The following is a 144,179-nucleotide window of genomic DNA, read 5'->3' as shown; positions in this document are numbered from 1 at the left end:
CACATTTCACTCTGGGGATTCCATTCTGTGAACAGTATACGTGCATCTAATGTTTAAAAGTGAAGATTTATAATAATAAATGGTTATGTTTTTGTTCTTTGCTCAGAAAAATAAATAGGAATACTTTTATAGTCCAAAAAAATTAGACCACAGTTCCAGTCATAAATGTATGGTGAACTGAGCAGTCTTTAAAAGGCAGCTGTATTGTTTATACATGGGACTTGGATGATAGCAGTACAATTATTTATTAATTTGTGATTTTCTTTTTCTTTTGTTTTTTTCTATGCTAGTGAGTGGATCTGTTTTTCTTGGCCAGGCAATTAACACAAAATATAACCACAATATTAATACAAATATTATTCACTAGGTCATTTAAAAAATCACGAGTAAGAGTACAATAGAACTTCACAGCTACAGTTCAAGCAAGTGAAGCTGTGGGTGTAGGCTTTATTATTTTTTTCTCATAGATTCTGAATGCGTACAAGATATTTTGGTGCTATTGAATATTCATTAATGCTGAATATTCTTGCCTAATTAAGGAATAATTGAGTTCCTATATTTATGCATCAGGAGTACACTACTTTTGTAATGATTCCATGAGAGAATTAAAGCCTTAGAGGAATGCTATGATTTAAACTACAAATTGATTCATTTGCAATCTTTTAAGGTTATTTATTGATTTATTGATTTATTGCTTTGATTTTTATCCCACCTTTATTGTTTTTATAAATAACAAGGAGGTGAAAATACATAAGATATGCTGTGGAATTGCTCCCAAGGTTGTATTTCAGATTTGACTGATGCATGAGCCTTTTCTTTTCCAAGTTTTTAAACATGCCTGAAGCATGTATCATATCAGCTAGTTTCACTGTATCATTCACTTCAGTTGCAGACTATGGCTTCCTCAGAGCCTCATAAGCTTTTTTCATGTCCAAGTTGTTTAAAAAAATTGTCTACTTTAATGAATAATAATGAATAATAAGAGAACTATTATTGAATTAATAGAGAGTTGGTACATTACCCCAGGGTTGCACTGGCCTGATAAAATATAACATGGTGTTTGAATAATGAGCATGTCTACTTTTTAAAATGGCATTCCTCTAGCATATTTATTATGTGATTAACTTTTCCTCCATCAAACTTTTAAATATATCTCAATTTCTTTTGTACTGTCCTGGACTCAGATCTCTTTATGTTAATGATGATCTACAGTATTCATATATAAGATTATGGTTACTGTTATCTATCTTGATTTTCTCTATGAATAATATTTAAATCCTGCATGCTTTCAGTGAATATTATTATGTATTCAGTAAATGTATGCATGTAAAAAGTTTGTAAGAGTTGAGAATGTTTTAAAAAGGGAGAAACAATCTATTTGCAAGCCCAAGCAGTTCTGAGAGAGGAAAATACATAACAGCAGATGCAAATTCTTGGTGTAAAAATAAATATTTTTAGAACCCCTCAATGAAAACAATTGCAAAAAATAATTTCCCCCCCATTAAATGATACTAATTTAACCAGTCCCATTCTTTAAGCCAGCTCTTCTGCTGCATTTGAAGTTCCCTGATATTCAACAGATGGGGTGCAAAGGAGTGTTACAGGTTGATGGGGAAAGGCATCATATGTGTTCATATGGATGGCAAAGCATGGTTGTATTTCTATGGGCACGAGTCAATGTATGCAGCAGGTTCATTTTTCTTAGAAACAGAAGCATGAATAACATGCTTATATAATAACATAGCAGGATAAATAACAAAGCCTTTGGATAAAATTTTCAGTTTTATTCTTAATGTGTCCATTGAAAATGATTGTAGGTTATATGGCTGTTGAATTTTTATTGGGATATTGGAATGTAGGAGGAGTGATGCGGTGGCTTAGAGGTGGCGCTCTCGCCTCACAATCAGGAGGCTGTGAGTTCGATCCTAGGTAGAGGCAGATATTTCTCTCTCTGGGCACAATGAAAATATGTCTGCTGAACAAAACTTCACATTGGACAGGAAGGACATTCAGCCAGTAAACATTCAATTCCATTCAGTTGCCCTAACTCGACCCTGATGCAAAAGATTCCGGGGTCATTAAAAGACAAAAAATAAGTATTGTAATGTAGGAAAGGTACTTGAAAGTTATCAAACCGATTAATAGATAACAGATAATCAGAGTTGGAAGGGACCTTGTAGGTCATCTAGTCCAACCCCTACCCAAGCAGGAGACCCTACACCATTTCTGTCAAATGGCAGTCCAATATCTTCTTGAAAGTCTCAAATGATGGCGCTCCCATAATTTCCAAGGGAAAGCTGTTCCATTGGTTGATTGTTCTCACTGTCAGAAAATTTCTCCTTATTTCCAGGTTAAATCTCTCCTTGTTCAGTTTCCATCCATTATTCCTTGTCTGGCTTATAGGTGCTTTAGAAAATAGCTTGACCCCTTCCTCCCTGTGGCAGCCCCTCAAATATTGGAAGACCTCTATCATGTCTCCCCTGGTCCTTCTCTTTACTAGACTAGCCAAGCCCAATTCCTGTAACTGTTCTTCATACGCCCTAATCATCCTGGTTGCTTTTCTCTGTATTTTTTCTAGAGTCTCAACATCTTTTTTATAATGTGGTGAACAAAATTGGATGCAGTACTCCAGGTGTGGTCTTACTAAGGCTTTATAGAGTGGTATTAGAGGCATGACTCATTGGAAAACAGCCTCATGACTTGGATTCAGAGATAAGTACAGGAGATTTGTATGATAGAAATTAATTTGAGAGTGGTACACATCACTACAAGTTGTCCTTGACTTACAACCACAGTTGGAATTGGAACTTCCATGGCTAAGCAATGCAATCATTAACTGAATCATGCCCCAATTTCACCTTTCGTACTGTGGTAGTTAAGCAAATGATGGCTGTTGAGAGAATAATGTGATCCTTAAGCAAATCTGGTTTCCCTCATTAACGTTGATTGTTGGAAGACTCCTGGAAAAGTCGAAGTTAATGATCATGTGATGCTGGGATGCTCCGATCAGCATAAATACCTACTAGCTGCCCAGTGCCCCAACTGCAGGGACCCTGTGTGAATTTGTAAGTGCGAGGACAGTCACTTTTGTCAGTGCTATTTTAATTTCACGTTGGTCATTAAATAAACAGTCGTAAGTTAAGGACTACCTGTGGAAGATAGTTATAGTGGCTAAATATCTTTAATCCATCATATCTGTGGTTTCTGTTATCAATGGCTTCTGGCACCAATGTCTAAGTTCTACTAGACTTCACATGTTCTAAAACAGTTATGGCTAACCTTTTGTCATCGTGTGTCAAAAGTGCATGCATGTGTCCAAGCACATGTGTGCCTGTACCCATAATGCAATATACACATGCCCCCTGCCCCCCTGCGCATACGTGCATGATCCCCTGCATACACTTCATGCCTCTGCACATGCACGTGACCCCTGCACTGCATGCTTCTGTGCATGCATGTGTGACCCCCCCTGTGCGCCCCACCTCTGCGCATGTGTGCACTTCTCCCGCACATGCTCCCTGCATGCCCCACTCCCTGCGTATGCACATGTGTCTCCCCCTGCGAATGTGCAGCAGATACCTGACAATCAGCTGGCTGGCAGGGGGCGCGCGCACATGCACAGTAGATCAGTTCCATGTGACGGCTCGAGTGCCGTGTCACTTCCGGTACGCATGCCATAGGTTTGCCATCACAGTTCTAAAGCCTCCACCAGTGTGGTCACTGGGGAAGCATGCCTGAAGATGTAATTAATCAATGGAGAGAGCCACATTTTTGTTATTTCTGATGTTGTACTTATTTATATTTTGTAGGTTGTTTTCCACATGTTAGGTTTCTCTTTGAAATCTACTTGGGGCAGAACCTATAGTTTGACACACCATAAAACTCCATGCACATTGCTATAGATCTACAAATATAAATACAAATTACCATTAACTATTATTATTACTGCTTTATCCAAGCAGTCAATGTCCCACATCGTGTGACTTTCCATATCCGGTTGAATGACAATCAAACCTGAAGAATATGACTGTAGATTCACACTAAGATACTGTAAGTATTTTTGTGGACATTTCCTATTTATGTTTCCAGGGTTATCTGTAATTAGAAGTGATAATGATTTCCTCTACACTGTGCATTTTACAAATAGAGAAAATCTTGTTATTGCCATCCTGTACAATTTAAATGGAATTTACTTCTTAATCGGACACATAGAGGCTTGCCAGGCCAGGTTTCAATTCTGTCAACAAAAATCCATCCATTTCTTTTATATCTTAAATATATCTGCTCTGTGAGAAAGGTGAAAATCTAAATTGAGTTACAGTTTGCATAAACTATAAATGTTATGTGCCTTTTACACACACTAACACACATAGATTCATATTTAACATTGTTGATCCTGACTGCATAGTATTGAAGACTTTAGATTTATCTCTGCTGTCAGCTTAATTTCATGGCATCCTGAATGAATTGTTTGAGAAACTGTTTTCCTACAACAAAACAAAACAACAACAAAGCCTCCCAAATCTAAGGTTCTCTTTATTTGTTTGTTTATACATCTTTATGTATAAAAATTGGAACAGGATTCTTTTAGCTAATTCAATGTAGGATAGTGCCATCTGGTGGTCCGTCTTTAAAATAGAAATAGAAACCACCAACCTACCCAAACTCAAAATGCAACAGTGCATAATTTTGTAAAGGTAGGTCTACATTCTTCATTTATCATAGCTAACCGGGCAAATGTTTTTGATAATCACTGCAATTGAAAAAATTGCAACCTCATCTAGAAATGATACCTTGCTTAGGCATGTGATATTAATTTGGGATGATAATCTTGCCCTTCCACAAAATATTCCTCTCATTAATACAGGCAGTCCTCAACATTGGTAATCAGAATTTCTGTTGCTAAGTAAGGTGGTTGTTAAGTGAGGTACACCCAATTTTATGCCCCATTTTTTGCCATGATTGTTGAACAAATCACTGCAGTTAAGTGAATTATGAAGTCATTAAGTGAATCCAGCTTCCCTTATTGACTTGCTTGTTAGATGAGGTCAAGGTTTCAAATGGTGATCACATGATTAGAGAGATCCAGGTGTATTCTGGCTTTTTAAATATGTTATAAATGAGATCCTTGGACAAATGTTAGGCTTTCCTATTTTCTGCTAACATAAAAATGATTAATTACCTCATTAGAATTTTACTTAATTTAACCCATGGGAAGCAGCTGATATAATCATAGTTATAATATTTGACTGCACTTTGCCAACAGGTAGTCCTTGACTTAAAAACAGCTCATTTAGTGACTGTTTGAAGTGACAATGGCACTGAAATAGTGACTTATGACCAGGGTGGCCTTCAAAAATTTTAGCAACTGGTTCTCTGCCAGGTTGCTGGGTGGGCGTGGCCTAGTCAGCTTCCTGCACCACGGCCGGGAGGGGGGCGTTTTTGCCTTCCCCAGACTCGAGAGGCTTTTCTTGAGCCTCCAGGAGGGCAAAAATGGCCACCCACAGCTCCGGAGCCTCTCTGAAAGCTGGAAATGGGCCTGTTTCTGGCCTTCCCGAACTTCCGGGAGGCCCATTTTTCATTCTTCCCGAGCTTCTACATGCGCCCTGCATTTACCTGCATCCAAAATGGGCTGCCTGGGGACTCCAGGGAGGGAAGGAGAGGGGTGTGTAGGGCCAGCCAGGAGTGGGATTTGGGGGTTCTCTGAACTGTGTAGAATCTTAGCTAGAGACTTTCCCGAACCCCTGCGAACCCCCAACAGACCACTCCTACTTATGACTGTTTTCACACTTATGACCGCCGCAGTATCCCCATGGTCACATGATCAAGATTCAGATGGTTAGCAACCGATTCATATTTATGATGGTTGCAGTGTTTTGGGGTCATGTGATCAGCTTTTGCAACTTTCTGACAAGCTAAGTCAATGAGGAATCCAGATTCACTTAACAACTATACTACTCATTTAACAAATGCAATGATTCACTTAACAACCGTGCCAAGAAAAGACATAAAATGGGACAATCTCATTTAACAAATGTTTCAGTTAGCTCAATTGTACAATACCGTTAAACCTTTATTCAGATGTAGTACTAATTTAGTTACTGCCGTTCCACTTTTTGATATAAACTTGTGTTAGTTCCCACCAATGACAGGTGGATTGCCTCAGACCTTCCTTCTAAATGGACAACATACTCAAAGGAAAAGAAAAAAAAATAAGATCAGTTCGCCAACATCAGAACAAAATGTTTAGTTGTGTACTAACATTCATATATATTTGCTGTGAGGCTTTCCTTATTTGGCTAAGTTGTCTGCTTGGATAAATATGGTGCAAGTGACTCAAGCCGATATAAGAAATGCAACCTAAGGGTGATTGGTAATTCAAGACATGTGTGTGTACACCTAAACCACAGCCAGGATCAGTTTTCTGTCAAATTATTTTTCTTGGCAACAATATTTATTTAGAGAATGTACCTATTTATACAAGACTGCCCATCTTACATACAGAACCACAGTACAGTGTCTGAGGCACCATAAGAGAGTCACAAGACACTTACACCTCCATTATAGTGGGCTCAATTACTGCCAGGGTTCAGCATCTAGGGCAATGATGGCTAACCTTTTTGTCGTCACATGCTGAATGTGTGCGCCATAATACAATGCACATGATACCCCATACTCCCCCACCCCCCTGCACATACACATGGGACTCCTCTGCCCCCTGCGCATGCACGTCTCCCACATGTACCCCGCCCTGCTCCTTACGCATGCACAGCAGATACCCGAAAATCAGCTGGCTGGCGGGAGGTGCATGCGCATGAGCAGTAGAACTGAGCTGGGGTGACGGCCCATGTGCCTGCAGAGATGGCTCTGCGTGCCACTTCCGGAAAACATTACGGATCTAGGGAAGAACCAGAAGTTTTCATAGCCTTCCAGGAGTCCAGGTTTGAGACTCTCCAGAGTTTGAAGAGACTGTTCCATAAGGCAAATGCCATAACAGAGAAGGCATGTTGCAGACACCCAGATTTCCATTGTCTTCTGCAATGTGTGTGCAAGCCAGTTAAATTTAGAAAGTCTTTCCAAAAGTGATTAACTAGCCACACTCATGCCTGTAAAACAGATACTGCAATATTAATACAATAAGTATTTCTAGGATGGTAGAGGTAGTCCTTGACTTACAATAGGGGTAGTCAACCTTTTTATACTTACCGCCCATTTTTGTATCTCTGTTAGTAGTAAAATTTTATCTAACTGCCCACCAGCTCCACAGTAAGGGTGATTTATAAAGTAGGGGATAAAACCCCTACCGCCCACCATGAAAGCTGGAACACCCACTAGTGGGCCGTAGGGACCAGGTTGACGACCACTGACTTAGAAGGTTCATTTAGTGACCATTTGAAGCTATAATGGCATGGAAAAGTAACTTATGACCTTTTTTCACACTTGCAACTGTTGTGCTATTCCCATTGGCAACTGACTTGTATTTATGACGGTTGCAGTGTCCCAGGGTTATGTAATGACCATTTGTGACCTTCGGACCAGCAAAGTTAATGGGGAAGCCAGATTCTCTTAACAACTCTGTTACTTGTGATTCACTTAGCAGCTGCAGCAAGTAAGGTTGTAAAATGGGGCAAAATTGTCTTGCTTAGCAACAAAATTTTTTCCTCAATTGTGGTCGTAAATTGAGGACTACCTGTAATTGAATAGAATTCATAAACAGCACCAGAAATATATGTTGTTAAGAAATACGTGTGCATATTATTCAAAATAATTAGGAGTTATGTAATAGCTGTATAGGGACTTGAAATTTTGCATATACATACTATGCAATTAAATTTAAATCCAACTGGGCAATGAACTAACCCTTTTCCAAAGATCGTTTTGCCAAACCAAGATTACAATATACACATTTTAATGTTTTGAATTCCTCTGAACAATGTGAAGGTCCTGTACAGAAGAATTTCCAGGAGTTTCATTGCCCATGATCTTCTAGAATCTAGAAATGTAGCCGACCACGTAAGTTCATCAGCTAGCAAGTTTTTCACAAGCCAAATTTAGTTTCAGTTTCTAAACTTCTGAAAAATACAAATGCCTAATTTTTAAAATCTTTTTTTAAGTGTAGGAGGGCACTGTCATATTTAGCAGGAATTTATTTTTTGTCTGGGATGTATTGAGCATTAATAGTAATAAACTATCTACTTTAGAGGTTTGCAGACATTGGCAGCATTTGGCTTCCAGTAGTTTACAATAGACAAAATGGTTCATACTGAGCCTATTATAGATATGGAAATCAGGCATTTGATTCAAAAATCAATTTGCAACACGTTATGTGTCCCATTTATAAATAATTAGATGGTGAGTTGAAAACCCTGGGAGGCTACAGCAATGTTTTAATCTGAAAGTTCTGGAGGACACTAGATTAGGGAAGACTGAAATAAAGCATAAAAATAAGAACTGAACCCTTTTGAATGCGCTTTAATAAAACACTTTAAAAGTTCCAAGTTAGTTTTTGAACTGAATAGAATGAATGCACCAATAAGATGATCAGCACTTTTAATCAGCTATTCAAATTAGTAGTTGAGTTATATTAAAATATGCCTTTTTATTGGTGAATACCACCTCCATTAACTTACATGTATTCTTCATGCTGTACAGTACATCAGCCTGGAAAAATGCAGAATTGTCTGAAACAGGATTTTCTCTGGGATGTAGTAGGGCGAATGCCTGTTAGTTACTAAGGGTGGGCAAGTGCAAATAAAATGTACAGGGTTGGAAATAACCTATTACTACTCTGATCTAGTATGATCTTTATCTATCTATCTAGTATAGATCTCTATCTAGTAAAATTACCTGTAATTTTGGTGAAATACACCCACATCTAAACAGAGTAACTTAAGAATGATATAGTTAAGGAGCTATACATACAAGAATAAGGTTCTGTTCTGTTCGTGCACAGATTAAAAGCAATGCATCATCTCAAAAGAAAGGCAAAGGTTAATACTTCCTATAATTATTTATTTCGGTAGCTTAATCAAGGATATATTTGCTTCCTGTCCCGCCCCCTAAACACTGAAGAGCTTTTGCTCCCAGATGTGGCCTTATGGTCTCAATTATCCATACTAAATGAAATGGGAAGAGGAAAGTAATCCTAATAGCAGAAGTTTCTTGGAAGAGCAGCTAACCCTTTAAAGAATATTTTCAAATAAGAAAAACATACGCAGAGCAAAACAGTATTTATTGTAGACATATCTTAGGTATAAGTTTGTGATATTGCACATTTTTAACGTGTAAAAAAATAAAAATCACTTTCTCCTAAAGGTATCTACACATTTCACACGCTACAAGGCAGGCACACTCCAGGTCCAAAAACTGTCCATAAAAATGTTGAAGTTCTCTTATATTACATGGCAGTTAAAACTTTACTAATAACTTAGGCAAACCGTATAAACAACCTGTTATTTTCTAGAGCAGACTTACGCAATTATGGCTCCTTTCTGACCTGTGGACTTCAACTCCCAGAATGCCTGAGCCAGCGATACTGACTCAGGAATTCTGGGAGTTGAAGTTCACAAGTTGTAAAGGCCCATAAATGCCCACCCGTTCTAGAGCACAATAATCTACTAAGCTCTTATAAAGAGCAAAGGAAACAAACTACATTATACAAACATAATGGGTATATAGGACTACTTCACACAATTCTATACCACAACTTAAGTGAAAAATATTAGCATTGCTTTGACTATCATCTTGGCTCTATTTTTTTATTTCAGTCTGAAGAAGGGCTTCCGCCATCCTTTTTGGTTGCTTTAGATTGTTTTCTTCCACAGGAATCCATGCCATTTCCTTTTTCTTTCTCCTCTGAGGGAGAACTCCTGGAGTGATACCTGTTTTCTAGTGCAAACTTCAAAGAGCTGTAAAATCTAGAGAGAGACATTGATTTAAATGTTTCAGGTTGGCAGTTCCATTAATTGGCTCACATAAAGCAGAGCCTGCAGCTCAGGAATACTAATAACCAAATAAATTAATGCAATGACACAGGAGCATCACACAGTTTTCTCAACTGATTTGTGAGAGACTAAAATAGGATGGCATTGATATACTGTATTTATTAAATTTCTACTCTACTGCAATCATAAGACTCTAGGCATGGCACAAAATCAACTGTAAAACACCTACAGTATAATAAATAAAGCCTCTAGAATACAGGTGACTAATGATCAAAAGCAACCAATATATGACTTTAAAATGGAGCGGTGTGCAGGAAGAAAATTCACAGGATAACATCATCTTAATTAAATCTATGCAAGAAGGTATAAATTAATATGGTGGTTATATGATGAATGCAAAGTAGAATTGTTTAATGGGATTGTTTGTCCTGTGCTGTTGTCTTAAACATTGGAGTCCAACAAAGATGAAACCTTTCTAAAGAGATTGTTACAATGGTTACTCATTAAACATATCCATCCTAACTCAGGAGAAAACAACTGAATGAAAAACTGCTGGTGACCTTCTACCGCTACACCATAGAGAGCATTTTAACTTACTGCACCTCTGTATGGTTTGCCAATTGCACAGTGGCAGATAGGAAAGCACTCCAGAAGGTTAACGTCATTGCCCAGAAGATCATTGGTTGCCCTCTCCCCTCTTTGGAAGAGCTTTATAGCTCCCGCTGCCTTAAGAAAGTTCAAAACATTCTCAAAGATCCATCTCATCCTGGAAACCCCTTTTTTGAACTATTACCATCTGGCAGATGGTACAAAATAATAAAAACAAGGCCCAATAGGCTGAAAAACAGCTTCTATCCGAGGGCAGTAGCTCTGTTGAATTCTACTGTATGCAGTGTTGGTTCAATGTCGGGGTTTTTCAGTTCAATGTGTGGAGAGTGAAGGATGTGTGTTTGTGTTTATTTCATGGTCATGATCATGATGTGCACTGAAGGTGGTGTTTGATTTCGTTGTACGAGGTGCAATGACAATAAACTAAACTGAAAAGAAAAAAACCACCCCACTGAATTCCTTCCAAATCACTACACATGGATCAGTATGCTTATATGTACACACATATTTTGTATTGAATATGTGTGCATATTCACATATTTTATATTGAATATGTGTTATGTATTGAATACTACCTTTATTATTTTATATAAATAACACAAGGTGGCAAAATAGTTGATACTCCTTCCTCCTCCTATTTTCCCTATAATAACCTTGTGAGGTGGGTTGTGCTGAGAAAGTGATTGGTCCAAGATCAGCCATTTGGCTTCATGCCTAAGGCAAGACTACAACTCACAATCTCCTGGTTTGTAGGCCAACATCGTGACCACTGCATTGCTAACAAACCTGTTAATTCTCTTCCAATTTTCTTCCATCTTCTGATTAGCAACTTGAATCACAAAGTCAACGTATTCTTCACTGACCATTAGTCTTCCTTTCTGAGTTAGTGGAACTTCTAAGCAGTGAGTACTTCGGACAGCCTGTAATGATGTAAAAGGAGAAATTTACGGTACACGTCTTAACCAGCTTTTATTAATAAATCTTACAAAAGTTGTGTACGTTCTTGAATTCTGTTATCAAAAACCTGCAACTTATTGCTAAATGAAGGATTGTGATCAACTGAGGATGGGACAGACAGAAATATTATTTTTGTGTTACGAATTCTGTACACATTTATAGCCTTGGTTCGTTGATATAGATTTGTTTTGTTTACGGCCTGACTCTCTAGAGGTATAATGGAAAGATAGGTAAATGGAGTCAAGGCTTCATGGTGTTTAAAAATAAGACTGAATGGTTTCTTATATGTGACACAATCTGATTTTGTTGTTTAATGATTCCCCTTTTTGCCTGTCTTTCTTTCTTTCTTTCTTTCTTTCTTTCTTTCTTTCTTTCTTTCTTTCTTTCTTTCTTTCTTTCTTTCTTTCTTTCTTTCTTTCTTCCTTCCTTCCTTCCTTCCTTCCTTCCTTCCTTCCTTCCTTCCTTCCTTCCTTCCTTCCTTCTCCTTTTACTTTTTAAAGGTTTTTCCTTCTGTTTTTCCCCTTGTATATTAAAGCAACAAATGTATTTTCAAGAAGTCTGAAACAATTCTCAGTATAGGTAAGTTTGTTAAAGAAAACCAAATCTTGTATGGCCTTTAATAGAAGAGATACTTGATACTTGTGACAAAGGAAGGTGTCTACATTTCTTTTGTAATGTACAACTCAATTTTTAGTAATTACTGTTGATCCCTCTGGGAGGAGGTATTTGTAGCAGGGCTACCTGATTTTGAAATACATTTGTTCCCTATGCCATCTGTCTGGTAAACTCGCAAGATTCTTTTTTCTTGCCGATACATCCAGATTAGATTAGGTTGTTTCTCCGTGTCATACAATATATATGGTTATATGTATAATTTTGTGTTTGTTTATTTTGTCATGTTTATGTAGTGTATACTTGACGTAGGGATTCTTTGAGAGCTGTATGCAATGAAATTTCATTTTAATGCATGCTGATTAATATACATTCAAAGTGACAATACTTATTCTAAGTCTTATCAAATATTTCACACTGCTTCCATCAACCCAGCTGAAATTGTCTATTTTGGTGATTAATATATGACTGCCTTTGAAAGTGGTTGAGACTCTGGTTTGTACTCAAGATCTGACTTAAAGCTTTTAAGGAGATCTCAACACGGCTAAGATGTGATTCAACCTGCTGGATTCAATATGTAAGTGTCATCTTATACTGGGGTAAGAGTGAGTTAAGCGAACAGTCCCTGCCATTCAGGAACCAGTGGTGACCATGCATTTACTTTCCATGTAAAGATGCTGGTTCACCTTGATACAGGCTTTATGTAGTTACACCCTATCAATTTTCTCATGAGGAACTGCAAATATCCCTTTAGTCAAGGTAGAAAAAAACAACATACCATCATAATTTTCCCTTTCCGGCTAACAGTTATGCCAGAGTTTCTGAATCCAGCTTCTACAGACACGGTGTGCTGTAAAAATAAAAGCAAACAATTGGCATAAACAAAGCGCTAAACATATACAAAAGTAAACAAGGTGTATTTTCAAATACTGGTTTTTCTCCTAAATATTTATAGGAATAGAGGTTATTTGTTACGTCTGAATCCAAACAGTAGATTTTGTTTTGCCAGAGTGTTACAGATAGTCCTCATTTAGCAATCACAATTATGACTGGTAACTTGGCTGTTAAGTGAAGCAGCCACTAACTGTGCTTATGATCTTACTTCAGTTTTCCTTTGCTTTGTAGACCTGCAAAAGTCATAAATGAAAGGATTGATCCTGAAATTATTACTGCTGTGATGAGCTGTGTGCGGTAACAAGGCAGTTACCTAAGTGAGGACACCTGTATAGTAGAAGGAAGTATTTCAAAAAGTACATAATTGTAAAATGTTTATAATAATAGACCTGTAGCAATGTGAACCCATGTTATGAAGCAGAAAAATAGAAGCAATCATTAGGGCACAATTACAGCCAAATGTGAAAAATCCTGGGGTCTTAAAAGTAGTTTATATCTTAGAAGGGACAACACTGCCAGTCAGAGACAAAATGTTTCTTCTTTAAAGAGCTGTGCTTGAGAATAGTACCTTACTGGAAGTATTTTCACCTCACAATTGGCCATTCTGATTTCTATTTTCCAATCAGAGCAATCACGTTTAAAGATTGGAATACTGTCAGTCAGACTGGAATGGCTTTAATTGCTTTTGGTGAGGTTGGCATGAAATGTTTTGGGATTCAAACATTTTATTTCTAAAAATGTTCATACATCTAATCTCTCCCTTTCTCTGAATTGTTTTTATATTATCTACTCTACAGCATAGTAAAAGAAGTGAGAGGACCTAAATTTGCAGATGTGAATCGAAATAATTAAAAGGAGCTTACAATAGTTCCTTACTGATACAAGCTCATAGGTAAAATCTAGGATTCATTACATAATTTGATGATAGCCATCGCCAGCCATATAAAACTGTACTTCTGAAATTTTCATTCTACCTCATAATCCCCAAAAAACAAGTTTTCGCTTATGAGTGTGATATCTATAGAAACAACAGAAATGCTATTTCCTCTGCCAGCATTTTCACAGCCCGTTATTTAATACACAATGCTTCAGACATTGGAAATCTTGAACTTATAACAATTTGTTTAATAAGCAAAGTTACAAAGGCACTGAAACTTACGATTGGTCCTCATACAAGATTTGGTCATGTGATCAAAATTCAGGTGCTTAACAACTGTATTAAGATAGTTGCCTCATCCTGAGGTCATGTGATCACCACTTGTGACCTTTCCAGCTGGCTTCTTACGAGTGAAGTCAATGGGGAAACCAGATTTGCTTAATGATCATGTGATTCACTTAATAACTGCAGTGATTTAGTTACAAACCATGGCAAAAAGTTTGTAAAATTGGGTGTGGCTCACTTAACAAGAACATCGTTTAATTCTGGCCCCACTTGTGATTGCAAGTAGAGGATTACTTCATGTATGAAAACTGGGAATCAGACATTACTTATGTAACAATAACAGTGTTTTAAGCACAATGCTTTACCAGAAGTTGTGCGTCTTCTAGGTCTTGACATTGCACATGGAGAACAAATGGTTCAAATTTGAAGATGGCATCAGCTGCAGCTTTCTGCAAGGCGGTAAGCTAAGAAAGAGCAAAAGGTTAATATCAACGCTACATCTGTTAGCAATGAAATATAAGTAGCTTATTTAGCATCTAAAAACATGGCATGACAGAAACTGATTTGACGTGCTAATTAAAGTACATTTCGACATGTAATATTCAAATGCTCGATGTATGCTCTGCTTGTTTTTATTCACTTCGGTACAACATTTCGCTGGGATTTAGCTTCCCAAAATATTGTGTGCTGATGATAAAGAGTTTTAGAAATCTTGACGCTGTATGATATAGTCACAGTTCTAAGGTCTCTAACACCAGTTTTCAGAAAAGCTTCTGATTAAATCTGGCCTATCAGTTTCCATATGTCAATCAAATAATACTTTGAAAAAATAATAAACTCCATCTATCTACAAGATCTGCAATAGAGGAAAAAACAGTGCACATTTACAGTGATAATGCACATGTTTAGAGAATACTTCAAAAACATTGCTGACCCCCAAAATTGTATTACTTGCTATGCTGATCTTATCCACATGTTGGCCTTTTAAACTTTTTAAAACTGGTATTTGAAAGAAAATGAATACTACAAAGCATTGTTTCCTTATGAAAACTTTCATTCAATAAAATTTTATCTTCTTTTTATATCACAATATCCTAAAATGTTGGATGGAGGGCAGTTTGGAGATCCTCTAGTCCAGCGGTTGCCAACCAGTGGGCCGGGGACTACTGGTGGTCCATGAGAAAATTTTGGTGGTCTGCAGAGAAAATAATCCCCAAAGCAATTAATCCAGGCTGTGTGGGAACACAAGGCTGCGCCACCCACATGGCCTGCGGGAACACAAGGCTTGCATTGCTTGCATTACAAACAACACGGGGTAGTTAGCGGAGGGGGGAAAGGGCAGAGGGTGGGGAACTTGCCCCCCTCAGCCCATGCGCCTCGCCGGGCCACTGGGCTGCTTCTTTCAGCTTCTTTCTTCTTCTGCATGCAAGGAAAATAGCAAAAGTCTTTCTTTCTCTCCCCCCCAACTCTGCCAGAAATGAGTCTTTGGGATTCTACAAGGCATCCTACTCCAAGAGGCTGTGCCCACGTGACAAGTCTCACAAAGACTCATTTCTGGTGGAGTTTGGGGAGAGAAAGAAAGACTTCTGCTGCTTTCCTTGCAGGAAGCCAAAAGTCTCTCTCTCTCTCTCTCCCCCTGAGAACGGAGCTGGAGATGGTATCCTGTGATCCCAAATAAAGAATAATCGATTGGTAGGAAAACAGGGTGAGGAATTTTTCTGCAGACTTTTTGGGGGATTTTCCCAGGGTTTCTGGTCTGCAGGATTTAAAATTATGAGTTTGGTGGTCCCCGAAGTCCAAAGGTTGGTGACCCCGATCTAGTCCAACTCCCTAATAAGAACTGGAACCCACTTCTATGGCATCCTTGATAAAGAGCTCTCCTACTTCTGTTTAAATACCTCCAGTGAAGAGAGATCACCACCTCTAGAGGTAGGCATTTTCTAGGTCTTGTAATGAAGACATTTTTCCCCTTAGCATTTTACCAGATTCTATTTCGCTGTAGTATAAACAATGTTTTGGAGCAATTTTGAAGAATTCTGTCTCATCTTTTGTATTTCAGCCCTTCAGATTTTGAAGAAAACGATTTATTACATTGCCCCTCTATCTTGTCTTCTTCAAGGTAAACAACCTAACACCTTCTCCATTCCTTGTACGTTTTCCCTCCGGGTCCCTGATCTTCTTTGTTATTTTTCTCTGGATGTAGTCCAGTTCATCAATCTTTAAAAAAAATGTTTTTATTAAATACATTAAATACACATACATAACAAGTAGTACATAAATATATATATATAGTGAATGTGAAAGGAAAAAGAATAGAGGAAAGGAAAACACAAAAAGGATTGATGAACTGGACTATTTCTTTTAACCCTGATATTATACTTTGTTGGTGAAGTGTAAGACTACATTTGAATTTTCTGCAGCTGTTAACTTATATTCAACTTGTAATCCACCAAGACATCTAATTCCTTTTCACATGTACTTCTGCCCTCACAGGTACTTCTTGCCCTTTCTTTCAGAAGAGTGCAATTTTCTATTCCCCACCCCCTCAAAAAAAAAACAAAAAACCTTATTAGGGCTTTAAAACAAGTCTGTCCATATCTCTTGAAATCATCACCAAAATGTTTAAATTTTGAAATAAATAAGGTGATTTGATCATCTGTTATAGTCAGCATCTTGGATACCCTCAGACTTAAGATAACAGTAGCCATTACATGTGAGTTAGAAACCTATGATGGAAAAAGCATCAGAAAGCCAGTCATGTCTATCATCTATTGAATGACTTCTATCACTCTATAAAAAAATACAATAATTCCATTTACTACGATCAATAAAGACCAGCATCAGCCACAAACATAAGACAACGATATGGAAGAGCACACTCTCTTCCTTACATATTTTGTTATAAAAAATTAATTATAGAAGCTTGGCAATTCTTGCAATATTGTTAGTATGCAGAACTACTAATTAGAAACCTGTGTAATAAACAATGCATTGACCCTTACCACATCTTTTGTACTACATAATTGATGGGTCACCATAAGCCAAGTACAGCTTTGCTTCTGTATTTCAAAGCCAGCAGTCCCCTAGTTAAGAAAAAAAAATCATAGAGTACAAATCTTTTAGGCAGAGAAACATACTCAGAACCAATTGCTGTATTCCCAGCTTTTCAACATTGAAACACTAGAATTTCCCAGCACGTTAAAGAGAAGAAAAAAAACCTAAGGAAGACAAGGAAGAATAAAATGTAGCCAATGAATCAGTTTCAAGCCACATATCTGACTATTAGATGAAAAAGAGTAAGACGACGTATTTCTGGGGATCATATCATGTTTATCTCTGACAGAACAAGTCTTGAAGGGATTGAAGCAGTGGCAATTCAAACTCTGAATAAGGAATACAGGTAGTCCTCAATCTACAGCCATAATTGAGCCAGAAATTTCTGCTCTTAAGTGAAACATTTTAAGTGAATTTTGCCCCATTTTACAACCATGTTGTCCCAGTTGTTAAGTGAATCACTACAGTTAGTGGTACAGTTCTTAAGTGAATCTGGCTTCCCTATTGACTTTCTTTGCCAGAAGGTTGCAAAAGGGAAATCATTTGACCCCAGGACACTGCAACCATCATAAATTTGAACCAGTTGCCAAGTGTCTGAATTTTGCTCACAGGACCTTTAGGGACACTACAACGATCTTAAAAAAACGGTCATAAACCATTTTTTCAATGCCATTGTAACGTTGAATGGTCACTAAATGAACTGTTGTAAGTTGAGGAGTACCCGTATCTTGCCTTTATATTTTCAAAAGGAGGAAAGATTGGGATATACATACTTCAATACGTAGAGAGGTGCAACCTGAAGCACCCCCTAGTTAGTAAATAAATGTTAAATAAATGCCCATTTCTTTTTAAGAGGGATTCTGAAGTGTAAACTCAGACTTCCATCCTTCTGAGGTGAAATGAGGACCCAGATTGTTGGGGTCAACATGCTGACTCTGCACTATGCTTAAAAAGGTCTGTAAAGTACTGTGAAGCAGTATATAAGTCTAATTGGTATTGGTATTATCCAAACCTTCCCACTTAAACCTGGAAATAAGGAGAAACTTTCTGACAGTGAGAACAATGAGCCAATGGAACAGCTTGCCCTCAGAAATGATGGGAGCGCCATCACTTGAGACATTCAAGAAAAGATTGGACTCCCATTTATCAGAAATGATGTAGGGTCTCCTGCTTGGGCAGGGGGTTGGACTAGATGACCTACAAGGTCCCTTCCAATTCTGATTATCTGTTATACTTAAGCTGGAGAAGAATTCTGGACAACTGGCCAATTTGGTTAAGGCACCAGGCTAGAAACAGATTACACAGTAGATGAATTCTAGTCCTGCCTTAGACAAAAAGCCAGCTTTTGAGGGGAGGATCTTGGGGCCAGTCCCTCTGTCAGCCCTAGAAAGGAGACAATGGCAAACAATTTCTGAAAATCTTGCCAAGAAAATTCAGGAAACCAGACCAGGCAATCCAAGTGTCAATGCTAACATAGACATGCACAAAAAGGGAATTTTCCACCTCTGGGAATATTTCAGGGGGAACCTGTCCAAAGGTGGCTTTTTAAGTGTCAATTCACCGAGCTGCTTCTTCCATTCCAACAATCTTGAGAGGAATGGAGGTCTCATAGCAGAGCAGGAATGGCAAAAATGCCTTCTTCGATGGACACATTCAGCATCCAATTTATTGCAGGTCAGGACTGCCAGACTTTGAGGGGCAGAATTCAGGGCAGCAACAACTTTGTAGGCATCGCTGTATGGGTCGCGCGGAGGTTTGCAAACCCAGATGGGGTAGCGAAGGGAGGGCTGCCCCTAAAGCAGCGCCTCCACTCCCAAAGAAATCGATTTCGTCAAGGTTACAACCCCCATGGGGAGATCCGGAGCAGCAGGAGGAAGCGATTCCACCCAAATATCTCAGCTCGGCTTCAGATCTGCGCGGCGCAGCCGAGGCCGAAAGTGGCCTTACCGCAGCCGGAGGGGCGGCCGGGGGTTGCTCCAGCACCACCACGCGCCCCGAGCACGAGCTGGTGGTGCAGAACGTCTCGCGGCTATTCAGGAGCCGGACGATCTCCTCGATAGGCTCGTCCACGCTGCCCTTCCGGCTCGCGTCTGCGCGCGACAGCCGCTGCTCTTTCCAGCGTTTGAAATCGGCCATCAGCAATAAGCAAGTAGCGGCGGCGGCGGCAGCGTCGCCGGCTGTGTTTTCGTCCCCGCCCCCAGCCGGCAACAATGGCGGCCTTCAGGGGACCCATCTTTGGGAGGCGCCATCTTAGCCGTTACGGCGTCTCGGTTGGGGCAAATTTATTTCCCCAGGCCCCGAGCCCTCGGAAGTAAACGCCCAATGACCCTTTCTGAGCAGATAGAGAGTTTCGGGCTTTACCCTCCCTCTGTATTTTCTTAGAAGCGGAGACCCCGCGGAGTCTTCTCGGCTTGCTTAAGGAGGACACAAGGCGACGGTAAGTCGAGAGGTACAAAATTATAGCCTCGGTTTTGCGGCATGGTTCGACTGTGATTGCAAGCCTGATGTTCCCTAGATTTGTATCCCCCCACTTGTCTGACTGAGCACCTACTGCTTCCTCTTCCTGTTTCTCCCCAGGCCAATCTTTGAAATGGGTCGGACTGAGAGATGTCTCTATGGCTGAGGGTGAAATAGAATCCGGGTGTTCTTGATGCCATTTTAACGCCCTTAAATCTAGTGTTTTTCATCCTTGCAGCTTTAAGATGCTTGGACGTCAACTCCCAGAATTCTACAGCCAGCGTTGGCTGTAGAATTCTGGGAGTTGAAGTCCAAGCATTTTAAAAGTTGCTAAGGGTGGGAAAACACTAGTTTTAACCAATACATCAATCACTTCGACTTCTTCACCAGGCTTCCCTGGGTTGGAGGGAGAAGTCAGCAAAACATTGGAAAAAAGGCAACATCAACCTTTTTTTTTTTTTTTACTGTACCCCAGAAAAGTATCTGGAAATATCCATGAAGTCACCAGAAGCTGAAATCAAGAGTGGCCTCACTCTTCTCATCCCCCATCGTGAGGATCTATAATAGGATTCTGTTAGACAAGAGAAGGCTGGACTAGTGTAGCTGGGAAACCAGGTTTGTTTTTTGGGTTGTTTAAATTGTATCAGTTGAGCTGACTGGAGTTGCAGTCCTGCAAAAACATCAGGAGACCGCCTGTCCTTGGCCAAAGGGCAGTCATTTATATTGAGTAATAGCAATGAGTCTGAGAGGTTTTGTGGCAGACATTCCAGAGCAATAAACTGCAGGGAGAAATGTTCACATCAGAGCAAAGTTATTTTGTTCTTGGATTATAACAGGATTGAAAATATAATATTCCCTTTTTTAAAATTGGATTTTTAGACCACCCAATTCCAGAAACACTATAGGCAGCTCAGTCTTTTAACAAAAAGCACCCTAATTTAAAAGAGGTATGACTGCCTGAATAAAACTCCATAAATTGCAGTTTTTAGTAAGAAGAAATCTTCAATGAGCGATACCATAGCCAAAAAAAAAGGACTGTAGAAAAGCAGGTGCCCATCAAATGGCAGCAGAGAGATGTTAAAACTTAAATCTTTGCTGCCATCATGTGGGCATCCAGATTTCTAGTAAGTATGGATTTGGTAGCCCTAGAAGAGAGAATAGGGATACAATTCCTGAAATCTTATTTTGGAATAGGTCTCATTACAACAATTTTTGGACAAATGCTCATGCAGTACAATAGACAAATAATTTAGAAACAGTTTATTAGCATTGAAAGCTTGCACTAACCAATTCTGGTGTGACCTCTTCCAAAACAGAAGGGATCATGTTTGCACATTCCTGTACAATCTTTAAAGGCATTTTATTTTTTGCTGATTTGACCCAAGTCTGTAGTCCTGCTAACTTCATGGCAGTTCATATAGTTCAGAGATAAAAAGAAGGACAACACAGAAATTCAGAGATTGATGACCAATATGTTACATGCTTAGGGTTTTGAGTAATTGGTTTTTGCAAATCATTTTCCATCTGTTTCCTTTTCATGCCAGAAGCACGAAGATTCTATGAATTATCAACAGTATTGTATTATTTATGTTATTCATAAAACTTTATTTTGAAATAAACATTTTTATTCTTGTGCATTTATTTTACAAAGAAATTAGTATCTATTAAAATTTGTTGATTGTGTCAGGAATGACAAAAAGTAATTTGCTTTGATTAAATGTATTGAATAATGGACAAGATTCTTTTTTTTTTCTAAGAGTGTAATAAGCAACTCCTATTGATCATTCTTGTTTTATTAACTAATGATGCTAGGAATGGTTAGTGGAAAAAGAAGAAGGGCAAGCAAAGAACACACTGGCTTGATAACATCAAAACTGATACAAAGATGAACATCCAACAACTGAAAGAAGCTGTGCTTGAAGGGTGGCATGGAGAGCACTGGCTATCAAGTTGGCAAGAGTTGGATACGACTAAATGGTTAAAACAACAATTGATCATGGGAAGAGAAATTTCAAATTACAAGAAATTACAAATACTGCTGATCTACTGGCTCTGCCCACTGATAATTGGATTCAGCTACTCTCAGAAATATGTAAAGATATGATTAGCGGCAATGTATTATTGGTCTGTCTATAACTTGTCATATAGTTTGGTTTTACAAGCAAAAGGATAGGTTTTGTTACTGCAAAAGGATGAGTTTTTGCAGTATGCTTTTTAAATCACACAACTCTTTTCCCTTGGAATATAAAACAAAACAAACTAAAATGGCATAAGAAATGACACCATGTAGACTTAGCCAGGAAACCTTGAGATTTTTCATTTGTATAGAATGAAATGATGCAACAAAATGTGAGCAAGTGAATTCAATTTGCAACATTCAGTTTGTGCAAACCAGAATTTGCTACACTTGCTACTCTGTGGCAGCGGTTGCCAACCGGTGGGCCATGAGAAAATTTTGGTGGGCCGCAGAGAAATCTCACCCCAGAGCACGCCCCCCCCCCAAGCAATTAATCCAGGCTGTGCAGAAACACAAGGCTGCTCAGCCCACATGGCCCGTGGGAACCCTCCCCACCCACTCCTTCCCAGGCAAACTTGTCTGCTAAGTTGCTATTTTTCCTTTTTCCGACCATCATCTGTTCTGCTCTGCCGGGAGATTTAGATTAGCTAGGAAGCAGGAAATGGTTGGACTTTTTTTGGTTGGAGTTTGCTTTCTAGCTAAGCACAGCCGAACCTCCCTTAGGACTGAAGGTTTGCATGCAAGCAAATTCAATGCAGGCTCACGGCAAGCAAATCTGAGAGACTGAGCTAGCCGATGGCAGATAGATAGATCACTGAATGATTCTGTGAGCAACTCAATTTGTCTGCTTTGCCTGATTTTGGATAAAAGTTGCTCTTTTTTTAAAATAAAAAAAAAATCAATATTTACATGCATGGTGTGTTGTGAGTTAATTTTGTGAGTTTGCTTGCAAGCAAATTTTATGTGACAGACTGAGCTAGCCAATGGCAGATAGATTTCTGAATGAATCTGTGATTCTGTGAGCAACTCAATCTGTCTGCCTGCTTTGCCTCATTTTGGGTAAAAGTTGCTCCTTTTTTTAAAATAAAAATTCAATATTTATATAAATACTTATAATATATACATACAATCCATGCCCAGCCAGTCACATGACCACCAAGCCACACCCACAAATTAGGCCATTCCCACAGAATCAGTTGGTCCCTAGGATCTAAAATTATGAGTTTGGTGGTCCCTGAGGTCCAAAAGGTTGGTGACCCCTGCTCTACGGAATAAATATCAATCTGCAGCCATACAATGTCAAGAAAAGGTAAGGCTGCTTTAACGTATTTTATACATGTACTACGTTCATAGGGGCGTGATTCAACCAGTATAACAGCCGGTTTTACGCATGCTCCACATTTACCTTCAACTGCAGTTGAAGAAAACAGCTGAGGCACGGCAAACTACTCTGCCTCTGCTGTGCTCTAACAAAAAGACATAAAGCACAGGGGCAGGTGGGCAGGCCCACATGCTCATCGGAGTGAACCAGTTCAGAGCCAGAGGACATCGGAACAAGGGGTTCACCCAGACAGGTCCGAACCAGCAGAATCCCACACCTGTTCATACTCTCATGTATCTCAAATCAATTTTTAAAGATTGAATCTAAACCACTGAAAGACCCTATGTTAATATTTATGTGTTCATTTATCAAGCACTGTTTGCCTAAAGAAGAAGAAAGATTTCTCCTCGTAAAAGAACATTTGGATAAAATTTGAGCAGAACTCAACACACTGTGTAGTGATCATGCTTTGTTATGACAAGTATTATTAGACTGCAGGTATGCCTTTGTTTTCTTTTGGACCCCAAAGGGAAAAAAAGGTGCCAATTATTTGCATATCAGATCAAAGACACTGATGTCCTGATTTGAATGTTTGTTGATTTTGCCTTCCCTGAGATTTTATTGGCACCAGAATCTTTGAATCTGTGTTGCATTTTGATTCTACCCTTCCAGGAGGTCAGGAGCTCAAGGTAACACATGTTGTATTCCCCTTCTGGTTATTTTCACAATCCTGTAAGGCGGGGTCAGACTGTGTAGTAATCTCCTTGGGAGTTTCATGGTTCTGTAGAGACTCACCAGTCGTAATCTAGGACTCTGTTCCTTTACAAAATCTCGTTAACTTTGCAATGCAGTAAATCATTCAGAAAATGTGATGAATGATGCCAGTTCAAAGGAATATATTTGTTTATACATATTTTGCTATGTTTGATTCAAGATTTCCTCACACTATTGTTGGAATTTTATCCTTTTAGGGATAAAAATCAGATGCGGGATATAAAATAGAACAGGAAGAAATATATAGGGTACCACTGGTTTAAATTTCAGGTGAAGAGCAAATGATTTGATTCTCTTTGAAGTGAAGAAGGTAGCAGATATTCAGTTACTGTAGTTTCTATATCTGCATTTTCAGGTTGGCATGACAACAGGAAGAAATATGATGAAAGCCATAAAAGTGTTTGAGTTTGGTGGGCCTGAAGTGCTCAAACTGCAGCTAGATACGTTAGTGCCAGTTCCAAAAGAGAACCAGGTAAAATAAAGAATATGCAACCTTGGCTGCTTCTGCTACTGCTGCTACTACTAATGCTATTCTTTAAACATGAGGTCCTGCTCACATAATGCAAAATGAGCTTGAATAAAACTCGATGCATATAATTACATTTCGGAAAATAAAATGGTGAAAACAATTGCAGTTGCACCTTAATTGGAACCCAGGATTTGTATTTGGATAATTGAAATTGACATCAACAATCTGGAACATATTTCTGCACTATTCCATCAACAGTTGTGGATATGTATGTGGATTCACAATTAGTAAGAAGGCAGCAAGGAAATAGGCTGATTAATGATTCTGGGGTGCGGGGTGGATTGTAGGAGAGAGGATATTTCTCCAAGTCATCTTGTTCATGACTGACACATCCACGTGGATGCTGAAGGTTATGATTTAATGTTTCTGGAGGAGGCCAAATCAAGGATGACTGCAAACTTATCTCTGATCTGAGAAACCTGAGATTGTGAGGTGGCACGCTTAAAAAAGTATCCCCCTTCCTTTTGAACTAGGTTGTGAGACAGATTTTTTTTCTCGTTCAGGTTCTCATCAAAGTTCATGCATGTGGGATTAACCCAGTAGACACTTATATTCGTTCTGGAACCTATAAAAAGAAACCATCTTTACCATATATACCAGGTACAGATGTAGCTGGAGTGATAGAAGAAGTTGGAGAACATGTGACTGCTTTCAAGGTACAGGGTTGCTAGTTGCTCCCTTCCTTTCTCTTTGTAGGCCTGGCAAATAAATTCTTATCTGGGCTTTCTGGCTTTGATACAGCTCCCATCCCTCATTGGATCCTACTTTTGTCATTTTGCTGATATGTTTATAGTAATTTAAACATTATAACAAAAAATTAATACAAATTTTAAAAATACAATAACAAAAAGAAAATAGGAAGTGCGGAAAAGTAAAATAGAAAGAAAAGTAAAACAGAAAGACAAATATATGGAAAGGAAAAGAAATATATAAAAGAAATGAATTCCCCTTTCATCACAACAATTTTATTAACTTATCACCTTCGTTTAAAATACAACAAATCTCTTCTTCCCATAGCTCATCTCTTATCTGTAAACAAATCCTTAAAGCCTTGTTGTTCAGGTTTGGTCAGCAAAAGTTCATTAAGAGTTATCAGAGATAACAACATGTCTGTTTTAACCTGGATTAGAATTATAAATCTTTATTGGCCAAGTATGATTGGACACACAAGGAATTTGTCTTGGTGCAAATGCTCTCAGTGTACAAAAGAAAATGATTCTCATCAAGAATCATAAGTTACAACACTTAATGATAGTCATAGGGTACAGTAAGCAATCAAATCATACTAGGAAACAGTCAATATAAATCATAAGGATACAAGCGACAAAGTTACAGTCATACAGTCACAAGTGGGAGGGGATGGGTGATACGAAATAATGAGAAGATTAACAGTAATAGTAGTGCAGACTTTGTAATAGTTGAACAGTGTTGAAGGAATTATTTGTTTAGCAGAGTGATGGCGTTCGGGAAAAAACTGTCCTTGTGTCTAGTTGTTCTTGTGTGCAGTGGTCTATAGCATCATTTTGAGGGAAGGAGTTGAAACAGTTTATGTCCGGGATGTGAGGGGTCTGTAAATATTTGCTCAGCCCACTTTTTGACTTGTGCAGTATACACGAGTATATGGATCAAATAAACCAACTTTTTATTTCTTCCCTTTAACAATTTTGATCTCTAAATCTGGGTGGCAGGAAAGTCTCCAAATAGTGTCCTAGAACTTGACCTCCCCCCACCCCTCTTTCCTTTCCTTTGCCCTTTCCTACAAAATTCTTCAAAACTTTAACAAGTGTCTAAATCCAATATAAGAAAGTTATCCAGGTCATTCTTTTGATTTGTTTTAAAATCCCTTTTAATTTGTCCAGAAAGGAATTATGTACAGCCGGCTCTTCACTCCACTGAGTCATCAGCTCTGGTTTTAGAAGAGTTCTGGTTTCAGTTCATCATTTCTTTTCCAGTATTTTATGCATTTTTGTTCACCTCGTGCTTGTTTTCTAACTGTATTTTGTTCAGATTTCATTTTTTTTGTACAGACTTTGCAGAAAAAAGCAGAGACAATCCCACAGAACTTTGGATTAATCTATCTGCATTTTGTTTGCTCCTGTTAGAAAGGTGATCGAGTTTTTACCCTGGGTACTATTTCTGGAGGTTATGCTGAATACACGGTTGCATCCATTAACACCGTTTTCCCTTTGTCTGATAAACTGGACTTCAAGCAAGGCGCTGCCATTGGAATCCCATATTTTACTGCGTTCCGAGCCCTCTTTCAAAAGTAAGGTGCCACTTCCTACAACTCTTTTTAAACTCTTAAAGTCATACTGCCCTCTCCCCTTTTCTGACTTTCCAAATGTACTCTTGTTAAGTCTTACCAAATTCAGATTGTAAGTACTTAATGACTTCTTATGCTTTTTCCTCTATCAGCCATCAAAAAAAAAATCTTCATAGGGATTGCTGGAAACATTCTTTCAATATCATTTTGTCAGTAGTGCTACAAGCAAGCATATCACCAGTTGTTAGTTCATTGTATGACAAGAGTCTACACTGGCATTATGCAAGCGATCGGATAAATAGATATACAGAAACAGATGGGGGCACGCAATTTTGTAAATCTACACAATTTATAATAGACTTCAGCATTTTCTACATGAGCACCCTTCAAAGGGGATGGACTATATCAGTGGTGGCTAACCTTTTTGGGCTGCTGTGCCAAAAATTGTGTGTGCGCTGGTGTGTGCACAGTCACATGCCACCACCCAGAAGGCAGTCAGCAACCCCTTCCCCCTGTGCATGTGTGAGCAATCCCCTTTGCTCAGGGGTGGGATTCTACCAGTTCACACCTATTCGCTAGAACTGGTTGTTAACATTCTAAGCAGTTCGGAGAACCAGTTGTCAGAAGAAATTACTGGCCTAATCCCGTAAGGAAGGCAGGAAGGAAACATTCTAGTGTTGCTTACAGAAACTGCCTCTCCGTTAACCCTTATTACATTCTTGGCAAGACTAGACTTCCTGTCTCAGGAACTTCTCTGGAGTTTTTTTCCCCTCCTATGCTGGTACTTTGCTTGTGTGGAGTAACCATTCAAAGTTATAATGGCACTGAAAAAAGTGACTTATGACCATTTTTCACACTTAGGACAGTTGCAGCATCCTCACAGTCATGAGAGGCCAGGCAAGGAGATGCGTGCCTCAATATGAGTCATATTGAGTTGGCCACGCCCAGCCAATAACATGACCACCAAGCCACATCCACCCAGTCACATGACCACCAAACCATGCCCACCAATTAAGCCACACCCACAGAACCGGTTGTTAAAAAATTTGAATCCCACTCCTGCCCCCACTGCCCCCTTACTTGCACTGTGTCTCACAGCTGATTTCTGCAGGCTTGAAGCTTTTTTCGGCCTCCCAGAGGTTTGAAAAAAGCTTCTGCAGGCTGAATAAGCCTGTTTTGTCACTTCCTGCAGTGCCATAGGTTCACTATATCATCTTCCATTTACAATTATGTTAGTGATAAAAAAGTTAACTTTGGGACCAGTATGTGCATTTATGACTTTGCAGGTCTATAAAGTGAAGGAAAAGTGAAGTAAGATCATAAGCACATGCACAGTTTTACTTAGTGATTGCTTTGCTTAATAACCAGTCCCACTCGCTTAATTGCCAGTCCCACTCGCTGTTGTTAAATGAGGCATATCTGTACTTATCGCCACAAAGGATTTTTTAAGGGAATTAAAAATGTCTGGAACTGATCCCAATTTAATTATCAAGAGTCCACTAAACATAATTTTCAGTGGATAATATTTTTCGCCCTGGCTATGTAAACACTAGATTTGTAGGCTGCATAATGTGAAACTGTCACATTGTTATGTTCAAAATATTTATTATGTTTTTTTCCCCTAGAGGTTCTGCCAAAGCAGGAGAAACTGTGCTAGTCCATGGAGCAAGTGGAGGAGTAAGTGATTCTTTTTTTATTGCTGTATGCCATCCAGAATTGCACTTTTGTGAACTGGTGGCTGTTTAAAGAAAAGAAGAAAATGTAGGTACATACAGTATGTATAGGGGAAAATTATTTTGTTCTTCAGGAGGTTGATAGTCCCTTTTCCAGGTAAGCAACACTACATAAAACCATAAGAAATATTAAATGAAGGCTCAATGGTTAAAAACTCCAAATGTCAGCTCATAAAACATTTCTATGCATGTTTTAGTAGTTGCCATTAAAAAAAAAGGTGGGGGGGAGGAAGGAAATCTGGAAGAGTAGTGCAGCAGTTTGAAAGTGAAAGTACATTCCAACTCTTATCTTTAAAAGATTGTAGCTAAAATATCAGAGTTTTTGGCCACAAATATATTTAATTGGAGAACGTGAATGATGACATCCAGCCTGTGAACGTGCTCAAATGGAGAATCTGGTTTTTGAGGCACCCAGGGTGGAGAGGGGAAACAGGGTCACAGGTGATTGAAAATTACATATGCCAGAGTTGGCTTCATAAAGGGCAGTGCCAGTATGTCGCCTCTAATAGATCCTTTGAAGTTTTTTGAAGTTTGGCTTGAGAATCATGATTTAATTACAGGATTGCTGGAATCCTGACACCAAGCTTGTCATCTAGAGAGCTGATAGCCCAGGTGCAAGTCCTGAGCGCTGTGCAATGTGTGAGCTCCAGTTCTTGGCCCAGCTCCTGCTCACCTGGCAGTTTGAAAGCAAGCCAATTGCGAGTAGATACAGGCTGTCCTCGACTTACAACAGTCTGCTTAGTGACACTCAAAAGTTACAAAGGCACTGAAAACGACGTACGACCATTTTTTACACTTGGACCATTGCATGGTCTTGTGACCTACATTCAGATACTTGACAACTGACTTATATTTATGACAGTTGTGGGGACCTGGGGTCATGAGATCCCCTTTTGCAATCTTGTGACAAGCAAAGTCAATGAGGAAACTAGATTCACTTAACAAACGTGATATTAATTTAACAACTGCAGTGATTCCCTTAACAAATATGGCAAGAAAAGTCACGCAGTGAGGCAAAACCCATTTAACAAATTTCTTACTTAGCAACATACATGTCATGCCCTTGTTGGAATCTGACTCTGAGGGGGAGATTGAGGAGCTGACAGGGAGTGGGAGTGTGGCTCTGGTGGCTATGGAAGAAACGGGGGAAGAGCACAGTCCGGCTGGGCATTCAGAGGAAGACCCAGGGCCATCGCCTCTTCATCCTAGGGCATGCAGGGAGGAACAGAGAAGGGAGCAATGTGTCTTACGGGAGAGGAAAAGGCCCTGATCCCTTTCATTAGTTGTAGCTGGGAGAACAGGATACAAGTGGGGCATGTCAAATAGCTCTTTGCTTTATCTTGGTCGAGGTTTATCTGGGTTTTGGCATCTTCCCAACTGTGGTTGCTACGTTATCTTGTGGAAATCTGCAATTTATCATCCTGGCCTACCAGTGTGGTTTGTGTTGGGTTTTTAAAATTTCTAATTATTTTTACTTTTGGTTTGGACTGCATTTACTCTCTTTGTAGACTGTTTTTTGGAAGAGTTTGATATCAAATCAAGGATAATTGGACATTACGGCCCAAGTTGGAGGCATTAAAGGGAATTTATTCTACTTTTGTGACTGTGTTATTTTTGTGTCATGCCCGGGTCATCACAATGCATTTTGGTCTCAATTGTCATAAGTTAAGGACTACCTGTATATAGGTATACAGGGGGGAAGGTAACAGTGTTACCTTCCCCCCGTATACCTGTGCACCTCAGGGTATAGCCATGCTGGCCACATGACGATGGAAGTATCTACCTGTGTTTCCCTGAAAATAAGACAGGGAATTATTTTCTTTTGGACCCCAAAATAAGCACTCGGGCTTATTTTCAGGGATGTCTTATTTTTTCCATGCATGGGAAGCCCACTTCTTCTGCTTGCTTGCATTGGGGCAGGAGGCTGTGCAGCATGCCAGTGCCACCGCTGCGAGGCAGAGGGTGGATGACCTGGCTGCAGAGGCCCTGAGGTAAGCTGGTGTAGCAACTCCACCACCTCCAACTCACCTCATGGCCACAGCACCACGAGCAACCAGATGGAATGGGCAGGCGGGTAGCTGCACAGGCTCTTAAGTAGGGCTTATTTGGGGGGTAGAGCTTATATTAGACATGTGTAAAACATGCTAGGGCTTATTTACAGGGTGGGTCTTAGTTTTGGGGGAAACGGGGTTTGGGCAACACTGGCTCCTGAGGCTAAGAAACTGAGATGAGCACTGCCCTCTAGAGTCGGACACAAATGGACAGAGGAAACCTTTACTTTTACTCTTGGTGCATTTCACATACAGTACACACAATGTTTATTCTGTAGTACCCCCACAATGGTTGTAACAAAGAGGTGTTCTGGTAGCAACTTTCTAAGCATTAAAAAAGGACCATGACACTTGGAAATGTGTTGTTTGAAAATGCGTCTCCCTTAATTGAAAAGTTATGGGGTTTCTGCATTGCTTAGAGCAAACAGTTCCCAACCTGTTCTCTGCCCCACACTCCTAGAAAATATTTGATTAATGTTAGCACTCCCTACCAAAGTATTTGTGATTTGTGATTTGTCACTAAAAACACAAAGCACTCTTTGTCACAACTCTTGAAATTCCATCTTAAACCTGTGGGTCTATAGGTACCCTAAATTGGGAACCCTTGGCTCTGAATAATACTATAAGGGGTAGCTAAGTTGATACCTTGGAAATTTGAAGAGGGAATAGTTGCACTATAGTGGTAATTGAGCGGATAGATTTTACACGCTACCTGAAAAAGTATAATTGTATACCCTGGTGGTTGAGTTAATTATTCATTTGCGCGCTTTTGTTTCAGGGGTGATGTTTGAACTATTGTTAAGAGAAAGGGTAGATTGTCTCATGCTGATGGTATCAAATGAGGGCGAGCTATGAACACAGTGAACACTATAACAGCTGTAGTAACAGTTAAGGGGCTAAAGCTGGCTTGTTGAAAGTCTCTTCATTCAGTATTGTCATGATAAGATTATGCTGGAAACTTTACTACTTCTTACTATCTTTGCTGTTTTTCCTCTCTTGTTTCTCAGGTTGGAATAGCAGCATGCCAATTAGCAAGAGCTTATGGTTTGAAGGTTTGGGGCACAGCTGGGACAGAGAAAGGAATCGACCTAGTTTTGAAAAACGGTGCTTGCAGAGTATTTAATCACAGGAAGAGTGATTATTTGGCTGAGATTAAGGTGATTTGAGCGTGCTCTTTGGTACCCTACCTGTAACCTTTCAAAGTAAGTTCCATTTTAGTTTTAGAGGAGTCAACTTCTTGGTAAGCCAGTTTAGATTGCAGTCCTACTCTTGCTTTCCTTGTGTTGTTGAATTATATGGGGCTTATTTTTTAATGTATTTATTTGTTTTTATTTTACATTCCACCTTTATTATTTATGTAAATAACTCAAGGTGGCGAACATGCCCAATCTGCCTTCCTTCTCCTGCTTTCCCCACAACAACCCTGTGAGGTAGGTTGGGCTGAGAGCCAGAGTGATTGGCCCCAAGTTATCCAGTTCAATTACAATTACATTGAATTAAGATTTACAGTCACAATTGTAAACTTAAAGGTATGCAATTTCATTTCTCCTTTTTTGAATAAATATATAATGTTTGCTTTGAATTGTTGGTGGTAACATCTTTAGATACTAACTTTCTCTCCTTTTTGATACCTGTTCATTCATTTTTAGTTTAGACCATTCCCTACTTTTAGTAGCCAAGGGTGGAACAGTTTTTTGGATTCTTTTTCGGCAAAAGTTAACACAGGCATAAAAATAAAGATTTGGGAGGTGAGAAACCATCATCCTCTCAGCCTTATTGTTGAGTGATAAAAGGAATGAACCAAAGAGGGCAACCACCTGAGCAATGCAAGGCGGAAGGAGTGAATTATAATGGCCATTTGTGTCTGTTTGAAAGTGGAGCTTAACATCCCCACCTGGTAATTTTCTCTAGTTCCTAAACCACATATCTCCTGCTTCAAATAAAATGTGTTTAACCCTCCTTTAACATAGGGATAACTGCAATAATACTGTATGTATTTTGATTGTTAAAAGTAAGTTATAGGAAATAACAATTCAAAGAGATGGACACTATTGAATCAAGGACTCCACAAAAGGACAGTAACAATTCAGGAGTGAACTAAATCTGCCAAACTTTTATGGTTTTACTGTGCAGCTGATTTATTTGTTTTGTAGAAAATTGCTGGTGCCCAAGGCATAGATGTGATTATAGAGATGCTAGCTAATGTCAACCTTGCAAATGACTTGCAATTGCTGTCAAGAGAAGGAAGAGTGATGGTGAGCAAGTGGTTCCACTTTTTAATTAGTGGCTTTACCATAAAGCATTCTATTTTATAATTTTCATCTCTCTCTCTCTCTCTCCCTCCCTCCCTCCCTCCCTCTCTTTCTGGTAGATCGTTGGAAGTCGTGGCCCAATTGAGATAAACCCCAGGGATTTAATGGGGAATGAATCAAGCATCATTGGAATTTCTTTATTTTCTGCCTCTAAGGTAAAAGCTAAAATGATGTGACATAATAGTTGCTCACTTCCTTTTGAGCTGTTTATCTTTTTGGTTATACAATTTATTTTATTTATTTATTTTTGTCAATTGTTTATAAGATAATAGATATAAGTAAAAACATAGTTATGAATACATGAAATGGATACATATAACAAAAAAAAAATAAAAGAAACGATAGGACAGGGACGGTAGGCATGTTGGTGCGCTTATGCACGCCCCCTACAGTCCTCTTAGGAAGCGGGTGAGGTCAATAGTAGAGAGTCTAAGGTTAAAGTTTTTGGGGTTTGGGGAAGAAACCACAGAGTCAGGTAGAGTATGTCAGATGATTGCTTCCATATGGAAAATTCCAGAAGCTTCTTTAACCTCCAAGTTCTGTTCTGTTCTGCCATTCATTTTGCCTAATGTTTCCCAACCTTGGTCACTTGAGGATATGTGGACCTCAACTCCCAGAATTCCCCAGACAGGCTAACTGAGGAATTCTGGGAGCTGAAGTGCACATATCTTCAAATGGGCAAGGAAAGGGAACACTGATTTAACCACATAGTGTGAACATTTCCATTTGGAGGAAATTTTACATTTACTTCCTGTCTAGGAGCCTTGGACTGGTTAATGGCTAGATCTTGGTTTCTATAAGGCTTCATTGGGACAAAATAGGTCAATACTGACATTTCCAGCAGTGTCAAATCATAAAGGTCAGGATATCTGAAATGTCCTTTTTAAATGCTTGATTTTAAATGTTCTCTGTTTAGGAAGAGATGCACATATGTGCAATGGCAATTCTCGCAGGGATTGAAGCTGGATGGCTGAAACCAGCAGTGGGCCCTGAATACCCACTGGAGAAAGCGGCAGAAGCTCATAAAGACATAATCCACAGCCAAGGGGCTTTGGGGAAGATGGTGCTTCTTACACGTTAATTCATGTTGTTAAGTTCTTCTGCAGTAATCCCATAAATGCGAATTGCAGTCTTTATGCAAAGCATTTGAAATATACAAAATGAGATGCAGAAGTAAAATATAACACAAACAACTGGTATGAATTTGCACAACAAATTTAAATGTTTGTATCAAATTTCACATGATTAAATGATTTATCTTTGCCTTTCTGAAAGTCTTTATAGATCCTTGTAATTAGGGGCATACTTCTGAATCATGCTTTGCTAGTCTATATTCATGAAATTTCTAAAAACATAAATAAATATTTGGGCCGATCTCAGTATGCATATCTTCTGAGATTTACAGATCACAGAACCCTGTTCATTCAGGAACAAACAATCAACAAAGGTAGAGCTAATAAATTATTTGTTTTATTATGTTACAGAATGGCATTCATTAGTTGTATCCTCTGTTAGGGTACCGTATGTCTAGCAGTAATGACAACAAAATTCCAGATCGTCCAATTTCTGATTTTTAATGCAAGCTGGAGAGGTGTGGATTGTATACTGCCCTATAGTGCTTTACAGCCCTCTTTGAGTGGTTTACAGAGTTAGCATATTGCCCCCAATAATCTGGGTCCTCATTTTATTGACTTTGGAAGGATGGAAAGCTGAGTCAACCTTAAACTTGTCAGGACTGAATTCCTGGCAGTGGGGCAGAGTTCGCTTGCAATACTGCATTGTAACCATTGTGCCACCACAGATATAGTGCAAAAGTAGTAGTTTGACACTAGGAGCCAAAGTTAGTCTTAGGCTTGTGTATTATATGTGTTTCTGTACAACTGTAAAGAGCTCAGAATTATATACTTAGTATATCATAGTTATATAGCTCAAGTAAGTCAACTTTCCAGACATAATTTATTGAATGCCATTCCAGTATACTGAAAATTATTAAATAATGTATAGTGCCAAGTAATGCTTTGTGTAATTCATACTTTCTTAAATTTGGCTTAGAAATACATTTTAACTCTTATGATCATTGATCTGATTCCCACCAAATGCTGTATCTGACATGTATCTCTGGATTGCTTGCTTTGCCTGAATGCATTATAGATATGGAATCGTGTTAGTGCTGAAGGGTAATCTTTCTTGGACTGGTGAAAACTTACAGATATATAACTTGCAGGTTATTTTATATGATCAATGATGTTTTCAGTTCAAAGCATAACTGAAGGCGAGCAGTTAGGTGTGAAGGCCAGGTAGTAACGATTTGACACTATGATGGAAGCTGCTAGTTCTGGCTGAATAGAACCTACATTCTGTAAATATTGGGTTTGTGAACCCAATGATTCCTGGGAAATTCCATCTTTGACTCTGAATGGGATGTAGGGTCACAATTTGGGGGTTATAAAGTCACACTGCTGCTTGATGACAGAGTGACAGCTATAGCTAGGAGGCCTTTGCACAGCTACATCTTGTGTGTCAGTTGTGACTATCTTGGACTGGGAGGCCCTGCACTCATCACTCATGCTATAACCACCTTCTGTTTGAATAACTGCAACATTCTTCATATAGCTACCCTTGAAGTGCATTCAGAAGCTACAGCAGTTACACAATGTAGTAACTTGAGCAGAAAAGGTACCTCCCTATCTACTTGGGTGACCCTATTGCATTGGGAACTACATTGATCTCCAATTAACTTCTGAGTATGTTTCAAGGAACTGGCTGTTCCTTTAAAACCCGAAGTAGCTCTGGACCTAGTAATCTGAGGACCTTTCTTCTATATTGGATCTGTTTGTGTAACAAGATCAGGTAAGGTCAATTTTCTCCAAATTCCACCCCTGATGGAGTCTCAAATCCATGCGTTTTGACTGACTGATCTCATTCTTTGGAAGTCCCACGTGATAGGTAGCCAGTTTTGTTCCTCTTGGACTGCAAAGGTTGTGGAAGACCTACCTGGTCCATTTTTGCACAGGAGGAAGAGGAGGGTATGGTATAACTGAAGGTAGAGTTTGCAGGTGTGTGGGATTTCTATGTTTCTGAGCTTTTTTTTAATTATTACATGTACTTGGGCTATTTTATTTTATCCTGTTGTTATTAGCCACCCAGAGGCTCCAGGAATGAGCAATCTACAAGTAAGTAATAAGTAAGTAAATAATTGTAAATGATAAAGATAAGAAAATTGATGTCCAGTTTCTCAGTAGATGGATAGTAGAAATTAAAACCAGGGAAACGTTGTGATTGACTTGGGAGGTGAGTAGAAGCATGGGGGAATGAAATTCCTGTTCCCATTTTTTTTCTTTTGTAAAGAGCCTGTGGGTCTCTATAGTAAATACTGGCATTCCAAGTGAAATTGACTACATTCTAACAGAAAAAAGCCACATAGATTTGCTGATCATTTACATACAAAAAATATCCCAATATTAAAAAGCCCAGGAAAAACCTTCACAAGTGCTGGGGTAGAGTATTTTGATGATGATCTAAAGCTGTCTTTCTTTTTTATTAAAAGAATTTTAATAAAATTTTATAAGAATTTTGAAAACAAAAAACTGACAAGACTAGTCTTTAGAGTGAAAAAAAGAAAGAAGAAAAGAGCAAAGGAAACAATGCAGAAGAAATCAAAGAAAAGGAGACGAAAAGGTTCAAAAAGTGACCTGATTTTTTTTACAGTAGTTAGAAGTATAAATCAACCTCTTACTTTATGGTTACAGCATTGTTTATGTTTTTCCTATAATCTATTATTTTTATTCTAATCATCAAAACTATTAACTTCATTTTGTTTCAGTTCCCTGAACACATTAATATGGAATTTCCAACTGTTGTTAAACATAGACAATATCTTTACTCTGATTAAATCAGTCAAGCTGGCCATCTCAGCAAGTTCCATTATCTTCACCTTCCATTCTTCCATTGGGGGTGAAGATCCAAAATTCTCCAAGGTCTGGGGGTCCTATATGCTAAATCTTGAGGAAGATTTGTTGTTCAGTCACTAATTGATGTCCATTTCTTTGTGACCCCATGGCCCACAACATGTCAGGCCTCCCAGTCCTTACTGTCTTCCAGAGTTTGCCCAAAGTCATGTTGATACTATCTAGCCATTTTATCCTCTGCCATACTCTTGGTTTTTTTGCCTTAAATCTTTTCCAACATCAGGGTCTTGTCCTCTCATTAGATGGCTGAAGTTTTAGATTTAGGCTAGGAAAGGGGTCTTCAAACTTGACAGCTTTAAGACTTAAGAATTCCTCCTTCAGTCATGATAGCTCAGGAATTCTGGGAGCCGAAGTCCACAAGTCTTAAACTTGACAAGTTTAAAGAGCGTTGGGCTAGAATAATAAGAATTACAAGAGTTTCCAACAATCAAGGGTCAAGATTGGCCCTTTATTATAATTTGGATGTAAATATGCATATTATGTGTTTTTAAGGGACTTCAACTTAAAAGCAAGCATGATATAAAGCGGGGATAGGAAATCTTCAGTATTTTGGACTACAGTTTTCATAAATTTCACTCATTGGATTGCTGGAATTCTAATCCAAAGCATCTGGAGAGACAATTTTAAATGTGTATAATTTTTCAAACCACTATTGGAGATATTCTGCCTATTTTCCGTTGGTGAGGCCTCCCACTGGTGTTGAAGTAATTATGACAGTTTATTGACTTCCCACCAGGTGTCATGCGAGTATTATTTTAAACACATTTCTTTTCTATCACTTTTGACTCTGAAGGAGGAAAATAATTGTAACATCATTTGCCAGAATATAATTTTACACCCTTTACTTGAGATGCATGTGGGATTCTCACAGAAGATGGTAATTATTGGAGACCTTCCTTTTTTAATAGGTTATGTTTTGTTTGCAAGATCTATGACAAACTTCCTTCACAAAGAATGAACAAACCAGTCTGAAATTCAGTGAGCTGATACGAACTTTATGAAGGCAATAAACTGAAGCCAATGCTATAAATGGATTTGGAGGACATACAAGCTATTGGATTAATATAGTATAGTAAAAGTGTCATGGTCTGAAGGACCAATTTATGCTGGCATAAAAAAAAGCCAGCTTCATACTTTTCCATAAAGATAAATATCATGTTTTGTTTAACAATCTGTTTTCTACAACTAATTCTTTTCTTCATCACATAAGCAAAATTTATAGAACTTCAAAAAAAGACTTTAAAAAAATATAAAAAAATAAAAAATATTTTGTATTTTATAAAAAATATTTTGCTTTGATCAGATATTTGGGAATGTTATTCTTAGGGATGCCATTTCTTTGTTTTTAAACATATTGCCAAGTACACAAGATACAACTCCTATCTGTATTCTTGGTCCTCCAATATTCTTCCTTTGGCATTCAGTGATTGCTAAACTAACCTTCATAAGAGTCCAACCAGCAAAAACGTGTTGAGAAATAACATGCTTGTAACAATGGCTGCTAGACCAGTTTCCCATTCCTGCTCTATAGACACGCTGATCTTATAAATACATGTGATTTTTGCTGCCGTTTCTAGAACTGGTAAGATCCAGCTATATTACAGATAGCTGTTGTGCTATTGGACAGTGGGGAAGAACATGGGCAAGTCCGGGAGTCTGGAGAGGACTTGCAGTTGGGTCCTGCGTCCGATACAGAGATGGGGCCAGGGCCATCTGGGAGTTATGTGCTGACTCTGGAGTCTCCAGAATCTGACAGCAGCAAGGCAAAGACATGGGTGGAGCTTGTTCCCAGTTTGCGTGTGTGCAGAGCTGCCAGAAGGCAAGAGCAGTTAAGACAAAAGGGGTGACTCAGGAATAAGGCTTGGAGGTGATTGTCTGTCCCATAAGATATAAAGGAAGTGCAAAGGGATAGGAACCTTTGCAGGAAGTAACGTTCGCTCTGGTTGGTTTGGAACCTGAAAGCTCCGTGGTGAATTTGTGCTCCATTTGGTTTTGAAAGACTAATTGGTACTTTAGTCATTGGCAGCACTTCAAGAAAGATAAAGATGCAATAGTCCCATGGTCAGACTTCCATGGGACTATTTATAACTGGTTGAGACTCATGGGCTGTGAATGACAATAATTCACAGCCATTGAACTAAAAGAGTTTTGGATTTAACCTGTGTTGGTGTCTCAGGAATCCTTGGTCAGAATAGTAGCCCTTGAATTATAACCGGTCACTTAGCAACCATTCAAAGCGATGACTGACCTGAAAAGGGAGACTTATGATCTGGATAGGAAGTTCTGATGGTTGGGCTCCCTCTGTAGTTATGAAACTGAATTTTGTGCTCTTCACAACATGGTTGCCCTTACAGCTGTTTGCAGCATCCTGTCGTCATGCAACTGCATTTTACATGGCTTTGCCGAAAACCAGCACTTTTCAGACAGTGAACCACAACCATCACAAAGAAGGATGTAAAATTGGGTGGGCTGTGTGACTGGCTTGTACTACAACTGTCATGTCATCCAATGGTATTGGGCAAACTGTTTATGATTGTATGTAAAGGACTACCTGTACTCTAGCCTCGCTTATTCTTGTTCCTTATGATGTGGCATTTGAGACATTCATATTCTACTTTTTCCTACCATTTGGGACAGCATCCCCGGGCTCTTACAATATGTTTTTAAATTATGTTAATCTCATTAAGGATGTCTCAACATGGAAAGGGGAAATGGGACTATTGTGTGAATTCCATCTTTAAGGCTGTACAAGGAGTCCTTGGCTTATGACCATAATTGAGCTCAAAATTTCTGTTGCGAAGTGTGTTGTGCCCCATTTTACGACCTTTCTTGCCAGAGTCGTTAAGTGAACCCCTGCAGTTGTTCAATCAGTAAGATGGTTGTTAAATGAATGTGGCTTCCCCATTGCCTTTGCTTGTTTGAATGTCACAAAAGGTGATCACATGAGCCTGGGAAACTGCAACCGCCATAAGTACATGCCAGTTGCTAATTATCCGGCTTTTGATCATGTGATCATGGGAAGGATGCAGTGATCCTAAGTGTAAAAAAAGTGTCACTTTTTTTTCAGTGCTATTGTAACTTTGAATGGTCCCTAATGACTTTTTGTAAATTGGGGACTATCTGTACACCTCCCCATTCCAATTGTATAATTGTAGGTTAGAGAAGCTTTCAAATATAGACTTTTAGTGTTTAATAGGCAATTGAAACCAAGTCTTTATGGAAGCGGTTGTCAATAAGATCTTAACAAGCAGGCAATCCGGTATTTGTGGATCAGACTGGAAATGTAACTTGCTTAGTTCCATAATTGGCCTGCATATGATGAACTAGGAGCAGAGGTGAACTTTTGCTCCATTTCAGGTATATCAAATACTTTTGGGGTCTGTTTGTTTATCAAATTTATATAGCCACACATCTCACCAACATGACAAATTGCAGTGTGTCCATTTTATGAACTATATTCTTAACTACATGCTCCTTTGACCTGGGTCTCCAAGTAGGCATGTATTATGCCTTATCCAGTTCATCACTGTCAAGATTTTACAACAGACATGACAGTAAATGTCCACTCTACGCCCCATGTAAGGTAACAGCTAGAATTGTCAGACTTAATCTTGCCAGAGGTTTTTTAAAATTGCAGTTAAGGAAGAAACTATAGAGAAGATCTACTTTTTGCTAAACAGAGGAATCATAGCTTATATAAAGCAGTCCTTTCTTGGTGACCACAATTGTGACCAGCAACTCAACTGCTAAGCATTGCAGTTGCTAAAGGGGAAAACTGCATGACTGTGCTAGGTTGATGACCTTACTTCCCCCTACAGTTGTTAATTGGAGGGGCACGGTCACTGGGTAGCGATTGTGATTGTGAGTTACAATTTTACTTCCATCTTCTCCATTAACTCTGCTGACACAAGCTGGTTGAAAATCACAGTCATGACCATGGGATGGTGCAGTGGCCATAAATGTGAAGACTGATTGCAAAGTAAAATTAAATAAAGTACAGGTAGTCCTCAACTTACAACAGCTCATTTGGTGACCGATGTTATAACGGCACTGGAAAAAGGTGACTTATGACCATTTTTCACACTTACAACCATTGCAGCATTCTTTTGGTTACCTGATCGAAATTCGGATCCTTGGTAACTTGCAGGTATTTATGATGATTGCGGTGCCCCAGGGTCATGTGGTCATTTTTTTCTGAACTACTGAAAAGCAAAGTCAATGGGGAAGCCAGATTCACTTTAACAACTACGTTATGAACAATTGCAACTGTGTTATTCACTTAACAATTGTGGCAAGAAAGGTCACAACATGGGGGAATTTGGGCTGCTCAATTGTGGTCGTATGTCTAGAACTAATTGTGGTTTTTTTCACCACTGTAAGTTTGACCAATCACTTCATGAGGCAGTCGATAAAGGACTGTATATGTGTGTCTGCTCAGCTTAACATGTCAAGAGGTGGCCAGTACAAAATCACTCAATGAATTCAGTTGGATTTGAAGCCGAATCCCCCTAGTCCAACAACTAATTACTACATCATACTAGTGCTAATTAGGCACCTTCAAAAAGCCTATTAAAAAGTTGATGTCACTGTTCAGTCCCTGGCATTCATAGTACACGGTCTATGTGCTGTACATTTTGTTTAATTATCGGGAGTAACAATAGGTAGAGGTCTCATTGTGAATATGTTTCATTGTTTTGAAAGCCATCAAAGTATGTAAACATTGCTATATGTGAATTAAACAGTAGCCCCTTTTAAGTAGCCTCCAGATGGAACTTCCAAATGGAAATCCCAATTGTTTTCTTGAGAAATACTATAGAAAAGTTTTTCTCCTACTTACGGAGGGTTTTTTTTCTGCTTTGTCTGGCCTATAGCTCTAAAGTTTCCTAGTGGTCTCCCATCCCACTATGAATAGAACCCAACTCTGTTTAATTTTTCAAGACCAGCCAGTGTATTCCATGACAAGAAACAATTCCTTTTTTCTCTCACCTGCCACTTCTTCAGAAAGGAAAATTTCTAACCTGTGTGTGGTCCTATCCGTCACAACCATGCTCGTTTCTACCCTGTTTCTCCCAACAATATGGCCTCCCCCCAATAGGAAGTCCCAGCATGTTTTATAGGCATGAAATGAAATTAAGCCCTTCCCCCCAAATTAAGGCCTATATTAAAACATGCAAAATGGAGGGGAATGGTGGGGGGGATTGCACACCCGGATATGGTGCTGCCTGCATTGACCCCGATACGAAGTGCCCCACCAACGCCGAGGTCAACATCCAAGCCGTTGCCACCCGCCCACCCAAAGATGCAAGGGGGGAAAAATTAAATCACCCCCGAAAAGCCAGCCTAGCCATTTTTTCAGGGCTCAAAAAAAAAAAATAAGACCCGGCCTTATATGAGAAACACGATACATATTCCTCTCTCTCTCTCTCTCTCTTTTTTTACTAAACTAAACTGTTTCAGCACTGAAATTTTACCTTGAAGGAGAAGATACTCAAGTTGGCCCCAAGGTGTATTTTAAAAGCAGGGCAGGTGAAAGAATTGCCTTTGGAACTGCAGTCAGAATATTAAAGGTGTGTGTGCTTGGGATCTTCTCTGGTCTGTTTACTCGCAATTGTAACCAAGTTTTAAGTGCGGGCAGTGTTTTTCCTTTCTATCCTTTCTTTCCAGCCTCTTTACTGCACTCTAGCTTTTTTTCTAAATGCAAATACCTTAGAGGCAGGCACCTACCTCTGCGACTGTGGAAGCCGCACCCTGCGGGTGGCTTTTTCTCCAGTAACTTTTTCTTTTTTTCTTTTTGCGTAGCTTTTTCTCCAGTAATATCACACAACTAACTAGAGCATGCAAAACATTTGCTAGACCAATACTTGAATACAGCTCATCAGTCTGGAACCCGCATTACATATCTGATATTAATACAGTTGAGAAAGTCCAGAAATATTTCACAAGAAAAGTTCTCCACTCCTCTACATGTTGCAGAATACCTTATGCCACCAGCAGGGGTGGGATACAACAGGGTTAACTACTGGTTCGGGATTTACGAGCTTCCCTGCACGTTGCCAGCCGTGCGCCTGTAAATTGTCATCAGCTGCTGCCTGCAGAGAAGCAGCCTTTGAAACAACCCTCTTTTCCTGCTTTTCTAACTGCAGCTGTGCCTTGTTCGGCAGCTGAAGTTGAAAAATCAGGAAATAAAGATCAGGTAAGAGCCCAGGTGGGTGGGTGGGCAAAAATATCAGTAGACATAGAACCGGTTCAGAGCTACCAGTTCTACAGAGGTGGACAGAACCGGTAGAAACCCACCCCTGGCCACCAGACTTGAAATTCTAGACCTAGACAACCTAGAACTAAGCCACCTTCAGTCCGATATAAGTATAGTACATAAAATTATACATTGCAATGTCCTACCTGTCAATGAATACTTCAGCTTCAACCATAACAATACAAGAGCACACAATAGATACAAACTCAAGGTAAACAGCACCAAACTTGATTGCAGGAAATATGACTTCAGCAACAGAGTGGTCAATGTCTGGAATACTCTACCTGACTGTGGTTTCTTTCCCAAACCCCCAAAAACTTTAACCTTAGACTGTCTACTATTGACCTCACTCCTTTCCTAAGAGGCCTATAGGGGGCGTGCATAAGCGCACCAACGTGCCTACCGTCCCTGTCCTATTGTTTCTTTTATATTTTTCTTATATGTATCCATTTCATGTATTCATAACTATGTTTATACTTATACCTGTTATCTTATAATCGCTTGACAAAATAAAATAAATAGAATAAATAAACTTCCTCGCACATTTCAGGGACCTGAGTTTAGAAGAGTCAAGCTCTGGATGACACGTCGGGCTTGCTCCTTCCGTGGGGACCCCAATTTCCATCTTCAGGGAACGGCCGGCCCAGTCAGCCTTTGTCTTAACCCCGTCAGGGAGAATCCTAACACCATCAACCTTCACGTTTGATTCACAGAACACCTCTTCCACAGAACAGCTCTAAGCCAAGCTGGAGCATTGCGCAAGGCGAGTATAAGCAGCTCGCTTCTGCTTCTCCCTCTCTGCCTCTCTCTCTCTCTCCATCTACTTGTCAGCGTCGGGTTACAGGAGCCCGGGGAGAACTGGCTCTCCTCCGATCAGGAACGGGCAGCTCGGCTTCCCCTATCAGCGCGGAGAGCCCGCGCAGCCTCCCAATTCATTGGGTCAAGGGAGACCTTTGCGCCCACCTCTTTCAAAGCATCACCACGTGGTCCTCCCTTAGCAACACGAAGACCTGCGTTGATGCAGGAGACTGGAGGGGGTGGGGGGTGGGTGGGGGCGAGGTGAGATGCGGGTTCCCCCACCCCCACTCCAGGGCATCAGTTGGGTGCGGGCTCTGTCTGGCGCGAGGCAAGGCGAGGAGAAGCGAGCCAGCGCAGCCTCCAGGCGCTGAGAATGAAGGTTCTCATTTAAAAAGCATCCAGCCTGTTAGCGCCCCAAAGCTGCCCTTTGGGTTTCCAGTGCATTCTCCCCACACCAAAAAGAGCTATTCTGTAAGCATGAATCATCCCCATTCTGGGTAAGTGAGAAGCTTCCAAATACTTGGGTGAGGGTGGATGGGATGAGATCAAAAACCATCTCTTTGAATTGCTGTCAGTCTATCTTATCTCCTGAGCTGCTGGGTTGTGAATTCATTTTTCTGAAGAAAAAAAAAAACACATTTTTTTTCCTTTCCTGTCTGTGCCTCAGAGATCAGAACCCTTTTCTCCCCGGTTCCTGAAATGCCATTTCTTTGGCTGTTGGACGGCACAGGTCACTTCAGCAGCTTGAGTTGTAGGCAGCCCGCTCCCCTCATCCCCAAGTTAAGGAAATGCTGTTTAGCACATTTGGGACAGCATAGGGTTTTGACTAGGCTGAAGCTCATCCATCTTCTTCAGGCATGATGGAGTGGCAGGGAGCATGGAGAAATAATTTTAATTTGCAAAAAAATTGCATCTCAGAATGAAATGGTTACATTCTTTATTTTGGACAACCTGTTGGAATATAGATTTGGCAGCTCCTGCTAGTTCGTCAATGGAGTCTTTCAAGCAAGGAGGGGGAAAAAAATCTAATCTAAATTCCCTTGCTCTGATGAAGTTTTCGTTTGTTTAATGAACCATAGTAAACATTTTTTTAAGAAAGTAGGTGAACAAACCTAAAGGCAGCCAACTTAAATCATTGTAAGATTTATGCATTAGAAAGTTAATAACCTTGATGTTGAATGTTCAGAGTAACACTGAAAGTTTTCTAATTAATTCTTGAGAGATTGCAAAATCAAATTTTAAGGAAATATGAAGCAACTTTAATACATTCACAACTGGCCAAGTGATAATGGCTAGAAAGTCTGAATTTTATCATGAAAAAAAAAATGTGTGTGTGTATGTGTAACTACCTCTGTGTCGTAGCCATTAAATAAAATATTCCACTGAAAAATAATAGCAAGATCCACATATTACACTAAATCTAAATTACATTTATTTAACCAATCCCTAGTTTTCAAACCATTTATATTGTAACACTAGATATGGATCAGTCATAAACTGTCATTCTCATGCAATGCATCAGTGCATGTATACGCAAATACACAGAGGGAGAGTAAAACATTTGTGTTTTCATGAATTGAAAAAAAATTAGCATAGGATCTGTCATTTTTCTGTACAAGTCTTATCTCTTTCAGACTGCAGTAGAGGACTGATTTTTTTTAAAAAAATCCTCATATAAAAAGTCCTTCCATGCAGAAAAATAGTGAATCACAGAAGCTGTTGTCAGTACCGATGCAGTAAGAAGCAATAATCATAACAGGACAAAACCATCCTTCTTCATAATTATTATTAAATAATCCTTATGTTGCATATATCAGTCTTGCTTAATACGATGGATATCCCCATGAATCTGGATTACAGTTCTCAGTCTGTATGGCCGTCAACCACAGTGACTGGGAATGATAGAAATTGTAGTCCCAATATACTAGGTTGGGGAAGGAGAAGTGTAGTCCTGCTGTGGCTTTCATGCCCATCTGGAAGGCCTTTCTTTGCTACTGACTTGGTTGGGGATTGCTTATTATGACCTTATAGGAGAGTTTCTGTAGGCTACCTTGGTTTTTCCTCTCATTATCATGATCACCTCCAGCCATTGTTTTCTCCGTCTGCTGGCTCTTTCCCCTTCTTAGATCATCCTTCTAGCATTTCAATTTCCTTCTCACTGCAAGATCTCCTGACTGTAACCACAGTAATATTTATTCAGTACCTTCTCATTAATTTCTCTATGCCTCTTTTTCCTTGTTCCTTCTTCCTTCACACCTGTCTTCCAACCACGCTTCTCCCAGGTCTTATCATTCTATTTATAATTGCCAACTTTCTTTAATCACCAAATGTCTATGTTCTTGCCCTTTTAACTTCTCCATCTTCCAGGATCTTTTCCAGCCTACCTTGAAAGTTAGTTCAGATTAACTAATTAGCACCTCCGTCACAGTGACTTTTTATTTTAGGCAGAGTAATAGCTTCACAGAGGTTGCATTGCAAATACCCTGTCAGTTTTGTCTCTGAAATATAATATATTCATCAACATCCTGGTGCCCTTTCTCTATGTTAGAAATCAAAAAACCCATTTGCAAATGGAACATGAACCCTTCAAAAGCATTTTTTTAAAAATAGGACACAAACGAAGACTTCACGCCCAGTTGTTGAGGGAAGGTTTTTTTGATGTTTTTACAAACAGAGACTGCAAACCAAACTGAGCCTAAACTCGTCGACATGCCTTATGAATGCAAGTAGCCCTTGACTTATGTTTAATAACTGGTCAAAGGTAGAACAGACCCCTGAAAGCTGCTTATGACCCAATTCTGAAGTTATAACATCCAGGCCTCCCCTGCAGTTACATGATTGCATTTTGGGTGCTCTGACCTGGTGCTCATTTACGACTGTTTCCAGTACTCCATGATCATGGGACTGATGTTTTATGATGTTTCTCCCCCCAGAAACTGGCATTTATTTTGAGTTTTTTTTCTTCCTACATGAAATATTTTATTGATTGGTCTACATGCCATTTCAATTGTCAGCGATTAAGAGTAAAAATCGTACTATTGTATCTTACTCATAATATTGCCATATGATTTACTAATGCATATTTTCCTTCTATTTCATCCATTATATCCAATTGATTCCTCTGCCTTCTTATTCTGATAAATCATGGAAACTGACCATATTTAGAAAACCCAAATAGAAAATTAAAAAAAAAAAACAATTCAAATTAAGGATAACCTTCATTCTAAAAATCTTTAATAATTAAAATCCTGGCTAAAAAGATGTGGTTTTTTTTCTAATCACCTCATGGGAGCTAAACACCATGACTGGTTTCACTGAACTAAGCAGAACTGAATGTGAGCCAGATCACAAGAATTCCCAAAGCTTATGATAAGAGGAAGTTAGAAAACATAACAACAACAACTACAAAAGGCAGGAGTTGCTGTCATTCAAAAACCAGTCTATAGAAATCAAATCCTTTTGCATTTTATTTTTCTTTATACCCCATGGCAGATACCACCTTGCCCTCTGATTTTGCATATGTTGACCTGTTTCCACCTGTTTTGCAGTGGTCATATTTGTTTTTCACTAACTATGCAATAACTAACACACCCAACTCTGAGTGCATTCCATTACCCAGAAACAACGCAAGGGAGGACTTTTTAATTCATATCGCAAAGACCAGCCTTTTGCTAACAGAGGCATCTCCAAAGAGACCTGTCCTGTAGATCTTAAGAAGGTTGTAGTGCCCTTAAACCTTTTAAAATGAATGCAATAGCAAGACTTTAAATTGTGTCTTGTAAGCAATTGACACCATGTAATTTTTGTGGCTTGCACCTGATTCCCTCATTTTTGACCCATTGCTATTTCTGGACAGGATTTTTTTTTTCTACGTGAAATAGTTTATTTACTGATCTTACATGGCTTTCAATTGTCAGCGATTCTGAGCAATTTCCTTGGCCTATGTCATAAAATAAGATTAAAAATTGTATTCTTGCATTTTACTCATAATTTTACGTCAGGAACTATAGATACAGTTTAAAAAACTTAACAGTAGGAAAAAATGATTTCCTTCTGTGTTTTTCAAGAATGGATGGAAAATTATTATTCGTGTTTTAATGCTAAGTGGTTTTTTTTTGGGGGAAAGCTATTCCAAAGACTCCAAAGAAGAAGGATAGTGGCTGAAAAGGGAGGTTTTAATGAAGCTTTTTGACAATATCCTAATGTAATAGCATAGTTTTGCAAGCTGTTGATTTCTTCTTTTTTATAACAATCAGCTGCTGGTGAAAAGATTTGTTAATATAAAAGAAAAATCAATAGATAAAAGTGTATTATCACCCAAGATCAGCCATTTGCTAGCTGATAGGGTTTTTTTCAAACTGCCTCTTTCAATAGTGACCTTTGATTTTGATTTTTCTCTTTTAGTCCTAATATATGTAAGCATATTTGGTTTTTATTAAAATTAGAAAGAGTCAGGGTCAGAGGTATCCCTGGTAAATGCCCTTGAAAGATTTGTTTAGGTGTTTAATTTTGTAAGTGAAAAGATTAGTAGAAAAGAGCCACTTGTAATTAATAGAGGTTCCTTCATAATTGACTATGGGATTCAGTGGGGAGGTTCTGTGGGTGTGGCTTGGTGGGTGTGGCTTGGTGGGCATGGCAGGAGAAAGGTACTGTAAAATCTCCATTCCCACTCCACTCTGGGGGAAAGATACTGCAAAATCCCATTCCCTTCCCATCCCACTAACCTGCTTTCCAGCTCCGTTCTCCTGTGCAGGGCAACAAAAGAAGACCCAGCCGATCAGCTGGGACTTGGGAAGCAGAGAATAGATGCAGGTGGGGCCAGTCAGAGGTGGTATTTGTCGGTTCTCTGAACTACTCAAAATTTCCGCTACCAGAACTGGTCAGAACCTGCTGAATACCACCTCTGCTATGGTTACAATAAATATGGGAGTGTTGGAGCTTGGAAGCCATACAGCAGAAGACAAGTCAATACAGATACCATACCTGAGAGGACTGTAGTTGAATCAGCACACTGCACAAGTACATGGGTAGACTGATGGACACTAAGCAATTTTAGAGACCTATATACATCCACCTTGGTATCATCTACTTCGGATGTTTATTTTTGTCAAGTGAACGCTATCATGAGTGGAGTTCTGGGACCCTTTTTCAAACACTGATTGTAACACTTCATCTAAACTTTTAGAATTGAAGACTGCATAAGTTAATTAGTCTCAGTCCCCACCCTTTTCCAAAGAAAGGAAAAAGTATCCTAGAGATGACTAATTAATATTTCTCTTGCCTCCCCTGAGTCATGTTGTCCATGCAATCACTTGGTTCATATCCTAGAGAAGAGAGCGTCTTTTATCTACACCAAGTCAATGTTGAGTAGCTAAGGTGAGGTTATATTTTTAGAATAAACTTTTCAAAAACCTTCTTTTGTGAGTTGCACCTAAATATAAGGCTACACTTTCTTGTTATTCATAATACACGTTCCTGAATCATCTAACCAAGCTGAATGATAGAAAACTCATAGCTAGAAAATGGCAGGATTTCTTCCCATAGAGCAGGGGTGTCAGGCTCAATTTCATTAAGGGCCGCATCAAATTTGACCTCAGAGGGCCGGCAGGGCAGGCATGGCCATGGTGGGCGTGGCCATGGTGGGTGTAACACGGGACTCATGTCGGGGCACTTGTGGTGGCCAAGTGCTAATGCAGGACTTCCCTGAGACCCTCCCTCATTCTCATTATAATCTTCCTTCCTTCCTTCCTTCCTTCCTTCCTTCCTTCCTTCCTTCCTTCCTTCCTTCCTTCCTTCCTTCCTTCCTTCTTTTTTCTTCCCTCTTCATTCTCCTATCTTCTTCTTCTTCTTCTTCCTTTCCCTCTTTCCTTATTTTCCCTCCTTCCTCTCTTCCCATCTTTCCTTCTTTGTCTTTCTTCTTTCCCTTTCCCTTTTCCTGTCCCTTCTTGCATGCTCAAATGCAAAAGGGGAAACATTTCTCCTTTCGTTTTGTTTTTAGTTCATTTTGATAGCCCTCTACCAGTGAAAATGGAGTTGGAGGGCTGCGCATGGCCCCTTCACCGCATTTTCACTGGCAGAGGACTGCCGAAGGTGGCCCCCTCCCCATCTCCATTTCCACTGGCAAAGGGCTGTAGGAGGCTGGCACGGCTGAGAACGGGGTACAGGGGGGCATGCACAGCCCCCAACCTCCATTTTTGCTGGCAGAGCTACCGCGGGCCTGTACTTTGCTGTTTCCAGGCTAACCTCGTGGGCTGGCTCTAAGCATTCCATGGGCCAGATCGGGCCCCCAGGCCTTGAGTTTGACACCACTGCCATAGAGTATAGATAAACTCTGGAATTCACTTCCACATGATGTAGTGATGGGCATCACTTCTGACAGCTTTAGTTGTGTAGACAGATTGATTAAAGGATGAACTATGGCTCCTAATCATATTGAAGTTATATTGCCTTCAGAATCAAACAGCCTGGCCTTGAACCGTAATGATTAAGAAGATCATTTGGAGAGAGCTTTTTCCCATATGACACCTTTGGTAGGCAGATTGAACTGAAATGGGCTTTTCATCTTGACTAGCATCTTCCTTCTTAGTAAATTTCTTCACGTTTTCCCTTGCCTCACATAAAGATGTTTTTATTCACTTTTATCCTCAGGTATGATCAGTAAGGTCATGGTAAACAGGTAGTGTTCCATTAATGGTCAGGAACTGGTAACTAGGAAGAGGGTTGCTCCCTTCTGTTCTTTCCAGCAGTGTAAACATTATACCTGTACAATAGTTTGCTATTAGCATTTATAAAAGAAAGCCTAGCCTAGGTTTTCAATAATTTGTGCATGTTTGAGTGAATGGTATACAATTCATTAAGTTGGTGGAAACTATATCTAGGCTGGCATCAAGTGATGTCATATTATCTGCCATTGTATAGGAATTCCTGAGTGGTAGAAAAGCTAATTTGGTTTGAGGAGTTAAGCTCTCTCCTATGAACTGCGCTTTATTTTCAAATAAAGGGGTTGAATTCCAGGTCTGATTAGAAGTTATCCAGGTTAGAAGTTAGTCTAGTGAAGAGAAGGACCAGGGGAGGCATGATAGCAGTGTTCCAATATTTGAGGGGCTGCCACAGAGAAGAAGGGGATGAAGCTATTTTCCAAAGCACCTGAAGGCCAGACAAGGAATAATGGATGGAAACTGATCAAGGAGAGATTCAACCTGGAAATAAGGAGAAATTTTCTGACAGTGAGAGCAATCAACCAATGGAACAGCTTGTCTTCAATCGTTGTGGGAACTTCATCACTGGAAGCTTTCAAGAAGAGACTGGACTGTCATCGGTCAAAAATGGTGTAGGGTCCACTTGGGTGGGTGGGTGTTGGATTAGATGACCTACAAGATCCCTTCCATCTCTGTTAATCTGTATCAGTATCTACCAAAGCTAGAAGTCTTGTGTCACAGATGAGTTAGGTTTGTAGATCTTTGTACGTGTCCAATTTTTCTCTTGGATTTTATTGATATTTTGTTGATCTTGAAAAGAGAGCAAAGTGTTAACCCTGATGGCTTCTAGGAAAAAATAATATTTTTTCAGGTGGCTTCAAAGAACCAGAACCAAACTGTCAATGCCCCTTTTTCCATGATTAATTTAAAAATGAAACACTTCTGTGGAGAGGTGGTGACGTGCATGTATGTTGACCAGTTGCTTCACAGTTGCCTCACAGAAGAATATGCAGCCTCAGATTAGCTGGGTATCATCTTCACAATCTTTTTTTTTTTTTCATTTTTCATATGTCCATTCAGTTTGCAGTTGCAGTATATCAACAGCCAGGATTATTTTTATTTTCTCACATGCTCAAAGATAACTTATAGCCTTTACCAACCATAAGGCCACTGACTCCTGTGCCCTCGTTTTTCTGAAGTGCATTATTACTTTCCAGTACAAATATCCAGTGCCTGACCTTGCTTCTTTCCAAGAATCAAGCATGAACAAGCTTGTGGTTAGACGGCAACATTATCAGTCTTTCACTCGGTTTCCAAGACTGTTCCTCATTATGCTTTCAGAACAGCATTATTGCTCTGCTGTAATGCCTAGTTTAAACTCCCAGAATTCTTAATTTAGTTTGGCAAAGCAGCCTTTACCAAAATCTATTTCCGCAAATCCATAACATATCCTTTGGCTCTCTGATTCTCCTCCTTTGAACTCCATACAGGTTGTTCACCTTCCATGTGGGTGTGGAATGATGAAACTCCATCTGGAAAGCACTACCTGAATCTGTGGTCTCTTCCCCAAACCCCCCAAATTTTAACCTTAGATTGTCTAACATTGACCTCACCCCATTCCTAAGAGGTCTGTAAGGGTGTACATAAGAGCACCAACGTGCCTACCTGTCCTAATGTCCCCTTTTATTTGTACCCATTTCATGTACTCATAATCATGTTCCTAATTATATCTGTTATCTGAAACATGCTTGACAAAACAAATAAATAAAATAAATAAATTCAATGTGAACTGCTGACTTTGAGCTCAATGGTAACAGTCAACCAAGAAATTCAGGAGATTATAACATCCATTTTCATAGTGCCTAAGCTGATACATATCTTCTTTAAAAAAAAACAGCTTATTTCAGCAACACTTCCTTCCAGTCTTTCTTTGACAAACACTAATGTTTCCATTTTCTTCTTTCTCTAAAACTTTGAATTAGGACGATTAAGACCATAGGTGTTAGTACACTGAAGAAGCAATTTTTGTCTTTGGTAATAAGTTTTTTCCGATGTAAAGAATGAAACCTTGAGTGCTTGTTTGTCTTATTCTTTCCTGATTTAGAGTAGCTAATGTGGAATCACAGTAGATAAATATCCTGTATTTTAACTTGTTAGGTAGGCCATTAAATTCTGAGAAGGAAGTAAGTAAAAGGATATTGGGTGAAACATTCCTCTCCCACCTCCCCCCAATTCATGCAGAAAACCAGAGCCAGCAAAGCACACTAAATCAATATTTGGTATAATTACTGTAATCTGGCAGTTTCAGATGCAAATGCAAACAACAGGATAAAGAAAGTAACATAAAACAGTTGCTATAGCACCCGTGTTTAATCACCAGGCATAACACAGCAAACTAAATTATGTGCTTAAAGTTTAATTTATCTCGTGTAGGCTACCTGTGGGATTATTGTGAAACCAAGAATAAACTTCCTGTAATTCTTTTGCCTTTGCCATTGTTTTTATAAAGGGAATAGTTTATTCTTTCTTTTTTGCCTCTCACCATCAGAGTGTTTCTTTTTTGTTTATTAAAACTAAATACCCTGATAGGATGAAATCTAATTTCAAAAGCATAGGATTAAAACAGCAGAAAAAAATGATGACTCAGTCCATTGAGATGATTACCATATTATGATATGCTAGTATCTCCTTGCTTGGCTTGATATCTAAAAGAGGTATTGCTTTAATCTCTCTCTCTCTCTCTCTGTCTCTCTCTTTCTCTGTCTCTGTCTCTGTCTCTGTCTCTCTCTCTCTCTCTCTCTCTCCCTCTCCCTCTCCCTCCCTCCCTCCCTCTCCTCCCCACCTTTATCATTGTGGAGAATAGAAAATAGCAATATCGATACTTGGGTTTTGGTTTTAAATGTGCTACATATGGACATCAGAGAGCTTACACCCAGTCATTGTAGCTGTTTTAAAGGTTAGCTATAAATTATTGCTACTATTGTTAGTCTTTTGTTTTCACAATTTACAGCTAACAAGCTAAGCTGGGAATAGCTAATAGCCAATGCAGGAGTATTTATATTAAACACAATAGCCTCATCAAATTAAAGTGGACCTTTCCTAGCCTAACCCCTATTAGACCGAAGAGACGTTGACTCTCATATTTTCTATCCAGCACGTTGATAAATTGTAGATGACTGAAAGTATATTTCAGTTTAGCTGGGTTCTAAGCTTGGGCAGAGCCACTCACAATTCTGAATAAAAACATGATCTTAACATCTGTGCTATTGTGGATCCCTTTAAGAGATGCAGTGGCTCAGTGGCTAAGACGCTGAGCTTGTTGATCAGAAAGGTCAGCAGTTTGGTGGTTCGAATCCATAGCACTGTGTAATGGAGTGAGATCCCATTACTTGTCCCAGCTTCTATCAACCTGGGAGCAGTTCAAAAGCATGTAAAAATGCAAGTAGAAAAATAGGGACCACTTTGGTGGGCATTTAGTCATGCAGGCCACATGACCACGGAAACATCTTTGGACAGTGCTGGTTCTTTGGCTTTGTAATGGAGATGAGCACTGCCCCCTAGAGCCAGGAATGACTAGCAAGTATGTGCGAGGAGACCCTTTACCTTTACCTTAATTTTCTATTTTTAAACAAACTATATTCTCATACTCTGGTGGTATGTTCATTTCAGATATCTTGCAAATTACAACAGCTTGACAGACAAGCATCTTGCAGGCTATTTCAGCAACACCAGGATAAGACGCCATCTGCGAAGGTCAGGACTGGTAGGTATGCAAATACTTCTTAGTTTCTCTAGATTTATCTCTCCAGCTTTCACTTAAGGAGTTTAAGAAGGCAGACATGATTCCCTCCATTCTTACACCCTGTGAATGAAGTTGGTTAGACTAAAAGAAAGTGAGTGGCTCTGCATTACCCAAAGGGCTAGCCATATAATAACTTGAACTAAAGTCCTTTGTCCAAAACTATAAATAGGCAATGACTGAAGATTTTTCCTATTTTCCTTGTTTCATGCCTCTTCTCTTAAACGTATTAAAATAGGCTTGTTATTTTAACCAAATCTAGCCAAAACAGACCCTGAGGCCTTGTCTGTATTGAAAATGCATGCCAATGCAGTTTTATTACAGTTGTCATAAATCATTGTGACAGCACCCAAAGTTACCAATTAAGGTGACAGCATAATATAGTAACCAATATAGATAATGTCTGTAGCCCTAAGTTCATTTTCTAAGGAGTATCCAGCTGAATTTTGTGGGACTTACTTCTGAGCAAGCCCATAAGATCGTGCTGTATGGGAATTCTCATGTATTTTCACAAAGGTATGTATGTATACTATATACCTGAGCTGTTAGGTGAGTCATCGCATGGTATTATCTGAGATAGTGGGAACCCGAAAAAGCCTAAGAAAGAGTTGAAGTGGGCAAGTAAATGTGTTCAACTGATTATTTGCAAGGTTATTTTAATAGGAGGTAAATTATGAGTAACTATGGAAGCAGAAGAGAAACCTAGAGATTCTATCTCTGGTATTGCTCTTACCTGTTATTTATATTGGAATATTACAACTACAATGATTTCAGTGTTCCCAAGAACAATCCCCACCTCTGAGAAAACAGTCTGATATTATATTGGGCTCTGATATCACATTTCATTTTGGGGTAGTCTGTTTCCTCACATAATAGCTTGTATCCATAGATGTCTGTTATAAGCCACAGTGGCATCAGATGACAACTATGTACATCATGTCATTGTACCATTGATGACACTTCCATAATTTCCGTCAGTTACATCATGTCATGAATGTGATACAAGTATGTAAGTCATATTATTTATACCAAAAATATACATGTGTTATCAAGTCCCTGCCCCTTCCCTTATTCCTGTGAAGGAAGGAAGTAACAAACACCTTGAAATCTCATCTGACCAAAAACAGGTATCTAACCTGCCTCTGGCCATCTTTAAAACACATATACTGTACTGCCATTGGCAGATGTATCTTTTGTGTCAAAATGGAGGATAAGTGGGACATCTACCATTAAAAAGCAGAGATGTCAGATCCAACTATTTCAACTATCATGGTAGCCATGTACCATGGAACAGGAACAACTAATTGAAATAATGACTACTCCAATATTGTATATTTGCTTTTACTTAATTTATTTAATAAAACAGAACACAGAGAAAAGACAGAGAAAAAATTCAATAAAACAAAAGAAAAACAATGCAAGATAAATTGTATATATAAGAGTTTCTCATGCATTCATATGAAATTCTCTATGTAATTATTTCAGTAGAATTGCTTTACAATTCATTGTAATCGTCCATGTGTAATCTATGACTGTAGGCAATTCATTCATAGGGTGAAAGTAATATCAACTTCAATCCACTGAATAATTGGGGCTATAAATTTATCTTTCTAATGTTGATGAACTGATCTCTTGGCATTAATAAGAGAACCCATTTCTGCTGTCCAGATGTCAATTTCCATGTTGCAAATATGTAGTTCAAAGGTACATACAAAAATATTAAACTGTATTTCAAAAATAAATTAATGCTTGTAAATTACGTCTTCCCAAAACAGAATAACATTAGGACACGGTAAAATATGTCCTTTAATGAAGTCGCAGTAACAACATGATAATTTACTAACACTCCAATATTAGACCTGTTGAATTTAATGAGTAGGATTAGTGAACTAAGGTCTATGCATTTAATATTGGGTGAAGGTGGGGAGTACAGATGAATTAGAGAATGTCTCAGAAAAGTAGAATCACCTCAATCTCTTGTACGTGTTCCTTGACACGCAGAGCTTAGTCTGCAGACATAAAAGCCAAATAGCTTGGCGCTTTTTTTTTTTTGTCTCCGACCAATTGTGCTATTTTACAAATGTCTTTCTCCTTCAAATCTGAGCGAGGAAAAATACCCCAAACAGCCCAAGAAGAATGGAAAAATGGCTTTTAGTTCAGCAGATCCAAAATCTAATCACCTAAACTTTCAATAGTGTATGTCTGCCTTTCCAGCATGATGAAATGGTAGCCACAAACTTGGCTGACTTTATTGATTTATTTCTTTTATACCTTGCCTTTTCTTTAAGGAACTCACTCTCATTTTTATCTTTGAAATAAGCTACCTGGGAGGTAGATTAGACAGAGTGTGTGTTAAGGTCAGTGTCATTCAATGAGCTTCAAGATTGAGTGGAGACTTGAACCTACATATTTGGGTCACAGTTCAACTATTCTAGCCAGTACTACCCCATTGGTAAATTGGTCAAATTCATGGGAGATACTCCAAACACAAGACTGTTTGTGTTCCTTTCAATACCAGTGACAAAATGCCAGTCAACACTGGTTGCTGAGGAACATAAATGAGAAGATGCTATTTGCACTCCTGTCCTGCTTGTGGCTTCCAGAAGAATCTGGTCAACTACTTTGAGATTAGAATGCTGGATTAGTTAAATGGTTGGTTTGAATCTGTTTTTAGGATATTCCTCCCCTACCAACCAAATCTACTTCGTACCAGCAGAGGGCACTTTCACACCATCCTAATCCACTCAGTTGCTTGTCTGAAAGAGCTAGGATTGCTTCTCAGTACATTATACCTTCAGACCATGACTCCCAGTGGACCTTAAACAGTTAATGAATGTGTTGCTGCACATCCTAGAACGCCTGTGTTTCATTACATGCCTAATAGTGCAGGAAGAAATACAGAAATAGATCCATCTGGAATATCCATCCTTTTGCACTGTCTTGCCCTTATGTTATAATCCTCTACTTAGTGGAAGGATTTGGGGTTTCTTTTGTTTTATATTGCCATTTCTGCTTGTTCATAAAGTTAAGTGATCCTAACCTTCCCTGGGAAAAAAAGCCCAAGTCACAATCAGTTGGAATTTTAGTTGAAGAATTGTGCTCTGCTCATCTGTGTCAGTAATGCAACGTCTGGTCAAGACTGTGCATGCTTGTACATATGGAGCTAACTTATTTGGTATCTTGAAATAATGTACTGTATTTCTCCTCCATTCCCTTACTGATCCGCTATGCTTACCGTGAGCAGATCATACTTTCCAAAATCAGAAAAGAAGGACGCTTTTTTACTCTTTGTCTCCCATTTCTTCAAGAAAGCCTGTAAAATGGGGACATGAAGCATTTAACAGGAGAATTCTGTGCATGTTTATGCACATACATAGATACAGGTGTCAGTATTTAGTTTGGGGGCGAACAGCAGTAGGCAAAGAACAAAAAGAAGCATGAACTAGAAATCCAAGGAAACAAAAGATATGAGACAGGGGTGGGATTCAAATTTTTAACAACTGGTTCTGTGGGCGTGGCTAAGTTGGTGGGCGTGGCTTGGTGGTCATGTTATTGGCTGGGTGTGGCCTACTCAATATCACTCACATCGAGGCACGCATCTCCTCGCCTGGCCTCTCATGATTGAGGGGAATCTGCAACAGTCGTAAGTGTGAAAAAGGTCATAAGTCACTTTTTTCAGCGCCATTGTAACTTTGAATGGTCACTTCACACAAGCAAAGTACCAGCAAAGGAAGGGAAAAAAACTCCAGAGAAGTTCCTGAGACAGGAACTCTAGTCCTGCCAAGAATGTAATAAGGCTTAACGGAAAGGCAGTTTCTGTAATCAACACCAGAATGTTTCCTTCCTGCCTTCCTTACAGGATTAGGCCAGTAATTTCTTCTAACAACAAGTTCTCCGAACTGCTTAGAATGTTAACAACTGGTTCTAGCGAATAGGTGCAAACTGGTAGAATCCCACCCCTGGTATGAGATAAGAAAAAGAATAAACCTAATTTAGGCCAACATAACTGACTATGCTCTCTGTATCTTGCTGAATCTATAAAATGTCTTGCTTCCAGCCCATTTATGCACCGCATCATATCTTGCCTTTTGTATTTAAATTCCTTACTGTCTCATTTTGAGAATCTCACCAATTTGATCCAATCATGGCTTTCTTGGTTTTCTTTTTGACCCATTGTGTCTTAAAAGATTTGTTTGCAATTTGATGGTCATTCACTCTATAATTAAACTACCTAAATTGTTTTGTAGTGATCACTCACTTATATACTTGATCGACATTTGTCCAGTACCCATTTTTTCTTGATGCTTTTTTTGGTTTACCTATAGAGGAGAATATTCGTAGCTCAGAGTTGAACTGAGGATCCTTGGTATTCTCTGAACTTGGTTGTTGTCTTGCAGATGTTTCATTACCATACTAAGTAACATCATCAGTGTTAGAAGGGAGTTTGTTCTTCTGTTTGTATACAGGTATACAGTTTGCCCTGTCAGTGTTGATGGCCTTTTTGTTTTATTACTCGCCACTCATGTTCCTACTATATTCAATTTATATTTCAATATGTTTTTCTGACAATCCAACTCTAACTGCCATATAACAAAGTAGGCACAAGCATATTCTTCTACACAGCTGTTTTTACTTCCTTTAACATTATTTCCTTACTGCTCACTGCCTTCTATGAATATTAAACAACTTCAGATTTTTCTGTCCATCTTTTCAGGTTAAAATAGATATGATGTTATCTTTGATAACCTTTAATGAATTTCTGCTGACCAGGAGAGAACAATAAGGATTTAAGGATTCATTTATAGATAAGAGATGAGATATGGGAATAAGAGATCATTTGTTGTATTTTTAGAGAAGGTAATAAGTTACTTAAATTGATTATACTTGTGATGAAAGGGGAAGACATTTCTTTATATATTTCTTTGCTTTTTCTTTGCTATATTATTTTTTTCTTCCTTTTCTATTTTTCTTCTCTGCATTTTTCTTTTTTTTACTTTGTATTAGCTTTTTTTTTTTTAAAAATTGTAATGTTTAATAAAATTACTATTAAAAAAGAAAAGTACATGTATCTTCCCTATCAGTATACCTTTACCATCACTACTAGTATTTCTTTTAATTTATTGATTAGTACATTAAAAAAATCAAAGGGACTTGCCTCACTCTCTTTCAGCATTGAAGTACTTGCAAGCATTTAATTTTTCTTCAAGTTTTCTCTACTTACCATCATATCTGTTTCTTTTCAAATTCAATATATAAAGTTATTATTTGAAAAGCATTTCATTTCACTAAAGCTTATTCATTTTATCACATTTCTTCATCCCTTTCTTCATATAGAGACCCATTCAAATTTGTCCATATATTTTCCCATCATTAGTTCCATTATGGTACACATTTTTTTGGTTATTTAGCTAAAAGTTGCAATCATTTACTTCATGTCCTGTCTCAATTACAAATACAGGTAGTCCAGAGGTGGTATTCAGCAGGTCCTAACCAGTTCTGGAGAACTGGTAGAAGAAATTTTGAGTAGTTCGGAGAACCGGCAAATGCTACCTCTGATTGGAGATTTTACAGTATCCTTCCCCTACCATGCCCACCAAGCCACAAACATGGAACCGGTAGTAAAAATGTTTGAATTCCACCACTGACGGAGTCCTTGACATATGACCATAATGGAGTGTGCCCATTATGGTCTTATGACAGTCATAATTGAGTAATCACATGAATGATGTGATTTTATAAACTTTTTTTGCAGTGGTAATTAAACAAAGGGCATGGTCATAGTGAACTCATTGTTTGCTATGGGATTTTTTGCCAAAAACTGGAAGGTTTTCAGCAAAAACATTGTAAATTGTGATCATGTGACTGTGGGACACTTCAAATGGCTGTAGGGTAGGCCCAGCTCTCAGAACTTTGTAACCAGGTTACAAGTGCCTTCGTATGTGTGTGTGTGTGTGTGTGTGTGTGTGTGTGTGTGTGTGTATCCATTGTAACTTTGAACAGTTACTTAGTAACCAACCATAAGTTGAGGACTATCTGTACTCTGGTCTTCCATGTACATTCATGTTCATAAGCAATATCATTCTAACATTATCGAAACCATTCCACATACAGTATATTTAATGCATTAACAATATTTCTTTTATGGCCATTTTCAATTTCAATTCAATTTAATTGATAATCTATCTTACAATATTTTTCACTTTCTGCAGTCAGTTTACTTTTATTTTTAAAGCTAGCAGAAAGTGCCCTGTCCCACTTTTAGAACCTTCTAGCACCTTCTGGTCTTCAGCAGTTCCCTCAGCCTTTCATTATAAATAGGCAAATCAGTCATGTTTTAGATATATTAATTTGTTTGCCATGCACATGCATGAATAGTCTGCTAACAGCTGTTTGAAAGAAATGCATCATTTCCAGTGCAGATGCTCACCAAACAGTCTTCGTTCTCATTCATTCTTGGTCACTGAAACACTTCTATAATCTCTTATCTAGTTGCCATTATCCACTCACTTCACTTAGCAGAATATTTTTCTTTCTTTCTGGATTGCATTCATTCAAAATATTGCATAGTGTTTTCCCAAAAGCTCATGTTTGGCTCTTCTAGTAAGTCCATTTACTGGAGTCAGTGAAATATGTATGATTTAGTTTAGTTTGTGCTGCAAATGCTGTCCCTTTTTAACATCAAATCATTTTCTTTTAATGACCCCATAATCCCTTGTGGGGTGGAGTCTGGGCAGCTGAGTATTTACTGACCAGATGCCCTTCCTTTCACCAATGTGGAGTTATATTCGGCAGATATATTCTCAAAATGCCCAGAGTGAGAAATATCTGCCTCCACCTAGGATCAAACTCACAGCTTCCTGATTGTCAGGTGAGAGCTACACCTCTAGGTTAGTATGACGGGTAACCAAAGCCTAGATTTACTCCACGTATGCTCACTCTGTTCTGTGCAAGTTAGGATCTAAAACTTAGAGGTACTTTGCAAACCAAGATATTGCTGCCCATATCCCACCAACTCAGGCATCATGTGGTGTGTTGACTGGCATCCAAGATGGATATTTACTTAGAAGTAGTATGTCCTGCAGAGTTGAATGCTATTTGCTATTTAGTATATGTGTCTGGGTTGTAATTTAATCTAGTGGGATTTCCGTGCAGATTATATGTTTTGTACTGAAGTGCTTTACACAAAGGCAATCTTAAATTTCAAAGGGGGGGGGGCAGTTTTCTAGTGTATTAAAACAACTATGGAACTTTTTGTGGGTGTCGGTTTGTTGTATAAGAAACAGGAAAAAATATAAAATGAGAATCCAATAGATAATGTTGGTAATATAGAACAGTATGCTTGGTCAAAAGGCATTTGAATAGAAGCCATTTAGAGGAGAATCATGCCACCAAATGAGCCACTTAGCATTTTCAAGTGACATTTGAAGCTAAATAAGCCTGTTCTATGCTCAAGATGTCTAACACACTGAGAATGACTGATGAAGAAGTATTAATGGAATTTGAAGCTTTGTTCCATCTTAATAAACCTGGCTCACTATCAATAATATAGCAGCAACCTATTTTAATGCTATGGGAGACCTTTTGGTGACATGGATTGATTAGGTTCTACGTAGACTTGCTATCTTGGCACAAAGCTCAGGCTTTTAGCATAGTTATATTAAATCATTTCTACCCATGAATGGCACCAACTAGAAAGCTTAATATTAAGCTATTTCTTACTAGGCTGCTGTTCCATACTTTTTTTCAGGCATGATTTGTTCTCGAGTGGCTTCATAAATCTGCTATGTCAGGGCATGTTTCCAGTTGATAATTGGAAGGCTACTCTTCAATGCTTGAAAGGATGTGTGTTTTGAAAAGGATACCAAAATTGAACTCCAGCAATTTAGCATTTGGATTTTGAAATCCTCCTTTCACTTATAATAACTATAACTTATATAGTTATAAGAAGTGTATGGATCACAAAGAAGTGTATGGATCACTTCTTGGGCTCATGTTAACCACTGAGCCGTGGTGGTGCAGTGGCTAGAATGCAGTGTTGCTGGCTAATTCTGCTGACTGTCAGCAGTTCGATCCTGACAGGCTCAAGGTTGACTTAGCCTGTTGATTCTTCTGAGATTGATAAAATGAGGATCCAGATTGTGCGGGTAATGTGCCGACTTTGTAAATCGCTTAGAGAGGGCTATAAAGCACTGTGAAGCAGTATTTAAGTCTAAGTTCTATTGCTGATACTATTAAATCCAGAAATCCAGTTCAACTCCCTATACCACAGACTTGGGGGGGAAAAAAGGAGGCTGTTGGGAAGAGGAAGGGTATTCCCATCCACTACATGCATCGACATTGCCCACTAAAAAGTCTGTTAGTTTATCCCTCTGGGTATATATGTGGTCTGTGATGAAAAAAAAAAGTCTACCCTTGCTGTAATGCAAGCAAAACTTTATGTCAGAAGAACCTAGCCTGTCTCCCTAATGCATATATAACCAGATCCTGGTTATGTAGAACATCACATTTTTTGCTGGAGAGAAATAGAGTAATCTTTTCTTATCTCAATCTCATGCCCTGAGAGAAGATTAAGATTATGATGAAAATATTTTAGTTTATGGTGAGAAGCTGTATAAGTCTTACATCCTCTTTCCCTAACACACCCTGTCTGCATATTTTGTTTTGTTCATGGCAGATCTCAAGAACTGGAAAGATAATATCAGACAAGGAATACCGGTTAAATGCCATGAAGAAGGATCATCAGAAGTATATACGGGAATGCTTGGCTCAGGCTATTTTCCACAAAGCTCTTGATATGGAAGTATGGTTATATTATGGCTACTCTTCACAAAAGTAATATTCATATATTCAGGATTTTTGAGAATGTCTACAGGTGTAAATGTCTTTAAGCTCAGTGGAAGATCTATGCCACTGATGAGTAACCATCAGTACATTATAATTATCCATTTTCACACATTTGACAGTTACTGTGGGTTAGTAATGATCAATAGAATACATTAGAGCAGAAGAATTGTCTAATAATAAGCGATGAAGCTGGCAAGGCAGGAACCAGCAATTGCTAAGCTAGAGAGAACCATTATGAAAATAAACCCCAGGTGCCAAGACTATCAAGAGACTAGCCAAGAGCCCATTAGCTTAGAAAGATGGTGCTGATGATGAAGCTGAGCTTTTAAATATTGCAGCATAGGTATTTCAAGCTTTGAGTTCCTTTTTCTGGGCAATCAACTGTTGGTTTTCGAGGTTTCATTTTTATCTGCAATAATGTTTCTAATCTAGAGAGCCTTCTGCAAATTAAGTCATCAATTGAGTAAGGGATTGAGCACCTGGAAAATGGTGATCAATTGGTGTGAAGCCTAATGTTAACTCCCAGAACATTTTTAAGGCTTAATTTTTGTATCAAAAGTAATCTGTATTTATTTGCTACCCTAAGGAATGTCTGTGCTTGTAACATGTGTTAGTGACTATGATTATGGAGAATTAGTAATTTCATTTATTCTAGATTTATTAATTTATCAATTCTAAGAGAATGCCTTATGTGAGAGATATATTAGTTGTCAAAAGATAATCCATAGTTTTAGAAATAAATAATGATAACAAAGTTAAGGGAAGAAGCAAAGAGACTTGTAATTGGCCAGATTACTGGCCAGACCTCAGAATGTAAGTAGCCCTTGGTCACTAGATTCCACACAGTCATCTCCTGTGGGAAAGACAGCAGGAGGTCATGTCCCATCTGTGTACTCAAGAACTGGTCACAGCCCATCAGCAAAATGCTTACTTCTACCCATGTGAACACCAAAGGTCATGGGAAACTGGCAAGAACAAACAAAAGCATAGATATAAAGAGTGAGGAAAGACAGGAAGGAGCAGACGCTATTTCATTCACACAAAAAGTGGAAACGTGGCTGGAGGTAGGCCTCATCCTAGCTTGGTTCAACCTATCAGTTGTTTCTACCTTCTGACTTCCTTTGTGATGCTACTGTTTCCCATGGTTTCCTCTATAACTTGGAGATATGGTTCAGGAGTAGCCCCCTAAAGAAATTTAGGTCTCTGAGCCTCGCTAAGAAGTCAACATTCATTTTATACAGGTTCTTGGCAAAGTTGAGAAACCTATGTGCTGCTTCCCTAACGAACAGAAAACAGCAGTTGAGACCAACTGTCTTAGAATCTTAGAATTCTAAGGAGGTACCACCTAAGTCAGATGTGCATACACACACACACACTTGCACAAACATGGAGATTATTAAGTAGTGACTATCACTTTTTCCCCTGGCTGATCAAACATCTGGTAACATCAGAAACACCTCGCACAGCCAAAATCTTTGAAGAAATCTTATGGATCATCTAAGCCAGTAGATCTCAACAGTTTGCCAATGGAATTTCCAAAGAGAGTTTTGTTGTGGACTTCCATTACCCTTCCTCCTATACATAAACAGACCGAAATCTGCATTGGAAGAGAAACGATGCCTGCGGAAACCTATGACTTGGTTTGGAGTATAATAGAAATTTTTATATTCCCTTCTCCCCATTTCCTTTCCTGAGATAAACAAGAAAATTGGATAGATAAGGATAGTGAGGAAAGCTTTTGGGGGTAAAAAGAACAATCGAAATAGGGCCTGTGAAAAGGAAACCCTGGGGCATGGCCCTTTGGGATGGAAATAAGAGATCTCATGTGGCTTTTAATGATGAATCTTCTTTCTTCATTTTCTGCTGGGATGAAAAATAGTGGTTCATCTTAGTCTGGGTCCTTCAGATACAGTAGATTACATCTCCATTAAAGCCCAGCCAGGGTAGAAGTTTAATCCATAATATCTGGAGGGCACCAAGTTGGGGAAATTTGTTAAATAAACTGTAGTATACATTTTGAATGTAAATTAAAATTGTTCCAACATGACAAGTGGTAACGGAAATGTATGGCTACTATGTAAAGATTCTCTCATATATCTGAGAATTTTACTTATTTATGAACTACATTGGGCATACACAGTACCTTTTTGTTGTTTTTCCATGACAATCATTTATTTGTTTTAAAAATCCTCAACAAATGCCCTGCTGGTGACATTTTCCTTTCTGTGGTTGGAAAAAAAAAGGATGTTACTATGCTGCACCAGTTCACTTTCTCTCCCTCATTTGTTCAAAAATATACCATCGATAACTTGGGCCCATCGATACATCACACACAATATATGACAACACTTGCCTATTCAGCCTTACAGATAGATCTTTCTTCTTTCATGAGGCAGTTAAATACAAATGGAACACTTCTATGGGACTTCCATTTTGTGCCTGGGGAATTTCATGGGATTATAGTGCATAAGCTAAAAAGAATCTAAAATAAATAAAATAAATGGAAGACCTTTTCAAACCTAATTTCTTTGTAGGTATAAAGCAAAGAGGAAAACATTCCATGTTTAGGAAAGTCCACATGCCAGTATATTCATATTGCCAGCTTATGATTTCACATTCAAGATTTAGATTTGATAGGCTAATTAAGGACATACCTTCACAATGCAATAAACTGTACAAATATAGTTGAGTAAGTCTATTTAACATCACTGCATTTTTCTTCTGAGCAGTACAGATTGTCTGGGTCTCATTGTATCTTCTGTTAGTGTTTCTGGGAGCATGTAAAAGGAGAGCTCCCATGTTTTATTTTCAGTTTATTATTCTTCAAAGTGCCATGCAGAGAACACAGCAAGCCCTAAATTAGTGGGAGAAGGAGCCAGCAAGGACACGTGTCCTATCATAGGTAGCAAAATGTCCTGGGACAAAATTTAGCTTTAATATTTAGATCTCTTGAGAGACAAGAGACTAAGCAAGATCTTATTCAGGATTAAGGTAAAATGTTTTAGAAACATTAAAGTTAAGGCACTTCAATAGTAAGCACTGGGTCAGAATTCTGACAGGGGCAAAAATCTAGATGACTCCTTGATGGCCCCAAAACACGATGAAGCTTAATGTCTTTGTTGCCATCTAGTGGTAGTCTGGAATTTTGCTATCTAGATATGGCCACATGAGTTTCAGACACTGAATTCAACATTGTACACCAAAGATGGTAGACAGTAATTCTTTCAAAACATCAGCACTAGGCACTGAATCTTTAGGATTGATCTCCCCACATTTTCTTTATCCTTGCCTTGCCCCTCCTTCTTTCTGAAGAGAGTATTCCGAGGGGCCATGACAGAGAGAAAGTGCATATTACAATAATCCACCCTTAGGAATTCATCTGAATGCAGCAGCTAAGTGTAATTTTATATATTCCTATTTTATATAAAAGCATTATGTGCTGAATGTAGGAGATACCAACATTTTTGTTAAAGGATTCGGTCCTAGGAGCACTTGGACATATATTAAAATAATGGCTTTCAAATTGCAGGGTTCTTTTTTCCAAAGATTTTTGAGGATCTCAGTCTTCGGTTATAACATTTACAGAAGTGTTACTAGATCCAAATCTCCAAGGGATTTACACATACGAGCTTATTGCCTATTACCTTAAAAAACTGTGAAAATGGTTGTCTCTCAGGATTAAGTTAGACATGACACTCCACACTCAGCACCTGCTGTCTACATTTAAAAGACATTTCACAAGAGCTCATTAGGTATAGAGTGTCTTGTTATTCTTCCTTGCAAAGGAAACCAGGCATGCTCCATTTTTAACAGCAACTTTAAGAAGCGTCGGGAAAATGCTTGTACCTATCCAGATAAATTTTCAATACTTAAGCAGCCCTCTCCACTTAATGTGGTATAGGTGACGGCTTTATTCACCGCATTAATCTTAGAAAATTACTTCATTATTGAGTGGTGAAACTGCAGTGCTTAATTATGTGGCATGTGACCACGATGCATTTCACAGTGGTAAAATGTTTGGTCTGCTTGGGAATTGCCGCTTCTTTTTGCTTCCACTCTGCTGAAAGCCTCCCTAATTATTGTGATGCATTGCAGAAAATGGGACAAAATGTTGTCGAAACCCCATTTTGCCTGTGCGTGCCCGCCAAGAACAGCTAAAGCATTATATAATTTCCCCATCCCATCTCTTCTGTTGCACTCTCAAGTACTGCTTGTATTCTTAAAAGGGATATAAATCATCATTATCAACTAGGCTGGGAGTGTTGCTTGCTGGGAGATGTGGTTTGAAAAGACAGAAGGAAGATGGAAGAAAAAGAAAGGGAACTGGTTGCCTGGATGTAGGAGGATTTGGAAGCCTATGCAGCACTTATTGGGCATGTTTTAATATTTGAATATTTGAATAAAGCTCATGTCTTTAATCACTTGGCATTCATTCGCTTGCTCTTTGATATGAGCCTTGCTTAAACAAACCATTTTACCAACCATTTGGGTGGAGGACTTTGTTCTCTATATTTTAAAAAGTCATGCTCTTCACTCACCCCCACTCACCCCCCACACACAAAGGCTACCAGAGCAATATAAAAATCAGAAGCCATCTCAATCCTACTATCCAAAAAAGATTATGAAAAAGAAAGGGGAAAAAAAGCATCACTTAAAAGATTGAGAGGAAAGAGAAAAGGTGCAACAACAAGGAGTAGTGTTATGTGCTCTAGGAATGATGTAACTGTGTGATAAATCTGAAATGTGATTTTCCTCTTTACTTTTTATTCTTTAAAAATGGACCAATTAGCGACATCACCAGGGTGACGTAAAAAGGAAAGTTGAGAGTTCGGCAAGGCGAGAGCGGATCCAGAAAACCAAGGTAATGGATTTCTCTCTTTTTGAAAAGAATCTCCAATTTCTTCTAGGACTAGAATCGATTGCCATTGATAAGGCTTAGAGATACATGTTGGCTTAGGGTTATCAATTCTGGATTGCAAAAAGTCTCAGTGATTGCTAGACAGCATCAAAAGAGAGTTTACTGAATTCCCTGGCTGCCTTCTAATGGTTGTCCTGTTTTGTTTTGTTTTGCAGCATAAATTCAGTGGCCCTACGCTTGATCTGATTTTATGAACTGTTCCTTTCTCTTATATCTAGCAGTTACACTACTTTTTATTCTATTCATGATGGGTATTGGGTTACATTCTGTTACTGTTTCCTAATCATTTTCTCAGGGCGAGGCATAATTACATTTATATAAATAAAAAAGCCAAATGTGAGAGCCTGTTTGATACAGTGGTTGAAGACACCAGGCTAGAAACCAGGAGATAGTGAGTTTAGGCATCCCTTTGACATGAAGTCGGCTGGGTGACTTTGGGCTGATCACGCTTTCTCAGCCCTAGGAAGAGAGCAGTGGCAAACCACAAATATGTCCAAGGAAACGGCAAAGACTGTAGTCCCCAGGAGTTATACGTAACTCAAAGGCAGCAAAAAAATAAAACAAAAGCAAATTTATTAATATTTGAAGGTTCAGGTGTGGACCTTGATTCTCTAAGGATTTGAAGATATTGGTTGCATTCCTGGGTAGAAGTCTTATTTACAAAAAGCTTTGCCAGAGAGCATTATTTCCTAACAATATTGTTTACTCAGGTAACTCAAGCCATGTCCAGGCATTACTGTTCCATGTTCAAACTGATGCTGGATGAGGAGTAAGCAGGCCCTCCCCTTCCTTAGCCGTATGCTTACAGTACAGCTCTCTGCAGCAGCCACATTCACTTTACAGAGAATTGCCTTTACATGAATCTACAGGAATCTGACTGTCTCGCATGGGCTCGCTTTTATATTGAATTAAGTCCTTGCTAGAGGCTACAGGCTATATAAATGGAAACCATCTCTGCACGTATGTCACAAGCATGACATTATAATAGAATGTGTGGATGACCTTGGGCAATGAGGGGAAGAGATGCTGCCTAGGAAACCATCTAACAGGAGAGGTAGGAGCCCTCAGTGGCTTAATGGTGTGAGAAAGAAAATTAGGGAGGACCAGAGGTGGTATTCAGCAGGTCCTGACCAGTTCTGGAGAATCGGTAGCACCCCACCCCCATCTGTTCTCTGCCTGATCAGCTGGGTCTTCTTTTGTTGCTCTGCACAGGAGAACGGAGCTGGAAAGCAGGTTAGTGGGGTGGGGAGGGATTGGGGATTTTGCAGTATCCTTCCCCTGCCATGTCCACCAAGCCATGCCCACCAAGCCACACCCACAGAACCGGTAGTAAAATTTTTTGAATCCCACCACTGGGGAGGATCCACCCTAATGGATCAAGCAGTTAAAAGTGGTGGTGGATAATTTGTACTTTCAGACTTGCAAGATTCTTTTAAGGTAGCCTTAAAATAAAGCAGAATTAGTTCACCTAGTCATATTTCTGGATGGATTCACCTGGGACAGCTGAAAGACATGGAGAAGGAGGCTGCTCACTGTTACTCATAAGATAACTTGTACATGTATATGTAATGTCAGTGTTGTCATTTCTCCTTCATTTAGGTGGAACGAACGAGAAAGGCAGCAGATGGTTCCCATCACTTGCTTTCCCCACATCCACCCACTGTCCCAAGAAATCGCTTTGGGCGGCGCAAATTGGGTGAGAGAGGACCATCAAGTCACACGGTGAGTCTCTAGTGAGACTCTATAGGATGAATTATAGTCCTGATTCAATGTTGTTCATACAGTTTCCTGGAGCTGGAGCCCTGGTTTAATGGAATGAAAGTGACATCATGAAACTTTGCAATACTGAAAGACTTATCTTAAAATGTTTATTCCCTTTTAATTCAAAGGATGTAAAGGTGCCAAACATGGCTGTGGTTATAAAGGACCTTTGCAGATCTCCACCAAATGTATATAGATGGAGAGATAGGATTTTAGTGAACTATGGCCAATTGGGAAGGCTATGGATCCTGTGAGGAAATGTTTGAACAGTGAAAATAAGATATTCACAAATAGTCCTTGGCTATCTGGAAACTAAACAAGTCTGCCATCCATTTTATCCATGAGAATTTCTCTGAATCTCTCTTCTAGTTTGAAATGATTTTGTAAAACAAATTATCTTTCATTAGACTGAATTGGTAAAAAGAAAAATGCTGGAGATTTTGTGGCTCAATTGCACCATACATACTTATTTTATCCTCGTAACAATTTAGCAAGCTATGACTTGTTCAAAGACTGAAGTATCTATAATCACATGAATGTGGAGATTTGGCTACTCAAAGTCAATCTTATAGGTTTTACTTATCTTTATTTATTTATTTAATTTGTTAAGGCTTCCCAATTCTAGAATGGTACTGGTTGGCTTAAAATATACGTGAGGTATTCTTTTTTATTGAAAAATCACAATTAAAACAACATGACTGCCTAGACCAAAAGGAGCAATTCCAATATATAAAAAAGATTTTATATCATGCGAGTTCACTTACAATTCATGTAACTTTTATGTCTGTTAAATGTGTGTGTGCCAAATAGATCTTTTAGGATATGTAGGAACTCTGTTGTGGAATGGCAATACAAAAAGCCCTGCTTGATTTCATAAGAGTCTCTTGTATGAATATTATCTTCTACATAATCTGACTATTTTAAATATATCTCTATTAGAATATAGCTGTTTTTTTTTAATACAGGTAGTCCTTGACTTACAACCACAATGGAGCTGGCTATTACAGTCACAAGTGGTGATGGCTGTTAAGTGAGACGGCCTAGCTTATTGGACTCCTCCCCCCCCTCCCTGCCCATCTACAAACTCCACAAACAAATGATGTCTCCTTAAAAACAAAGAATCCCCTACAGGCTTGTGAGAATAATATTAGCTTACAGAATAGCATGAGGTTGCCACAAGGCAGGCAACTTCTACAGTAGTGGTTGCCAACTGGTGGGCTGAGGCCCACTGGTGGGTCTTGAGAAAATTTTGGTGGGCCGCAGAGAAATGTCTCCTCAAAGCACCCCCCCCCAAAGCAATTAATCCAGGCTGCACGGGAGCACAAGGCTGTGCCACCCACATGCCCCACCAACCCGCTGGCCTTTACCCTTCAGCTGAATGCAAACCTGCAAAAAGCAGCACAGCCCTCGCCGGCCAGCACAAGGTAATGGTTCTATTGAAGCAAGAGTGGGGCTGGTGGCACAGGTGTGCTGAAGCGGCGATGAAAATAGCCAGAAAGTGCAGGAGCGCCGTGCTACTTGCATTTGTGTGGCACTCCCACACCTTCTAGCTCGCGTCTCCTGGCCTGGTCTCTTCCTTGATGGCCGTGGGCTGTAGGTACGGCCTGGGACAGGAAAAGTGCCGGCTGGTGGTGGTGGGAGGGAGCCGAGTGGGCAAGTCTGTGCTCACCCTCCAGTTCAGAGGTCCGGAATGGGGTGGCATCGGCATCAGCTTCAGTTTTCTCATCCCTCTCGGCGCTCTGGTTTGCTGCCTGGGGAAAGTGAGCAGAAGCATAACTCTTACTGAGGCGAAAGAGCTGAGCTTGAGGAAGACATAGGCAAGAGAAGACGGAAGCTGCTGCTTTTGAAAAGCACCGCTTTCTGTTGCCTGTGCCTTCCCCAATCTCCACTCTTTTGCTCCAGCGAGAGCTATGTTTCTGCTCGCTTTTCCTGTGCTTTCCCCAGGCAGTGATGGCTGGGCTGGGGGTGGGGGTCAGCAGAGATGTCAGGACTGGTCTCCCCCCTCAGCAAGCCAGGCTTGGAGGAATGCAAAGAATTGCGGGTGAGTGCCGGAGAAATGCATTTTGGAAATGCCAACGCACGTTTCCAGTGCGCTCTCCTTTGTCCCAAAGTAGGATTGAGTGGGGGGAAGGGGGTAGGAGGGAAGGGGAAGCCTGGCTGGCTTTCCTTTGGCATGGGGTGGGGTGTGGGGGGAGACCAAATGCCCAGACCAAAAGAGTGCCGAGGAAGACAGGCTCCTAATAACCAGCCTGTTTGTGCAGGCAAGAGCTTGAGCTTTTCTCGGCTCAACACCCCCACTTCTTAATATAAAAAATATTTTTTTATATTAAATATATTATTTAAAAAAAAAAAATCGTATCAGTGATCCTCAGGATTTAGAAGTATGAGTTTGGTGGTCCCTGAGGTTCAAAAGGTCATCAATCCCTGCTCTATAGGATTGCTGAGTCTTGCATTGCATCAACTGAGCAGGTCTTTGCAAAAGACAGAAAGAGAAATCGGGCACTGCCGGGTCCTGGGGCTGGCTGAGGAGCAGGCCAAGCCCTGCAAATCCCTGGATGGCTGAAAGGGAAGAAGGCCTTGGCCTACAAGCTCTCAAAGCCCCACTTGCACTGGTAGTGTCTGCTTCACAGCTTTAGGTTCCTTGGGTGGCTGATACGAAGCAGGCCTTGGCTTATAGGTTCTCACAATCCCACATGTGCCAGTAGCATTTACTACCCAGCTTTAGATTGCCTTGGGAATGGGGCTGATCGGGAAGTAGGCCTTGGCCTACAAGTTCTTACTGCTCCATAGACATCAGTAGCGTCTGCTGCCCAGCTTTACACTGCCTTGGGTGGCTGAGTAGGAAGAAGGTCTCAGAGCCCCGTGTGCATCAGTAGTGTTGGCTGCCTGGCTTTAGGCTCCCTTGGGTGGTTGAATGGTAAGGTGACCAACTGTCCTCCTTTTGGAAGTTTTGTCCACCCTCAAAAAGTGTCCTCCTACATGACCTCCTTTTTGATATTTGAAGACTAATCTGTAAATCTCCGTATTTGATTGATGCCAAACTGATCCGTTGTGTGTGATGTGACATATTTGTATTTGACATGATGATTCGTCAAGGCTCGGTGCAGTGCGGTGAGATGCGATTCTGAGACGCATGCGCTCCACACAGGAGAATTGTTTTGAGAGAGTGTGCCGCACGCAAGAGTACGCTGCATGCAAGAGTGTGCCGCGCGCACTCAAAGTGGCTTTGTTTTTTTTCCTTCGGTTTATTTGTGTCCTCCTTTTCATTGTAAAAAAGTTGGTCACCTTATGAATGGCTGGGTGGGAAGCTGGCTAAGGCCTGTAAGGATCAAACAGGATGGGGTGGGGGAGACAGATTGGGAGGGGGAGAACTGCAGCATCCCTGCAATTGTTCTAAGAGTGAACAACTTCAGGAGCTCTGCAGTGGCCATAACTTTCAAACTGAGTTATAAGTAGCTCTCAGGGGCATCTGTCACTAAGCAACTGATCATAAGTCAAGGATTAATGTATCTATTTGAATGAAATACGTAATTGGCTTATGTTAAGTACGGTCGGTGGGTCCCATTAAGACACGAGGCTCGAGTAGTGAACAACAGCTCTTTATTAAGGAGGCAGATTCTGAGACAGCAAACCCAGCCGCGGCAGCCCTTTATATAGAGCCGGCTGCGGCTAGGCATCCTATGACAGTCTTTCAAGCTTGCCGCGCTTGGTTTCACCCAATCGTGGCAAGCCCTGTACGAACCAATCAGAGATGTTCATATTGTCCAATCACGGTCCGGGTTTCCCGGACCAGTTGGATTGCAGGTCTACAAGTCTGCTTAGTATGGAACAGCTTATTTCACTTAATTTATCTTTTGTACAATTTAGTTTAAGTAATATAAATTGATATAGATGTAAAACCTTTATCTATCCATCCCTCCTTTTTGAAACCAAAAGTCCAAATGTAGACAGATTAGAATTTCAGAAATGTGTAATAAGCTACATGTTTTTAAGTGAGGGACAGTCAGTGTAGTGCCCTCTCAGGGTTTTCCAGTGTTTTTAGATATTTGACTTACAGAGTATTGGTTTACTCAACCTAACTTAACTATTTACCTCTGTGTCTTTTTATGGTTCAGATTTCTTATCCTCGACCAAGCACTGCTCCAGGAAACATACAACAGCCACTCCGACTTCAGCCCCTCTATGGAAATGTCGTGACTGAAGGTTCATCAAAGACTGGTTTGAGCTCCAGACCAAAGTTTCTCACCGTTGACAAAGAATATCATTTTACTTGTGAGGTTAGCATTTGCTACTTTACACATGCAGTATTATTGGAAGAATGAGGATATACAGTCATTTTGTACAATCTTGCACAAGGAATCATCTTGCACAATTAAAAAAATAGAATAGGAAATAATGCAGAATGAATTATGTTGGTAACAACAAAGGGTAATTATTTCTTACTATTGATTGCAAATGGTGGTGAGTCATCTAAGGAGACCCAGTGGAGGAGTTCCACGCTGGAGGTGGCTGCTGGTTTGATGGCAGATTCCACCTCCCCACTTGGTCTTGATGTTCTCATTTTCTTTTTCATTGTTTACTTTGTTCTATTAGTTTACTTCTGTTTTCTTTATGCTTTTTCATTTCTTCCTTTTTATTGTTGTAAGCTGCCTAGAGTGGTGGCACAGTGGTTAGAATGCAAAACTGCAGGCTACATCTGCCGACTGTTGACTGCTAGCGGTTCAGCACTTCGTGTCTCACCGGTTCAAAGGTTGACTCAGCCTTCCATTCTTCCGAGATTGGTAAAATGAGAACCCAGATTGTTGGGGGCAATATGCTGACTCTGTAAATTGCTTAGAGAGGGCTATAAAGTACTGTGAAGTGATATATAAGTCTAAGTGCTATTGCTATTACTATGGCGAGATAGGCAGAAATAAATTTAACAGATAAATAATGAATAAATAAGAAGAGAAGCAGCTGCTGAAAATAGGGGAAGGGGGAAAATATGCAAAGGAGTTCACTGCTGAAAATCTTGGATGTCTCTGAAGATTAGATGCTGCTTGGAAGCTACTTGAATATTCACTATTTCTGTAATGGAACTTATTCCTCTTTCCTTTCTTTCGCTGTTTTTTAAAAAGATTTTTTTAATCTTGCCTTTAATATTTTCACAAATATTTCAAGGCAGCAAACATAACTAATACTCCTTCCTCCTCCTATTTTCCCCACAGCAACAATCCTGTAAGGTGGGGGTTGGGCTGAGAGAAAGGGACTCACTTAAGGTGACCCATAGAGCTTATGACATGTATATAGAGACAAATATAATTGGGGGAGGAGGGAGAAGGGAAAAAACAACTTTTTGAAACTCTACAAAGGTCTAATTCCTAGCATTACTGCTCTTCTGAATTAAGTTGGAGTCAGCTTATAGTTTCTGAAAGCTTGTGAGATCAAAATACTTCCTAAAATATTGTTTTATGCAGCAGTTGTAGTTATAATGATGGAAACCAAATGTCTAGATGTGGTTTGGAGATAGTTCTCTTGGTTTAATCATATTAACTGAACCTGGGAGCCAGTCACGAGGACATAGTGATAAGAGACAAAGCAGTCACAAAAAGGAGAAACCTAGGCCACAGGAGCTTTGGTGGGGCACTAGTGGTAAAAATAAGGACATCTAAATGGCATGAATAGGCCTACCTGTACACATTGGCTACAGTCTAGAGTTGACCTCTGCCTTTATTAACAATATGTAATAATATTTCATTAATAATTAAACAATTGTTTAACATCTTAAGACTACTAATAAATCATTCATACACATACACACTGCAAAGTGAACAAATGCTCAGCTAATGCGAAGTGGGGTATTTGGTTAGAGTGGGGAGAACTTACCCTATAATAGCAACCACTTTATCCATAAATTGTATTGGACTCAGCTTGTAAATACATCATAAATATGGAAAGATAGTCTTCAAATTCAATTTAAACTTACCTCATATGGTTTCCCGCTTTAGAAATCATAAATTTCTTGTAGTCCCATACAATATGGGTAAAGCTAGGTGTATAGGACCAATGGCAGGCAAAAGTTGGTTTGATGCTAGCACTTCATATGTACCTCATTTTTAGCTTTTGCAGAATGCATTTTAATGATAAAAAAAACAGTATCTCTACATACAAATAGTAATTCGGTTTAGATCCTCAACCAGCAATTTGCGAGAAGTCAGACCATTAGAAAAAATGGTCTTTATTGTGTCTATAAATCCCACCCGCAGTGCAGGAATGTAAAAGCTGAGGAAAAACAAACAACCTTTTCAGAAGCTGAAGCTCTGCAGATAAACCCAAAATGCAGGAATAAAAGCTGAGTGGAGTCTTGTACTTTCAGAAGTCAGTCAGGGAACCAGAAGCAGCATATGTGCAGGAAGTCAAGTCCAAAGTTAAAAAGTGATTTGCCACAAGAAATTTGACTCCCAAGCATGTGTTGCTGTAGCCCTGATTCAAGCATGGTGATGTACTTTTTGTAGAAGAAAAGTTATGGATCTTTTTCAGCTCAGACTCAAGGTCAAGTGAGAGCTTACCCGACTGCTTCAGAACTGCAGGCTCCTCTTCCAACAGGTCCTGCTTTCAGGGGTGGGATGCAAATATTTGTACTACCGGTTCTGTGGGTGCGGCTAGGTGGGAATGGCTAGGTGGGTGTAGCCATGTGACTGTGTGGACGTGGCTTCTTCTTTTTTTATTCTTCCCGAAGATCAGCTGTTCCGACAATCAGCTGTGCTGGGATCCCCCTCGCTGTCTTACTGCTTCTCTTAGGAGGCTTCCTTAAGGCCCAGGAGGCAAAAAGGGGTGCATGGGGATGTGCTGTGCGGCCCCCCTGCACTCCATTTTTTGCCTTCTGGGAGCAAAAACGGGCTCCCAGGAAGCTTCCCTGAGCCACAGGAGGCAAAAAAATGGAGCGTGGTGGGGGAGGGGTCTGCACAGCAAACACCCCCCATGCACTCCTTTTTGCCTTCTGGGCCTTAGGGAATTGGTAGCTGTTTTTTTTACTATCGATTCGGCCAAACAGTAGCATTTTTTACTATTGGTTCGCCTGAACAAGGCCAAACTGGTAGAATACCACCACTGCCTGCTCTTTTTGTGCAGATACTTGAGACCCCCTGGCTCCTGAGTTGCAAGCTCAGAATATGTGAAACCTATTCCTCTAGTTCAGAATCTGACTCATAGGACACTGTAACAATTGATCCTGCTGCACTTATGAGCTGCCTTTTTAACACTTGTCACTTATCTCAATTGTTTATTACAAAATGGGGTCAATCCATAATCTATTTTATACATGGAGCCAGGAATGTGAAATCTCTTTTAACTGGGAATCCAGGCTGAAACTTATGAAATTTAGATTAAAAAAAAACCCCACGAAGAAATATACTGTTTATGCATGGAACTGCTAAATGGAAATTTTTAGCTTTCAACTGTTCTGTGAGTCTAACTGTTAATTCATGTTAATATTTGTTCAATTTTTTCAGGGGGACAAAGGGATGTTAAGGCCTGTGCATTCGATGGATTATTCAGTTGAAGTATCCCCATACAGACTTCCGATTATTAACAATTATATGATACCTATTCCACAACCACCCAGAAGTGACAAAACTATCATCCCCATGAAACCTGGGGGAAGAGGTCGACGGTTTCGCCCTACAACTTCATCTAATGGCCTGGAACAGTTGCTAATGAAGGTGATTCTTCTTCTTCTTCTTCCCACTATTGCATTCTTTTTCTTGTATAAGTAATTTTGTAATGTCCTCTACTAAGCATATAAAGATGTGCTGAAATACTTCCTTTTTTTGCTAAAGAAATGCCTCTCTCCATCTTTTTAAAATGAACATAGCATAGAGATACATCTTTTAAAATAAAGAAAGTTTGCCTAAATACGTTTTCCTTTCCTGTAAAACCTTGGTTTTGTTTCTAGTATCAGTCTTTTGAATAGATAAATGTAACACTTTGAACCATTCTTCTGAATCTAATCGTATTATTATTTCATCCAAGTTTTCCTTAAAGTATTTTTCAAAATATAGTGTACCTTTTCCCAACCTACAGAAGTGCAAAAATGTGAATTAGCTGTGAATTCTAGTAGTTGCCATCGGAAAGCTTTTGCTCTATTTTAGGGAAGGCACGTATACTATAAAGCAGATAATTTGGAAAAGAAAGATAAGCCCTTTTGGAGAAGATTGAGTATTCCTGTTAGTTAGAGAAGCTGCATTTAAATATACAAGTAATACTTTTAGAAAAAAGGTTATATATGATGTCCATGATCTTAAAAGAACTTAAAATTATATAGGTTGAAGACATATTGTTTATTTGTAGCTAAAGAGGCCTAAATATAGAATCTTGAATAAAGTTTAAATTTACGAACATCAGGCTGTTGAATTTGCAAGAACTCAAATATTACTCATAAATCTAATCATTTCCACTATGTTGCATTGTCTTTTCCCCAGGCATGTAATGTCCTATGTCAGGAAACATATCTGCTCCTTGGTCTCCATGAGCAAAAGTTAATGTTATACAAATCTGAAATTAAGGATGATGACTTTAAACAAAACACAAGTAACCGAGTAACTGAAATCCCATGAATTTCAGTTAACCATGTCAAAATAGTCTCTCTGTAAGATAGACAATTTCACTCCATTTGTTTCAAATTATTGGAAACTATGTCTGATGATGATTTAAGTATCTCAGATCCACCTTGCAGAAGTGGGCAGCACTTAAAATATTTTGAAGAAATACTTTCCCAGGGTAACATCTTTGAAGATTTGAGCAATCCTACAGCAGTGATTGAGGACAAACCTGGATGGGGTAGAGAGGCGTATGAGATTCCTAAAGAAGGCCAAGGTTATGACACATACCTGAACGCCTGCCCCCATTGTCCCCCCCAATGAATGTATCAGAAGCTAATCATAAATAAACTTTTAATCTCCTGATATCTTTAGATTGTAGTCTTGTATTTTTCAAGACTGGAGGTCATGGTATATTTTAAATTCATGATGCAAAGTTCACCAGTTGGGGGATTTGATATCCCCTCCCAGTCTCAGAAAATAGTCTCTGAGAATAGTCTCTTCAAAAGCTTTGCCACCTTGATACTGGAATTTCAATATTGGGAAAATAAAAGGAATAACTCACGGGGCATTTCCTGCATATACTGAGATGTAATAATTCATATACCTCCTGATGTTCAGGAGAGTTTTTAATTCTGGGCACTTTGAAATTAAAACTCTTGGCAATGAACAGCAATACTACTTTGCTAGACTATAGTATTGCTGTTCATTGGGAAATTATATCAGAGAACATAGAATTTGTCAAATCGTCTATTACAAAGTGGAGAGAGGGGGAGAGATTATTTAGATCCTTTTCATAGACATCAAGATATTTCCATGCCAGTTCTTTTTCAGTTAGAGAATCCATTATTAAAAAGGGGAGAAGTACACTGTATTATGCCCTTCGGCTTGTAGGCCTTATAGATTATTCTGGGCTCTGGAACTGGCCTAAATGTTCTTTTCAGTTAAATAAAATACACAAAATAAAATAGAGGGTCTATTGTGGTAAATATATAGCTGAAATGCCATGCTTCACTTTTTTCATTTTTTCCAGGCTTTTCCAGCAGGTTTTTAGATTTATCAGAGGCTCCAGTGGGGGAGCTATCCACAGTGAGATTCTGAGTTACTATATTAATTTAAATAAATGTATCTAATCCTATTTTAAAATGATTAGTATAGATGCCATCACCATATCATCCAGCTTTAAATGTGGTTATTTATGTTTTGTATGAGAATGACTTCGATTCCTGTCTATTCACCCTTCAGAATCATAGGATTATTTTTAATTTCAGTATTCTCTACATCCTCACAGCATACCTAATTTTACGAATTCTTATTATGTTTCTTCTTACCTTTCTTCTCACTAAATAGTTCCAGTTGTTCCAATATTTTTTTCACACATACAATTTTTTAGTTCCACAATATTCTGTTGGAGTTGCAGTAACCAGTATTGTATTTGAAAGTGGTCACTTAGAAGTTTTATGGAAAGGCATTATGATATTAAAGCCATTGTGAAATTAGGGTTTATTGATGAACCTCTTCTTATTGATCCATACACTAAAAATTACCTTTTTCTCCCTTTGTGCTATACCAGCACAAAAGTGAGAGCCATTAGTCGAGTTAGGTTAATTCTAATCCTAGTTTAATCACTGGCATCTCCGGATAACCTCAAATAATTATCTGAAATTCTAAAGAACCCATGTCAATCATTCAGTAATGATAGACCAGCTTGAAGAGGCAGTCAAAAGCAGCTTTGTATATTCCTAAAGCAGCTCTTCTTCATACATCAAACTTTTATACAGCCAGATTGAGCTCAGATTTTAGTTCAGCATGTTTCTGTTGGTGGGCCTTTTTTGGTGATATGTGCAAGAAATACTTGGGATGGTATAAATCCCTTTGAATTTTAGCACTTAGTACTGAAGTGATTTTGAAATAGAATGAGATATCATGGGAACAAAGGTCTAAAATTCCACATATTTCAGCATGCTTCTTTGCCTTTTTATGCAGGACTCTGGAAAATTCTACAAGCCTCAAGTACAAAGCAATGCATATGTTACCATGGTCTATTTGGGAAAAACCGTGCATCTTTCATATGATCTTTTAGATTATCGAGAAGAAATAAAAATTTACCAACAGCATTGTGGAGGAGAAAACCTATGTGTGTATAGAGGCAAACTGCTGGAGGGAGGTGAGCCTGAAAAAACAACAACCCAAGAATTCATCTGAATTCCAGCAACTTCTTATTTTTATGTGGATAAACTGTTAGAAGTGGTAGCAGAAGTATTTCTGCAAAGCTTAGTCTGCTTATGTGTGTCCAGGGACTTATGTTCCAGCTGCCTCCAACCAAGTCTAGATTTACTGTTTCATGATTGAAAATGAGGCTGCAATTACTTTTGCAAATTGTGGAAGGACGGATGTGCAGGGGTGATTTAACAAAATGCAGTGGGTTAGATTAATTTTTGGATGGAGATGTATGGTTAATAAAATGCTTGCAGGGGTAAAATGAATACCAAATTATTTACGTACAAGAAGCTATAATATATCAGTGTGAACTGTTTATTGCTCCAGAAGGGAAGTGAATGCAGGCTTGAGGTTTGATTCTGAATGTGAATCAATGGTGATGATGTTGACTTAAGCAAAGCTCTTCCAGGTATAATTGCTGGCAGAAATGAGGGAAGAATAGCATGCAGGGTGGAATTAATCTCAGGCCATGGTCCTCGTCTATTGCTGAGGAATGATAACTTTTCTATCATTAGTTACCATTTATTTAATTTGTCATAGTGCTAGGCACTGTGTGGAAATAATGTAGTCTGTACCCAAAGGCCTTAAATCTGTATTAGACTGACTGGTTAACAACAACAACAGGGAAAGAGGTAAAGGAGTAATCAGTTGCTAATGAAGAAACTGTTAAAGAAAGCTGGAGTGGTATTTAAAAAAACCAAGGTTACAGAAAAAAATGAAAGGGAACAGCAAAAAAGAAGGAATGATCCATAAATACGCAAGTGAAGAGCAGAAGATACTGAGATTGCTATTGAATGAAACAGCAGATACTTAATTTTCGAAAAAAGAGAAAAAGAAGCATTGCAAACTTGCAATAAATGATTCTCAACTTTTTTTTAAAAAAAGCATTACTAATAAGATTGGACAAGGAGAATGCAGAGGTTTAGGACCGCAGTGGTCCAGGACAACAGTTGGAAGATAGACAGAAGCAAGATTCAAACCAGAAAAGATACCTTAATGCAATTAGCACTTATCTAGTTTTACCCCTTAGTTCTGTCTACTTAGCAGTGGCATTATTTTTTTTTTAAAAAAACACTAAATAGGAAATTTGAGGGCTTTGATCCTAAAGTGGTATATAAATTAGACTATTCTTTATTGTAATCCTAGTGAATGTTTGTCCTCCTACACACACACTTAGATACACACACACATCTCTGCTATTTGCAATGGGAAAATACCTCCTCTCACTTAAATGTAATAGTAACTAGCTGCTCTTCTTTCTACATTGGAATCCTGACATTCATTTAGTCAGTTCTCATCTAGACTATTCAAATCTGTGCTTTAGTACTGTTGAAAAAAAGCAGCTTTACAGGTAGTAGCTCACATCTTGCCTGGTGTTAAGTAAAAGAGTCTCTTTGAGATCTGATTAAAGAACATTAAAGGTCTAAAAATGAATAAGTGGGGTTGGGTGGAAATGGATCTTGATAATGCAGATAAAAAGAGTTGGATTTAAATCTCTGCTTGGAAGTATTTTTATTGTTGTTAGTATTCATCAGATTGGTCTGTTTAGTCATATGGTAAGGAAATAGTATGTGGATGTATGAATGTTGAAACTAAGACTAGCTTATTGTTTTTATTGTTTTGTATTTAGGGAAGCTCTCCATTTTAAATATTCTCCTTTATTAAATTCTGTTCATTTATTTAATGTATCCTGTTTACTTATTTAAACAACACAAGGTAGTAAACATGTCCCATACCCTTTCCTCCTTTTATTTTTCCCACAACAACATCTAAAATGGTTCTGCATCTTGAAAAATTACCAAAGATAATTTGAGCATGCATTTCTTCTAGAAATACTACTTCCCTATGCAGGTATGATCCCTTTGATTGGGGACAGTTTTGAAACATGCCACCTGCAACATAGGTTGAATTAGTACAGGAAGAAAGGGAAATATGCTTGTCTTGAACTGGTTCCTCGTCTATCTTAATGTGGTCAAAAAGTCCACTATATATATTTTCTTTTTCTTTTTCTCAACTACAGAAACATTTCAGTTCATCTCCAGAAGGCATTACGGCTTCCCCTTCAGTCTCACCTTTTATCTGAATGGAATTCAGGTTGCCCGATTAAGTTCTTGCTGTGAATATAAGCATCGGAAAGGTACTCGGCTAGGAGGCAAGCGTGGATACTTTGGTTTTGTCAATGTGGAAAGATCATCTCCTTGCTATAGGTATGCTTTGATGTTGATCAATCTGTTTTGAGGCTGTCTGTTGATCAATCTGTTTTAGTACTGTCTTTAGTTTGCCACCGAGTTTTCCCTTCAAGTGGTATATCTATTCAGATAGAGTCAACTCAGAGTCTATTTAAAGAGTATCTGGATCACAGCTCTGGAGGAGAAATCATATCAGTCTTATAAAGTAGTGAGTCCCTTTGTATCTTTAATATAAAAATAAACTATAGTTTATGAATAAATCTCTCTATATGTTTCCATCGGAATGAAGAACATTATAAGTTTTACATGCCATGGGACGCCTACTTATTTATGCTGAGAAAAATAACCTGATGAAGCATGAGTGGCATTGTGCGTTTTATCATGTTCTCAGAGCTGGATCTATGGGTTAGGCCCATTTGGTTCCCAAGAAACCCCTACGTAGGAGAACCTTTTCAAAGGGTCCAATGCATAGGATAGCAACATTAGTACAACTTGGAATGTTGGTCAAATGGAGTTTTGTACATATGTCACTACTCACATCTAGAGGTCAATTTTCAAAAAGCTACACAATGCATCAGAATAAACAGCAGCCTGAATAACAGATGGATGTAACAGAAGTCTCCCCAACCCAGGAAAGCTTATCCCATCATTTTTATGGCATTTTCTCCAACTACAGTAAATTGATAGCTACAGAATTTGCACTGTAATTTGAACTTGTAATTTGTTGCACATCATCTAGTGAATATACATGATAAAATAGTCTAAATACAGGGCTAGAATTAATAATTCTTGAAATACAAGAAGACTTAACTTCTGCCTTTGATCTTGAGCTTTGGACTGAAATGGCTAAATATGATAAATAACCATATCAATAACAACCATATCAAAAATCAGTACTAAGCACTTGCTGAAATGCTCCAATGAAAGAAAATTTCCAAAAATAATATTTATTCAAACACAAAGCCAGAGTAGAAATTGTAACTCTTCTATGGAATGTTTGATTACCCCCTTGCAAGATATTTTGATTCCAGAATGTTGTTAGCAATCTTTTCCATTACAATTGCAAAATTCTGTCAGTTGATTCTCCTTGGAAAATGTGGAAAGACTGTTATTTTAGGCCATAAATTACCTCAGATCTCTCTTGCCTAAGCTTCAGGACATATTTTTGTATAAATTCAGAATTTGATTATTTTTTACATATAACAACCACCGAACCATTAATTAAAATTATGAAATAGGATTGATTAAATATTTTCCAATTATCTAATTTTTAAATCCACTTTTGCCTGAAAGCTGCAGAGGAAGATTGAAACTTACTTAAGCCTATTTGAGAGTTGACAGAATATTTGAAGGGAAGATGGGGCATAGTAAGGCTGTTATCAGCAGTCCTCACAATCTGTGGCCTTAAAGATTCCGGGTTCGATTGTAAAGTTAGAAAGAAACATCTTTACATATTCAGCTGAACGTAATTAGAATCAACTACATGATTGTGGGCCTAGTAGTTCATTCAAACTTTCCAGTGGAGTGGATAATTTTAGTTGCATTTATGAAGACCCAATTTTGTACCCTTCGTTCCATAAGCAAAAGTCTGAAGATGTTGAAAATAAAGTCTCTACATGTTTGGTGGCAAATAACCAATCAGAATGCCAATTATTTCAAAAAGGCAGTAACTTATCGATTTCAGCTTGGTAAACTTAAGACATCTATTAATATAATGTAATGGATTTGACTGACTTAAAATAGTTTGTTCTCTTTGATCATAGTCCTTTTGTGATATATTTTCAAATTCTATTTTCCTAGATCTTACAGGCTAGGATGTTGTAGTTTGGTTGTGGAGGGGTATTGTTGGCTCAATTCTGTATCACAGAACAGTAGACATATACAGTAGTTGTTGATTAACTGTAGGTCCAAATTCTTTTCAATAAGATACTTATTTACAATTTGTGAGCATTGCAATATTGAACCTACATTTTAAAAGTACGTTTAAAGAGCACAATATGGAGAAACGTAAGATAAAAATTTCAGAAAGATGGTTCATATATTACATTTTTTTCAAAAGACGGGATCTTCTGGGCATTCGCTGTTTGAAAAAGGTATTGATTTTGCTGATTGTGCAAATAAAAGAATATGGCCTTTAGTTTTAGTCTAGGCCAGGAATGTTCTTTAAGCTTTTGCCAGAAATGAAAACATCAACCACATCCATTTCTTCTGTAATGTTTTCATTTCTTTGATGTGCAATGCAATGACAGACCAAAAAAGTGGTGCACATTTCCCCACTGGGGAAAATATTGTATAAACAACAGTGAACAAAATAAGGAAAGGAAAGGAATAGAAACCCCCAGAGAGTCAAATGATTTTTCTGATAAGCATACTGCGCCATCCAGAAACACTTCACTTCCTCTTCAGAGTCAGATTTGTATGATTAATGTAAATGTTATGCTATCACTAATGTGATAAGCGCTTTCTGAGGACTGGAAAGCATGCAAATTTGAGCCATAGTGATACTTTTTCACTACATTTCTAGTCTAGCCGTATAGGTGTGTTTATATGCCAATTTATTTTGACAAAAAAATTCAGGCAAGAGAATAGTAAAATGCTTTGAATAATTACTCTGGGGAACAGTATATTCTTATGACATATCGTTGTTGTGCATTTTAATCATTTTCGTTGATTTTGCTTTGCGTAAAAACTCCTGTAACCTTCTCTATAAGCAAACTTTTTTTATTCCTACTGCAGGCTATTCTGTTAATTGATTGATTTGATTGATTTAGATCACGTCTTTCCAACCAGATGGCACTTAATTTGCTAGCTTACTTAAGCATTGGGATAGGAGGAAGAACCCCAGTTATCATACAACTATATTGTAGCCCAGTGGTTCTCAACTTGTGGTTAACGGACCCCTATGGGTTCATGATGTCATCACAGGGGGGGTCTATGAAGGCTTGAAGAAATGTTATTATTTAAATCTTGAGTTAAGTCTTGGGAGTCCGTGGCCACAAAAGGTATTAAAAGGGGGTCTCTAGTGAAGAAAAGGTTGAGAACCTGTATTGTAGCCCATTGTGAGAACAAAGCCATTGAATATATTATTCAAATTTATACAGCCACCCATCTCACATGTATAACTCCTGGGGGCTTAAAAACAACTAAAATAAATATAAAAAGAACAAGTAAAAAAGAACAATCCAAAAACATATATAAACCATCATATCAAAATTCATAGAATTCATAATCATGGTAATCATAATAATAACACTCAGTTCAATCCCTGGGCCAGCTTTGTCACATTCTCTGCTGCCCATGCCTGATGGCCAAACTTTGTTTTCAGAGTCCTTTGAAAGGCCAGCAGAGTTGGCCTATGTCAGGGCTGTTAAATTCAAGGCTTAGATCTGGCCTTCAGAGCTGCCCTGGAAACAATGAAGGACTGGCCTGTGGTGCCTCTGCCAGCAAAAATGGAGCTTGGGGGCCTTATGTGGCCCTCCCATGCTCTGTTTTTTCTGGCAGAGGGCTGCAGGAGGCCGTCACAGCTGAAAATGGAGTTTGGGAGCCCATTTTCACTGGCAAAGCACTCGGGCCACCACGGGCGCCCTGACACGAGTGATGTCAAGCTGGCCATGCCCACCCTGGCCACACCCACCCCAGCCTCCCAAGGTCAAGAACAACCCTGATGTGGCCCTCAATGAAACTGAGTTTGACACCCCTGTCCTATGTAATTTATTGGGGTGGGGGTGGGGGTATTGTGTTCTAAATTAAAGGTAAGATAGTCTAGACAATATAGAATTAAAAGAATGTTGCAATAGACTGTCATGGTTGAAACATTAGCCAGCTAGTTAGTCATGAGACTAATCTATCAAAAAGTAGTGGCCTCACCATTCTCCCACAGATATCTTCTCACAAGATTATTATGAGATTATAACAGATGAGATGGGCAGCCTATAAATCAATCAATCAATCAAACAAATAAATAACATATAAGGTGTGTTGAAAGTGGCTTCTAAAAGGTACCGATACCTCCACTGTGAGATTGTCCTTTGTTCCTATGTTTTAATGATTGGGTTTTGTTTTATGCTTAGCTAGCCATCCTCTTGGTTTTAAGTCTCTATTTAAATTATCTTAATTTTAATGGTTTGAGCCTTTATTTAATATTTCTTGATTTTAATTGTTTTATATTATCTTTTTATCACTTTGTAAGCTACCAAGAGTTGCTTCAACAGTGAAATGGGTGGCATATAAATTTAATAAATAAAAAATAACCCATGAAATAAACTTTTATTTCTACAATTTCTAAGGAAATTACAACAGAGCTTAATCAAATAATGCTTCTATAAACTGCACCTATACAATTCACATTTATAGTAGAATCTGGAATATTTGCTCTCCATAAATCTTTGAATTCTTAATTTGGAATTTAATTGGGGAACTTGGAAGAAATCTTATACATATTTCATTTTACAGATTTTTTTTTCTAAAAACGTTTTTCTCAATGATTTTGTTCATTCTGTGGCCAGTGAATTCTGATCTTAAAGTGGCACTTTGATTTCCTCAAATCAGCACATTTACTTTAAAGTACTCTTTAAAATTATGTTAGCTGCCCTCAATTTTTTACATATATTATTTTATTAAGCTTATCACGGAAAAATAGGGAAGGTGAAAAGAGGAAAAAGAAGTATAGAATAAAGGAGAAAAAAGGAAGAAAAGCATTAATTTCTGAATATTCAGCGCAGTAGAATAAAAATATTAGAACCTCAACATTTTACTTTTACATTTACTTTTTGTCTAATATGTACTAACCATTTCTATAACAACAAAGTCAAAATTTCATTTTTTTCTGTCTCAAGCACAAAATCCAGAAGCAGTTTCCAAGCAGAAACAAAGTTGGATGTATTTTTTTGTTTAATTAAAACAATAATTTGGCCATCAGTTTTTTTCAGCCATACTTCAATTGTGGAAATTAGTGTCTGTTTCCCTTTTTTTGCATGTATAGCATTTTTGCTGTGTCAATCTATATATTAACAAACTTCCAGATTTTTTTTTTCAAATTCTTCGTCCACTAAACCTTAAAGAAATGTCTCTGGTTTGATTTTTATATTTATTTTGAGAATATTCTCTATTAAAATATGAATTTTATCGCAGTAATTCTTGTCACAAATGCATCAAGGCAAAAAGTTCCTTCTTTACAGTTCCATTTCTAATATATATTTAAAGCACCCTTATACATCTTTCACAATTTGTCAGGTTAAGTACCATTGATATATCATTTTAAAAACATTTTCCTTTAAGTTATAATTCAATATAAATTTTAAATCCTTCATCCACACATTTTCCCATTGTTCTAGCATTACATCATACCTAAAATTCTTTGCTCATTGAATCATACAATGCTTTTCATATTCATTCTCCAAATGCAGTTTCAATAACAATTTATAAACCTTGGCAATTACTGCATAGTACAATTTCAAATTCATTTTTTACAGATTGTACATTTTTACAATCCTATAATTTTTTTGTCTAATTTAAATCTTTCTTTTAATTTAAAGTAGGTATATCAATGAGAGAGACATCCTTCTAACTCCAACTCTTCCTTAGACTTAAGAGTGGCTATTGTCCTCAAAATTGATTTTATAAAATCAATTGCCCCCATTTTGCCTTATATTAAGCATCATCCAACATGCCATTTAAAAAAGATTTTAAAAATTGTGCCATATTTTCCCTTAATGCATTATGAATCCATTAATCTGAAGATGTACTGACAAATGGAAATTCACCTCCCTCCCAGAAAAGGACTCCCTCTCATGGTATAGTTTTTCATTAGGGTCAATTAGCTGATAAAACAATTTAAAAATTCTCCAGCTACTTTGGTAATGCTTGTACAATTCCAATATATACATATCTTTTTGTTGTATATTGTTGTATATCCTTTCCTGTTTTTTTTTAAAGAAATGCAGAACTTTCTCTGTTTTTATTTTCTAGTAATCTATAGAATAAGACACTTTTTAGTAGTATGTTTTCATAATATTGTACTAATTTTTTATCAGATGTATCATTACAATGGGCCTGGACAGAAAGCCTACACCTCCAAAAAAGAAGACTCTTGAAGAAAGCACAAAGCTGGAAGATTGGAAGAAAGAGGAAGTGACACAAAAGCTGAAAGAGGAAAAAAAAGTGTTACCGACCCACTTTCCTTCAGCTTCTGCGTTAAAGAAACGAGCTGCAGAACATGCTGAAGAAAAGAAATTGGACACCAAAAAAGGAGAAAAAGATAAAGAGGAATTTGAGGATACCCAGAAAACTGCTACTTATGAAGGTGTGATGTGAAAAGAGAAAGCGAGTTGGTCAGTGAAGGATCCTTGGTGCTCTCAGAGAACACCAAGGACCCTTCAGTTCAACCCTGAGCTACAAATATTCCCCTTTATCAGTGTAAGTTGCATGAAAGAATCCCTTAAACTGAATTGATCTGAAACAGCCATCCTGGATCTACTGTCCTCCAGGTGTGCCATATTTGAGCTCCCAGAGTTCCCAAAACGGCTATTATTATTTCATCCTTATTATCAATCACTCAATAAAGCCAAAATAGTTAAGCAGAATCTGACATGCAAATAGGAACCAAATATCTTATACCAGTTGTTTTAATGGAATTTCACAAGCAAAATAGAGAGAGATCAACCTAATCAGATCTATGCTGCTTTGATCACATTTTACTGATAATAATTTGTTTCTTTAAATGTTTCCTTATGAGATCTCTTCCTGTTTCCTGGCATTGTATAGAATGTAGGGTGGGAGTGGGGAAGTAAATGAAAGGAATAAAGGGGTCAGGGGCTACCACAAAGAAGAGGGAGTCAAGCTATTCTCCAAAGCACCTGAGGGCAGGACAAGAATCAATGGATAGAAACTAATCAAGGAGAAAAGCAACCTAGAACTAAGGAGAAATTTCCTGACAGTTAAAACAATTAATCAGTGGAACAATTCGCTTCCAGATGTTGTGAATAAAAGCAGAGTGGACAATTAAATTTGACAGAAAAACACATTGTACAGTTTCAGTCCACTGCCAACTTTGATGTTGTTGTTATTTTTTAGGACCAAGTACAAAGGTGAACAAAAGCTCATGGACTTAATCTGATGGGAATTAATAAGGTCCAGTAATAATATGCAGTTGATTCTCACAAGATATCATTTTATTTCAGCATATGAGGAAGATTTTGAAGCTGAGGAAGAGAAACCAGTTGAGAAAGTTGAGAAAAAAGCATGTGCTGATGATCAAATGAGTGAAAAGGGGAAACCAGTCTCCGAAGGAGAAACAGACCATTCTGACCGTGAAAGGAAGAAAAAAGTCTCATCACTGAAATCTTCACGGACTTCTGAAAGTGAGCGAGATGAAAGTGAGGGATATACGGAAAGCTACGCAGAGGAAGAGGAGAGAAAACGTGGTTAGTTGTTGTTGTTTTCTTAAAGTACAGCATCCTAATATCTTTTTAATACTTCAGAGGACTCTTCATTTTCAGGGTCATGGTTAAGTACCACTTAGAGTTGGACTTATTCATTTATTTATTCATTCAATTATTTATTTACTATTTATTTATTTATTTCCCATGTTATTATTCAGTCTGGCTCCATACCTGTTAAGCCAAAGAGGAATGTAGGAACAGGAATGAAGCTGACGGTTATAGAATGAAATATTACAACGTCTGCTATGAATTATGTCTGCAGTTCATACCTGAACTACAAATGCTCTTGTCTTTGCATAGAATAAAATAGACTCTATTCTATTCTGTGCAAAACAAGACATAAGGGGAACTTTGCTTTCTCACTGTCTTTTTTTAAAACTTCCCTCTTAATGATGTTAACGAGCTTTTTCTTCTCTGTGCTCTTCTATGTACTGTTGTCAAATCAGAAGCAGATCTTAGATTATTGGGAAGCTCCTGTCATTAGATCTTTGAATACTTTCAGTGACATTAGCTAAAAAAAGCTCCCTGGGAAGATGGGAATATATTCTTATAAATTCAAATAGTTCGTAATCCATGGTTTGCAATGGTGATCGCTTTGTTTGCAAAGTCTGGGGGTACAAACAATAGTCTGTTCTGTGCTTTGTCTTTTCTGAGTTGGAGGCATATTTTTCTCCTACGTTTTTACTACTGTCTTGCAGGGCAGCCACTAGATGTCACTTTAGCATTGTAAAGTGTCAACTGTTGTAAAAGTATTCTCCCTCTGCCTGTCTGCCAGTTTGCCAGTAGTGGCAGAGATCTCGTGTCCTATCTTTGTGATCTTGCACCATAGCCCTTTATGGTGCACTATTTCTACGCACCCTCACTTAGTTCTCACAATGAAATGTCCCAACCTCAAGATGAAAAATATGTGTTCATGGGCCAGTTGTGTTCTAGGCAGGAAACAAAAGCTCAGTGTGGTGAACCCACAATATTTATTAGCACAAGCAGATTAAAATGTCACAGGATTTGTTTCAGGAGCATAAATAAGATTGTGGGTAACCTCTCTCTTTTCCAGTCAGCATGACTGATGGAGATAATTATTTCCTGTACGTATTTGCAGCCACCCACTTTCATAAATAATCTAGTGGGAAGCATCTATCTCATTTCCCATTCATTAATACAAAAAGTGTAGAAACGGGTCAAAAGCAGAGCACATTTGGAAGATTATGGAAGCAGCCAGCTTTTGGGCTTTCTGTCGATGCCAAGCTGATTTCTTCTTCCTTTTTTTCTGTCTTACTGTTTCTGGAGTGGCTGTCACGTATTCAACTGTGGCCACTGAAGTTGTTCCAGACTTTCCTCTGTTTACTGCTTATCCCTAAAATTGTTCTCATTTTGATGGGCCTTACATGAAAGAACCTTATTTTATTTCAAACCAAATGTTAATTAATGTTGCTTTTACTTTCATATTTTCTGTATGAAATATAGGTAAAGGTAAAGTGACTGACTGGGAAATGGATGCATCTGCCCAAAAGGACCCAAGGTTTTTTGTTTTTTTTAATAGGAAGCATAAAAGTCAACAGCAAACTTGGGCTGTCAAATCAGGTTTGGAGTTGGTTTGCATGGAAAAGACTCTTGGTTCTGATTAAGACAAATCCATTTTTTACTGAAAATTAATAATCTTGCAGCTTTGCTATCAATAAGCATAATTGCACATTCTTTTCCTTTTTTAAAAATGTTGGCATGTCTTCTGAGGCTTGTGGTACTGTATTTAGTGACACTGCCTCAAGGACCTTTTATAGTTTTTTAAATTTAGTTGGGCCACTGATATGATTTAAATTTGAACAATGATCACATTTGGTGTTTGGTGTTTGGGAAAGTAATTAGCAGTTAATTTTTGCTTCCAAATAAATGTCAGCAACTTGCTTGATCTTTCTCTTTTGTAGGCACTTTTCTGTAAGGTACTTAGTATCTATGTGATATGGATACCATACAGTTAGGGATGGGAAGTCTTGCTTTGTAATAGAGGCTTGTCCAGGCATGGATGGTAATCAGAAGGCCAAGGACCATCCTTTAATTGTCCATTTCCATTACTCTTTGGTTCTACTGACTATACAACATTTAGATGCTTGTTAAAAACTCACCTCCATTTCTTTCAGGTCCCTGGATGATTAGCCATGACTGAATTCATTTCATAGCTGAAAAAGATGTATCTTTTGACATTGTATAATTTTGACGTTGTATAATTTATTTTGTTGGAATGGAACAAAGTAATTTTGTCAGGGTGCTTGCTGATTTGTTTCTTTGCTTATATTATCAATGGATTTCTTATTTAAAAGTACCAGATTTGCATCTTATGCTGGATTGTTCAGACATAGAGAACAGATGCATTACATTATGAGTTTCCTTCTTTCCATCTCTCTTTCTCTGTCTGTCTGTCTCTGCCTGTCTCTGTCTGTCTGTCTACATTTTCAGGTAGTAGTGCAGAAAGATTTTGAGGGACTATGCATTTTTTATTTATTTTTGACTAAAAATTAAATTTCAAACACTGTAGCAGTAACTTATTTTTTTAAATATAAATACACTGGAATAATGATCCACAAAATCTGCCTTATTCTTGACAGCTGTAGATTTGCAGGTCTAATTGAAGGTGAAATTTCTCCCAATGTGGAAAATTTTAATAACCTCTCCAGATAGATAAGGAATCTTTATTCTTAAGAATTTTTCCCTACCATTGTTATGTTGAGAGCTGGTCAGAGAGACTGAATGTATATTTTTCAGATCCTGGTAGGCCACAATCCTGTGAATATATCAGAAGGACTCATTAGTTAGAGAAAACATTTCATGGTGTTTTGCTGAGGGCAGCAAACAGAGATTTTGCTATTAATTTGTTTATATTCTCTAAAATTCTGGTAATATTTTTAATGAGCTGGCTAGCTCAAAGATAGTGTGGCTTTTTACATTCTTGGAGATTTAAATGTAATACTATTTTGCATATTCCTCATAAGCCATGGCAGAGCAAATATTTCAGTTTCCACTTGCATCACTTATGCTTTGTATAAAAAGGGGGATGATATAAAGCTCCAAGTCAGTTGTGTGTTTTTCCAGTCGATGAAGTGATTGTGCACTCTGTGTTTGTGTGTGTGTGTGTGTGAGAGAGAGAGAGAGAGGGAGGGAGGGAGAGAGAGTTTAAATGAAAACCTCATTTGGTTGGCAAGAGAAAAAGTACAGTATGTTAGTCATTCTCTCACTCTCTAAAGAACATAAAAAGACAGAAATTGTTTGCTAGTCATTCTCTCACTCTCTAAAGAACATAAAAAGACATAGAAATTGAAGGTAGCTTATGAAAAGACATCAATGGCTAATTGCCATAGATAATTATATATATAAATACTTTTAAATTTGGCTTCTATTTTGTTATCCTTTTCAGGAGTAGCATTTGGGTTCATACAGGGGAAGAGGGAGGGTTGGATGAAAAGGAGCAAGAGCAGAGCCAGGATTTGCTGGTGCTGCTGCTGGTTTTGCCATACCATGTTTACCTCCTTTTGAGAGGAAGAGCAGGACAAAGGGAAAGCGAGCAAGGCCAATCAGCAGCATTGGAACAGGATGTGACATTGAGAAAGGAGATATGACCACTCGTGGCCAAGATGGTCCAAATTAGGACCAGGGGTGGGATTCTACAGGTTTGGAATGGTTCAAGTGAACCATTCCAGTGAGTATATGCCCCCCTCAGCCCCTCCTCTTTCTTGTGCTTTAGTTCATTGTTTTAGAGCAGGGGTCACCAACCTTTTGGCCCTCAGGTACCGCCAAACTCATAATTTTAAATCCCAGGGACCACTAACCGGTTCTGTGGACATGGCCTAATTTGTGGGTGTGGCTTGGTGGTCATGTGACTGGCTGGGCATGGGCATGGCTTGTATTTAAAAAAGAGCAACTTTTACTCAAAATCAGGCAAAGCAGGCAGGCAGATTGAGTTGCTCACAGAATCACATATTCATTCAGAGATCTATCTATCTGCCATCGGCTAGCTCAGTCTGTCACATAAAATTTGCTAGCAAGCAAACTCACAAAATTAACTCACAACACACCATGTTTGTAAATATTCGATTTTGAAGTTTGCCGGGTAAGGAGTGAATGGACGGGGAGGGTCCCCGCGGGCCATGTGGGCGGTGCAGCCTTGTATTTCTGTGCAGCCTGGATTATTTACTTTGGGGGGTGCTCTGGGGGTGAGATTTCTCTGTGGCCCACCAAAATTTTCTCATGGCCCACCAGTAGGCTGTGCCCCACCAGTTGGCAACCACTGTTTTAGAGCACAGCTCATTACACGGCAGAGCAATTTGCCGCGCCTCAGCTGTTTTATTCACGGGGGATGCAGTAGAAGGTTATAGCTGAAAATGGGCTTTTTAAAATATGGAGCGCGTGTTTGGCATGCTTGCGCTCACTGAACCAGTTGTTATACCAGTTGAATCACACCACTGATTAAGGCCATTGACCAGAAGGTTTCCTTTCCCTGTACTACCTCACCTTCCGAGTATGCAAGTTTATGGTAGATTTTAAATAAACAACCCAATTCAGTCAATTGCCCAAATGAAGAAAACTGGAAATTCTCCTGCTGAAAAGAGATTCTCTTATAGTTTTCTATGGAGAGCAGGCAGGAGACAGGGGTGCAAGACATTTGAATATTGTTTATTTTAAACAGAGCTGGCATTTGATGCACAGAAGTCTCTGGAATTCTTTCTCATAGCTTCATGGGTTTGCTGCAATAAATCCATTTATTTGAGCTTTCATTTTGTGAGAAACACTTTCCTGCTTTGTCAACTGAGGGATGCCTGACAACAGATTATTCAGATCTGGACCACAGATTACTTAAATTTTAGCTCCCATCAAGTTCTTGACTGGCTCTGTTTACTGACTAGTTATATGTTCTTTAGCTTTGCTTTCCCATCTGGAAAATTAAGATTATAATGGTTCGCTCAATTGTGATGCAGTCATTTTTATAACAGTGGCTGTAAAATACATTGTGTTACATTAGTGTAAGGCAAATGATACCTAAAACCATTCTTATTCTTATCAAGCAAACTTGTTTATTTTACAAAAGTCTGAAAACCTTGCAGAATATTTAGAGCTGCACAAATGGAAATAGCAATTTAAAATATTTTCAGAAATTACAATTATCTCTAGCAGTAGGCAAAACCCGAAAGACACCAGAAGTCAGAATTGCATTAAATGGAAGGCACAAGAATTAAATAGATTATCACATCAAAAGTACACTGGTGTTTTTACGACAAAATTCTCACGGGTTTCCTTGATCAGTTCTATTATGGGCATCTTCTAATAAATGGATATTGCTTGTGAAGAATAAATGGCAAATAATAATGGGGAGGTACAGATTTTCTAAATTAATTCTGTGGTCCTTTTCGAAGCGAGTCATCACATGATCAGGTCCTGTTTTACAACCATTTCACCAAAGTTGTTAAGTGAATCACATGGTTGTCAAAGAATCCAGCTCTCCAATTGGCATTGCTTGTTGGAAACCAGCTAAGAAAGTCAGCAAATCATGATCATGTGACCATAGGATGTGACAGCTGTTTGTAAATGTGAGCTGGTTGCCAATCGCCCAAACTGTGATCACAGGACAAGGAGGATGGTGCAATGATGGTAACTTTGAGGACAGGTTGTAAATAACTTTTTCTGAGGCCATTGTAACTTTAAGCCACCATTAAATGAACAGTAGTAAATAGAGGACAACTTGTAAAGAATGTCTTTATGTAACCAGTTCTTCAGGTACAGATAGTCTTAGATGAGCCGACTTAAATTGATAAATTTAATCAGTTGGCTGTAACTGATGTAGATAATATTAATAGGTGCTTGAGATTGAAATTTAGATCCTCTTTATGCCCTATGCCGACATCCTACTCAAGGATATATTTAAATGAAAGATTGATTTATTGTAAATAAAAAAATAAAAAACTTTTGTGGGAAAAAAAGGATATATTTTCACAAATGTGTTGAGGTAACACCTTCTAGCATGATGTCTGAGAATTCCGGGTATTATAATCCTATACCTTTGGAGATCACCTAAGGGCTGTGTAAGATCCTGCCTCTCCAGTCTTCTCAAGAAAGCAGAACTCTTGAAACAATTATCATTTCAAAAGGAACTTTTATTGAAAGACAGTGATAGCAAAGGAAATGTAGGCAGGACCTGAAGTTTCCTGCTCAAAGTGTTTGATCAAATCGCTGCAAGCAAATCCCTTCCCAATGTCCAGTTCAGCATCGAGCCAATCCCAAGATGCGAGGATGTTTTGAGAACCTCAGGAAGAGAAGGTGATAACTGTCAACTCCCCAAAGCTCTTTGGTTTCACTTTCTCCGGTGGTGAGATAAACCAGATGGATCAAAGCACATGCCTTCCCCCTCCCTATTTCCCACAGGACACAGCAAAGCAAAGCAAAAGAAACCTCCCCAAGCTTCCCCCCTCCCACCAAATTGGCAGCAACCCCATAGAGAACTATGGGACCTGACAGGCTGCTTTAGAAAGATTTAAACAATATTTTGCATTTCTGTGCAGAAAGGCACTTTTTTCATGCTTAATTCTAGTAGGTTTCTCTACTTGACTTCGTAAATAATGATCCCAAGGATTGGGGTGGTGGGGGCGGGAGCAGGATGCCATTAAATTGTAATTGTCTTTACTCTTTGTAGGTAGAAAAAAAGTGCTTTCCGTCTCTGGCAGCAGCACCTTATACAGCAGCGGAACCGAATCTGAGTTTGAAGGCAGGAAGCGGGATGAGGAGGAAGACATTACAGACATTCATTCAGAATATGAAACAGAAACCACCAAATCTCAACGGGAAGGAAGTCAGGGAACTGATGTGGAAGAAGAGGAAAACTTGGGGGAAACAGAAACAGAAAGCTTGAGCACCAAGAATGTGCCAGATATCTTCTATGAAGAAAAAGTGGAGATGACCCTGCAGGACATTAGTCCGGGCCATGACAAGCCCAAGCTTATAGGGCTGGTAGACATGGGGGAGGAGGAAGAGAAAGATAAGTTAGTGCATTTGAAAAGCGGTGCTCTAGAAGGATATCCGAGCAGGAAGATTTCTGAAGATAAGGAAGGTGGTGAGTATGGTTTGCAGAGACATCTGTAATAGGTTTGGTGAATACAGATGTGTTTCTTTGTTGATTCTTAAGTGAATGCTGATTTTTCTGGTGCCATGTTTTGATACTGCATATGAATAAAAACCCTGCTTGAATCTTCCTAAATCTATTAATATCTTTGAACGGGGCAAGATTTTGCTTTGATGTATGTGCCAGATAACAGGTAGAGTTTTGTCTTCAAATTGCCATGCTATCTTATTCTTTCAAGTGCTGGAATTGAGTACTCTTGCATATATGGCTTTCATGAGTTTTTTTTTCTCTTGTTTCCGTCACTGTTGTGCATGGGATATTTGTTGACTGAATTAATTTAATTTCTAGTTAGCCCAGGGGCAAAGAGATGAAATGAATCTTAGATCAGTGAATATGCCTGGAATTGATAATAACCATCACTGAAATGGTAGTTGTAGAACTCGTACAAAAAGAACAACATCAATGCATCTTTTGTAAAGACTCAGAAACATAATATCTAAAACAAGTTTTTGTGTGTGTCTTTTTATCATTTGGGACAATGAATTAGGAGCCCCAAATACAAGATATTTTTTCAGATTTTTCATGATCATGGAGAATATGGATTGCCATATTTAGGTTATCCTTCTTTTCTATTAGATTATTTGGCCATCTAGGCTACCACTTGTCCAATACAACCTTTCCAACCTGTTGCCCACTAAATATATTAGTCTACAATATCCAGAATTGTAACCCACATGCTTATTTTTGTGAATCATAACATACATATTATTTACATGATCACTCCTGTTTCCTGCCTCAGATCCCTTTGGCAAGAAAGACAAACATATTCTATTTTGTTTTAATTTAGCTCGTGATGGAAATATTCAAAGGGTGAATCAATTCATACTAATTAGCATGCTATCAGTGGTGATGCAGACATGAAAGAAAGCCATAAGTCATGTTAATATTTTTGATTTGTGGTTTAGAATAGGTTCCTTGGATGGTGATACATTATGTTCTTGCCTGATTTAATAGATTTTGATAGCTTGTTTCATATTACCTTGTGTTACTGGATTTACTAGTTTGGCAGGGGCAGAAGATTATAAAATGGTAATTGTTTGCTAGCATCTTGGTGCTGGATAGCTTTTCATTGCTTTGCAATTTTTTATGTATAAAACATGGAGGAATATTGAAAAAAAATACAGTTCTGGATAATTATGCTGAATTATTTATAGGTGTTTAGTTGCTTGAAATACTTTCCTTCATCCATATGCTAGGTTCTCAATATGAGTGACTTTGCAATTACACTCTTAGATGAGATGAATATTTAAGTATAATTGAGGAATGAAATTAAACACTTAAGAAGAACACATATAGAATTACATATTCTAATATTAAACGCAAGTGTGGAGAAATCATGTATTTCTAGATTTTAGCATAAAATAATATCGTCATTTCTATTTTGCTCATACCATGATCATTAAATGACTGCAATGGTTTTAGTTTTCAGTGAGTACAGCATTAAGCAGTGTCTTCAGAGTCTACCCTTGTGATTGAAGGTAGTAAAAATGTCAACTACCAACACCTCTTTAAAAGAAATTTTACAGGTAGTAATAGATGATATGGTATGCCTTGATGAATGTCCTGGGAAACAAAGAAAAAAATGGTTGCTTAACATTTTCTAAATGGGAATGTGAGGGGACTTGTGAACATTCTAGTGAATGATTTTGAAGATTGTTTTGGGAACAACAATATATTCAACCTTCGCAAATCTCTGAGACCATATAATGCTTAATTAACCTATTAGGTTGTGTTAAGAGATCACATTCTAAGAATGGCCTAAGCTCAAATGCTGTGATCAGTTTTGGTCAAGTCCCTTTATTCACAGAGCAATCATCCATACACAGAATGACTCCCCTGTTTTAAAGGAGGACTCAGATTGCAATATTTGCCAATAGTCAGAGAAAAAAAGTTTGTAAGAGTAGCAGGAATGTCCAGAAGAGGCATATAAAAGAAGCATATATGTGAAAATGATGCAAGGATATTCTCCCTTGGAAATGTATTACAGGTAATATTTCTCAAAGGCCTGTCAATTGAACGAATCTTATTTCTTAGCACCTTGACTAAATTCAGTGTGAGAGACATCAATTTTTCTCTCATTTTTTTTGTCCACTAAGAACTTTTAGCTTCCCGTTGGGTTGCAGGCACCAGTTGATTACATCTGCTTATTTTAGCTGTTTTGCATTTTTAAAAACCATGGGTTAGGTTAGGATGAATGGGTTAGAGTAATATTGTTCAACATTGGTAATTTGAATATGTGTGGACTTCCGCTCCCAGATTTCGTCCAGTTAGCAAGCTGGTTGGGAAATTTAGGGATTTGAAGTCCACACATTTTCAAGTTGAGAAACACTAGATTAGCTTTAGGTTTGGAGTCATTGATCAATAGTTGATAATTATCTCTTCAAATATATGTGTACGATAGTCATAATAACAAAGATGTCAAACCAATTGATTATGTCCATGAAGGGTAAACATTTTTCAGATGAGATTTTAATACTGTTGGCAGGAAAAAAAGGAAGAAAGCTGAGACATCAAGCCACAGAAACGAATCTATGTACAAATGCTATGAGGTTCTTCTAATTATTGAAAGACCTCGATGCTAGTTGCATGCTATGTATCCTTCACAATTGGATGAGTGGCAGGTTGTTTAGGATCCATTGTAGCCTTAAACTGCACATTGCAATGTCTTACCTACCTTGCTTACATTGTGGAGATAAAGTAAAGGAATCTCCTTGCACCAAACAGGATTTACCTCATCATATATACATTAATCTATAGGTGATATGGCAATGCTAAATTTTTTCCTACAAAACAGCAATAGCACCTAGACTTATATACCACTTCATAGTGCTTTACTGCCCTTTCTAAATGATTTACAAAGTCAGCATATTGCCCCCAGCTATCTGGGTCCTCGTTTTACTGACCTCAGAAGGATGGAAGACTATGTCAACCTTAGTCAGGATCGAACTGCTGTCAGTCAGCAGAATTAGCCTGCAATACTGCATTCTAACCACTGCGCCACCAAGACTCATGCATGAATAGGGTGTCCAGATTTAAGGAGAGCCTTTAGTATTTTCCTTTTTAAAAAGACAAAACATAAATGCTGAAGAGTATTTTTTTTTACTCTTACAGAGCAATTTCCTTCTCTCTCCTTTAATGTCATATTGGATGGAATAAAAAAATGTGCTGTTGTTTAGAAAATCATAGTTTCTGAGCTGACAGTAATAAGAGATATTAATAATAGGCATTTTGTTATAAACAACTGAAGTGTAAATAATCTAATTATTAACACAGTAAAGTTACAGTGAAAATATTAGTATTCCTTTAAGCTGTCAGGGACCTAATAATAATAATATTGTAGAACTGTATAGCCAAACTGGATACGCACATGTTGAGCTGGTGAGGATTTGCATTCAGCCTTTTCTGGACATCAAAATGAGACAAAGCTTGCCTTGCAAGTTATTTTACTTCCTCAAGGAATTAACAAAACTATTGGAATTGTGTCAGGAAGCTTAGTATTCAAAGATGCCCTTAGTTTATCTGTGATGGAATAATAGCTTTTTAATTGTATTGTTCCTGTTACTGTCCTTGTTGTTACTTGTATCCTGCCTTCAGGATACCTTTCTGTTTTTAATTTGTGCACAAATTAAAACCATTTCTGAACAAAGGTGACCTTACAGCTTGGTGATATTTGAAAGTGGTGAGTGCTCTGTGTAGTTTTTGCATGGGAGAGATATAGCATTTGCATGAAATTTTCATTGCCTAAAGAATGAATGACGTTTGCTTATTTGTGTATATAATTCATCTTTAAAGCGAAGAATTTTGCTGGATCTTAATTGCCATCCTTAGCTAGTTGTAGAGTAATTGTAAGCTCATTTTATGTTCAAGGATGGGTTGGTTTTATTTTATTTTATTTTATTTTTGCTTTCTCTTTTGCTCTTTTTATGATTGCGGTACTATTTTTTTGAAGATCGCAAATCGGTCAGAGAGAAAATAGCTGAGGCTATTGAAAAAGATCAGCTTTTGAGTTCTGAACCTGAACCTAGTGATTACAGTACAGAGGATGAGGAAGAACAAATAGCTCAAGGTAAATTTGAAGGTAAATTCTACTGTTTGCATGGAACCTATCTTCAATATTACTTCCTATTTAAATGCTGTGTCTAATTTATGTTTTACACCTTATATTTTATATTTTCATCTTTTCCTTCTTTTTCTCTCTTCCATAGGGTGGGGGGGAATGTTTTTCAATCACTACTGTCTTCCTCAGGAAATACGATCTTTGAAGCTGCTTCACCTTCAACTCCTTCCTTGCACGTCACCCTATTTGCTACAAAACTCTTATACAGGCAGGGAACTCAGATATAACTTAGGTCAGGAGTAATAACTAGAGTTCATTGGCCTTCCCCAGCTGTATGATCCACAGAGCTTCCCAGAATAACCCAGATTGGTATTTCTTATCGTTGGCCATTTTAAGATGTATGGACTTCAACTCCCAGAATTCTCCAGCCAACGTAAAGTCCACATATTAAAGTGGCCAAGGCTGAGAAAAATTGGCCGAGATTATCTTTGTTGGCATAATAGCTGATATTTGGCTGCACAGTTGCAGCCTTTTTTCTGGGTCAGTTAAAGTTCAAATGAATGTAGTCAATCTGAGATTGAATGCATCAGTTTTACTCAGTTTTAATTTGCCAAACCTTCCCACTTCTTACCGGTAACATATAAGCACACATAGTTGATCTTGTCATTAATAGTGACAAGATTGTATCACCAAATATATTCCTCATACCTCCTGGAAGTCAACTAAAAAAAAAAGGACCTTACCCACCTGATATTGCTTGCTTGTTCATGTCTTAGACTATCCAAAAATTGTAAACAGCATATTAAGTGGGCATTTTTGCCAACACATGAAGAAAAAGTAAACATGTCACATTTTAGGTCACATTCTGTAGCTCTATATTATATGGAAAAAACATAAATGAGATAAAATTGTCTTAAATTATTGAAACCTGTGAGGAATCCTCAAAAGTAACTCTCTGGGACTCCACAAATAATGACACACTCTTATTCTAGAGTGTTTTAAGAATGGGTAGAGTCCAAGTCATATTTTAACAGCTGTTTATTCTCCCTGATAGTGAATTGAAATCTCAGCCATGCCAAATCCAGTCATAAGTATAGTAGAAGAAAAATGTAAATACTTGACAAGTGTTCATGCTGTTGCTAGAGGGGAAGTATTTTATGCACATCAGGTGGTGCAATCATATTTTCAATATACTTTTTACAGTTCTGATCGCCTGTTGTGGGAACCCAGCAATTTTGGTTTCTAAACTGTGCTTTATGGCTTAGCATTATGCATGACCTTCAGTTGGTATTTATTCAACAGATCATGTTATTAATGTTCATAAAGAAACCTATAACTCAACAGATGTTGAGTTTTATTTGATATTATAAGGAACTGAAAGTCAGTATCAATTACTTATCTTCTGTAATGTATAGTTTGGGCCTTAAGTGCCCAAATCCCCAACGTTGGGATACATGTTAGAGTGACAGCCTCTTCATGAGACTGACCAGCAGGTAAGAGTTTAGATGCTTTCTTCCACTCCACACAATACTATGCAAATTTGACTGCTCCTATAAACCATTTTGTCAGAAGGCAAATTGCGGTTTTCTTAATAATACTATGCTTTTTTTTCTTTTATTCTCTTGGCTGAATTATAAACACTTTCTTTAAGAAACACATTCCCTAAGAAACCAGTTTTGATTCCAAGATATATCTTATTTGATTGGATTGTTCATTGAAAGTCACATACAGTATAAAAGTCTAGATGGATGCTATTAGCACTTCAATTTCAACAGTTTTTAGTGCCAAGTACTTAAATTATGCAAGCATACAGGTCAGAGAGGTCTATAATAATCTATCTTCTTATATATATTTTATTGTAATATTTTCTTTAACCTTTAAAGGCTTAGAATGTAATTTATTGACCATAATAGTGACTACATTGAGAGTTTGTACAGTATTTTCAATGAAAGTTAAAAGACTCTAGTGTAAACAGAAAGGCAAAAATCCAAAAATCAAATACTATGAAAATCCATTGGACATTATGTTTATATGTAGTCCTGTATTACCTGTTGCACATAATTCTCACTGAAACCAATGGGAAAAGTAAATCCCAAATCAATTAGGGTTCATTATTCTCAAATAGGCTTAACGCTTTGTTCTGCTTATATTTCTAGAAAGTAGTTATAAGGTTTCTAGGTCAGGGACATTTACACATAGTGGTCAAAAAATCAAGAAGAGAGGAGCAACCATAGAAAGGATCACACAACAAACACACAAGGGCAGGACTTTGTTTGCAGCTTCCGCAGCTTAAATTTTTAATCCCCTGCAGACACACCCTTCTTGGTCCCATGTAGCTATTTCTCACTTCCTACTAATCAGCATTTTTAATTCACTTGTTTTACTTACATGAAAAGTCACATTCATATGAACCTAAATGTGCATTTATACATATATCATTTTCTAAAAAGCTAGGAATTGTTTTATGATAGGACAGGGAAATATAGATCATTGCAATTTTTAGAAAGAAAGTTTTTGGAAACATTATGATATTTGGAAATTATGTCAGATATTCAATCCATTCATTTTCTCCCTTATGCTTGTATTTGTATAGACACAAAGCCTTGAGGTGGGCAATAATTTCATTTAAGAAACTCGGAGCAAACTTATTTTGTAGTCTAGAATATAATGTGTCTAAAGCATTTGATTTGAGAATAAATTCTCAGTTATTTTAATGTAGGGCCACACTTGTTTTCAAGATATATCATTTTGTGTGTATGTGTGTGTACATTGACCTTTAATGTTTGATTTAATGCATTTCAAAACCTTTATATTCCTTTTTTCTTTATATCTATTTATTTTTTCAGAAAATTAAAATGAAAACGCAAAAAAAAAAAAGAAGATGAAGAAGAGGAAGGAATTTTTTCCTTCCTTCCAGTTGCTCCTACTGAGAATTGTGGTCATCTTTTCCAAAGATACACAGTCGTTTTAGGGTCAGCCTGGGTCATTCCTAATGCTCCCATTCAAATCTAGGGAGAGCTGTGGCTGCATAATCAGCTATTTGTCTGCAAGAGAAAAGAGATCACCTACCACCATCTTGGGGGCAGAATTTTTATATTCCTATAATATTAATTTTCTGGAACTGTTTTCTTTTTCTGAATCTTTTCTGACCTGGAGAACTTCTAATTGATTTATAATTTTTGTAGTTCAACTTCAGTGATATGGCCACTCTTCAATACTTTATAATAGTTAGTTTGCAGAGGAAAAAGAAGGCTTTGCTGGGAATGTTTTTGTGTAAATGAAGCAGCAAAATTAGTAGCGTAGGAGAAATACCAGGCAGTTTGTAAGGTAGAATAATATTAAACCATACAAGAGCAAGTTTCTCCAGATGAGCTGTTCAGAGCATCCAAGCATGGGAGGTGCGTCTGTCTCTTGTTCGATAAGCTGAGCTGATTTCTGAGGACATTCCTCCTTGAGGCTTCCCCTTAGTGTCTCTAGTTTTTGCTCAGCCTTCATTTGAGAAAGGCAATCTTTCCTTGTCTGGATACTTAGAGCAGAAATTGAATATCAAAACTTCAAGAACTCTGGTCAGATTGCAGCCTCTGGCTGCCCACAATCATAGCGCTCCAAAAATTCATCAAAAAAAATCTCCAACACCTTTTTTTTTTACAATCAGCTGGCAGTCGGAAATCTAAGCCAACTGCTGAGGTGATAACAGCAATCTGAGCAGAGGCTCGAGATCATGCTGCATTTTAAAAGACACCAACAGCTTATTCCATCACCTAACAACAGAAGAGGTAATCAGAGCTCTCCTGCTCAGCCATTGGGTAAAATAACTGGCTGCCAGGAGGTTTCTAGAACACTCTTCTCTCTCAACTAATGTAGAATAATGTGGGACCAGAAAATTAACTTGTCCAGTTTGCTATTATATTGTACCATCCTTCACAAATCAGTTGCTCTCAGGTTATTCCAAGAAGCAAAGCCACCAATGGCTATCCGTTCAAAATGGATGGGCCAACAAGGGCAGGTGAAATGCACGTCAATGTATTTTTTTTTAAATGCTACACTGATAAAATTGTCACAATTACAACTCATACTCTGCTTATTTTAATAGCGCCAGATGGAGTTTCCTTGGCAAAACGCTCAAGAAGAAGTGAATCGCAAAAGGCTGCAGAGCAATTGATAAGAGAGCGAGAGATGATGGGCAAGGAAGGAATACTTGAGAAAGAGGAGCTTGTAGTTGGTAAAGATCCCAAAGAAGCAGCTCTAACAGAAGAGCTGCTAGCCCGCCAAAGACCAAGTCTTAGAGGAGACCAGGCACTAAAACCTGAACTTGTAACAAGAAAAAGAGAATGGGAAAGAGAATCCATAGAATCAGAACTGGCCAGTTTAGAAAAAGAAATAACCCCCAAGGATGGAAAAATTGAGAGCATGGCAAAAGCAGAAGAAATGTCAAGAGACAGAGAAAGGTTTCTAGGGGGATTCAGATCAGAAGAGGAGGAAGCTGAAGGCGCCCAAGTTAGTGAGGAGTTAAGAGCAGCAAAGGGAGAACAGGTGCGACGGCAAATCGCTGAGGGAAAAGAAGACGTAGAAGTGACTGAGGCACCAAAAGCTTTAAAGACAAGAGAATTAGAAGGAATTAAGGCAGTGGACAGAGACATGCTTGAAGCAAAAGAAAAGATGAAAGGAGAATATAAGACAGCTAAAGATTGGGAGGCAACATTTGCAGAAAAGATCCGTATGGGAGAGGTACCAGAAAAGGTGGAAGAAGCTGAACCCAAAGAGAAGGTCACTTTTCAAGAAAAAAAACATAAAGCAGAGGCCGAAAGAAAAGCTGGCATAATGGAAAAGGAAAGAAAGGATGAGGCATTTTTGAGGGAAGATGAGGAGGGAAAATATGAATTGAGGCCTATTTCCCCTATGGAAGCAGGACTTAGACCACCACAATTAAAAATGAAGGATGAAGATGAAACAGCAGTTGCTGCAGAAAAGGCAATCACTAGTGGAAGAGAGGTTCCATCTGAGATGGCAGAAACAGTCCAAGACATTTCATCCAGATGGGATGAAGATTTATACCAAGAATATCCAGATGTGACTGGGATGAAAGCCATATCTACAGAAGATTTAACCTTCAAGAAAATAAAGCCTTTGGTGGGTGAGGCCTTCCTCGACCATGAAATTGAAATAACTGAGGAGGACAAGTTAGCAGGCAAACCATATTCTGAAAGAGAGAAAGACAGACAAGCAAGAGCAAAAGATATTTTAGCATTTGAACAAACAGCCCAAGGAGAAAAGCCTATAGTACAACCTGTAGAAAGAGGAGTTGAAGAAAGTGGAAAAGAAGAGAGGCTAAAGTCCAAAATGGCAGCTCCAGAAGAGAAACTGGACTTGGAGAAAGAAGGGCTTTATATTGAACCTGACTTAGAATCTATGGCAGGGTTGATGGAAGAATTAGCGGAGAAGGAAAAGGCAAAAGGAAAGATGTGGGATGAAGAGGCAGAAGGAGAAATAAAAGGATTGTCTCCAAGACAGAAAATGATTGAAGAAGAACAGAAAGCACTGAGAAGAAAGGCAGAAATTGAAGAGGGAGGCACTGAGATGGCACTTAAAGGAGAGGCAGAAATAGTTGAGACAGAAGTTAAAACTAAAGAGAAAGTAGAAAAAGGAGAAATAGGAAAGAAAATGGAATATCCATGGGAATCAGAAGGAGACATGGCACTAAACAGGGAGACAGCAACTGGAGAGGCTAAAGTTGATGTGGGACATGAGGGGCAGTTAGAAGTCACAGAGGCAGAAGCTGACATGACACTTAAAGGGGAGGCAGAAAGAAGGCATACTAAAGCTGCATTGCTACCCAAAGACAGGTTAGATGCTGAAGAAGCAAAGGCTGACATAACACTTAAAGAGGAGGAAGAGACTGGACGTGTCAAAGCTAAAGAGGGACCTAAAGGAGAATTATATCCTGAAGAAGCAGAAGCTGAGATGATACTTGAAAGAGAGGCAGAGCCTGGACTTGTCAAAGCTAAGGTGGGACCTAAAGGGGAGTTATATCCTGAAGAAGAAGAAGAAGCTGAGATGGCACTTGAAAGAGAAGCAGAGCCTGGACGTGTCAAAGCTAAGGTGGAACCTAAAGGGGAGTTATATCCTGAAGAAGAAGAAGAAGCTGAGGTGGCACATAAAAGAGAAGCAGAGCCTGGACTTATCAAAGCTAAAGTGAGACCTAAAGGGGAGTTATATGCTGTAGAAGAAGAAGCTGAGATGATACTTGAAAGAGAGGCAGAAACTGGACGTGTCAAAGTTAAGGTGGGACATAAAGGGGAATTATATCCTGAAGAAGCAGAAGCTGAGATGATACTTGAAAGAGAGGCAGAAACTGAACGTGTCAAAGTTAAGTTGGTACCTAAAGGAGGGTTATATCCTGAAGAAGCAGAAGCTGAGATGGCACATAAAGGAGAAGCAGAGCCTGGACATGTCAAAGCTAAGGTGGGACCTAAAGGGGAGTTATATCCTGAAGAAGAAGAAGAAGAAGCTGAGATGGCACTTGAAAGAGAAGCAGAGCCTGGACTTATCAAATCTAAAGTGAGACCTAAAGGGGAGTTATATGCTGTAGAAGAAGAAACTGAAATGATACTTGAAAGAGAGGCAGAAACTGGACATGTCAAAGTTAAGGTGGGACTTAAAGGGGACTTATATCCTGAAGAAGCAGAAGCTGAGATGATACTTGAAAGAGAGGCAGAAACTGAACATGTCAAAGTTAAGTTGGTACCTAAAGGAGGGTTATATCCTGAAGAAGCAGAAGCTGAGATGGCACATAAAGGAGAAGCAGAGCCTGGACGTGTCAAAGCTAAGGTGGGACCTAAAGGGGAGTTATATCCTGAAGAAGAAAAAGAAGAAGAAGCTGAGATGGCACTTGAAAGAGAAGCAGAGCCTGGACGTGTCAAAGCTAAGGTGGAACCTAAAGGAGGGTTGTATCTTGAAGAAACAGAACCTGAGATAGCACTTGAAAGAGGGGCAGAAACTGGACGTTTGAAACATAAGATGGGACCTAAAGGAGGATTATATCCTGAAGATGAAGAAGCTGAGATGGCACTTGAAAGAGAAGCAGAGCTTGGAGCGTGTCAAAGATAAGATGGGACCTAAAGGAGGGTTATATCCCGAAGAAGCAGAAGCTGAGATGGTACTTGAAAGAGAGCAGAGCCTGGACGTGTCAAAGTTAAGGTGGGACCAGAAGGGAGTTATATGCTGAAGAAGCAGAACCTGAGATGGCAGTTGAAAGAGAGGCAGAAACTGGACGTGTGAAAGATAAGATGGGACCTCAAGGGGAGTTATATCCTGAAGAAGAAGCTGAGATGACACTTGAAGGAGAAGCAGAGCCTGGACATGTCAAAGCTAAGGTGGGACCTAAAGGAGGGTTGTATCTTGAAGAAGCAGAAGATGAGATGGCACTTGAAAGAGAAGCAGAGCCTGGACTTATCAAAGCTAAAGTGGGACCAGAAGGGGAGTTATATGCTGAAGACGAAGAAGCTGAGATGGCACTTGAAAGAGAAGCAGAGCCTGGACTTGTCAAAGCTAAGGTGGGACCTCAAGGGGAGTTATATCCTGAAGAAAAAGAAGCTGAGATGGCACGTAAAAGAGAAGCAGAGCCTGGACTTGTCAAAGCTAAGATGGGACCTCAAGGGGAGTTATACCCTGAAGCAGAAGCTGAGATGACACTTGAAGGAGAAGCAGAACCTGGACATGTCAAAGCTAAGGTGGGACCTAAAGGAGGGTTGTATCTTGAAGAAGCAGAAGCTGAGATGGCACTTGAAAGAGAAGCAGAGCCTGGACGTGTCAAAGTTAAGGTGGGGCCAGAAGGGGAGTTATATGCTGAAGAAGCAGAACCTGAGATGGCACTTGAAAGAGAGGCAGAAACTGGACGTGTGAAAGCTAAGGTGGTACCTGAAGGGGAGTTATATGCTGTACAAGCAGAAGCTGAGGTGACCTTTGAAAGTGAAGCAGAAACTGGACGTGTCAAAGCTAAGGTGATACCTAAAGGAGACTTATATGCTGAAGAAGCAGAAGCTGAGGTGACACTTGAAAGAGAGGCCGAAACTGGACTGATTAAAGCTAAGATGGTACCTAGAGGGAAGTTACATGCTGAAGAAGCAGAAGCTGAGGTGACAATTTCATGGAAAGCAGAGACTGGACAGGTTAAAGCTAAGGTGGGACCTAAAGGGGAGTTAGATGCTGAAGCAGCTGAAGCTGAGTTGACAGTTGCATGGAAAGCAGAAACTAGACAGGTCAAAGCTAAAATGGCACCTAAAGAGGAGTTATATGCTGAAGAAGCAGAAGCTGAAATGATACTTAAAAAAGCGGCAGAAACTGGACAACCAGACAAGATAGTAACTGAAGGGTGGTTAGATGTTGCAGAAGCAGAAGCTGAGGTGACAGTTAAGGGAAAAGCAAAAACTATAGAGGCAGAATCTCATAAGATAGCTGAAAGGGAATTAGAAGACAAAATGGCAGAATCTGAGGGGATACTTAAAAAGGGGACAGAAGGCAAGGTCGCCTTGAAATGGAAGCCAGATACTAGAGAGGCTGAGGTGATATCTAAAGGGGAATTAGAATTTGAAGAAGCAGAAGCTGAGTTGACATTTAAAGAAAAAGCAATAGAGAAAACACTTAAACCAAAGGCAGTAATTATAGAGGAAGAGGCTGATGTGATACCTAAAGAGGAATTAGACATCAAAGAGGCAGAAACTGAGGGGACGCTTAAAAGGAAGGCAGAAACTGGATTGGCCAAAGCTAAGGTGGTGCCTAAAGGGGAGTTAGGTGCTGAAGAAGCAGAAGCGGAGATGATACTTAAGAGGAAAGGAGAAAGTATGGAACCAGAGTCTGAAATAATAGCTGGAAAGGACTTAGAAGCAGAAGAGGCAGAAGCTGAGGGGACACTTAAAAAGGAGGCAGAAGGCAAGGTAGCCTTGGAACAGAAGGCAAAAGCTGTAAAGCCAGAGACTGAGGAAGCGTTTGAAGAGGAGGCGGAAGTTAAAGTTGTACCAAAACGCCAGGAAACAGAAGATTCAGAAGCAAAGGGAGAAGTGCTTTCTGTGGTTATAGGAGCTCTGAATGAAACTACCTTTGGAGATCAAGGGTTAGTCACCAGGAGAGAAGAAATTATAGCAGAAATAAAACATACTTCTGAATCAGCCCCACAAAAAGAAACATTTATTGGAGGAGATATGAAAAAGCAGGAGATGAAAAAAGAACCTGGTCTCCAAACTGGAGTATCTGACAAGGCTGAAACAAGGGAAACATTTCTTTACATGGAAGTACAGGAGGAGGTCATAGCTCCTGAAGAAGAGAAGGAACAGGATGAATCAGACACAGGAGAAGAGATGAGAGAAGGGATGATAACACTTGCAGATGTAGAAGAAGCTCTCTTAATAGGGATACAGCAGCTGATAACAGAAGTATCACAGATCAATGAAAAAGATAAAGAAGAACCTCTGATGGAAAGATCAGCAGAAGAGGAATCACCTCAGGAGTGTGCTACAAGTGAAGATTTTTTTGCTATTGTAGTAGATGAAGAAAGGGAGACCATTGAGAGCAGTAACAGTGAGGGAGAAGGAATTGGGGAGCATTCAGAAGAAGAAACAGGAGAGCCTTCGGAAGAAGGAACAGTAGAACCTTCGGAAGAAGAAACAGGGGAGCCTTCAGAAGAAGGAACAAGGGAGCCTTCGGAAGAAGAAACAAGGGAGCCTTCGGAAGAAGAAACAAGGGAGCCTTCGGAAGAAGGAACAGGGGAGCCTTCAGAAGAAACCCCTTCAGATGAAAAAGATGGAAATATAAACTGTGAAATGGGATTGGAGGAGACTACAGATGAAACAATCACAATGACAAATACCATTCTTTGGAGCTCCCAGGAGTATGAAAGAGAGTGTCACCAAGATCCTACTGGATCTGATTGAGAAGGAAGACACCTAGACTGAAGGTGAGCATGTGCTGATATATAAATTCCCTTTTCACTTCTATGAGTGGTATATGACTTCTTCAATTTCAGATCCTCTACTAGAAGTCTGGGAGTTTGGGGGTTCTAATACACTGCATATCAGACCAGTGGTGATAGATGTAGTGGTATTAAGTGACAGCAACATCAGGAAGAAGGAGTATGAGACATTAGAGAAGTATCAGGACCTGAAGGAGAAACAAAGAGAATGTGGAAAATAAAGACCAAAGTGGTCTCATAGTGGTAGTAAGAGCACTTGGAGCAGTGATTCTTAAGCTGGGTGAGTGGCTCCATCGGATTCCGTGGACAACATCAGAGATCTCTGCCCGAAGAGTGTAATGCTAAGAACAGTTAAGGTACTGTACCCAAGGTTCTGATAGAGGACCCCAGATTGAGGAAAATACAAACAACTCAAAGCGGTGAGAAGGGAATTTTTAAATTATTATATATTTGTCAAATCATGTCTCCTGTCTCAGCTCTGGTCCCAGTGTGTCATGGATTAATTAAATGCATTATGGCCTGCTTCACACTGGCCCATAATATGGCACCGTTTTCATTTGGCATATTATCTGAAGGTCTCCACTGTAGTCTGTCAACTGTGGGGTATAGTGTACATTTATATATAAACCCAGCCAAGAACATTTCTTCTTTGGGAAAAAAAATGATTGTAGATTAGAGTTATTTAAACAAGTTATTTACTAATTGATTTAGCACCTTGAAACCACGTTTCCTGATGAGTTTATAGCAGTTATGGGATAAGGTTTACGTCTGTATTCCACTGTAGTAATGCTTTCAGTACCGTTATTTGAGCTATAGATTTGGTGTTTAATTAAAGTTGGGTTTTTCCTCTGCACAGCTAGTTCAGTTATCTGACTTAGCAATAGGTTGCATACTAGGTGTGTCCCAAGTGGTGAGAAGGTTTTGGGTGAAGACTGCTGATCTGGGTTTGGCTTCCTTTGCTGCAGAAGATAATTAATAATCTACCTAGTTCGGTACTACTTGAGTTTATTTCAAAATAAAGCTCAACCTACAGTTTAAGCATTTCAAAAAGCATTCCATTACTACCCAATCAATCACCCAGAGGAATTCACCTCTTTGTCCGTAGATATACAGTACTAGCTGATAGACCTTGGATTTCCTCTTCCTCCTCCTCAGTTTCATATTCAGTCCTTGCTTAAAACATTCCTAGCTGGTGAAGAAGAGAGAGGGAGGGGAAGATACTTTTTTCCAAATGCTAAAGTTGTCCCCAGTTATTTCCTTGTCATTCTTAGCCACTTATGTGCAATTTCCCTGACACTGGCAGTTTGGTCTGCTGATCAATAGGGCACTTTAATACATCCTTCTGGCCCCATTAACTCTTTATCTAAACTCTCAACTTAAAATTGAACTCATAAGTATTTTCTTCAACCTGGTGTGCTCCAGATGTAGAACCTTTGCATTTCCTCACCACCCGTCTGGTTTATCATTGAATCTCCATCCTTCTAAAGCAGTCCAGTTAATGGGGTACCAAAGCGACCTACCACATTATAGTATTTTCTAGTTGTAATCTCACCCTCTGCTGCCGGCCATATACACTAACCCAAGACTGAGGCCAGAATTACACTTTTTGCTTGTCCTGTTGCCAATAAAGGCCACTTGCCACTTCTTATTGTGCCTTGGAAAAAGTGAGTAGGTACCCTGCATATGAAACAAGTGAAAGCCAAGGAAGCCATTGCAATGTTACATCATTAGCATAGATCTCTCCTTCCTGATACAAAAGTAGAGAAGAAACTAAATATTGAATGGTAAATAGTATGCTAATTATTGTTTGCATGTGAACCGTTCTTAGATTTAAAAACAGCCCTGTCCTCTACTAAAATTGAGAAAGAATATGTCCCTCTTTAATGGGCTCTATTAAAATAAAACATTTTTGTTGCTTTAAGAACCCACAGCTATGTTTTAAAATGTTGGGGCTGTACTTGTCTCTTTTAAATTTCCAAATAATTATCTCCTGTACAAGTGTTTCTCAATCATGGCAACTTTAAACTGTGTGGATTTCAACTCCCAGAATTCCTCAGGCAACTTTGCTGAGGAATTCTGCGAGTTGAAGTCCACACAGCTTAAAGTTGCCAAGGTTGAGATACACTGCTCTGTATCCTGTAAACTAATAGTGTATTTGTTTGTTTTCCCAGAATGCTTTGGGGTTGGAACTTCCCATCTCATCATTGCTGCCTCAAGACTTGGTGGAAACACAGACTTATTCAAGCATCTTCTTATATTCTTTTGATGCTTGTCATCCATCTTTCCATTGTTGTTCTGATTACCATGATCATTTAATAACTTTTTTTCAAGGAAATCATTCTAGATCGGTGCCACCTGGGTAACTGCCCTCTTTGATTCCTGCACACACATCTGCCACTATGCACCAGGACTGCTCCAGACAAATGAAATCTTATCTAGCCTATTTCATTAATAGCATTCCTTTATAATTCTGAAAATAATAATGATGAGGCCTGTATAACAGCTGCCGCACATTTCTTTTAAAAACAAAACAGAAATATTATGTAATGGGAACTTTCCCAAAATCAACCAGCTAATTCTGCTGCACAGTAAGGGTCACTTGAAGTCTTTATGTAGAACAATAAAACACCTGCAAACAGATTTGAATATTTGTATACATTTTATTGCCTGCCTTCTTCCCTTTGTATTTTAGACCTTTTAAAATTTAGCATAAGCAAGGGAAGTGCTTAAAGTTCACTCACATTCTCCAAAAAGTCATACAGAGTGACAAAGATTGTTATTGGTTGAACTTAATTCTGTACATAATGTAGAAGGTTGAGCCAAATTGATTGATAGCTAAAAAGGGAGCTGAATCATTTGTAAAGACCAATATAGGTAATCCTTGAGTTGCAACTGTAATGGAGCCTGCCCTTAATGGTTGTAACTCATAATGGTTGTAAAGCAGGTCAGTTATGTGACTGATCTGATTTTATGACTTTTTTTGCAGTGTTCATTAAGTGAACCCTACAGTCATTAAGCAAACATATAATTCTCTATTACCTGTTTTTTCCCCCAAACCAGAAATAAATGTTGGTTTTTGGAAAACCATCATAAAGTGTGGTGACATGAACTTTGGGATGCTGCAAATGGCCGTAAATGATCCCAGTTGCCAACTGCCCAAAATGTGATCACATGACTGGGAGGTGACTATCCAATCTTTGAATCTGGGTCGTAAGCACCTAGCCCTAGTACGGGGGGTCAAACTTGCGTCGTCACAGTGTCATGTGACATATTGTGACTTTTCCCCCTTCGCTAAACTGGGTGTGGGCATGGGCAGTGCACGATGCATTTGGACTGTGGGCCCCGAGTTTGACAGCCCTGCCCTAATAGGTCCATCAGAACTTCAAATGGTCTCTAGGCAACCAGTAATAAGTCAAGGACTACCTAATAATCAGATTGCTGCTGTATGCTGTATGTTGTGTGCTGCTGTAGGAAGAAACAAGGATAATTCTGTCATATAACATTTTATATCTTTCCACTGCCTTTTGTCATGGGCTTGGATTCAGACTGGGACATGCTTGAACAGAAGGTATGGGGACTGAAAATCTCTCGTTTTGCACTGCGTTTTATGCCATGGTTCCCAGGAATCCAGACATTGTCTAGACAGGTTATATCATTTATCAGCATAGCTGCCTTGAAAAGTACTTATATATGATAGATTCTAGATTCAACAAAGCTTTATGTTATTGTGCAGAAATTCCACTTACATCTGCTCACAAAGAAATTCACACAAAAAAGAAGTGTATGAGAAAAAGATCTCTGACCAATCCTTACATTTTAAACTGAAAAGCTGAGGAGAAAGAGTGATGCCAGAATACCAAATCAATAAGGTTACCAAATCCATCAAAGCCAGACTGTTTCAGCATTCTCCATGTGTCTCAAAGTTTTCTTGTAATTTTCCCATTGGCTATTATGAAACCTGCAAGTTTAATGTATTGGCAGCTGTTCTTTCAACACTAAAAACTATTCTGTTTAAAGCTCTTAAATTTATTCTTTCTAAGCCTATAGCCTTCATCTCAGAAAACAGTATGCTATTTGTTTAGAAATATTTTTTTTCTTTCTTTTTCATCATTATAAATATCTGGGTAGGGTGGGGAGAATGACAGAAACATTACACCACAATGCAAACTAAATTCCTTATGTAATTACCTGTGATACTGGGACACAAACACAAAAGGGCAGAGCTTTTAGATTGGTATCATGACACATTTTGCCATTTTGGCATCGTTGCCAGGACAACTGCGGCTATAATGGCATTAAGTCATAGATTGTTCTAAATCATACTAGTTTGCTTGATTTGGGCTCAAGCTAATGCATGAATCTTACTGTGGGTTTGTAAACTCTGGTTTATGGCTTTAGTAAGTTGTATGAACTCAGTCATTTATGATATAGTCAATAAAACTTGATTAAATCAGGGGTAGTATTAATGTAGCATCTCAATCCAGCCAATTTAAGTAGAAAAAACAGCAATGAGTTATATGAGTATCAGAGTTTCAGCAGATATTCGGCTTCTAGCTGCACGGTTCTATTTATTTTTGTCCAAATTCCTTTTGATATGTTTGTAAAATAACAGAGAAACTGGAGTAGGGATTTAAGGAAACCTTTGTTATTACATACCGTGATACTAATACGCACCTAGAAGGAGATTATTCTGTTGATAAAAATAGCAGTCTGCTGCTATTCGGCATACTCCCGATCACATTGTCTTGCAGCACAAGTCTTACCAAATCTGATGGATTTGCTTCTGAGTGAATAGGCACAGTATTAAGCCATGTATCCTTTAACCATCTGTCTGGAGCATTTATTCTGAAAACTTGCCAACTTACAGTTGCCAAAGCAGCACATATTAATATTTGAGAACAAAAGCATTCGTTTAATACTGTTTCATCTCATGTTTAGGGATTTGGTTCCCATTGCCTTATTATAGATTTTATATAAGGATTTTATACTATGGCAGCACTGAGCAAAATTCCTGTTAGCCATGCTAAAAAAAACAGGATTAGGCAGCTAAAGACTCCAAAGTGACATATTTTATTGATTTATTTACTTACTACATTTATATGATGCCCACTTCACTGTCGAGTGACTCTACAGTATAGTAACCCATACACACATACACCAAATAACAAGAGGTACTGAATTTCATGAAAATCTGCAATGAGATTTTGTTTTGCTTGCTCATCCAGAGTTTTGATTAACAGGACATTGGTTTGAGTTACTACAAAGTGATAATGTTTACTTTTATGCTCTAAAATGATCCATTTGATTGCAGCAATCCAGTCTTCAACTATTCTGGACAAATGTTTAAGGTTAGAGAGATTACACACAGTTTGAGATTTAAGGCTGACTTGTCATTGACTCAAATGATGGGATCAGATTTGATTTATGAAAATTCTAATAGATGGTGCAAGGTTCATTCTCACTTCATAGTGAGAGCTCTAATCCATATATTGTGCTATGATGAGTACAGATGTAACGGGAAAAAAATAGTTCCTGTATGCTTGTTATATGTGTGTCAAAGAATTTTTCTAAAGATAATTTTCCTTGCAGAACTATGCCATTGTTAAACTTAAGCATGCATGACATACCTTTCTTGAACCAGCATTAGTACCCAAATTCATTTTCATTTTTTGACATTTGGGGATCTTCAAATCATCTTAACAGACATAAAGTGCTCAGAAAATTATCTTACCTTTTTCACTTAAAATAGTGATTTTGCATATGTGGGAATAGGGTGAACTGAAGACAACTCCACAAAAGCAGAGCCTACTGCTTTTTCAATTATGCTAATTTAAAGAATCTGAAATAAACAGGTAAATATTTTGTTCTGATAAAGCAATATGTAGTCTAAAAGTCTGGATAAAATTGAAATAATGAAACTTTTAGAATAAGATTATGGAATTAATTACAAAGTACAAACAGCTTTTCATGGGAAATCAATTTCATTTAAGTTTTTACAAGGTGTAGATAAAGAATTGTATGATTTGAAAAACTGGACCCTAAGAAAGACTAAAGATTTTAGGTAAAGAAAGATATGCAGTTCTGTGCAAAATGTAATGACAATAAAAATACTAAAGGAGAATGGAATCAGAAAATAGTACCCGTAATATCAACAATGTGAGTAGTGATGTTTGCTTCATGGATGGGCTATGTTTAAAATATATTATTGAAGAAAAATAAGATGTGGAACAAAAGTTATCTGACAAAAGAGAGATGATACCAGCAGTAGATTTATACCTCATAGGCCAAGGTAATAATATAGAAAAGGATGTTTCCCTAGATCTATAATAGAAATTGGTTTTGGATTTACAAAAGAGGCTTGTTAAGAAGACTGTGTAATGAAACTGAAGAAATAAAGAGAAATCCAATCTTACAACAATATTTGAATAAACTAAAAATTAGAACTATTAGAAATAAAGGAATATAAAGTTGGTATATTTGATCAAGGGTAAAATAAGATGTACTATTACTTCTAGCAACCCTTTATGAACTTTATGAGAGACCAGGACTGCAAAGATGCTGCTTTATGGATTTATTTACAGATAAATGGGCTATAGGATTAAGAGATAAATGTAATTTTAGAGAGGGTAAAGAATTTCTAAATTGGTTTATACTTGTTGAAATAAAGGTTCCAAGTCAATTTTTATAAATTTCTTTTTCTTTATTCTTATTTTTCTTATTTTTCTTTTTCTTCTTTTTTCATCTTTTTTCTTTATTTTTTTACTTCTGTCTATTTTCTTCCTTTGAGCTTGGTTTGTATTAGATTTCAATATTATAATCATTGTGGCATTTCAGATAATGTGTGTTCTCTGTCATGTTTTATGCAATATTTTCTTTTCAAGATAGAATTCTCTTTGTGGAAGACAAATTGAAGCATGTACACACAATTTGTGTACCCAACATCACATATAGCTCTTATTGTTTTTCTCCACTTTTCAAGGTAATATCTTTGTTTCTATATTTTTATGGAAGGAGAGTCTTTATACTGTAAATTTATATACAGATGAATATGTGTATATAGTATGCCATACAATTATTTATACATTTATTTTATTTTTTATTTATTACATTTCTGTGCTACCCATTTCACTGATTCAGTGACTCTAGATATTTACTTGTAATATACTTACAAGTTTAAAAAAGAAAATAATTAAAATTAGGAAAAAAAAATGAATAGAAAGGCTAAAAGATGATGGACCCCTTGAGGATGGGGATTTTTACCCAGTTAATCAGATCAGAAAAGGCTCTTCTCTTGGACCCCACCACTTGAAATTCTTTTCCCAAGGGATTCGAAATAGACCCTTTCTGATGAGTGTGACAGGTTAATCCCATTGGGGTGAGATGGTTCCTCAGACACCTCAACCCATGCCATAAATGGCTTTAAAGCTGCTGAGAGGTCAAAAAGAGTGAGGATGGATGCATTACTTCAATCCTGTTCCTGCCAAATGCACCATCCGCAAGTGCAACCAATGCCATCTCTGTCCCATAACCAGGTGTAAAACCTGAGCGAAGGGGGTCCAGATAATCCGTTTCATCCAGGACCCTCTGAAACTGTGACAGAACCACTCTTCTTCCATGTCCCCTGAAACTGGATGGAAATTGTCCAGGCAGATGGATCCAATGAAGGTTTCTTATGCAGGGGACAGAACAAGTATTCCTAAAATGGTCCTGGGGATATCCCCTCCTGCAGTGATGTATTAATTAATATCTGGACTCATCTGTGAGTCCCCCTTCTGGAGAATTTTAGCAACCAGGTGGGACAAAGATCTAATAAACAAATATTACAGTAACAGCCCAAGGACGCTGTCCACTTCCTCAGGTCCAACACTCTGTATTCCAACCCGAGATAAAGGATACAAGTAAACAGAGTCCATACAGTAGTTCTAATTGGGAGTGGACTATGATGCACCCAATCCTCTGCAATAATAAATATACTAGACCAGGAGTGTCAAACTCAATTTCATTGAGAGCTGCATCGGGGCCAGTGGGTGTGGCTGACTGGATGGGTGTGGCCAACTGGGCAGGCTTGGCCAACTGGGTGGGTGTGGCCAACTGGACGGGCATGGCCAGTTTGACATCATTCCCCATAACTGCTGGCATGTTTCCTCTTTGCACTGGATAGACTAGGCTGAAGCTTCACTGGCCTGATCTTTCTTCTTTGCATCGGGTAGACTGGACCAAAGCAATGTTGGCCCAATCTTTCTTCTTCACACTGGATAGACTAGGATGGCCCCGCGGGCCAGATCCGACCACATTATGGGCCGAATGTAGCCTGCGGGCCTTGAGTTTGACACCCCTGTACTAGACCATGATGTGCTGTTCTTGATGAAAAAGTCTTGAGTCTTTAGAAACTCTCCATAATTTTGTTGTAGTAAAAAAAAACATTGTTAATCAAACCAACTTTGGAACTACGTTTGTACTGCAAGGCACAGAACTGGCAGATATTACAGATGATTAACATCAAAAATGATTGGTTTCCCCCCTCCCCCAAAAGCCCATGGATGAGTAGCCAAATGCATTTTAAATCTGAAAGTAATTAAATTAAGAATTTCTCAGTTATAGAGTTCGTACATTGAGATAATGCATTTACACTTTTTTGATGTTTTTAAATCCAAAAGGGACAACACGCTTCTATTTAATTCCTCTAATTTTAATTGTCTTATAGGACTTTTTTAAAAAACTTTTTATCATATTGTAAGACACTATCAATGAGATGGGTGGCACAAAAATTTAACAAATAAATAAACTCTCTGGAAGACCACTAGGACTTGATAAAATTGCTCATGCATGGTGCATAGTTGTTAAGATAGTTTAACCAGTTGTCAAATTTCAAAGTCTTTCCCCCCCAATTGATCTGAAACATATGTAGAGAGTAGTGGCCTGAGTGAATATTCTGTCTTCTCTTGATTGCTTTTTTTAAAATTATGTATAATAAACCACAGCTTTGACTTTCAAGGTTGCCAGCAATTAGTAATGATGCTATAGCACTGGTAACTAAATTAACTTGAAAATACTTTAGTGAGGTTATTCTCTCTTCCCCTCCTCTCTCTCCCTCCTTCCCTCCCCACCCTCTTCATGTATTTCAAATATACTTTAATTCTAGGAAAGCAACAAGTCTAATTTGACCTCAGCAACAACATGGGGACACTCTGCTAGGGTGGATTTTACTTTTTTTTTTTCAAATCCATTTGAATTAATAACTCAGCATTTCTGAGCAGCCTGTTTTCCCTGGAAGACCTGATATTCCTTCTATAGAGACCAATTAACTGAGGCAGTGTTTTCCTCTAATAGCCAATTATATTAATTACCAGTAAAACAATGTGTTTGCTTTGCTTGAATCCAACCAGTTGGCTTTGTCAAATGCTTTGCATTTCAAACTATGAGAGTCTACCATAACAACTATCTAGAATCAGCAAATGAAACAAAATTCCCCTGTGAATGTGAAGGGTCATATGCTGGCACTAGATCAGGCAATTAAAATAGCTTTTTCCTCTTGCTGCTGCCCTTGTTCTATTTCTAGTCCTCATTAATTTCTTACACTTGAGTGGACCTGTTAATGGAGATGCATTGTAGAGATTTGGATCTTTTTCTCTTCCTTCCTTCCTTCCTTCCTTCCTTCCTTCCTTCCTTCCTTCCTTCCTTCCTTCCTTCCTTCCTTCCTTCCTTCCTTCCTCCCTTCCTTCCTTTCTCTTTCTTTCTCTTTCTCTCTTTTCCCTGCCTCCCTCCCTTCTTCCTTTCTCTCTCTCTCCTACATCTTTTCTAGTTGATAGACACCAATTGAAAAAGTGAACCCTGTTGCAATGACTTTATGTCCTGAATAACTGGGTCAGTTTCATAACTAAGCAAGTTATGAAAAATATGAATTTACTCAAGCAAATATAAACTGGGCTGCAATTAGTATCTTTTTTCACTCAGAGGTAATCTATATTTTTAACAGTAGCAATCATCGGGAAATTCTGTTGGGGAGAACTATAGCATGGAGCATTGCAACTCCCTGTTACATTCAACTATCTAGCCAGAAATGTTGGTGCCTGATGCAGTTTGTTGTGGAAGAGAGTTGATATATAAACAGAAAAGAGAAAAGGACTTTAATAAGATGTATTTCCCTCTTTAATAAGGAAATAAGCCTTTTTCTTCTGGTGCATTTCTTACAGCAATAAACCTTATGATGGAGATGCTTGTAGGGCACTGGCCCTGATACTCTGTTAGCCCCTTTTCATTGGTATGTTGCATTCACATACTGATTTGCACCAAATTTGATCAGTAGCAGATTCTACCATTAGGTGACCATGAAGGCTGCTTGTAGACAGCTGAGATGGGAAGGGAGCAGGTGTTTGAAGGCAGAACAATGTCAACTAAGTGCCCTGACTAGCCTGGAGAACAGTTTCTCATAGCTAATGTCAAAATCAGATTTAAGTGCTGGTCCAGTCAGCTTCAATCCATCCTTATCATCTTTTGGTCAGACCTTCTCTGCTTAAAATGTATGTAGAAAACTCTCTTATTTTGATGGGCTCTCCTCATTTTCCCCCTGTGAAATAGAAGATCAGATTTCTCACCCATATTCTAGAGAGTTGCCATTACTCCCTATACACCGTCACTTTGTTTTCTACTGATGTTTCTTCCTCACCATTATTTTGGCATCTCAGATGTTTCTCCCTGACCTGCAAGCTGTCAATGAATTCATAGCTGCTCTCGTGCTCCCCTCTGCAGAAATTTGCTCATTATGGCGAAACAGGAAAGATCAGAGTTCAGCTTTCTGCATCACATGTAGAGGTGTCTTAATTGTGCTTCTTGTGCTCAGTGATGCTCAACAGGCAAAAAGAAGCTCGGAGAAAGGGAGAATACGAGAAGGATGAACTTGCAATAAAAACAAAACCAACTTTTTTTTAAACAAAGAGTTTCCTTTCCTTTCCAAAAGAAATATAGTTTCTGGAGTAGTAGTTATATTAGTCTGCTACAGCAAAACAGCAGAAAAGTTTGATTATGACACACATTTTTATAGATCTCAGCCTGCTTTTTTGTATGCACTAGGTATAATTTTAAGAATAAAGTGTTGTGGGAAGAAAAGAGTGGAATAACAGTTAGAAACTGGCATCCATTGTCATTTTCATCCAAACAGTCCTATGACATAACACAACCTTACATCCATACTCTGTTTAGCAAAGGTAGGAAATCTTTCTACTTTTCTGGTTATCAGAGGTAACTATATTAATACAAGGAGTCCACAGATAGCTTCTGGTGGTGTCATTGACACTGTCTCCTCATTGACTTAGCTCTGATGTGATCCATAATATTACATTTCAGCTCTAAGCCATTATTCAGCTTATGAAGAGATGAGGAATATTTTTTGGGCACTGATTTGTGGCCTTGTTGACTTGCATCTATGTTCTGAAGGCTCTGGTCATATGAACAGATAATAACATCCCCTGTACTGAATGTTCTGTTTCAGATCATTCTCAGTACAAAATGAAGCACATCTGGTCAAGTGGTTTATGATTCACAACATATATTGTTGTCACAATAAGCTTTCGTCTTGAGGATTTCATGGTTTTCGTTATACTTTTCATTTCAACGGAGCATGTAAACTGTTCACTGAGTGGATGATGGATCAGAAATTTCCAGCTAGCATATTTTTCAAGGTTGACTATGAACACATTTTAATACTTTGCATTGTATTAACCTCTGGATTCTGAGACACTGAAGCCTTTGCTACAGCTCAAGAGTTTAACTGCTAGCCTGCAGTTTGTCTTGCTTATAAAACAGTGATATGAATTGTTTGATTTCGGAATCTAAACATTTATATCTATATCTGTTTCCACAGCACACAAAACCTGGAGGAAACAAAAGTGCTTTTTTATGTTTAGCTTGTTTATTTGCAAAGGCAACAATCCCCTGGGTCATAGCCTTGTCACATCTGTGCTTGCACGCATATGTATAAGCATGTCACCTGGAACAGCAAAAATATTTCTGAACATGGTTTTCCCCTTAGGAGGCACTAGGTGACACTGTGGAGCAGTATTTGTGTCAGCTGGACAGCCCTGAGCTTCTAGGCTTTCCTGCTTTTGTGCAATTGTATTCTAAAGAGGTCTACATGCACAGTCATCCTTGCGTCAGTCTGTATTGTAAAATCTTCTGTCCCAAAATTACCTCAAATCTGATTACTCCTCTGCTAGACTGTGGGTGAAGGCAATTTGCATTTGATTAAAATACATAAATACAGGGAAATCTCATTTATCAACTGCCTTGTATAATGGCCACCACACTTACTGTGGTGATAATTGCGATCAGTTCTTGCATTTACAACCTTTGCAGGTCTATAAAGCAAAGGAGAGCTGAGGTAAGATCATAAGCATACTCGTGGTTTCACTTTGTGATGGCTTTGCTTAACAACCAAGTTACACCTCCCAATTGTGGTCACTAAATGAGGACTACATGTAGCTTTAAAAAAAAATATAGTAACCTTGGTAAAATGGGTCATTTCATTTCATCATGGCTGCCCTTTTCACTAGTAAGGTGAACATCACTCCTACGGCCAAATATACACATACACAGGTAGACGTTTTTCATCAGAATGAATTTCTGGTGGTTTTACACATTTTCCTCTTCATATCTTCTTCTATTCATGTGAGAGGCCAGTAATGTCAACTACAAAATTTAGAAAGATCGATTAGCTTCTAAAATGTGTGGGTCTGCTTATGAGAAGGGTAATTAAAATTCCCAAATGGCATCAAATGCTTTGCTTATTGTCTTCTGAACTACACTAAGGTTTTATATGTGGGCAGCTTTAGGAATTGACCAGCTTGTTGAAGAAACTGATTTCAAATCTGACTACATCTTACTGTAGCCTTGGGACAACATTCAAGAAAAGCTATAAAGATCCGGTACTCTGAACTGCATTCCTCTACAAGTCTACAAACTCTAGTAATCATTCAAGAAAACATTAAAATAGACGAATAAACTATCCACACCACACTAAACAGAGCAAAAGAAAATAAACCTGAACACTGATATTAATCAGTTAACAATTCTGAACGGTGCCACATTAAGCCACATTGCATTGCAGTTTTAATTCAGAGTGTTTGTAACAAATTATCTTAAAAAAAAAAAGAAATTCTGGCTGATTTATTGGGTTCTTCAGCATAGATTAAGCAAACCCCAGGGAAGATACAAAGAACATTAAATTAGAAGGGCAAGCGATGGCCAACAGCAATGTTTGTTTTCCAATCTCAACAACTTTTAAGACTTGTGGACTTCAATTCCCAGAATTCTAGGAGTTGAAGTCCACACTCTAAAATGTTTTGAGGTTGAGAAACACTGATCTAGAGGTTTGGAAGAGATACTGGGGGTGTCAGGTGATGGATGAGATTGAAGGATGCCTAGGTGAAAAGGAAGATGAGCAATCCTACAGGAAATGTGGAGCAATAAATTTCTCTACTACCCTGAAAGAAAAGAAGTGTAATTTTTCCACCGTGGGGAGTCCTAAGATTGCAATTTCCCACAGTGTAACAATTATTTTCCCCTCCTTTCTTCGTGCTTACTAGAGAAAATATATATTGGGCACTAATTACTTTTACTGGCACCACAGATACAGTACATTCCTGGGTGAACAGCCCCCTCTCCTAAATTCTGCAACTTAGCTGATTTATGTTTCCTCACCTTCTTTAAATTACTGGAATAGGAGGGGAAAAAATGGCGAAGGAGTAATTTACAGGGGAAGTATTAGCTAGCAGTAAATAAACAAGCTAGCATAAGGCTCTTTGCTGTAATGTATGATGCCTGGGAACAGTGGTGACAGACGAAGAATTCTTGCTGCCAATTGGTGGAGATTCTCACTGCAGGTAGATGGCTCCTGCTGTCAGCCACTGTCTTCAAAGCCGCCACTGTTGCTGCAGGAAGGAAATCGCAGCGTGCTCATGGGATCCGACACATAACCTGTGGAAAACATAACAGAAGCTCAGGTGCTCATCGCAAATGCTATTCAGCCTAGCTACCGCACCTTGTCTCTCTTCTTCCTAGGTTCATCAAGCCTCTGTATACAGAAAGCTAGCACAGAGGGCTTCCCTGGGAGCAGCAATGCACAGATTTGCTGCCAAATGAAAAAAAATCTGCTTTGGCCGCATCTTTTATGACCTGAAGTTACCCCATTCAAACCCACATTTCTTTACAGGAAAATGACAGAGATGGGATCTGACAAGCAGATGGGATGCCCTTCATATTCACAACCACGTTAGCCATTTAAGATGACGGGGGATAGGAACGTGGGAAATGTTAATCCCCTCTCACACTTCTGTTTGATTTTTTTTAAATATACATATCTTGACCTTGAATGGGAGATTCACTGGTCAACAATAAGCTGTCTATCAGAAATAATTATGTCCTTAATCCTGAATTATTACTGATACAATATCTTATACTATAAGTACCCGTTGGCTTATTAGAATATTTATCATCTGGGCCATAGTTTAAATGTCATTGCTTCAATTATTCCTTTTGTGGAATATATGACAGTTCAGCCTAGTCACCAAATCTCTGAACTAAGACCATCATGGGTGAAGACCACTTATAACAAACAAGATTGTGTGTGTGTGGGGGGGGGGGGAGAAGCCCAGTAACTAAACAAAAACAAAAAAAATCAACAAAAAAACCCTCTCTAAATGCAGAAGGCAAGATCCCAATTCTTGTTGATTTGACGAAGTAAGCTATTTCTCTCACTGCATCCAAATGAAGTGCTGAGACAGGCAACTCCATTTCTTCTCGCTTCTTTATCTAAAATACAGGTGGGAGTGTTGTTGTTTTTTTTTGTATATGGACCCAGCCAGCATGCAAAGACCATCGAGTAAGTCTGCCGTAAGCTCCATTTTCAAGGAAAATTTTGAGAAAATGTGGTGGTTAATTATTAAAAGTGCTCTATTTCTTTCTTGCCGAACCTTAATACCAGAAAAAAACATCATTTGTTTAATTCACGAGGACGGTGCCTTACTTTGGAGTTAGTTAGATGGCACCTTTGACAATTAGCAGTGTTGTGTCAAGCCTCTAGTAAGTGCTGGACATTAGTCTGCAAAGCAACCTCAAAGGTGTCCAGGCCTACTTGTTTAGCGACTGCCTCAGACAGTGACCTTTCACAATTATGACTGAAAAAAAGTACTTTATTTAGCATAACAAAAGTCTTCAGTTGAAACTGATCAAGGTCTGGTCAGTTGCAGGCAGCAGCTGCCTGCGGGCCAGAAGGTTCTAATCAACTAATTAAGGTCACAGAGCTGAGCTTGCAGTTAGCTTCTTTTTTAAGGTAAGTACTACACTGCAGAGAAAAGGAGGTCAGGAGGAGATCGCTTATTAAAGGAATCTTTCTGGTTTGCAAGGAGGAGAAAAAGGAGAAAAAACAGTCAAGGCACAGGACATTATAGAAAGAACTTTAGTTGAATGAGATGGCAGTAACCAGTGGTCTTTGCAGCCTAGCCCCCCTCTCTCTGTCATAGGGTTCCCTTAGCAACAGTGTCATTTATCAATCATTTCACAGAAACCAATTCAGGCACCAAATGAAGTTTGACTTTAATTAAAATTAAGCCCCTTGAAGGTCTTGCACAGCAAAGCAGCAACTAGGATGACTCACATCCTGGTCAGCACTTACCACTCCTACCATCTCCTATATTTCCCTTCTTTCCATTAGGTAGGAGATATAGAAGCGTAGCCAGCCCCACCGACAGGCTGAAGAATAGTTTCTACCCATGGGCTGCCTGACTTCTGAATGGAAAATAACTTCATGTCAACATAATAAAAGCAGGGCTGGCACATTGTGTAACAAGATCACATAGTGTAATAAGATTAGAACTGGGTTGGGGACTTCTGTCCTCGTTGTGAGTTGTGTTGTGGGGGGTGCATGAAGGGAGACTCAGCCAATCTCATTGTACACATGTTGTCCTCTGACAATAAAGGTAATAATAATAACTGAGACATGGTAGCACAGTGGCTAATTCAGCTCACTGCCAGGAGTTCGATTCCCACTGGCTCAAGGTTGATCAGCCTCTCATCCTTTCAAGGTTGGTAAAAGGAGGACCCGGATAGTTGGGGACAATATGCTGACTCTGTAAATTGCTTAGAGAAGGCTGCAAAGCACTATCAAACTGTATATAAGTGTAAGTGCTAATGTTATCTCCTATTACCAAGGTTGCTGATTTCTTATTTCTGGCTACTATAAATTTGGAGGATCAGTTGCATTTCAAAGAAAGTATCACCAGTCCATTAATACAGTTTATTATTATTGAAGAGGACTTGTATTTTACCATTTTGGTCAATAGGTGGGCATTGAAAATTTCTTCTTATCTCTTCCAAAGAAAGGCCTTGAGAAGAGTGCTGACCAGCGCTGTAAATTGTAGAAAAGAGAATTGGTAAACAAGAGTACCTTTTAGAGCTTGCTACAAAACCAGTAAGAGTTAAAAATAAAGTAATCTGATTCAAAATATGGAAATGCCTTTTTCAATGCAAGATCTGCACTGGAATAATAGGAGGAAGAGGAGGAGGAGGAGGAGGAGGAGGAGGAGGAGGAGGAGGAGGAGGAGGAGGAGGAGGAGGAGGAGGAGGAGGAGAGAAACATTATGCAGAAACATTTCTGGAATAGCTTGTTTCTAATCTTGAGCTTTGCCCCAATGTCTGGACTACTTTCAGTGCTATTAGCAATCTGAGGTGATAGGTCCAGCACAGTATAAATATTTTATTTACATCTGTACTATCAGGTTTGTGCATGCTAATTTCTTTGCTAAACAGAGCATTACCCTTTTGAAGCAAATCCCAATATTATTCACTGTAAATACATTCCTTTATTACTTGGAAATGATCAGATAGAGCCAGCCTCTGCCAGCTGCTCTCAGTTGATGGGCAACTGTCATTATCAAGTATTCCCTCTGAATGAAAAAGGAAGCCACCCAACTGCCCATTAATAGCCAGGTAGGACACATCTGTGCTATCCCAAAGTAAATAATTATTTGAAGTAATTTCAAAGATTGGTGTCTTCAAAGAACCTTTGGTGAAGTTGTGGCTGAAAGAACAAATTCAAGATTATTTCCAGCAATGCATCATCTCCGATGATTTTGATCACGATAATTTCAAACTGATGGCAGGTAAGAATTTCATAACTTCAGTGGCTGGATTCACACTATTAGATAAATAAATGTTTATTCTAAGATACCTTTCTGGAAATAAGTCCCGTTGAAAGAGAAGAGACTTAATAATAAATAAATCATAGCTATCTGTAGGAACCTTTACAGCATGTAAAGCTATTTTTATAAGATTCATATTGCTCTTTTTTTTCTTGGTAAAATGTGCCTGCTTTCCATTTAAATATATATATATATATATATATATATATATATATATATATATATATATATATATATATATATATATATATATATATATATATATAATAGCTTAATAATAGATCTCTGCTTAATAACAAGCTCTATTTAAGTTTCATCAAAACAGACTACTTTGCAACTCAGTTTGTGTTGCCTTGGATGTTAATATTTCCATCCATTTGTCTCTATACAATTTGTCTTTTACATATTGTTTATTTATCTGTCTATCCACCCAGCTCTCGCTTTCCTGATAATAATGCCAATGCTGAGAAATAAAGGATTAATAATTGTTTACTCTCATACTATACTTAATTAGGCTCGGATGCCAAGCCTAAACTTGTTGCTTATAAAAAATTCTGTGGATCCTGTGGAAATATTTGAAAACTTTTGGTAAATGTTCTTGAGAATGTTAAAAGCTATTTGCTGCATTGCAAAAGAGACTGCAAAGTTTATTATATTGAGCATATTTGAACTTACATTTTTTTTGTTTACCATCTGGTATTTTAGAATGAAATATAGGCTAAATCACTTTTAATACTTGAATATGCAAATAATACATGAAACTAGCATAATATTAAAACCAGTTAATAATATTTGCTAATAAATATTCAACCATTTCAAAGCAAAGACTATTCTGAAACAAGTAATTCTTCTTAATAGCACCATTGTCCAGATTAGCCACACTGTTTCAATATCAATCTTTATTATTCTCAAACCAAATATGCATGCAATGGAATATGACTCATAAGTTGAAGCCCATCCATATACTGCACGTCCTACACCTCTACTCTGTGGGTAGTAGAAGAATGAATTCATGTCATTAGTGTTGTCAGGTCTCTACTGAATTGAAATGGTTTGTTCATTTATTTACTTAATTCATTCCATTTATTCTTTCTTGCTATTAGAGAAGCCATACTTTGTCTATGTCACTAATCCGACTTCACATTTACCTAAATTAAAACTAATGTTTAGTTACAAAAGTGTGCCCAGGCAATAGAATCTAATGAGTGTCAAGGTCAAATGCAAAACTCAGAATCACAAATATTATTCAAATAACTCAAAATAAATGACAGAGTTGACATTGCCTCAGATTCTACCAACACACCATCCACAACTTTCAGAGAGTATTATTTCTTGGCAGAGAGATATTATTTGATAACATTATTTAGAACCATCAACTTAGGATCTTGATCAAAGGAGACGATAAGACATAGCTTCAGAAAAATGGTTCAAATCACTGGACCAGGTTAGTTACTCAGTTTATAGATGTACCAATTCATCTATGAGGTGTCAAACTCAAAGCTGGATCCGGCCCATGGGGTGCTTAGATCTGGCTTGTGGCGCCACCCTGGAAACAGGAAAGGATTGGCCTGTGGTGCCTCTGCCAGCGAAAACAGTGCTCCGTTTTCACTGGCAGAGGGTTACAGGAGGCCATCCCAGCTGAAAACAGAGTTTGGGAGCCTGTTTTTGCTGGCAGAGTGCTCGGGCCACCACAGGCCTGTCCCCCAACACAAGTGATGTCAAGCTGGCCACGCCCACCTTGGCCATGCCCAACCAGCCCCCAAAGTCAAACACAACCCTGATGTGCTCCTCAATGAAACTGAGTTTGACACCCCTGATCTATAGTATGGTATTCTGGAGTACACTTTGGTGTTCCCTAAGCTTGGTTGTTGTTGTTGTTGTTGTTTTGCAGACATTTCATTACCATCAGATAATATCATCAGATAGGTAACATCATCAGATAGGTAAAGATGGTAACCAAAACTGCTAATCAAACATTCAATACACACATATTTGGACAAGTAAATAAGCTTGCATCTTAGCATTTTTAAAATACATCATGAACAAATCATAATCCCAATGCAATTGCTCTCTGTCAGATATTTAATTCTTAAGAAGGCAAGTATGTTCTCAGAGAGATGCAACTTCATCAAAGTGTTGGTTAACTTACTAGGAATGTTACTGAGGGAAATGCAAATAATTTGTTCAGAACATGTTTGGTAACAGAAGGTGGAAGATTGGAATGAGTTCAGAACTAAGAAGGTGATGCTAGCTTCTTTTGAAATGAGACTTCTGGACATATTCCATTTAATTAAGCTAAATAAATAAATTGGAATGTATTGATTTGGGATCTTGCTGATATTGTCAGAGCATTCTGTAACAAGAGCCAATTCATATTTCAGAAGTGGGGGAAAAAACCAAGTATGAAATAAAATAATCACTACCTTGGTGCTTCTACTTTATTTACCAAAGGGTGGATTCCAGTTGGTAAAAATCTGAACAGAATTTGTCATTTGCAGATTCTGGAAGCTGAGCATTGCTCCTTTATCAAGTAGACCCTCCCTTCAGGTTTTCTTAGGTTACTTCTATCCCATTTAAATTATTTTTCCACATAACTTAAAATGGTGCCTTAGTTTCCAATAAGAGAAGCCATAAAGTCATGTAATTAGTTACCAATCTTTTTAATCAAAACCAATGAAACCCTTCATATCAAAGCCTCAATAACTGAAATAGCTTCATAACAATATTTCTTTTTAATCAGAATTAGGTTTCTTCATTCAAAAGTTATCAAATTTTATTGTCAATCATACTGGGAAAAAAAATCTAGATGCATATTACCAAATGCTGACTGTTGCCTTTCAAACCCATTTTCCTATGAAAAGCCTTACAAATTACAATTGTTATAAAAACCTTCCATATCATTGATGATGTAAAGGACAGATGTAGCTACTCTAAGAATATTGGAGATGGAGCTTTTTAAATAATTATTTCTCCAGAAAACATACTAACAGTCATGTGGCATTTATTTAATTAAACAGAAATTAACCACATATATAATAGTTATCATGTTCCTTCTCTCTGTTGTGTTATAAAGTAACCAAAGAAGAATTGCACATTTGGAGAACAAGAGAATGCATCACCATCTATCAGGCATAAAAGGCCAGTCCACATGTGAAGATTCCATTTAACTGTTTTATTGCTAAAAGCAATAAATCTTCACAGGAAATCTGCACAGGAATCTTCTCAACTAATGATTGGTACCTGGTTAGAGTTAGATCAGAGTCAGTGTCAATCAAGGGAGGCTGGACTTAGTTCCTTTGTGGTTATGTAAGGATTCTAAACTGAATCCTCTTTTTAGTCCATGGCTTTGCCATTCCTCCTCCTAGACCATGGATGTCAAACTTGCAGCATCACATTGCCGTCATGTGATGTATCGTGATGTTTTCCCCAGTGGTGGGATTCAATTTTTTTTTACTACCGGTTCTGTGGGCTTGGCTTGGTGGGCATGGCAGGGGAAGGAGATTGCAAAATCTCCAGTCAGAGGTGGGATTGGCCGGTTCTCCATACTACTCAAAATTTCCACTTCCAGTTCTCCCGAACTGGTCAGAACCTGTTGAGTCCCACGAAGCTGGGGCAGGCGTGGCTTGTGTGTGATGCATCTGGCCTGTGGGCCACCAATTTGACACCCCTGTCCTACACTTTTTGAAGACTTCTATTGTAGCTCATAGATAATAAGACCATCAGTAAGTCACTATAGATCTGCGTTTTCCAAATTGGCAGCCTCCAAAAGGACATCCAGATGAAACAGTAAGTCTCAAAATTCTTAAGATGGGCCACAAATGAGTTCTTCCAAAGACATTTTGCTAAGGCATTTTCCCAAACATCTTTATAAAAAAGAAGTTGCTCAAAATTATTTCAAAGAAGAACAGAATTAAAAGCTGATGTTCATTATAGCTGATGTTCAGGCCTTTAGGTAGTTATGAAATGCCAAGAGGTAAAAAATACACGTTCTGACTTTCAATAGACTGCTATCTTGTCACCATTCTGTAGTTCTCTGCTTTCCCATGTTTAATTAACACCCTCACCCCAAAAATATTTTACACAAATTTCCATTGATATATGTGTGTGTGTGTGTGTGTGTATGTATGTATGTATGTATCCAAGTGATTGCTGACAATAAGGGAGAACACAGAAGATTTTCTTCTTCTGTTACAGAAATCTAAAGAAACCATTTATCCAATTTCTTTGGACAGAGTGGACAAAGTCATAGACACAGTCAAATTCAGGATTATCTAGGAGAAAAGGGAAACTAAATATATGTAGGATATTTTAAAAATATGTTAGTGTTGCATCTATATTAAGCACAAAATACAGCTGTGTGAAAAAGTCCTACACGCTTTACGGTTTACAGTTTTGGTTTACAGTTTATGTCATTTTTTGGATAGGCCATTGATTTTATGATATTTTATGCTAACTGCTATGCAAATATTGTTATATTTAAATAAATACTGGTGGTTTTTAAATGAAAAGCATAAGCTTTTTGCAATTTGGTGCTGTTTGGATGGGGATTGTGAATCTTCTTGCATGCTTACAATGCATGCTTACAATGACTATGAAAACAGATTAACTGATGCATACCCAGTGGCATATGTGTTGCAATTGCTAAGGCCGATGCTAGGGTTTTGTTAACATTTTTATTGTTTGTGGCCCTGAAAAGGATCGTTTAGGTAACCAAACATGGTTACTAATATGAAATTGGCCTTTTTCACACAGCTGTATGTGAATGTTCAAGATATGAGTTAATGTGAAGTAATTATATAATAGAATTCAAACCACTGCATGTTCTAGATGGTAACCAAATATTTATTTATCTTAAAACTTCTGCTATTATATTACCAATTCTCTTCTAAAGCTACTGCAACTCACTGAGTTGTTCCTCTTTGTGTTTTGTTTGGAAAACACAACAGACTAGAAAATTCCAGTTATCTTTTCACACAAATTGTTTTACATGCTGTGCAAAAGTAAAGAATTACTTGCTGAGTGGTAAACTATTTTTAACATCGAAATAACTGGCCCAAACTCAAAACATGTGGGGGCAAAAGTTGACACCTGCATATCTGTGTGGAAAAGATGCTGAGACACATATCTTGGGGAATTAATTAATGGTCTCAAGGCTAAACCTGGTTCTGGAATCTGTTTACTTTCTTTTTTACTCTCAAGCATTAAAACTCTAGCCATTTTTTCTCATTCACTGGGAATGAAAATGACAGACCACCTTCACTTTATATAAGGTTTATGCAACTTTATTATCACTGTTATTCAGCCAAAGTTTGCAAAACAGTTAGGAAGTGTACTCATTCCTTAGACCGGGGGTGGGGGAACTATGGCCCTTTTATCACTTGTGGACTTCAACCATGCTGACTGAGAGATTCTGGGAGTTGAAGTCCACAAGTCATACAGGGGTCGTAATTCTCCATCTCTACCCTAAATGGTAAAGTAGTCTTAGAATTCAGAGGTGAAGAATGGGGATTTGTGTGTGGAAGCACCCAGATGCAATATCCCTGTTATGTTGTTTCAAAAGGAATAGATCTCAGGTGATGTAAAAGAGTGTTGTTGGAATCTGGGAACACAGCTTCCCAAGACAATAAACAGATTTTAAGTCCTTCCTGATATGGCTCATGTATATTTTATATCTTATCCTTACATCAAAGATAGAAGACCGCCTAGCTTCTTTATGTTATTTTTTTTTCATATGTTGAGGCCTATGCCTGATAGAACTACATGAAGGTCCTGCTGTTTTGACCGAAGCATTGGTAAGGGAGCATTAGTGTTATGTCTCCAGATCCTCTAATCCAGTGGTTCTTAACCTTTTCTTCCCTATGGATCCTCTTTAAATACCTTTCGTGGCTATGGACCACCAAGACTTAACTCAGGTTTTAAATCACATTTCTTCAAGCCTTCATGGACCCCCCTGTGATGACATTGCACCCCCTCCCCAAGGGTTCACTAACCACAGGTTGAATATCTATGTCCATGTCTGTAGACAGAAAAGCATAAGGCCACAAAAGATGCTACACTGGATATACAAATGAAACCAACTGATGTTTTAATTCCATATTGAGTATTTGATAACAGATTGGAGTAAACTGTCTACAGTCTCCCCATTCCTACTCTATGATTCAATAATGCAGTAAGTGAGTTCAGGGATATACAAATATAAGACAAAAGAGTGACCTGAATAACTTTCCTACACTGGACTTATAAAACAGACTTGTTAAAACTTGGAAAAAATTCTATGAGAAGAGACAAAGACAAAATAGAATGAAATCAAGTTCTAGGGCATTATTTGAATCGATTAAAGATCAAGACTGTTAAAAGTAAAGGGAAAGAATACAAAGCTGAAGAAGCTTCTTGATGAGAAGTGAAAAGTCTTCGAAGAAAAGCCAGGAAGTCAAGTTGCCTCTTGAAAAAGCACCTTTGGGACAACCATGACCTGAATGGCTGAGAATCTCCATAGACATTAAGGAATATAAAGATTTATTTGATCAAGGATAAAACAGATTTGTTATCTATGTTATTCCTTAGTGGACTTCTGTTAATCAGAATTGTATGGCTTTGAGGATTTGTTTATAGATAAGAGATGGAAAGAACAGATCATTTGTATTATTTTAGGAGAGGATCATAAATTACTAAAATTGAGTTTATACTTATGATAAAGGGGGCAATTGTTTCTTCATATATTTCTTTTCTTTTCTTTTACTTTCCTATATTCTTATGTCTTCTTTCTTTCCTATTTTTCTTTTTTTTTCTTTTCTGAATTTTCTATTTTTTTATCCCTTTTTAAAGTTTATATTAAGTTTTTATCCTTTTAATGATAATTTTTAATGAAATTATTATTAAAAAAGGAAATAATAAAGCCACAGTGTAGTTATAGTTAGAAAAATACAATTCAGCCTCTGGTGTTCTCAAAGCACGCCCTGAAGTGTAGGTGAAATATAACTGAAAAGAAACTCTAGCTGGGGAATAGGTAATCCAATATGCCAAAGGGTTCCCATAGGAACATCGCATCTTTTATTTATATCTGCTTGGAAGAGCTGCCTCATTTGGAGTCTGACTTGTTCAATGTGCAGGCAGCATCCCCTGAAGTGGGGCTGCTGGAAACTTGTCTCCTGCTGCTAAACTACTACTTGGTGCTCTGAGCCTACTGTCATTCAGTGGTTACTGGCTTCTCATGGTTCATTAAAAACCTTCATGCAACATTTTTAAGGCTCAACATAAAAAGCATCTGCTGAGAAACATACTTCCCTGCCTCCTGTCCTTGTAAAGCTATAAGCAAGTGCCTCAGTTGGCTTGAAGGAATGGGAGGGTTGCTGCAAAACCCCAGAAATGCTGCCTTTCTAAATATTGTAGCTTCTTGGCAAGGTCGCTGGGCTCCAACTCGGAATCAGAAGCATAATGATGTGACTGTCCCCACATTATTCTCCTGAGAATGGAGCCAGTGGCCATGATTCTTAGATTTGAAGGAGCAAAAGGGTTAGCGAGCTTGTAGTGTTTGCCCCTGGGGAAGCCAGGCCTGCTTTGTTTTTCTAAAATCTACCTGTGCAAATTTTGGAGAACACCTTTCAGTACTGCTTTTTGGTTTGAGGCATCACCATTTGTAGGATATGACAAATGCACCCCCCCTCCCGCAATATATATCACACATTTACTGAACGTTTGATACCTTGTACAAGAATTGGAAATTGGAAGAGACATCCAATTTGAAGAAAGCATCTTGCCGTTTTCCCTCCAGAATCATCCTACAGCCTGGAAACACTTATCAAATTTCTTGTACAACAAGCTTGCTTTATAAAAGAGATTGATGTACCACTGTACACATGACAGCATAGAGCAAATCAAAGAATTGTGAGCTTGCAGACTGTTCAGCCATGTGAAGGGGTCAGGCAAGAAGGAGTAGGGACAGGCTATCAAAATGGAGAGGAAAGCATGAATCACGAGCTACAACCTGTAGGGAAGGCTGATCCATCCTTTTGCTTCGAAGAAGACAAGTACAGTAGCCCCGTTTCATATTTCTGACAGCTGAATAATTTTGGCAAACTATTATGACAAATGTCAGTGTTCTTAGTGTTGAGATGCTTAAGTTCCAAACTTACAGTTTCCTGGACTTAAACCCAATTGAACTCAATGGGGTTAGTTTTGGAGCATAGACAGACTGAGTTAGGAATAAGAATGCAGCTGCTAAAAAGAGGAAATAAATTTTAGTCTGTATTAATAGAATACTCCTTTGCAAGGCATAAGGAAATAATTTTGCATTAGGCAAAATTACAGCAGGCATAATTTCAATTCTGTATCTAGTTGTGAATATTGTTCATTAAGACTGTAAACAAATTGGAATGACCATACAAGAAGATGTACAGAATGGAGGCAGGGCAGCTAATTTGTGGGACGGGAAAGAAGAAAAGAAAATGTTGGAAGAGCTGGATTGTTGATGGAAACATTAGGATAAACATTTTAATAAGAGCAATTTTCCAATGGGCCAATTATCTTGAAGGCCAGTAGACTGGTATCTTCAAAAGAATCTGAATAGTATCTATTGAGAATTTAATAACAGATTGGGGCAAACAGCCTACAACCCCCCTTTGCCATTCTGATTCAATAATACAATAGGCAAGTTCAAATTTGACTTCTCTGTGTAAAGCTTAGGTTGTGAATAAGTTGCTTGTATTGTAACCATCTATGATGGATTATTCTGATTCTCCACAGTATGTAAAATGTAGTTTTATATCATATAAAATTTCACCTATAAGTTATTTCATGAAAGTAAAACTATAAGCAAGAACTGGCATTATTCATGTCTATATATATGTGCTTATGTGCATATCCTTACACTTTCACGTATAGTCTGTCTGTAAGTTAAGTGACAGCTCACAACTTATTTTCTTCCTTAAATACCAGTAAGTTCACAAACCTGGCAGAATATTTCTTCTTGTGCTTGAACCCCTCAAAGCATGAATGCCAAGCTACATTTCTTAGAGCAAAGTGGGTACTTAATGGACAGGATAAAAAAATGGTTGTTGGCTTTTAAATGTTCCAGAAAAATCTCAGGTGAGTTCCGTAACTCCAAAAACATTTTTCCCCATTTAGTTTACCTTCAGTAAATTGGTTTGTATAAACCTTGAAAAGTTAGATTAAAACAACCTCCTTTCATTATTAGCTAATGACTGATACTCTTTTTTAAAAGGCGCATTGGTGAACATAACTTTATGGAAAATTAATTATTCTGTATATTATTTCCTCCCTAAAATCTGGAGAAAAGAAAGGTGTTATGTCCTGAGGACTCAAGGAGTTCTCACTCAGGTCCACTCACTTTGTGTGGGCGTTATTCCCCCATTCCCATTGGTCGGTTCTCCCCAGCAGCCAGCTATAAAAGCAGGCTGCGGGGTCCAACTGGCTGCTGATTGCTGCGAGCCAGTTCCAGGCTTGGCAAGCACGGTCAGCCCTTTATTTGTAAAATAAAGTACTGTTGCACTCATGCTCTGGTTCAGCCTCTCATTGCTCAAACTTAACACTGGCGACGAGGATGGGATGGCTACCAGAAGCACCTTGCAACCGCTGAGTCACTAGCCACCGATCTACAGCCCAGGGAGAGCGATCGGCTGGCAACAAGGGAAATGCTGATCCGCAGCCAGAGAGAGCGGTCAGCTAACGAAACGAGCGATCAAAAAGAGCAAACGCAGATCCGCAGCCAGAGAAAGCGGTCTGAGTCAAATAGTTAGAAGCGCCTGTAGCCGCTTGTTAGCCTCGCTACGGGAAAGTGAAGCGCTGCGAGCCGCAGCCGCTCTGCATTTAGCGCGAAATTCAAACGGGTGTCATTTGAATTTCGAGCCAGTAGGAATCACAGCACAGCGCTGTAGAGAGTCACTAACGCCCACTTTTTTGGCGCGAATCAAGACACCTCCAACGGCTAGCAGCCAACGTGGTAACCCAGAGAGAGAGAAAGAGAGGGTAGCAAAAAACCTCTCCAGAGCTGATATCACTAGTAACTCACGAGCGTTCGTAGTCCCAGAGAGATTTCTCCCGCAGGTAGCCCAGCTGTTCCAGCACCATGGGTTCCAATCCAGTATTCCCGGGCGTTTAAACCAGACGAAGAGAAGTGGGAATCGATAAGAACCGTTTCAATCATTACATCGATGCGGTCGGCCTGTTGGATGCGGGAGAGCATCGGAAAAATCCTATTTCCTAATCTACTGGAGCCACCGCTTACGATACCGCTGCAGCACTCGTGGCGCCGAGAGAATTAAAAACGCCCGTGGTCCGGAGTTGCTTGAGATCCTCACAAACCACTACGCTCCCAGGCCTTCACAAATCGCCAGGAGGTTCACGCTCCGAATGAGGAAGCAATCAAGTAAGGAGACCATCAACCAATATATGGCCGCCCTCAGAACAGCAGTCCTGCACTGCGGGTTTGGAACATACCTGGAGGACATGCTCCTCGATCAATTGGTTTGTGGGGTCAAGGATCTCAACCTACAGAGGCGACTGCTAGCTAAAAAAGACCTCAACCTCGCAAGCAGTAGAGGAGGCCCTAGCAGCCGAGCTAGCAACAAACTCAGCCACCGAAATTCAGGGCCCAAGCGCCAAGCTAGCAGCGTTCCCAGTCCATTCCGAAGAGGTGGAAGCGGAGGAAGGCCCATACAACGATGAGAACGATGTCCATCGCCTCACCAATGACAGACGGTCGCAGGTAGGGGCCAAACAAGAATACACTGGTCCACCCAAGCACATCACCCTGTGCCTAGCCTGTGGGGATCACATCAAAGGGCCACCTGCAAGTTTAAAGGAGCCATTTGCAACAACTGCCATAAGAGGGGGCACATTACAGAGTCTGCCAAGCCCCCAAAGCGCTGCACAAAGACCCCGTCCTCGCACTCGGGACCACAGAGGCAAGTATTAAACTGTCGCACGCACCGCCTTGCCAGGCGTACTTGCCACTCTGTTAGTAAAATTTCTCTCTCGTTTCCCTAGAAGGTAAACCGTGCCACATGGAGGTTGACACAGGTCAGCGCTCTCAATAATCTCGTGGAACACCCTCAAGAGACTCCACCCCAGCCTATCTACTACCCGGCTTCAGAGATGCCAGTTCGGTCTGAAGGACTACCAGGGAAGGCCATTCCCGTGATCGGCAGAGGCAAGTTCTTTGTCAGTTTTAGAGCTTTTAAAGGCCACCTACCTCTAGTGGTAGTTAACGGCAATCTACCCACCTTATTGGGGCTCGATTGGTTTCCCCACCTGCCTAGGGTTAACAGGAGTCCATGCTGTCTCAACCTCAGACACTGACTCCTTATTCGCTGACTCACGCAGATGTGTTCAGCGAGGAGCTGGGGTGTTATAATGGAACCCCATCTCGTTCACCGTTGACCCCCAGGCAGTCCCAATCAGATTAAAACCACGTAGAGTTCCATTTGCTATTCGACCAAAACTAGACGCTGAATTGGATAAACTACTAAAACAAGGGGTCATTGAGCCAACAGATTTCGCCAAGTGGGAGACGCCCATTGTCACACCCTCAAAAAGATGGTAGCCTGAGAATTTGCTCGGACTACAAGACAACAATCAATAAATATTTACAAGTTAGCGCACCTACCCCTTGCCCGCTCATTCAGCACTTATTGCATTACATTCGAACCGGGCAGTATTTTTGCTAAATTGGACATGTCTCAAGCATATCAACAGTTCCCTGTTGATAACCAAACAGCGAACTTCAGACCATCGTCACTCACAGGGGTGCCTTCCGATGCAAGCGTCTCCAATTTGGCGGTAAGTGTTGCCCGGTATTTTTCAATCCCTCATGGAGCGGATTTTACAGGGCCTCCTGGTGTAGTACCCTACTTCGACGACATCTTGGTCTCGGCCAGGGACAGACCCCAACTCTTCCAGAGAGTGCGAGCAGTGTTAGAGAGGTTCAGACAGCATGGCCTCAAGTTAAAAAGAAAAATGTGCCATTGCCACTAGACAGGTGGACTTTCTGGGTTATAAAATTGACGCCTCTGGCATTCACCCCTGGAGTCCAAGGTCAGGGCGATCCATGAAGCTCCCACACCGACCTCCAAAACGGAGCTACAAGCTTTCTTGGGACTCCTAAACTTTTATGCATCCTTTTGCCCCATAAAGCCTCAGTAGCCGAACCCCTACACAGATTACTAGACAAAAGTCACCGTGGCACTGGGGGCACAAAGAAGACCAGGCATTTAACGCCGTCAAATCACTACTTACGTCAGAGGCAGTGCTCATCCAATTCGACCCCAACCTTCCTTTAGTACTGGCAGCAGACGCATCCCTTTTGGAATTGGGGCAGTCCTTAGTCACCGACTCGCCAATGGCGCCGAGGCCCCCATCGCCTTTTTCTCCAGGACGCTCTCGGCCACGGAGCGAAATTACAGCCAAATAGACAAGGAAGCCCTAGCAGCTGTTGCAGCCGTGAAAAAGTTTCACGAATTCCTTTTGGCCACTTCTTGAACTGGTCACCGACCATAAGCCCCTCCTGGGCCTACTGGCCGGCACAAACAGACACCTCAAGTCCTCTCCCTCGGATGACAAGGTGGACGCTTTTCCTAGCGCCTACTCATACAAACTTATCCACCGCCCAGGCAAAACTCTATCCCACGCTGACGCACTCAGTCGCTGCCCCTTACCCGCTCCGGCTGAAGACCCAGCTCCTGTCAATGCCATTTTTGAAATCACCCAGTTGGACCTGCCCATCACCGCCCTTGACATCGCCGCCAAAACCAAGGCAGACCAAAGCGCTCGCCCAGGTGCTCGACTGGGTGAGGAGGGGTGGCAGGAGGCAATGTTGATAACAAATTCGCACCCTTTAAGACTCGCATGCAGGAGCTGTCCAGTTTGCAGGGTTGTCTACTGTGGGGCAGTCGAGTGATCATTCCGACCTCGCTGCGTGCCCGAGTCCTGGAGGCGTTGCACGAGGACACCCGGCATTGTGAGAATGAAGGCGTTGGCACGCAGCTACGTGTGGTGGCCGGGTCTAGACGAGGACATTGTCAATTGGGTAAGTTCCTGCAGCATTTGCCAGGAATCCCGTCCTGCTCCCCCATCGCCACCCCTACCAGATGGGAGCGCCAGCGCCCCCTGGTCTAGAATCCATATCGATCTGGCCGGCCCGTGCATGGAAAGATGTTCCTAGTGGTCGTGGGACGCTTATTCCAAGTGGATAGATGTGGCGCAGCTATCCACGACCACCACACTAGCAATCACCAACGTGTTAACGCGCCTGTTCGTTACCCATGGACTACCCGACTCCTTGGTCTCCGATAATGGCCCACAGTTCGCATCAGTAGAATTCAGCCGTTTTGCAGCCAACCTGGGCATTCGCCACATTTTAACAGCCCCATTTCACCCTGCGAGTAATGGGTTGGCTGAAAGGGCCGTCAGGACCACCAAAGAGGCCCTCGCTAGGTTTGGCAGAGATGACTGGCACCACAAACTCTCACGGTTCCTGATGAGCCAGCACTCAACCCCCTGTGCAGTCACCAATAAGTCCCCAGCGGAACTTCTGATGGGCCGGCGCCTGAGGACTGTATTAGATAGACTGCACCCACAATACTGCCCTGACTCTCCCCTCGCTTCCATTTCGGGGTTAGACATTTTATGTTACAGGAGCCGATATTCGCAAGGAATTTCGCTGGGGACCCACTTTGGATTCCGGCGAGGTCATCGCCGTCACCGGGCCGAGATCATATAGAGTCAGGCTGGAGGATGGTCGCGCCTGGAGGAGACACATAGACCAACTCAGAAGGCGCCTCAGCAACCTCGCAAACAAGAATCCAGAGTCTCCAGTCGAAGGGGAACCGTCCCATCTGCCACCCAGCCACATCGCACCCAGTGACCAGTCTGCGCCAGCGTCGTTCCGGTCAGCCCAAACTCGGACAACAGCGCCCAGAGAGTTGATCAACCGGATCCAAACCACGAGAGTTTGACTCCAGAAACCAACCCGGTGGTTTCCGAGGATGCCCAGTCCAGAGAGAGTGTTGGCGACACTATGCCAGCTCAACCGTCACAGACTGATACCGAACAGTCAGACAATGTTCCCGAGTTGCGCCGCTCCGGGCGCCAACACAAACCCCATCTACCTCAAGGACTATGCGTGTTCGCATCTGGGGGAAGGGGTGTTATGTCCTGAGGACTCAAGGAGTTCTCACTCAGGTCCACTCACTTTGTGTGGGCGTTATTCCCCCATTCCCATTGGTCGGTTCTCCCCAGCAGCCAGCTATAAAAGCAGGCTGCGGGGTCCAACTGGCTGCTGATTGCTGCGAGCCAGTTCCAGGCTTGGCAAGCACGGTCAGCCCTTTATTTGTAAAATAAAGTACTGTTGCACTCATGCTCTGGTTCAGCCTCTCATTGCTCAAACTTAACAAAAGGATTTTCACCAACACAGATACAGTAAATCCTATAGATGTATTTTACTGTTACTAGGATCTTTTTTTTTTAATTAGAAAAATACTCTCAAGATCTTTTTTGGTGGAACTTGACAGAATAATAGAATTAGATTTGTTGAATTCCACTAAACTGTAAAGTAACGCGTCATCAGCTTCACTTACTTCTCAAATATTTTTCTGTAGTGGAGCTCATCCATCTACTCCTGCTCACACATAAAACCATGAAAGCAAAAGGGCAAGTCAATCAGTTATCTAAGAGACAGAATGTTATACATTTAGCAATGACTGCAGACTGTGACGGGCTCTTCTGGGTGGAATACAGACTCTCCCTGGGCAACGGACCATAGGTTTCCCCTCCAAATTTGGTCTAAATATTATTCCAAGATTCTTTTATGTGAGCTAACATGACAAGGTTTCATTTAAAGCAATCATAGTGGTGAATATCTGTAGCTTGGGTGTAGGATGAGGGTGAAGGTTTGTTCTCCAAGCTTGTGGATTGATTTCCGAACATTTCATTACCGGGTTAGGTAATAACTTCAGCAGAGTTTAGGGGATGTCAGTGTCGGTGTTCTTATGTTTATAAGGGCTTCAGATGTGAGTGTGTCAAATGAGAGTCTTGTGATGGGTAAGTTACATCACATGAGGGTCATTGGGAAGTGAAGTGCTGGTTGGGGGCGCTTGTGTGGGTTCGTTGAGGGTCGGTGCTGTCTCTGATTGGCTGTGTGGTTGATCTGGATTCTGAGGGGTTTATAGGTCAAAGTGTCTGTTGATGGAATTGCTTGTGGAGTGCCAGGCTTTGATGAACTCACGAGCATGGTTTGCAGATGGGCCACCATCTGCACAGATGCGTTCTGATGGGGCTGGGAAATTGAAGGAATCTGGATGGTTGCACTGGACTAAGCAATGTTTGTATGTTCTATCTTGCAAAAAAGGAGGCCATTTGTAAAACCTGTCAGATGAGTGCTGGGATGAAGGCAACGTTGGAAGCTAGGGGAAGGGAAAAAAGTACATATTTGAACAGTGATCAGGTGTCAGAGAGAAATGAACAACAACCTGAATAATCAAACAGCATCATCCACACCCTGTTCAAGTCTCAGGGTTGGAGTAGCATCAGGAGCACTATAATAAAATTGGAATATGTGGATGAGCTTATATATGCACATGCGTGGTAGTACATTTGGCAGAAGAAGACAAACTGGGATGCATTTGTATTTTGCGTATAGTGC

The 144,179-nt window shown here is 39.0% G+C and overlaps 4 protein-coding genes across 13 annotated transcripts in view; 2 read left to right on the top strand and 2 right to left on the bottom strand.

Moving 5' to 3' along the window:
* Nucleotides 1-9,215: 9,215 nt before the first annotated feature.
* Nucleotides 9,216-19,604, bottom strand: TYW3 (tRNA-yW synthesizing protein 3 homolog). 2 transcript variants are annotated; one of them, XM_026700182.2, is made up of 6 exons: nucleotides 19,180-19,604; nucleotides 17,181-17,261; nucleotides 14,544-14,642; nucleotides 12,901-12,972; nucleotides 11,340-11,473; nucleotides 9,216-9,917 (listed from the first exon to the last, which is right to left on the bottom strand). In XM_026700182.2, exons 1-6 carry the CDS (start codon nucleotides 19,366-19,368, stop codon nucleotides 9,764-9,766), a joined length of 729 nt encoding a protein of 242 aa, XP_026555967.1. In that variant the 5' UTR covers nucleotides 19,369-19,604; the 3' UTR covers nucleotides 9,216-9,763. The 2 variants fall into 2 exon arrangements, with proteins under 2 accessions (XP_026555967.1, XP_087786162.1); XM_087930036.1 differs by having other exon boundaries at nucleotides 17,214-17,261; nucleotides 19,180-19,368.
* Nucleotides 19,529-34,170, top strand: CRYZ (crystallin zeta). Of its 3 annotated transcripts, XM_087930035.1 has the most exons (10): nucleotides 19,539-19,669; nucleotides 20,165-20,304; nucleotides 24,157-24,273; nucleotides 24,834-24,986; nucleotides 26,433-26,596; nucleotides 28,219-28,270; nucleotides 31,385-31,534; nucleotides 32,531-32,632; nucleotides 32,749-32,844; nucleotides 33,606-34,170. In XM_087930035.1, exons 3-10 carry the CDS (start codon nucleotides 24,163-24,165, stop codon nucleotides 33,768-33,770), a joined length of 993 nt encoding a protein of 330 aa, XP_087786161.1. In that variant the 5' UTR covers nucleotides 19,539-19,669; nucleotides 20,165-20,304; nucleotides 24,157-24,162; the 3' UTR covers nucleotides 33,771-34,170. The 3 variants fall into 3 exon arrangements, with proteins under 3 accessions (XP_026555964.1, XP_087786161.1, XP_026555965.1); XM_026700179.2 differs by lacking the exon at nucleotides 20,165-20,304 and having other exon boundaries at nucleotides 19,529-19,669; XM_026700180.2 differs by lacking the exon at nucleotides 20,165-20,304 and having other exon boundaries at nucleotides 19,546-19,681.
* Nucleotides 34,171-43,907: 9,737 nt separating this feature from the next.
* On the top strand, nucleotides 43,908-113,972 carry ERICH3 (glutamate rich 3). 6 transcript variants are annotated; one of them, XM_087930030.1, is made up of 17 exons: nucleotides 43,908-44,205; nucleotides 54,076-54,169; nucleotides 62,880-63,005; nucleotides 67,839-67,910; nucleotides 69,567-69,689; nucleotides 73,844-74,005; nucleotides 77,219-77,428; nucleotides 80,291-80,471; nucleotides 82,545-82,731; nucleotides 88,746-89,014; nucleotides 89,892-90,134; nucleotides 96,826-97,242; nucleotides 101,261-101,389; nucleotides 105,462-108,455; nucleotides 108,722-108,991; nucleotides 109,079-111,317; nucleotides 113,504-113,972. In XM_087930030.1, exons 1-16 carry the CDS (start codon nucleotides 44,186-44,188, stop codon nucleotides 111,292-111,294), a joined length of 7,713 nt encoding a protein of 2,570 aa, XP_087786156.1. In that variant the 5' UTR covers nucleotides 43,908-44,185; the 3' UTR covers nucleotides 111,295-111,317; nucleotides 113,504-113,972. The 6 variants fall into 6 exon arrangements, with proteins under 6 accessions (XP_087786156.1, XP_087786157.1, XP_087786155.1 ...); XM_087930031.1 differs by having other exon boundaries at nucleotides 43,909-44,205; nucleotides 105,462-107,515; nucleotides 107,606-108,455; nucleotides 108,722-111,317; XM_087930029.1 differs by having other exon boundaries at nucleotides 43,909-44,205; nucleotides 101,261-101,377; nucleotides 108,722-111,317.
* A 9,847-nt stretch (nucleotides 113,973-123,819) lies between these two features.
* The window catches only part of LOC113436045 (serine/threonine-protein kinase TNNI3K), a 256,652-nt gene continuing 236,292 nt past the window's right edge, over nucleotides 123,820-144,179 (bottom strand). For both annotated transcript variants that reach the window (XM_087930027.1, XM_026700174.2), the window contains 2 exons: nucleotides 127,652-127,731; nucleotides 123,820-125,303 (listed from right to left, as the gene is read on the bottom strand). In XM_087930027.1, coding sequence (XP_087786153.1) covers nucleotides 125,227-125,303; nucleotides 127,652-127,731 — 157 coding nt within the window. In that variant the 3' untranslated portion in view covers nucleotides 123,820-125,226. The remainder of the gene's footprint in view (nucleotides 125,304-127,651; nucleotides 127,732-144,179) is intronic.

The sequence above is a fragment of the Pseudonaja textilis genome, chromosome 3, assembly GCF_049901715.1.
Source record: "Pseudonaja textilis isolate UNSWEBS1 chromosome 3, rPseTex1.2, whole genome shotgun sequence".
NCBI classification, from domain to species: Eukaryota; Metazoa; Chordata; class Lepidosauria; order Squamata; family Elapidae; genus Pseudonaja; species Pseudonaja textilis.
The sequence above is the reverse complement of the archived record's forward strand: the minus strand, read 5'-3'. Positions and strand labels throughout refer to the sequence as shown.

Bases quoted from the DNA above. Each gene is read 5' to 3' on its own strand.
- TYW3 (XM_026700182.2), bottom strand. From the start codon at position 19,368: ATGGCCGATTTCAAACGCTGGAAAGAGCAGCGGCTGTCGCGCGCAGAC. The intron at 14,643-17,180 runs GTAAGGGTCAAT...GCTCTTTCTTAG, and splicing joins TATGTAGTACAAAAGATGTG to CTTACCGCCTTGCAGAAAGC. The intron at 9,918-11,339 runs GTTTGTTAGCAA...GTCTCTCTCTAG, and splicing joins AATTGGAAGAGAATTAACAG to ATTTTACAGCTCTTTGAAGT.
- CRYZ (XM_026700179.2), top strand. From the start codon at position 24,163: ATGACAACAGGAAGAAATATGATGAAAGCCATAAAAGTGTTTGAGTTT. The intron at 24,987-26,432 runs GTACAGGGTTGC...TGCTCCTGTTAG, and splicing joins AACATGTGACTGCTTTCAAG to AAAGGTGATCGAGTTTTTAC. The intron at 26,597-28,218 runs GTAAGGTGCCAC...TTTTTCCCCTAG, and splicing joins TTCCGAGCCCTCTTTCAAAA to AGGTTCTGCCAAAGCAGGAG.
- ERICH3 (XM_087930028.1), top strand. From the start codon at position 44,186: ATGAATCATCCCCATTCTGG. The intron at 74,006-77,218 runs GTTAGCATTTGC...CAATTTTTTCAG, and splicing joins AATATCATTTTACTTGTGAG to GGGGACAAAGGGATGTTAAG. The intron at 97,243-101,260 runs GTGAGTATGGTT...ATTTTTTTGAAG, and splicing joins TTCTGAAGATAAGGAAGGTG to ATCGCAAATCGGTCAGAGAG.